At 41.1% G+C, this 144,179-nt stretch overlaps 2 protein-coding genes across 6 annotated transcripts; both read left to right on the plus strand.

The window, feature by feature from the left end:
- The first annotated feature begins 4,687 nt into the window (after positions 1-4,687).
- tsnax (translin-associated factor X) lies at positions 4,688-15,673 on the plus strand. The gene is made up of 6 exons (XM_061745540.1): positions 4,688-4,970; positions 7,136-7,225; positions 7,326-7,440; positions 7,809-7,939; positions 11,156-11,277; positions 14,025-15,673. The coding sequence occupies exons 1-6, from the start codon at positions 4,955-4,957 to the stop codon at positions 14,400-14,402; spliced, it is 852 nt and encodes a 283-aa protein (XP_061601524.1). The 5' UTR covers positions 4,688-4,954; the 3' UTR covers positions 14,403-15,673.
- A 2,250-nt stretch (positions 15,674-17,923) lies between these two features.
- Positions 17,924-85,715, plus strand: disc1 (DISC1 scaffold protein). 5 transcript variants are annotated; one of them, XR_009784406.1, is made up of 14 exons: positions 17,924-18,666; positions 26,838-27,778; positions 29,554-29,623; positions 32,460-32,616; positions 34,543-34,642; positions 36,203-36,435; positions 42,654-42,708; positions 44,240-44,342; positions 44,523-44,711; positions 63,497-63,557; positions 72,833-73,079; positions 74,127-74,162; positions 75,647-75,691; positions 80,543-80,635. XR_009784406.1 is itself a non-coding variant. In XM_061746077.1 (14 exons), the coding sequence occupies exons 1-14, from the start codon at positions 18,597-18,599 to the stop codon at positions 84,980-84,982; spliced, it is 2,616 nt and encodes an 871-aa protein (XP_061602061.1). In that variant the 5' UTR covers positions 17,926-18,596; the 3' UTR covers positions 84,983-85,715. The 5 variants fall into 5 exon arrangements, 4 of the variants coding, with proteins under 4 accessions (XP_061602061.1, XP_061602062.1, XP_061602059.1 ...); XM_061746077.1 differs by lacking the exon at positions 74,127-74,162 and adding an exon at positions 84,758-85,715 and having other exon boundaries at positions 17,926-18,666; positions 72,836-73,079; positions 80,543-80,665; XM_061746075.1 differs by lacking the exon at positions 74,127-74,162 and adding an exon at positions 84,758-85,715 and having other exon boundaries at positions 17,927-18,666; positions 80,543-80,665.
- Positions 85,716-144,179: the final 58,464 nt, after the last annotated feature.

A 144,179-nucleotide genomic window follows, 5' to 3' on the forward strand; every position in this document is an offset into this window, starting at 1 on the left:
CCTTGTACTAGTCAATATGATTTTCCTTCCATATATATTATTTAAGTACTCATTTTTCATTAATTAGTTAATTTATTTTTCCTTATTATTTATTTATTTATTTACTTTTATATTTATTTATTTATTTTCTTCCTCTCCCTTCATGCAATCTCTTAATAGGAGGTGCGATTGTTTCTCAATCTGATGTACTTATGTTTACATCTGAGTCTGTCATTGTTCTCGTTAAATAAAGGAAAAAGAAAAAATGGAAAAAAAAAAACAAATAAAAACTAGGGTATCAGATCATGTCATGGCAACGAGTAACGTGTCTTCCAATGTGTGATAAGGTCAATCAATAAAAATCATCTGTCTTGACTGAACCGTTTATGTGGTAGTGTCTTACAATAATCATACAATTACTATACATACCGGTATATATAATTACATACAGGTGCATTCAAAGTAGTGCACAACATATCCTGCTTTAAACTTTCCTGATTCATTGCTATATGTTGAAGTACTCAGCAGTATATCAAATCTGTCTTAATTACACCTTAATGTAAAAGTATAAATTCGTATCCTAAGACTAATATATGGTAGACTACCTCAAACATTTATCTCATTACTATTATTATTCAGTTTCTTTCTTTTTTGTATTTAAATACGCTGCATATGTGTGTCATACAGTATTTTCAAATGTGAAAGAACTAAACTTATAAAACTTCAGTTATTTCACCCTTAAGATGGCACGTGAAGGCCTATTCAATGTACAGGCCCTTCTTTGCTGACTCCTAAATGTTAAAAACACAACGGAAGGATAATTTGTATAATGAGGTTGCTATGAGTGACCAAAGCTCTTAAATGGCTTAACTTATATCCAAGACAAGAGCCTATAATAATAAATCATTTACAGTTATTTATATACTTGGTTTCCATGATGCATTGTGATATTTATATATTGCTGGCTTTGTAAAGCTGATAAATGGCAAGCTTTTGTGACTTTGCTCATGCTATATACAGATACATATTCATATGTATGTGTATTCATGTGTGTTTTTTTAGGTTTTTAATATATTCTAATGATTAAAGGAAATTGGAGAAAAAATATATATAGACATTGAATGAAGTGACAAAAATATGTTGGTGTTTTGTGCAGGTGCAAAGCTGGAGCTGAGGCTGGCAGCACTAGTGAAGCACATACACAGTCCACAAGACAGGTTTGGAGGCATGAAGAAAACAGTCATGGGAGTAAGGTATAATTCGTTTTATAACCCAGACTGAAAAAAAGTAATCTCATCTAAAAAAGCTTAGCACAAAGAGTAGGGAAATTTGTGTTTGGTTGATTTTTTCTTTGTTGTGATAATGCTTCTTTGCAATAAATCTTAAACCAACGGAAAACCATTTTTTCCCCTTTAAACTGAGCCACATTTGTAAGGAAAATGTATTTGTGGGTTACGCAGCAGAGCTGAGTATGTGGGTTTTGTGCCCATGGCGAACTTGCCAAGTCCTCTTTGCCACTGCCAAACAGCTTGACTCTTTCACTGAGGGCAGCGTCTCCCAAACTGGAAGAATGAAGCTTGTTGTCATTTGAAGCAATGGCCTGCCTGGATACACTTGTTGGATCGGCTTGGGTATACTGTTTGTGCCTGAGTGACCAATACAATCACATTAGCTGACTTGCAACCCATACTCAGAGCATATGTTTCTGCACACTGTACCAGCAACCTGGATGTGTCATTTCATGCGAGCATTAAGTGCAGGTCCTTTCATTCCACTACTATGTGCTGCACTGTCTCCAGGGCATCTTTGCACAGTCTGCAGCTGGAGGTCTTGTCCGGTGTGGTAGACCCCATCTTTTATCGCTCTTCGGCTTAAGAAGGCCTGTTCTTGTGTTGCCATGATTAATGCCTCCCTGCTGTCCTTTAGTCCAACCTTTTCCAACCACTGGTAAGATTTCTCGATGTCAGCCACTTCTAGGGTTGCCACCTTTCAGAAATAGAAATAAGGGACGCCCCGATTTCAGCAGCGCAGACGCCAAAAAAAGGGACATCCCCAAAACTTCTAAACTGCATAGAAATATATATATTTTATGCAAAAAAAACAAAATGCTTTGATTTCAAGTTTAAAGTGCTTTAATAGCATTGAACTTGCATGACTGTACAGACAGCCAACCATACTAGCAACTGAAATAGCCTCCTATGCTATGTTTGTGTAAAAGTATGGTGTAATATATGGTGTACATAGTGTAAAAGTTAATTTATTTCAATACAACTGAATAGGTGAAACTAATGTATTACATAGTCTCATTACATGCAAAGCAATATATGTTAAACCTTTATTTGTTATAATTTTGATGATTGAGTTTATTGATTTAATAAAATATTCTAATTTTTTGAGATTTTTTATTTGGGGTTTTCATAAAGTGTGAGCCATAATCACCAAAACTATAACAAATAAAGGCTTGAAATATCTCACTTTGAATGTAGTGGGAAATAATACATTTGTTTAAATTTAATTAATTTGTTTGAATTTACTACGAATAAAGTTTTGCAATATATTCAAATTTTCCGACCTTCACCTGTATATTATGACATGAATAAATAAGAGCATAATATGTAGGCTATATTGGTTCAATACGGAACGCAATTTTTAATTCCCAATTACGTAACAATTCCGTATTTCAAGGGACGGGTGGCAACCCTAGCCTTCAACCTGTCAATGGTACATGTCACACATTGGGTTTTCTTTCCATGAAGGGCCCTACTCCGCATCTTCCTTCTCACTGGATAGCTAAACCCTTTCATTTTGCCCCCTCTTGGATAACATTTGAGCACATTTATCCAGCCCGAATGACATTCCGATATCTCCGCTGTATATCCTAGTGAGGTCGATCAGTGAGTCGGTGTCTTGCTCACTCTTGGCATACAGCTTGATGTCATCCATGTAGAGGAGGTGGTTGATCATTGCTTCACTTTTTAACCGGTATCCATAGCCACTGTTTGTGATGATCTGGGGATCTGATGACCATCAGCGGGGACAGAGCATCTCTTTGGTATATGTCGCACTTAGGGTTGCCAACTCCCTGTAAAATAAATAAGGGATACCTCATCGGCAGGGCCGGCCAATCCGATTGCCTTCACCCTTCCTGGCGTGGTGAATTTTTTTTAGCCCCTGTTTTTGTGAGTGAAACGATTTTTTAACTATTTGACTCGAACCTGAATTGAATTAGATGCATATTTTTGAATGCCATGAACACATGGAAAACAAAATATTAACCAGCAATTCACTTACAAAATACAAAATGAACTGAATAAAATAAGTATCTTTCTTAAACATAAACCTGTCCTGCTTAACTTAAAATTGTATAAATTAATATAAAATAATAGAAAGAAAGGAGAACATCCATTCTGTAATAGTGCACATTTTTAGTGCAATAACAAAAGTGAAAAACAAAAGTAGAAAACTTGTAAACATATTTGTGCCTCAAAGGCCATGACTGTAGGCTACAGTTGTAGTAAAACAAAAAAAATAACTGAACTGAAATGAACTCAACAGCTCAATGCCATTTTCCATTGGCATTTTATGACTATTTTTTGACTCTCACAGTAATACGGGACAAAGCGCGTCCCTTTTCAGCTCAATACAGGACGCGTACTTTAGATATGGGACGATTCCGTTTTTCAAGGGACGGTTGGCAACCCTAGTTGCACTTGATGCTGACTTGTGTGAGTTTAGTCTCTAGAGAAGTCTCGTTGGAAATATGGCTTACTGAAGATTTAGATAATCAACTTATTGAATATGTCCCTTTAATTCATTGCTTTGATATATAGCTTTACAAATAATTTGTATTGTTTCATAAATTTGTGCATTATACACAGTACTCGAGTTGAGGGGGGATGAGGGGGGGTGGCATCCCCCCTGAAATAAAAACGGTCAAAATTATCCCCCCCTGTAAAACTGCCAACCCCCCTTTCCATCCCTTATGTCATTTGATCAATGAATGTGATTTTACTGCTATTTCAACATTTAGAGTCATCACCAGAAAAATAACTTATTTGACAATTTTCACCTGTTTCAAGTAAATTTTCACTTGAAATAAGTAGAAAAATCTGCCAGTGGGACAAGATCTATCTTCTTATTACAAGCAATAAAATATTGTTCCACTGGCAGATTTGTCTACCTATTTCAAGTGAAAATCTACTTGAAACAGGTGAAAATTGTTGTTTTTTCCAGTGATGAGTCTTGTTTTAAGTGTAATAAGATTTTTTTTACTAAAATGAGACATTTTAACTAGAAATAGGACAAATATTCATATTTTGAGTTTTTGCAGTGATCCATTTTACTTATCCTGTGAAGGACAGAATCATATTGATTTGTTCAGAAAACTGTTTTTTTATTGTTGTGTTTTGATATATTTGATGTAAGCCCAGTGGATATTTAAAGCTTACAGAAGGCTGCATTTAACTGCTGCTATGTCATTCCTGCAGTATTTCTGAAGGTGTTTTGGTGCTATTATTTGTAATATATTATATTTTTTGTATTCAGCACAAATTATCTGTCCCCATATGATAAAATCCACCATCCCCCCTGATTTCTTTTTACAACTCGAGTACTGATTATACAATGAAAGTTTGAACAACCAACCAAATTCTGCCCTGGTACTACACCTCCCAGAATGCACTGCGCCTCACTTCCTGCTACGTATGTAAACAGCGCGTAAGTCCCGCGATGATCGTGGTCCGCACGAGTGCCTGTTATTAAAGTCATTTTAAAGGATTCGCTTCATTTTTACATTATATTTTTGCGCGCATAGATATATTACTTTTTCGAGGGAGTGGAGCTGATGTTTCCTATAATTTTGACCATCCTAAACACGTGTAATACATTCTTCAGCACGACCGTCAGATTTTAGGGCTAAATTATCAGCCTTTCTTCACATTTTTCCTCGGGAAGTAAATACTGCAAGACTCAAGTCATGAGTAGGCAGGAAGGTGAGTCCAGCTTTCAGACGTTTTCAGAGGGGGAAAAACCAAATACCGGGTTAGCTTACTGTAGCTAGTAATTTGCATTTTAATACTATCATTTAATAAGTTTAATTGATCATGTAGGCCTACATGTTATAGATGCGTGTTGCTTCTCCAAAACAGGGTCTGATTTGAGCATCAGTTTGAATTACTTGCACACTTGGACAATCCTGAAGAAACAAGCGTGCCAAAGTTTGAACACCCCCAAAGCCACCTTTAATCTTATGTTTTTGTCAAAACATTATTTAAAATAAATAATAGTGGGTCTTAGTATTTGGCAAATACAAGCTCAGACAAACTGTCATAAATAACTTGCAGCTGGCATTTTCTGTATGGTTTTATCAGTCTCATGTTTTCATGGAGGAATTTTGGTTCATGATCTTTTGCAATATTGCTTAAGTTAATTTAGGTTTTGGGCTATTATACAGGTATCCTAAGGTCCCACCACAGCATTACAATCGGGTTGAGGTGTGGACTTTAGGCTAGTCCAAAACCTTGAATATGTTTTTGTTTTTTTCTTTTCTTTTTTAGCCAATCTAATGTAGATGTACTGGTGTGCTTTAGGTCATTGTGCTGATTCGGCACCCAGTTTTGACAAAGTTATAACTACAATTGTGCTCCCACCTTCTTTTTAGGCAAAATACGCTGTCGTCTGGCTGTTTCAACCAAGTAAAGCATATTTTTTCAGTCCTGGACTTCATCATTTAATATTCCCAGTGTGGCCTGTGTGGTCTAAATTGTGTGAAGTGTATCTCTTGCTTTATTTTATTGTTGTTATTATAATTTTGCATTCCTTGAGTATTCCATTATCACATCACAAAAATCCACTCCAGGAAGGATTATCAACTGCCTTAAATCGTTTTCATTTGTGAATAATGTTTTTCATTGCAGAAAGTTAATCTCCAAAATGTTTAAAAGCATTTTATAACCATTTTCAGATCGGTATGCGACAACATTTGCTTCTCTAACACCATTGCTTATGTCTTCCCCTCTTGACATTGTGTTAACGCACAGCTGAACCCTCCAAACCAGTAAACTACCAAAATATCTGGGTCTGTCCACCTGCTGATGATCAGGTTATCAAGGGCTGATGATTACTAGTACCTCGGTGCATTATGCCTGTTAAATCCTATAAAAGCATTAAGGGGAGACTTAGTATTGCCAACACAATTGTATTATTATTCATTATTATTTAATATGACAAGAGAAAAAAGTTAATTAATTTAACTAAATGCAAATGGACTGCATTGAACTTTGCAATTTTTTGTTTGTTTTCCACGTCAAGTGCTTTGAGATTATGTTGTTATAAACTGGCACTGAATCAAAAAACAGAGGTGAGGTGAATTTTAACAGAATTAATTTAAAGTAGAAAAGTTTTTGCACACCGGATATGCAGAAAGGTGTGTCGGAGGAGGAAAGCTGCAGCCAATCTAAAAAGAAAACTCCCGCACACCTTCTTCTCACCAGACTAGTGTTTTATTGGGCCAACGTTTCGGTCATTTACCTTTCTCGAGGCATCAAACAGATCAGAACCAAAGCTTGTCTATTATAGGCTGGTAGGCCTATGTGGTCCAATCAGGCGCCGCCACACCTACACCTGAGCCCCTTCAAACAACGTCACATACTGAAGTACAGTCAGTATGTATCACCAAAACACAGGGGAAAAAAAACAAACACCCACAATGTGCATGCATGAAATACATATACTTTTTAAACAGAATTAATTTAAACAGAAAATGTTTCAGCTATAAAAAAGACAACAAAAATGTTACATGTCTGAGGTTGTATTTGCCTAATACTAAGATATTTTACTAGTTAGTTACTAAAGTGTTCAACATGACTGTATGGATGACACAAAGTGTGTGTCACATTTTGAGTCAATGTATGTGTGAATCTGTTGGTTTAATTACGTTACTGTGCTATACAGTAAAATAATTACTTAATTATTTCAACAGGCCAATAATTCCTGTTACTGGTTTATGAGAGACAGAATGATCTTCAGCATTGTTAAAATTAATCTAAAGTTTCTTTAATTTGCTAGCCTCAGTTCATAGAAAAGGACAGCAGCCCAAGGTTTTTATTTCTGAACTTCTTATATTAATACCATCGTATTTGTTCTGTGTTTTTTTTAGGTGAAAGATGTTTTCGGAAACATACTGATGCAGCACAGGAGCGTGATTCCAGTGCCAGTCTGTCCTCACCTGTCATTGTCGCCTTCAAAGGTTACTACCCCCTCAGCATTTTCACTCCCCTTTTCACCCATGTAATTAAGTTTTGTTTTTTTTTGTGTTAAATTTTAAGCCTATCTCTCTGTCTATGAAGTTTTCCAACAGGAGCTTGACACCAAGCACGACAAATACGAGCGTCTTGTCAAGATCAGTCGAGATGTCACGATAGAGAGCAAGAGGATCATTTTTCTTTTGCACAGAGTGACCAAGTATGTTTCACGATGAGCTGCCGAAATATGAAAGATCAATGGATTTCATTTCTTAAATTTTACCTATGTTTAGTGCGGGGGTTTGCTTTTAAATTTAATATAATGACCTTGATTAAAATAATAATAGCTCCCTAGAAGCATTTTCAGCACAACAGTGTATTGTCCAGAATGCAGATGTTATTTACGATTTTATTTAGTGTGGATAGGAAGTTTAAAGTGTTTAAAGTCATCAGTTGAAGGATAAATGACAGTTTAGTGTAACTTACCCGTGAAAGAGAGCATCACGTGTAGATATAATCATCTCAGGGGTTCCTGCTGCGGTAACCAGTTAGAGTATTTCTTGATCTCCATTTCCGTTGTTTTTGAAGCGTTCCAGATGTGGAGAGCGTTCTGAACGAAGCAGACGTGAGGCTGGACGGCGTGAGGCAGAAGATCGGTCAGATTGCTGAAGAGCTGCGGGGAGACGATATTTATCAGTTTCACAGAGCTTTCACTCCAGGTGAGGTGTCATGTGCCTTGTAAAATAAATATATGGATAAATAAACAGCGCCTTATTATAATTAGAGTGACTATTTTACCATCTAGTAATGACGATCATTGCAAAGGTGTTAAAGTCTAAATTGTGTTTAGTTTAAAATGATCTGTCAACAAAACAATCCTTTGTGCATGAAAGAGGTGCAAGTGTCATAGGGAAACAAATAAAAACACTTACAAAAGCCACACATTTTTTTTGCATGGAGAGATTTGGTGTTATACGATTTATAGCTTTATAATAAACATATTTTCACTCCTAAAGCCGACCTGTGATATTTATCCTCACTGACGCTTTTGAACTGGTCAAATCGTTGTTTCAGTTCCCTCGTTTGACCAGTCAGATTTATGACGACAAGACTCCTAAGATGGCAGAGAGAAGGGAGGTTTCCAAATACTGATTCGTCCGAGCGTAAGACCGCTTTCCACTTCACCTCAGTCCATTTTAAATCCGCCTTGACTTGGCTGTGAGTGTGCGCTGACAGTGCTTTTCAGAAATGTTCCCAAACCCTTGCGCTGATTCCCACAACAGAATCGTCTCTGTTTTTAATGCAGTGAACCCCGAGGGCCTTAAATTATTAGTCTTTCAGAATTAGTTTTTAGCTTCGTCTGTCCTGCACAAAGAGTTCTCTCTGGTCACGTTTCACTCAGGTAATTTTTTATTCAACTTAATTAGCTGTGAGATTTTCTTTCACATGATTTTTTTTCTCTTATTCTTGTCTAAGCTTTTTAAGATATATATTTTTGAATGAAATGCAACCCCCCCCCCCCCTCTCCAAAAAACAAAAATCTCCATGGGGTTTGAACTGTTTTATAAAGGTTTTATGTATCGAGTATGTTTTTGACACAACACTGGAAACAAGCTGCAGACAAGAATATAAATAAAAAAGCTTAACACAGAAATCACTGCAGGGTATCTGTCATGCATTTCTGTCTTGCAGGGCTGTAGATGTATGCAAACTGGTCAGGGCATAATCAGTAATGTTAAATACTTAATTAATAACGAATCTGAGATACAAGTTATGATCTATATATATATATATATATATATATATATATATATATATATATATTGTATATTTAGTTAACGGATGAATACACTTGGGCAGTTTTCTCTCCCCTCACAGACATATTTGGAGCTGCTGATGGTGTGAGAGCATGACCTTGCTTCAGGCCTGGATATGAAGGGCACACCCTCTGATAAAGTTGTTTTGTGACTAGCACCAGTACCAGTTTTTGTTAGCGTAGCCACAATGTCTGCAGAGTTTGGAGAAAAACATCAGTGGGAATGAAAGTAAGCTGTTATCTAGCAGTTGGAGGAAGTCATTTTTAGATTGTGGTCACTCAGGAATCACCGCTGCATCCTCCACGACGTGACCAGTGGCAGTTTCCACCAATTAGTGGTTTCATTTTTTTTTTCCCCTCTTTTTTTTTTTTCAAAACTTATTAGATTGCGCCTGCACTCGCTGCATTGGTTCCCCAGATAATCTTGGCTGGAGGAGAATTCTCCAGGCATGTGTAATGGGCCTGTTTTTTTTTTTGTTGTTGTTTTTTTTATATAAGGACCATCAAAGATGTTGTGGGCTTATTTTGAGCTGCTACTGATAACAGCGCAGCGCGGTACTTTGATGAGCTCTTCAGCTGGACTGCAGCATCAGGACGTGCAAATCGGCAAGACGTGCACTTTTCCCATGAGTTACCTGCAAATCGGTGCAGCCCTCCCGAGGTCAAACATTAAGTGCAATTAGTCTTTAATCCTCAGTCGACTCAATGCATACGATCTCTTCCATATACTTTCTCAGACATCCAGTATTTATGTAGTTTTTTTTCTTTTTTCCAGAAGAAGTTTTTCCAGCTTTGATCCAGACACACTCTACACACACTCAGCCCTGAACTTTTCCATATGCAGTGCCAGTAAAATCTCCACTAGATCCAGTTGGTTTTCCCCTTAGTCATTGTTTGGACACTCACCCCACTTAGGCTTTCCCAGGCCAAAGGTAACCGCCGCTTCAGAGTGAATAAAACAACCAGCTCCTGGCAGTAAACTCAGGAAACTCAGACTCCTGCCTGCCTGCGTTGAAGCTTGCGTAACCTTTTTATATCGTATCCTGTCCACCTTAGATTGTGTTGCATTCTCCTAAAGTCGGAGGAACAGCTGTGAGTCACTCGCATCATTTACATGTGGCTCTATAAATATTAAACGGGTGAAAAAACTAAATAGCCTAATAAAAGCCGGGGGGCTGGACCTGCATTTTTATTATGGGTAATATAATAACAAGAGTATAAGGTCCTTCTAATAAGGAGTTAAATTGAAAACCATGTCAGTTAGTGTCATGTGAAGCAATGAAATTGCTCTCTGCTTGAGTGGAAACTGAGATCATGCACACGCATCGCCCAGAGTAACGTGTTACACATTATGTCTGCACGTGGTGTAAATGTCGTCAGCGGGTATATCCAAGGCTGTTAAAGACTGACCACGTATCCACAGATTTCGGCATCGCATGCACAGGCAGTCCTCTGTGTGCACGGCGTTAGACTGTAGATATTTGAACGCAGTCTCCAACCGGGGCATCTACACATCTTTGGTCACAGCTATTGAATCCATCCATTTAAAGCTGAAAGAGAAAGTATAATGCTAAGAAACGAATGAGAAAAACCACTGAAGGCAACAGAGTAGATGTTCGCAGCATCATTACACATGATCTGAGATGTTAGGTTGTATGGGGTGAGTTTGGGATGAAGCCCCTCCGTATGTGCAGCGCGTTGCCGGGACATAGGAGGCCCTTTGAAGTTCAGCCGCTGCCCCAAAAGTAAACTTCAGACACAAAGTCTTCCGTCCTGTGATTATTTGATTGTTGTCTACTCTGGAGCTGAAAACAAGTGAGGGCTCATCTCAGCCGCCACAAAAAAAGAATCACTGCTGTTTTATCAAACAACAGAGACGGGAAACGGCTTCTATTTGAATGATTATCTTCATCTGTGATCTACAAATAATGCAGTGATTACCGGTATACATGTGCTCTGCTCATCGGGTTCATGCATTACCTTATTTTTTGTAATTTGAGTGTTTTTATTTGTTTGAAATTGCAAATGAACGTGTTTAATTAAGCATGTCAACGCATCAAACATCTGCATGTACCTGCGAACGTCTTGTAACTTATTTTATCTGTGTTTTGTGCTGCAGGTATACAGGAATATGTGGAGGCCGTTTCTTTCCAGCACTACATCCGTCACCGCGGCCTCATCAGCTTGGAGGAGATCAACGCCAGGCTGGTGTTCATGAGACCAGAGAAGGCGGATCCAAAGGTACATTCCACCACGACCTTATGACCTGCCAATGTCACGCCGTCTCCTATAACATAACTGACTCTGTCAAGTTGATATCATGTTTTTGTTATTTTTATTTTTCAAAAGATTAGCGTTAGTTTTGGGAAATGCATCATCTTTTTTCATGCTGCGAGTTCGGTGGATACTTCTACTCTGATCAGGGTTCGTGATGTCACAGACACGCTGCCTGAGCTGCTGACTGACATGTTTCCAAAACCGTGTGACGCGTAACAACATGACAGAGTTTTTTGGGGTCAGTTGTCACTTCAGTCGCTATGATTCAAATTTTGAGGCACAGAAAATCATGTTATTTTTAGAAATTGAACCTGACTGATCCAGTATTGTTGTCAGGGGGCAAAGTCGTTATTGATGGGTCAGATCTATTTTGAAATCACGGCACTGAAACCTTTAAGTTCACTGTTGCAGTACCTCTGCTTGATCCATCGTGTTCGGGTGAAATGTTATTCTTTTTAACTTATATGAAGAGTTACATAATGCAAATGTTTATTCTTCTACAGATTTTGCACATTTTATTCAATTTGGAAGCAACAACAACCAGAATGGGTTATCAGGGGGGATGTTTCTGAATGTGATCAGAACTATTAAACAAATCAACCTTTAAAGGAGCATGAGGCAGGATGAGGCAGGATTTATGAAATAAATTCGTATACGTTTTAAGTTTTCTAGTAATAATGTCAGATGAAGCGTTCCAAACCAAAAAGAATGAGCCCTCTAGTGTATCTCTCCGTTGCCTTGAACAGGCTGTGTGCTGCAAAATGTGTTGCAATTCCAGGCCCGAATTTCCTGCGCTGTTTTGCGGATGTGACGTCACATGACGCTGCATGCGCGTTCTCCCCGTTGTCCCGTGCCGGTGTCGCTGTTGGCTGCAGTACCCCCGACGGCCGTCGTGGTGAAGGGTGGCGCTAGAGAGTCTCATTTCTTAAAAGGAGCCTCATGCTCCTTTTTAAGAAAACAAATTTGTATGTTAGCTTTTACATTTTTCTTTCTCCCAAAATGGTGATAACTACTTCCAAGGGTTCTCACGTTGTGTTGCTTTGCCATTCGTGAGTCATCAGGTCTTTTTTTTTCCTTCAATCCCCCTCACAAAGTCACTGACTGAAGCGACGTGACCAGTTCAACTGGAACAGCTGGCCGGCGAGCCGGCAGCCTCTGGCCCGGGGGGCTTTCCCAGCACCGAGCCAAAGCCGAGCCGGGCTCGGTGCTTTCCCGTTATCACGTCCAGTGCTTCACTGAGCCGCTCCAGGCTGCACCGGCCTCCCCATCTCTGGCCCTGTGTTTTTTGCCCCCCCCCCCCAAGCAGAGCTGAATGGTGCTGGAGCTGCTGTGTTTCATTGCTCTTCTTATTAACTATGTTCAGGACAGGCTTGATTCACTTGCAGCTGCTGTTAGCATTTGTCACAGATGCAGCATCCTCGGCCGTCTCCGAGCATTTACTTGCTTCCTTTCACTCAGTGCTTAGCGGTGACGATGCCTGCACTCAGTTTATTGAAAAGATTTGTTCATCAAATCATCCATAATTGCAGATCGTACTGAATCACGGCTGAGCAGTTTGTGTTTGTCTCATAACACAACGACCTTCACCAGTCCAGGCTCTTCAGCAAACACTTCAGATTCCTCTCAAAAGTGTTTCCTCCGTGACGCAACGCTCTGGCCGGGTCATAGAGGCCGTCCAGTGGGGCGGTCGAGGGCAGGAATTACTTTTCTGTGAGCAGGTTGAAACCAGCGGTGATTAGCATGTTTCAGCTTTGGCTTTGTAGAAAGCAGCCAAATAAACCTCAGCTGGGGTCCTGTGCCCCCCTCCTCTGCAGCTGCCCACCTCCTGCTTGTTTGATGTCCTCTTATTAGACATTAAACGGCTTGAATCTCAGTAATTAGGGCCCGAGCACTTACAGTGCGAAGGCCCCATTGTATCTGTAGGGGATGTTCTCGTTTTTTTATTTTACTCGTTTTGATTTTTCCGATGAAATGAGGGCCTTTTTGCCCCTCTAAACGTGGCCCAAAAGTCACCGAATTTTGCACGCAAGCCAGGCCTGGCGAAAAATGTGATATTTAATGGTTTGTATTAATGGGCGTGGCAAAATGGCTCAACAGCGCCCCCTAGAAAACTTTGTGCCTCAAGCCCCACAATACGGTTTGGCGTACATGCACGAAACTCGGTACACACCTGTATCATGTCGCAACTTAAAGAAAAGTCTCTTGGCGCCATGTCGAGAAACCGAACAGGAAATCGGCCATTTTGAATTAATCGTGTCATTTTGGCGCAATTTATGCCATTTCGTCGGCCGTTAATGCGTCCCGAACCGTAACGTTCACCCAGGTGTGTTATACATCAAAATGTGCGTCTCGATCCTGCCACGATGCGCATTACTTTTCTCAGTCAAATGCGTTACCGTGGCGACGATAGACACCAAAAAGCACGCCCCCCCCATCATCTGATTGGTCCATATTTGATAGTTCCTACTTTCTGCCATAACTTTTGAATGGTTTGACATAAAGAGTCGTGGGTGATGTCATCGGACTTAGTTTTGAGTCCTTGACTTTTATTGAAGAAAATTGCACGTGCGAGGGCCCGTTCATCGCTGCTTGCAGCTTCAATTGTACTTGTATTAGATAAAAATGCTCTGTGCTTTAAGAGGAATCTTGTGTAGAAGGTTTGCAGGAATATCAGTGTGATTTATGTACATTTGTTGCTGCTTTCATATCAGGACACAGGTGAAGCTCCACCTCCGGGAACTCAGGTTCTGAGCTTCCACGTGACTCCATCCGATTACCTGCTGGGCATAGCCGACCTGACGGGCGAGCTCATGCGCATGTGCATCAGCAGCGTGGGCAACGGCGACATGGACACGCCCTACCAGCTGAGCCAGTTCCTGCGCCAGATCCACGACGGGTTCTCCTACATCGGGAACACGGGCCCGTACGAGGTGTCCAAGAAGCTGCACACCCTTCGCCAGAGCCTGAGCAAAGTGGAGGACGCCTGCTACACCCTGCGAGTGCGCGGCTCTGAGATCCCCAAGCACATGCTGGCTGACGTCTTCTGCAGCAGAGCCGCCCTCCTGGACCCCGAGGAGGGAGTGGTTTAACCCCGCGCCACCGCTGCCACAGCTCTGTGTGCCGTCATTGTCTTCTCAGTGTTCCTCTAACATGATGTTTGCATTTTTATTTGATTTGAAAGATGTTGTTTTTTTTTGACATTTTCGGTAATGTAGTGTTTTTCTTATTCTCAATAATAGTGGTGTTACAATAGACAATGTTTTTGTTCTTCGATAATGATCTGATGACTTCAGTTGTTTCGCATGAATAAAGGTTCTGTGCCAAATATGCCATGCTCTCCCAGACTTTAAGCTGCTTTGATAGCGTGTGTTTATTTTATTTTCTCCCTGCCCTCCCCTCTCTATCACACACAGATAATCTAAGGTGGAACCACTGGCTGCCTGCTCCAACCACACGGTGTGTAGTAGGAACATGCAACCTTTGTACATCGGATGACACACACACAGACGCAAACAACCTTTTGCCTCCTCATTCTACGCTCTTTAAACACTCCTCTCCACACCGCAGTGACGTAAATTCAAAGTAAGGGGTCGGGGCATGCAGGGGATTATTCCTGGAAGAAAGCTGATATCCTCCTGCTTTTTCCTCCTCACCTGATGGTCTTCATTTAATGTTTGAGGAGTTGGGAAACAGCTCTCGTGTTTATGGTTCGCCTGAAGTGGGGACTGTTTAACTTAGAGCCATTATAATAGATATATATGTTTTGGGTTTAGGGTTAAACAAGTTAAATTGTTAGGTTAATTAGAAAGAGTTACCTTGAACCAACATTTTCAAAGTTCTACCTCTTTAAGTTTCCTACTTCGTACACCTTCGTGATTAAGAACAAAACAAAACAAAAAAACTTACGACAACTTTTTATTTTGTGTGTATTATGAGGTTTTCTGTGAGAAAATGATGTTTGTCACTCACCAGATTGAGAACCTTGATAGACGTTGCTGTTCATGTAATGTAAGTCCGCCACCTGCTGGCCAAGTTTGGCACTACACTTGACCTCCCACAGCAGACCATGAAAGGCTTCTCTGCATTTTCTTGTGATTTAGCAGAACAAAATTATTTTAAGGAAAGGATTGTTAAGGAAAACTGAAGCATAAAAATTACCGACTGAAAATGTTCTTTTTTTTAACGAATCGAACAAAGGTTTAGACGCCAAATGCTTTCAGGAATAATGTGGAGACTTTTCAGAGAAAACTTAAGCAAGATTTAAAAAAAATAAAAAAAACAACAACCCTTAAGTAAATTAATGTGATTACTTTTTCTTTCAGACATTTCCTGACAAAAACTGCATATACTGCAGGATGTGGGAGAGATGCATTGGGAAACAAATATTTAGGAACACATATATAGAATAGACACTTTTTCATTTGAACAAAACCATGTGCATCAAACATAAAAGTTGAGATGCTAAATGCAGGCTGGATGAATAAAAGCAATACTTTATAAAAGGTACAATCATTTCATTGTAGCCTTTGGTATTTGGAGTCTCGCTCAGTTCTGCTGTTTTATATCGTTTTAGTTGTGATTTGCTGCTGCTCTTTTTCTTTTGGATTCTTGTTTTTGAAGCAGTTTTAGCAGCTAGTCCATTTGTCAGCTTCATCTGTTGTACGAGTCTGTTAAGTTTTTCTGTTTTCCTCTTGATGGCTCTTCTCACTTTCTGCATTTTGGGTTTTGGATTATTTCTGATTTCTTGCTGTATGATTGTTTTTCTTGGTGTTTTAATAAAGTGGTGTGTTACTCCTGCCTTCAGACTCCTTAAAGCGCACCATTCCTAACAAAAATTAGTAGATGGAAAAATCTAATGAAGGGAATAGCTGAAGTTAGACAGAGGATCGATGTTGAGGAAGAAATTGAAGTTTTACTTTTGCGTTACGCCCGTAGTTCTTTGTTGTGCTTTGTTTGTTGTCATGGTTGAAGCCTCATCACCACTTTACTTGACATGTGAGGTGTGTTTTCTTCAGAAGGTTTTCCCCTGGCAGCCAAACACTGTGGTCACAAGCCTCCATCCAACTACAAGCAATTGGCTGTTTCTTTCTGCTAAAACACATAAGTACATAAAACTTTTAACAGCAGGCAGGTGATGTCAGTCTGTGCTGCCTAATACAGTCCAATTCCTTCGTCCATCATGCTCCGCTGTCCTTTGAACACATTTTTATCTTGTAGTCCTGTCTGACAGCCTGCCAGGCTGAATGAAAGGAGCCTTTGCAAGTGTGTGAACAGGATGAAAAGATCCAGCTCTATGTGGGGTCTGAGCTGCCGCTTTCCTCCTCCCATGGATCAGTGCAGAAATAACTTAACAGTTAAGTAGAGACAGCCATGTGGTGCCATCATGTAAAAAGTATAAAATATGTATGTATATATAATAAATATTTATTACGGACTCAGAAGGTCCACACACATCCAACATACACAAACACACAACCATTACATACTTTAGAAAAAAAAAAACTTTTCACCACTGTACCGAAAAAAAGGTGCAAAGCTATCATGCCGGTGCTTTCGAAGCCTGGATGTGAACCGATAGCCCATCATAGGGCTGGTTACGGCCATAATGATGCTATTTTCTGTCATATCCAGTCGACACAAAATTAAACATCTTTCGTAACAGTGCCTGACATGTTGGTACATTAGAGGACACAAATAACTGGCTGGCACTGTGCCACCTAGGAACATATATATGTATATAGTTTATAGTTTATTAAGAATCCCCATTAGCTGGTACCGTAGTAACCAACTAGTCTTCCTGGGGTCCACAAAGAACAACAACAAAAATATAAAACAGTCAATCACATCATCCACAGTATATCATACATTTACAAATACAATTATAAAATATCTGATGTAAAAACACTTAAGACAAACATTTAGTAATTTTTATGAACCTAAAATTCATTTGCACTAAACACAAAACGGAACCATTCGACATACAGCCAAGTCAACATTATAATCTAAAAAAAAATAAATATATATATATATACACAGTATACATATATATACATATACATAGAAAATCTCACATCTTCAGTTACTTTGGGGGGAAATAAAAGTACTGTTAATACTTTATTACTCAAATATATTGAGAGTTTTGAGGTATATATATATTGAAACATCAATATCAAGTCACTGAAATCTACACTATAAAAAAAGTAAACAAAAGTTCTGCAGGGCTGGATTTAGTCTCCAGGCCTCTTCTACTGCTTAACAGAAAAACATGTAAAAGCTACAGCTCATAATATATATTATTAAATATAATATATATATATATAATATTATATATTTATGTTAAAAAAACATGAGACTAACATGTAAGCTTTATCTAACCAGAAATACCTAAAGAATGACAACTATGTTTACATATGTTATATTATTTATATATATATATATATATATATATATATATATATATATATATATATATATATATATATAGCTTTAGCCTTTTATAACAAGTGTCACAAACATGATGAGCCTTTGATAATCGCCTCCTCTTGTTGATCTGAAACGGTCTTAAAGTTAATCATGCATCAACACAAGCATTTGCAGCGTTTAATCCGGTTGTGTGCCCGCTGCAGCTTCCCTAGGCTGTTTCAGAGCTGTTTCCTAGTGTTTCCTAGGCTGTTTCCTAGGCTGTTTGTGTCCTCCGCGGGTGCGAGCAGTCTGGAGGAGTCTGGAGTCAAATTCCTGACCACGTCGGAGCTCCTCACGCACGACGCATGACGCAGGGGGCGCAACTAACTAACTAACTGACTAACGGATCCCTGATCGATGTGCCAGCACCCGGGCTCGTCTCGGCTCCCAGTCCGGCGAGAACTCCCCACCATTGGCTGTTGTTTTTCCTCCTTTTTTCTTTTTCTTTCTGCTGTGGAGAATAATGACACGAGGACCATCTTTTCCTCTCCAGACCGCCTGTTGACGCGCAGCGCAGCCCACTTGTTTCGCCGCAGAGGAAGAAGAGGACAAATCTGATCTGATGAGCAACCCAAAGACTTTTGGGAGGAAATAATAGTTTTGAACAAAAGATTTGGAGCCAAAGCAGCTTTCATACATTTAGAAGTGGAGAGGAAAAAAAAATCAACAACCCCAAAAACAGCATGGGTTTACTTTCCATAACGGAAATGAGCTCAGTGAGTCTGCCTGGCTCCGGGTTTCCTTAAACATGGTCGATGAAAGTCTGTGATACCGGGATCTGATCTCTCTCTGACTACAAACTGCTGCTCTTCAATGACAAGATGTTTGCTGGACTGATGGGACTGAAATGTCCCAATAACTCACTGTTTCACCACTGCGAAGTCACTGAAGGTAAAGACGCAGCTTTGTTTTAAACTTCTCTCACACAACACTTGATCGTTTTCAGACACTTCACCAGTAACCTCACACCACTTTGTCAAATAAAATAACAATAATCCTAATGATGATGATGTTGATGGGGATGATTCTGACAGGAAAGCAAAGGGATCCTGGTGTAAAGTACATGTAAAGCAGCGAAACAGAGCACAGATATCAGCTATTATTACAGACACAATAGTGTGAGTGACTCCCAAATGAAAGCTAAGCTCAATACAAAAACAATATGTTTCTTTCAGTCATGCAATGGCTACTTCCCTTGACTGAGCTGCAGTATTTGGGGGATGTCTGAGGAGGTTCCCATGCAGACACCCAGGTCACAGAGGTCAAAGCAAGGGCGTAGGTTTGGTCTCAACATTGGTAGGGAAGATATAACAGCATAACCTGCATGTACACTATTTGCTGGGGACGGGACATTAATAAGACCAAACAGATTGGGTTAACGAGGGTCAGGACTACATTTGTCCCGAATATGAACCTAATTAATTGATAGGCTAAATGATCAATGCAAAATAAATCTGTATTGACTTATACTAACTTTCATGTGTATTGGTTCACCTGATACACTGTTCCATTCAAACCTTTGTTTTCAAAAACTACTAAAGAAACATTTTGAAAACCTGTCGAAGTTCCAGGATTTTATTAGCAATTTAAATTGCAGTATTTTAACATAACTTAAATTATATTAACAAACATACACAATAAATGTATTAATTGTACTTATTAATAATCTCTTAACTATCCAGAATGCAAAAAATAAACATTTGTCTAAGACCATCAGCCAATCAAACGTACGTTTGAGGAAAAAAAAAATGGGCCGGCAAATTCAGCAAGTGAAAAGCGGTAAATGCAAGTCTGAATATAATAAAAATAATTCACTTAATAATGTCAATTCTATCCTTACAACATTTGGGAAGACAATCTAAATTACCTATATATCTTAACTCATTATATAATGCAAATAATGTTGCTTAAAAGTTGGTGGGGACAATTTGAGCCTCCTGAAAAGTTTGTAGTGTTATGTCCCTACCATCCCTATGCAAACCTACGCCCTTGGGTCAAAGGCTCCCGACTGGACAACTTCTAGTAGTGACCTACTAAATGATAGGTTGAAATGAATAATTCATATCTCTGTGAATGTGTGGAGAAGCAGAGATGGTTTTGTGATGACATGCTCCTACCTAACTGGCTCCTTGACATCCTGCAATGTCTGTGATCTAGTTATGTCCAGATAGGGGGGTCCTACTGGGAGCCACATCTTCTGCTCTGTAGCACATGAAGGATTGAAGTTACTGCAACCAAGTCCCCCTCCAGGGGGTTCTTGTTCAGTCTTTATCTCCATAAAACCTTCCACAAGTCTAAGGAGGTACTTCAGAAACGGCCTCTGCTTTATTACCATGTAATTGCCTTAAACATGTCCCCCTCAGTAGCATGGCGGTGTGGTCGTTAGGGGCGTACGCTCACACTGAGAGGGTTCATGGTTCTAATCTCGGCTGAGGTCGGTGATTGATTTGTGCTTCTAAATTATCGGTAGGTGTAAGTGTGTGAGATGCTTTGTTTCTTTGAGGGACCCGGGATTCGTCCAGTGTGCACCCCTCTTTTGACAGCACAGAGATAGGTATAGGATAATGACCCGAGAGGATGAAGATGACAGAATCTGAGTAGATGAAGAGAAATAGTAAAAACACTGACTGCATGCAATGACAATATATTGCTCATGAATAAAAAAACATTTTTTTTATATACACTGTACGTTGTTTGTTAATACAAATTAGAAAAAGTTGGGACAATGAGCAAAGAAAAGACATTTACTTTGATTTTCATGTCTTTGCAGCCTTTACAGTTATCAGATATTTCATAATTCTCCCCATTAACCTAATTTTTGCCTCCAGTGCTTCCAACAAACTGTCTAAAGGTTTGCAACCGCAGAGTACAGGCCTGTCATTGTTTCTTTTTTCCTTTAAAATGTTCGACACAGTCTGTGATGAGGGCAGATCAGGGCTGCAGACAGGCCATTCCTCTACCTGCACCCTCTCCTTTCCCAGCCACGTCCCTGCAACGTGTAAAGAAAGCAGTTTTGTGTTATCTTGTTGAAAAAGAAAGATAAAAGAAAAGGCATCCTCTGCAAAAATGTGGTCGTGAAGGGAGGATACGCTGCAATGAAAACCTCAATGTACGTTTTTGTGTTAATGCAGCCATCACAGAAGTGTAAATGAGCTTAATTCATCCTTTCTTCTGTCTTCTATTGCCCCATCTTTGCTTCTTAAAGACTCAGCCTGTCACGGACCTTGCTATTGTACCAAATCATCATTTCTATTTCACCTCCTTCAAGCACTGAACCAACGTGATGTGGACTATGTTTCTCTTTTGTAAGCAGCATTGTCTACATGTTTCCAACGGTTTCTGGTTTGGGACGGTCCTGTGCTCGGCTCATTGATGATCCTCATGTGATCTACAGGAAGCCGAGCTGTTTGCTTGTGAAAGTCTCACAATAGCGGCGCAGAGATGCTGGAATGTCATGCAGTGTAGCTGAGCTTCCTGTCAACTATAACAGGCTATTTTTCACATTTGTACCAATGGCAGAACTTTCACTTCCCCATTTCTGCTGCTGTGGCTGCTGGTCACAAGTGCTGAGATGTTGCACATCTGCTGAGCAACGCTGCTCCTCCGGAGGTTGTTGAAATGTGGATCCGCGTATGTGGGGTTGCTGATCTTGTTCCTGAAACGTTTGTGTTTTTACGAGATCCTCTGCATTCCTCCGCTCTTTGGCTGAAGCACATTCAGCGGCCAATAGGATGCAGTGTTTAACCACAGAGCTCTGAGGAGGGCCTCTTTAATCTTCGAAGGTAAATAACCCAGCCTCTTCTGACTCTGGTGCTTAATTCTCTCAAAGTTTGCGCAAAATTATTGCAACAGATGCATCAAATTACAGTAGGAATAGTTTTTGTTTGTCTTTTGTTTTCAAATGCTTGAACTCTCCTTTTGCTAATTTGTTTTTTTTTTTCTTGAACATAATTCCTTGTAAACCATTTTTAGCTCAAGGGCTCTAAGGAAGCAGTGCATGACATAGCTCTGAGAGATGTAGATGTAGAAGCCCCTGAAAAACACACACACACAAACACACACACACACACACTGAGGCCTTCGGCATTTCCTTCCCCTTTACTGGGAAAAGCTGTTTAGCTGCAGTCTGCTGAGGATACAGCTACATCATCGGCGAGTCCTCCTCCTGCGAGCTGCCAGGCTCCTCCACTCTTGAGAGAGAGTGCTCCACGTAATGACCACGACCACACCAGATGGTGCACGGTGTGCGGTTGGATTCGGTGTCTACAGTGAGGGTTGGGTTTCTTAAATCGGTTGTGCAACAGTGGCCACGTCTGCAGAGCGACACTAATGGATGGAGCCGTGTGTAACTTGAGCTCCGGGGTGGTGGTCCCAGGGGAACGGGACGCTCTTCACGAGCAGGGTCCTCGGCCGTTTCCGATGTCCCTCCCATTGTGAGTCCTGCCCTCCTCTCAGCCTCACATTCCAGCTATCTTAAGTGGGGTATCTTTGTACTTCCTCTTCCTCTGTGGTCAACTGGGATGGTTGAGAAGTGACATCACTGGAGGTCACAGGGCGCAGAGCGGTGAACTGTGGTCAGGATGCGCTTGATGTCCTGCATTTCTGTCTATGCAGCTGCAGACAGAGACAGTAAATCTTGGCGTGCCTCGATTACAGATACAGATCAGGAGTAGCGGCGACGCAGACGGTAGTAATCCATTTGTTTTCAGTAGTGAAACTTTAGACGAGCCATTAACGTTTTTTAAAGCGCAGCACAGGGTTTCACAACGACAAAGATATGACCGATCCCACTGTTCTGAACACAAAAGTGTCAGTGTGTCTTTGTGTGTTTTTGGCGTACGAACGAGCGGGGAGAGAAAGTTGAGAGCCCGAAAGAGAAAGAGGGGAAGCACAGCTGTACACAAAGGAGCCGTTGATTCCCCAGATTTCAGTCTGCCTCCTCCTCTGAATCCTACACTTCGTATGTATTAATCATGTGACGCTGCAGCAGGTGTCGCGCTCTGGGCACAAACCGGCCTTTATCGCCCCAACACACGGTTCTCCTGCCAGGCTCTATTGCAATAGATAGCCTTGAAGCTCAGGAAGCCACTTTGTCTCCAATAAATATATTGTCCCATTTTCTAAACCACTTTATCACAACTTAAAAAAAGTTGAAGCATCTTTTACCTTCGTTCTTTGGTGACCCTCACCGCTCCGTTAGTGTTGTTTCCAGTAGTTAAGATGCTGCTGTTTTTGGTTAAAGGGGACCTATTATGGCATCTAATACCTATTTTAAACAGGCCTTGAATGTCTTAAAAACAAGCTTTTGATTTTTTTTGCTAAATAAATTAGAAGTTCAGCCTCTGATCCATGTCTTTATCTTCCAAGTCTCTAACCTCATTATCTATGTGGGATTCTGAGTGGGCGGAGCTATGATAATGAGGCTCTGTGCTGATTGGCTGCCTGAATGACGCGATACACCGCTAAGAGAAAATGGCAGAAGCTCCGGCCGGTGGAGTTAGTTGTGGGCGTGGTTTCACGCATCGGAGGCCAACCCATGTAAATCGCATTTTCCTTACGTAACGACGGGAGCAGAATCTGAATGGCTCGTAGATCCACATCACACTGGACGGATCATCCGGGCGGCTGTACAGACACTGCAGAATTTGGTTGCTTTCCTCCTTCTCTGAGTTGGCAGGCTGAGGGGAGACCACTTTATATATGTTAAAGCAAGAGAAAACGTGTTTTTCATAATAGGTCCCCTTTAAGTAATACAGGTTCACACAAACTCAACATTCATTAGTTAGTCCATCTCGGATTAGTTGGCGTCCTCAGGTGTGACGACAATCAGCAAGTCTGTCTCCGTGATGTAACACCTGATTGGTTGAAGCAAGTATGTTTTGAAAGTCCTTGTATTTTTCTAAATAAGGAAATATTCCCTGATTTTTCTGCGGATAATGAAATGACTGCCGTCCATTAGCATCTGTATCTGTTTCTGGAGTTATTTAACGATCCCTCATCAGAATAACTTGCTAACTTATTTGCATCTTCTGTTCAAAGTGGTTCGTCTTGCTAGAAGCCATTCGTTGGAAAACCAGCTCAGGATCATCCACGTTATTCCTCAAATCATAAGTACATTTTCTAAGAGTAAATCTTTGTAGCATACTCACTGATTTGTGGCCAATATTTATCCTTCTGCAACTCAGAGGGCCTTCACTTTATATTTTTCAAAATATTGGAATCACTAAACATCTGAAACTCTAAAAAACTTCATTTGAAGGCTACTAAAACCCTCATTCTTCGTAGACAAGCTGTCACTTGGTTGAAATGGTGTTTGACTAATTCGGACCATGAGTGTGGCCACTGTTTGCATTGATCATTATAAATACAATCATCAAAATGATGTGCAATTTATTTTTATGATCAGATAGAAAAATGACAGATTATGTATATACAGTACTAAATATCCCTTTTCCAGCCCGTCTTCATAGCTCCGTTCATAGCCGCTGGTTTTAATGGGCGGAGTAAGACTCAACTTCATTCCTATGTATCCATCCATCCATCCATCCATCCATCCATCCATCCATCCATCCATCCATCCATCCATCCATCCATCCATCCATCCATCCATCCATCCATCCATCCATCCATCCATCCATCAGTTTCAGTTTCAAAGTTTATTTAGACGGGACAATGCATATTAATTAACACTACATTAAGCAGTGTAAATACCATCCATCGTCTCTATCCTTTGCAGGGTCACGGGGGTCTGCTGGAATCTATCTCTATCTATAATTTCAGGCGAGAGGCAGGAGTCCACCCTGGACAGGTCGCCAGTCCATCGCAGTTCCTTTTTGAAATTGGTATTGCAGCTTAGTGCTGCTCCCCTCTGAGGTTTAGATTCAAACCTGGGTGGAGGTAAGGAAAGATATGGGCAGAAATATGTGCCATTAGAAACTGAATTTGAATAATTTATATTTGAATTTGAATTGCTCAACTTGAATAATTGCATTAAAAAACTGAGCCTAAATCACATAATTTGAATTTGTATTGTTTAATTTGAATCATTGCATTGAAAAACTGAATCTACATTCAGTTTTCACAATTCAAATTTAGTTCTTGCAATTCAATTTCAATTTTACTGTGCCAGACATCCGGGTCTTCCGGAGGAAGAGCAATCGAGTGCAGAAATCTTTCTACAAAACGGCAAGATATAAATCTACACTTTTTACTCAGAATGGAGAAAACACAATATATAATATATCTAGCTCCCATTTGTCGTTTATATCGTTGAAAGAAAATAAAGGTTATAGTAGGCTACGTGAAAAGGAGTTCTTTGTATCTGCACTCGATTGCTCTTCCTCCGGAAGACCCGGATGTCTGGCACAGTAAAATTGAAATTGAATTGCAAGAACTGAATTTGAATTGTGAGAACTGAATGTAGATTCAGTTTTTCAATGCAATGATTCAAATTAAACAATACAAATTCAAATATAAATGATTCAAATTCAGTTTCTAGTGGCACATATTTCTGCCCATAGAAAGACTGGATAATTCTGATCTGGATCCATGATGTCACAGTGCCCCGCAGCCCCAAACAGCGTGACAACGTAGTGTCATTTGAGAGTTTTGAGTTGATAGTGACTTCAGACACCCAGATAAATACTCTCAAGTGCAGTAAAAGCCATCTTTTGTTCAGAACCCTCCCTTTAACCTTACAGGTGTGTGGAAAGCCGTGTCTTGTCAGCTGTGCAGTACACAGTGATCGTCTCTGGGGATCCCAAAGTCCCGGGTTTGGCTCTCGTGATGGCTAAGTTTCAGGGTGGGGTGTGTCTTCATGTTCATGCTCAGTGAGGTGAACAGAGGCCACTAGTTTAACTGCTCCCAATCTGTTCAGTCCAGACTGTGCTGGCTGTTTCCCAACAAAGCAGCTTTAACCACTTTGAATGGATTGATAGGTTTATTTGATGCACATTTTTCTTTTCTTCCCCTTCAAACATTTGTTCCACCTGAAACAAACACGCTGTACTGCTTGTTATTTTTTGTCCTCAACATGGTTTTATCTACTGTACAGTATGTGGCTGTGTTTTCAAATATGAACAACTGCATATGTAACTTATATTGTTCATATGACGGCTTTTTTCCATGAAAAGGCGTGTCTTAACTCAAATATGACTGTGCCGGTTCGGTATTTCCAACAGCTGGAGCAGAACTGTGGGAAATGTCACACAGCTGCACAGCTTGTTTTTCATCCAGCCGGTAATGCTTGACAGAGTTAAAGTCATTCGTCCTTGATATACGTACAGTAAGACTAGTAATTTTGTTATTTTCTACACCATTAAGTAATAACCTAATTTATCTTCACACTTTATTAGTTTGGTCCACCATTGTGCCGTTAATCCTGCCATCTTGATGAGCTCACACTTTGACCCCGTCCACACGTAGCCGGATATCTGCGGATATCTGCTAAACCGGAGATATTTTCCTCCGTTTTGACCTGTCATCCACACGAAAACGCAAATAAACGAAGGTTTAAAAAAACTCCGGGCAAAGTGAAGATTTTTGAAAACTCCGTTTATGTAGATGCGTGTGGACACATATAACCGGAGATTTGCGTTTTCGAACGTCACATTATGCGCCAAAACAACAACAAATCTGCTCTGACGTGCGACTTTTGTTTACTATAGAAATACAGATGATCCAGCATCTGTTCTCCAAGCCATTTATTAAATAAATGGTCTCTGCTCTTGACCGGCCGCTTACTGCGTTACACCGACACAGAGGGCTCCGCGGAGCCGCGGAGGCTGAACCTCCGTGGAGCCCCGCCGAGCCCCCCGGAGCCCCGGAGCGGCGGAGCGGCGGAGCCCGCGGAGCTTCCCCGGGAGCCGCAGATTATCTACAGGTTAGAATGCTTATGAATGTGTTCGAAAACGCAGATCTTCGGTTACGTGTGGATGCAAATTTTTTTATAAACGGAGGGGGGAAATATTCGTTTTTAAAAATACCCGGCTACGTGTGGACGGGGTCTTTATCTTCCTCATGGCCGTGTTTTCCAGCTTAACGGTTAATCTGTGCATCAACAGGTGGCAGAGCATCAGGGACAGCTGGCAGCTCTGGCCGTAAGAGGCTCCACCGAAGGCCGGGCTACGTGAGGGGAGACCAGGCCAGGCTGCAGGGCACAGCGTGCGGTCGGGAGGAGGAAGAGGGGGAGGCGGAGGAGGCGGAAGAAGAGGAGGACGAGGAGGAGGAGGAGGAGAGCAACGCTTGCATCAGGAACGGAAAATCTGCGTGTCACGCTGACGTCATCGAGGCAAGCGGCGTTGCAAGGCGGAATCTGCCTCCTACCGCCAAAGAGCCCTCGATGAATCAGCACAGTTACGATGACCTGACATGTCGCTCCTTGAGGAGTAGGAACCGCCTCTGCTCCGGTCCCCTACCTTGTTCCCCCGTGCACAGCAGCCCCGCCTGCAGCACATCCAGCCAGAACGGACTCAGGTGGAGTTGGAGCCCGGCCCCCCGGTCCTCGCCCGAGGACTCCTTCAACTCCAGCTTCAGCTTCATCCAGCAGTCTCTCAACAACAGCCAGAGGACAGTCTCAACCACTACACCAGCACAGGAACCAGAACCACTAATCTGGTCCCAGAAAGCACCTGACTCACCACTGACAAAACCAGACACCACTTTTTCCTCCAAGCATCCGGCCCCCGTCCAGCCTCCGCCCTCCTCTGCTGCTGCGGGAAACCAGGTACAGAGGGAGGAGCTGTCGTTAGGAGGGACGTTTTGGCGAGAGCGACGGTGGGGCGGCAAGGAGGAACCGTCCTGCCTGCCCGACGCCGAGTCCCGATCGCTTGACATAGAGGTGACCTCCTCCCTGTCCGTGGACTCGGACACGGCCTCCGCCTCCTCTTTCACCTCCGGCTACGAGAGCGCCACACCGGCCCCGGAGCAGGGCTGGGACAACCCGCTCAAGAAGTACGAGGCCGTCCTGCAAGACTGCCTCCAAAACAACCGCGCTCACACCAAGGTGGGCTTGTTGACTTGTTTTTAAAGTCAGAGACTTAAGGCCAATCCCAATACACCCCCTACTTTCTACCACTAGCCCTAAAAAAGAAGCCACAGATTTGAGGGCACTGAAATCTTCCCAGGGGCCTGTCCCAATACTCCCAATACTCCTACTTTCAGCACCACCCCTAAAATCAGGAAGCTGAGAGCCAAAAGCTGTTTTAATTTCATCATAGCACTGTTAATATGCAACTTTATTAAGTTTTAATATTTTTTCAGGCGTAAAAGTAACCGTTAAGATCCCCAACCTGGGCTCAGTTTATCCAAATAACGCCTGTTAAGAGATTTGATCTGATGTTTTTGGCGACGATAAGAGCCGCCGGCTCGGAGCAGCAGCAGCAGCAGCAGCAGCAGCAGCAGCTCACGTACAGACGTGATCCCCGGGTCAACCTGCGCCGTCGTCCCGGGGAGAAACCTGCAGCTCTGTGGAGAATTACCGCTGGCTGAAATAAATCATTTAGGAAGATAAATGTTGGTTCAATAGATGAAATCTAACATTTGTAGCTACGCCTGTTAAGAAATTTGCTCCGAAAATTTCAGGATTTCTGCCTGCCTGCCGGCTCGGGAGCTGATTTATGGTTCCGCGTTAAATCGACGCAGAGCCTACGGCGTAGGGTACGGCGTACGGTGCGCGTCGCCGCGTAACCTACGCCGTAGGCTCTGCGTTGGTGTAACGCGGAACCATAAATCAGCCTTTATTCTGGCGAGGTTTGAAAAAGACTTCGCAACAACGGGCAAACGAGTGATTGACACTGAGTGAATATTATGAAAGTAAAATATATATTTCTCGCTAGAAATGTAATCAAAACGCATTTTTATGCAGAAACTAACTCAAAATATTGATTTTATTCACTAAATAATAAGAAATGTCCGCCATGTTTTTTTTTTTTGATTCAGTCCGCAAATGATGACGAAAAGCATTCTGGGAAATTTTTCTGGCCCTAGTTCAGCTAGTGTGCATCCAAAAACCCTCGATCCGTAGGGCCAGATTCATAGCCACTACACTCGTTTTCTCCACTACCCCTAGGTGAAAAGAGGAATTGGGACACCACTACCCTCACGGGAACACGCAAAATGTAGGGGTAGGGCTGAAAAGTAGGGGTAAGGAGGGGATTGGGACAGGGCCTTAAACCAGAGCACATCAAGTCGTCATCTTAAGCTGCTCTCTATTTTGAGAAATGCCTTATTTGCTTTTCTCCCACAGTAATTATAGTTGTGGGGCAAAGCTGGGCTAACGGAGACTTGGACATAGATTCATATTTAGAAATCATGAAAATGGGATATGAAACTTTTGGAGAGATAAGACAATAATATGTTTATAAGCAAACTAGAAAAGCAATGTCCAAGCTTATTTAAGGCTTCCTAATATAATTTACTGCATACTTTAACGAAGTTGGCTTCAGCGTTTACGTAATTTGAATACTGCAGGTCAAAAGACCCAAACCTGCCTGATATTTAACTTGGACGGACCAACTGGAGACATGCCAGAAAAATAAAAACCTATGGTTAAAAAACAGCAACTTTTAATCACCTTGTGACCTCTTGAGGTCCTCATCTAATCCCCAAGTTAAAACGTAGCCTTAGCACGTCTGTTTATTTCTTAATCTGTTGGTGGATATGGTTCTGAATCTACGGTCATTGCTCCCAGACTTCCTTTTCTCGGCCTGTGGGGGCCGGTTAAAGGCCGTTGCTCTGTGGCCCGACTGTTGAGTAATCTGCTCTGGCTCCTGTTCCCAGATCGAGTCCATGATGTTGAAGCTGCAGAGACTCCAGCAGAAAGCCATCCTGGATGACGACTACGATGCAGGTAAACGTTGCCATGAGCTTTTACTTGAATCAGTACGTTTTACTATCTTGGATAACGTTTGCAAAACGTTTTAAGGGGAGTTTACACAGGACAGAGTTGAATTTGCTTTTTGCAAAATGAAAACGAACCACCTGGACTTGCTGCAGCTTTACAACCCTCCTTATTTATCTTGTGATTTCACCTTCATATCAGGATTCAGATATTTATTGATTTGATGTCTGTGTTTGAGTAGAAGAAAAGATGGAAAGTCAGGCTGTCATCTTTGTTCATCTGAACAAATCCTCGCAGTTTATGCCATCGATCGAAATCTAAACTAATTTCTTGGGCCTTTGCAAAATCCTCAGTCTGTACCTCAAACATTCTGTGTGTGTGTGTGTGTGTGTGTGTGTGTGTGTGTGTGTGTGTGTGTGTGTGTGTGTGTGTGTGTGTGTGTGTGTGTGTGTGTGTTTTAAATTAATTTCTGAAGTTTGGCCCTCAGGCCAGACTTTTTATTGTTTTCATGTGTTTCTATTTCTCTCTCAGTTTCTAACTACTTTAGAATTTTGATTTAGTTTGTTTTGTTTCTACCCACTTCTATTGTAGACGGGTCAGGGTCTCAGGGTGTCAGTCGGTACATTTTCTATCTGGTACGAAAAATTATGAAATATAGCTCTTTAGGCTCAACCACTTGAACATATTAGGCTTTTCTCCCACTAAGGGAGTTTTTACCTGCCATTGTTTATGTAATAATTGCTCGGGGGTCATGTTCTGGGTCTCTGGAAAGCGTCTAGAGACAACATCTGTTGTATTAGACGCTATACAAATAAAATTGAATGAATGAATGAATTAATTAATATTAGCAATCGGTTCTATTCTATGCTGTTCCGTTTTGTTCTATTCTATCTATTCTGTTCTATTCTATTCTATTCTATTCTGTTCCGATTGGTTCTATTCTATTCTATTCTATTCTATTTTGTTCCGTCCCGTTCAGTTCTGTTTCATTCTATTCTATTCTATTCTATTCTATTCTATTTTGTTCTATTCTATTCCACTTTGTTCTATTCTATTCTATTCTATTCTATTCTATTCTATTCTATTCCGCTTCGTTCTATTCTATTCTATTCTATTCTATTTTGTTCCGTTCAGTTCTGTTTCATTCGATTCCATTCTGTTCTATTATATTAATAATAATAATAATAATGGATTTAACTTGTAACGCACTTTCCATTCAATGAATCTCAAAGTGCTACACTTAGATCATTATTCATTCATACACATCCACACTGGTGGTGGTAAGCTAGGTTTTGTAGCCACAGCTGCCCTGGGGCAGACTGACAGAAGCGTGGCTGCCATTCCGCGCCCTCCGACCACCACCGAACATTCATACACATTCATACACATTCACACGGGGCAAGCTGGGTAAGGTGTCTTGCCCAAGGACACTACGACAGCAAGTGGGATAGAGCGGGATTCGAACCGCCGACCTTCTGATCATTGGACGACCCGCTCTACCACCTGAGCTACTGCCGCCCCAAATATTCTATTCTATTCTATTTTGTTCCGTCCCGTTCAGTTCTGTTTCATTCTATTCTATTCTATTTTGTTCTATTCTATTCCACTTTGTTCTATTCTATTCTATTCTATTCTATTTTGTTCCGTTCAGTTCTGTTTCATTCGATTCCATTCTGTTCTATTCTATTCTATTCTATTCTATTCTATTCTATTCTATTCTATTCTATTCTATTCCCTGGAAAGTCCATTGCAGGCTTTGGTGAGTTGTATTAGATTTATCTCCCATTAGTCGTGAATGAAACATGATCGTGCACGTGAAGGCTGCAGAAGGCTGCACATTAACTAGAGCTGAAGACGCGTCTCTTGTTTACTGAGCAGCACAACATGAGCATGTTCACATTTTATGCACCAAGGTTACAGATGAGTTGATGGCAGATCTATATTGAAGCATGTGCAAGTCTGTCATATGCTCTTATAGCTTGTATTGGTCCAGATCTGCACTGATATCTAAGTGAAACCAATGAGGTAAAAATACCACACGAGGTAGAGGAAAAGAAAAACCTGGAAAACCCGTGTCCAGTGAGAATCCCTGTATCTAAATCCCCGTTTGACCAGAATGTTTTTGTCCTGGTTGACCCGTGGGAAGTTTATTTCCATAACAAGACGGCATTGTGGCCCATTTCTGAGCCCTTGTGACAGAAGTGATTGCATCAGATACATCTGCTGTGAGTTTTCAGTGGAGCTGTTTGAGCTCGGCGATTATTGTATTTGGGTCAGTACAACATGACTTGTCAGGCTTTGTGTTTGTCTCCTGATACCGTGTCTTGGAAACGTGAAACTTTAAACCTTGTTGATTTTATTTTTGTGTGTTGCCCGGTTCAGGAGCTTACCATTAAATGTTGTACAAGCAGAGTTTCTGGCGCAGCTGTGCCGATCTCAAGAAAAGACACCTGATCTGCATTTCTTACTGACGGGATGATTATCATTTTAATTTTGACCATGATGCTATCAGAGCAGGCCAAGTCCAATCCCCGGGGTTGATCTAGTGCAGGGTTTCAGAGCCAAGAATGCATGCTTTTCAGGATTTGACCGTTATAAACTCAATAAAACTTCAAGCCCAGTGGTCAGCAGTGACATAAATATGCCTCCTGTAATGCTACTCTCGTTAAATCATAATTGGGTAATTGAATATAGAGGAACATCCCACCTTTCAGCACAAAGACAGCACCCCTGCTGCCTGCATGGAAGCCATTAGCTGCTGCGCTGACGTTAAACTGCTGAGATGCAAACGTTTAGCAGATGTGGCTGCATGTCACCGTTTACGTGTGTGTGTGCTTGATTTCAGCTGAGCGGTTTGGGAAAAAGCTGGAGGAGCTTTGCAGAGAACGTGGAGCTCTGAAATTGGGTTTGCCCTCCAGACAGCCCAGCGTGGCTATGTTCCTGCAGAGGCTCACGCAGGTGGTGCACAGCGCCCTCCGGAGGGCAGACTGCAGCCAGTGCAGGTCAGTCACACACAAGTATGAGCAGTATGAGCAGAAGGGCAGCAGGGCGGAGGTTCCCGTGTGGGTAGGGCTGGGGATTGATTCAAATGTCAAGAATCGATTCGATTCCGATTCTTAAGATTCAGAATCGATTATCAAGATTTGATTCGATCCGATTCGATTCGATTCCGATATTGATTTGGGTTAGTGTTATTAAAACTGTTTTTTGAGCTGTTGCATGAATTATATGACTGTAGTTATGCAAAATATTACTACTAGTATTATATTGAGATTAAACAGCAAGTATTGGCAGCTAATGATGCTGTAAGGACCAATCTGCTCCCAGAATGCTGATAGAACTGCTTTCAGAAACATCGTGGGTCAGAATTATCAAACAGATCCAGGGAGGAAACAGAGACGGATGAAATCGCTTTTATTTTTTCCCACATTCCGTTTTTATTTGTTCCATTTTCGGTCTATTTTGGTTTTTAATTTTTGAGCTTTTGGTTTTTAGCATTTTTTGCAAATGTAACCCCAAGACAGTGTATAAAGTAATGAAATATAGACAATTTATGCAATTATAACACTTTAATGTTTTCATACCTTTAAACATATTTAAAGGCAAAAACATGGCACCAGTTATTCTCGTGTCCAACAAAACATTCCTTTTTTGGGGATAAACAAAAAAATAACCAAAAGTTGTAATGTAATATGTAATGATGAAAAAAAAAAAATACATAAATAAATTAAAAATAAAATTTAAAAAAATCGATCTTTAGACATATGAATCGATTTTTAGGAATTAGTATGAGAATCGATTTAGAATTGGGAAATCGATTTTTTCAACACAGGCCTACGTGTGGGTGTAATAAAGATGTCATGACACTAAAGTAATAGATCAAAATCTTATTCTCTCCCTTTTTTCTCACAGACTTTATACTATTTTAGGTTTTATTCCACTAATTTACGATTGTTATTCTCTGGCTATTGTTATGACAACGTAGCACGGAGAACTGGAGGGGAGCTCTCAAATAGCTTTTCTGGCAGGAAGGAAACCAGACGGGGCCTCCTCTATTCTATAATGTAACGTAAAGCTTATGAACAAAGACTGATCGTCTGTTTTCCACAGTGCACGTGCATTACCTGTCCATTTAAACAATGATAAAGAGACTGTGACAAATGTATTTAAAGATGTTATTGTTGGACACTTTAAATCTTACACTCAGTTATTAAAGAGTACATTACGGTGAAATCAGAAAATGTTTATGAAATATGTCAAACAGGTCTCTGCAGGAAGTAGAAACACAAAACATTTCATGTTTTTTCCCCATCAGCTTCACTTTATTTTTTTATTATACATAATTTTTTTTCCCCCTTTCAGTCCTGCAACACAATCCGACAACTCAGACTGTAAAGCTTTTACCTCTACTTTTTTTTAAGGAAGCTCATTTTGCTCTAAGATCTTTCCAGCATTATGGAGTATTGTTTTTGAACTGTTCAGTGATTCCCGAATGGATTACTTGATAAGGTGGAAATCCTCTGATCATGTTTGCCCTTTTCTTAAGCCTGTTTTTCATGTGTATTGCTTTTGTACAAAATCACCATTCACTTCCTTACGAGCACTAAATTACTCTTGATGTAATTGTTGCTGGAAAGTGATTGAGGTCAGAAATTCAAAAATGGATGTGTGTTAACGATGAAATGAAGTTGACAAGAAAAACATGAAATATGTTGGGTTCATACAGCACTGTCTGCAAATACATAAAAGTCCAAGAGAATCACTGCATTTGGGGGGGGGGGGAGGAAAACCCACATCCCGGTAGATAGCTGCCACCAAAGGGGTTGTGAGGTGCAGGAAAGGTTGTTTAAAATACAACATACCGGTAAAGGCTGTATAATCGCATGAGTTCAAACTGACCTGTCTTTGTTGTGACTGTGGTTCGATAGCAGGGCTGAAGATGAAGCTGAAACCAGGGAGGGCTCGGACTCACCGCAGGGTCCCCTGCAACGAAGAGACCGGCTGATTCAAGAGAGGCGACAGGTCGAGGTGAATTCACATCCCGTAGTCATTTCTCTGACTCTCAGGCTCATCACTTGCATCAGCACTTGAACATAATTCAATTATATTATATTTATATAGTATCTATTAGAATACAGGTTGTCTCTAGGCGCTTTCCAGAGACCCAGAACATGACCCCCGAGCAATTATTACATAAACAATGGCAGGTAGAACTAATACACAGTGAGAATTAAGACAGATTATATAGTTGAATACAACAGATTATTCTGGATACAGATGACAATTAAGGCTCGGTTATGGTTCTGCGTCACACCAACGCAGAGCACACGCCGCAGCCGTGACGCCGTGCTGAACCCTTCAGACTTCTCCGTCTCTCCATTTGGTCGCGGTGCAGTACCCCCCGCGGCCACTAGTTAGCGATCTTTTTCTGAATAGTTTATCCGACTTTTTCCGGTCACAGTAAATCAAAGAAATAAGGACAACTATTGTGCAAAAAACAAAAACAAAAAAAATCACACATAAACGAAGAAAAGAGCCCTGGAAGTTCACTACTGATTCAAACCGGAAACCGGAAATGCTTCGCTTTCAAACGAACCAATCACAGCCTTCTCGGTCTGCGTGTGGACGGCGTCTCCTCGACGCGTAGTTACAATTTTCAGGAGGTGCACGTCAGAGACGGCACAGGTGACGGCGTGTCCTCTGCGTCGATCCAAACCACACGCCGTAGGCACGGCGCCATTTTGACGCAGAAGCATAATTCAGCCTTTAGCCTCATACACAAGTATTTTTTGGATTAGTCGACTATTAAAACAATGTAGAATTAATGCTGCAAGCAGCGATGAACGGGACTTCGCGCGTGCAATTTTCACCAATTTATGGTCAAGGACTCAAAACCGAGTCCGATGATACCACCCACGAGTCTCTATGTCAAACCATTCAAAAGTTAAGGCAGAATCACATATCGGCCAGTCAGCTACTGGTATCACTTCCTGTTTGACATTGAAGTTTGACGCGGCCCCACGGCCACGCCATTTCACGAAAACTCGATCCTTTTATCGTTAACGTCTTTTGTGTCTCCTGAGCAAGTTTTATGTCGAACGGACGATCATGCTAGGAGGAGTTCGTTAAAGTACGACACGTGAAAATGGCATAAAATTGCACCAAAATGATTAATTCAAAATGGCCGACTTCCTGTTTGGTTTCGGCCATGGCGCCAAGAGACTTTTCTTTAAGTTGCGACATGATACAGGTGTGTACCGATTTTCGTGCATCCACGTCAAACCGTATTGTGGGGCTTGAGGCCCAAAGTTTTCTAGGGGGCGCTGTTGAGCCATTAGGCCACGCCCCTTTTTGGCACTATTAAAATACATAATTTTTCGCCACATGGGACGTGCGTGCCAAGTTTCACAACTTTCCGAGTTAGTTATGCGCCTCAAAAACGCAATTGTTTTCGGATAAATTATAAGAATAATAATAATCGTACTGATTTCAATAGGGCTTCGCACAAGCCTTGCTGGTGCTCGGTCCCTAATAACTGATTTAAAGTTGAACTAAGTTTAAAGATCATCCCTGACCCCCCCACCCCAGGAGGAAATGGCAGCGCTGCAGCTGAAGCTGGCGGAGCTGAGGGATCGCAGTCGATGCCTGGAGCAACAGATCCAGCAGGAGGAGCAGCAGGTGGAGGACGAGGAGATGGAGGGCTCCGCCCTGAGGAACTGCACGGTGGCCCAGCTCCGAGACATGAGCCGGACCCTGCAGGACCTCGTCACGTCCAAAAACCGCACACAGATCTCAGTCGCCCCTCCAGCCTCCATGCTCAGGTCAGAGCCGCTCAAACTCACAATGCCCCCCCCCCCTTTTCTTCTCTCTCCAGTGAGCTTGTCTGCATAAAAGTTACATCAGCGAGTAGGAGGTGGGAGATGGGTGGGTCCATCAACAAAAAACAGCTGGGCTCATAGCAACATTTTCCTTAAGGAGAGATTATGTTTCATTGCAAAGTTCCAGGTAATTAGACAATAAAACCTGCTGGTTTTAAGGGAAATTTGTAATGTCTGACCTGCGTGCTGCAGATATTTTGGCATATCACCCGCTTTTCCTGCCCAGGAAGCTTTCTCTGTTCATAAATGTGTTACTGGTCACCCATGGTAATGCTGCTCAATGATACCACATGTGTCATTTACAAGCGCTGGACTTTACTATTACAGGGGGAACTTATTTTGAACCTGAGTTAAAACAACGGTTTCAGGGTTTCAACACCTTATTGACCGCTAAACATTTTGATACACACACGCATTGATGCAATAAGAGCATATGAGAAAAAAGAAAAAAATCTGATGTGTGCTCACAATGTCAGAGATGAACAAAAACAGGCACCGACAATGTTTACTCCAGGAATGTCCCCTCTTCTGCAAACCAGAGTGCAGTATTGAAGAGCCAACTCTAAACTTGAGTATGATGCTAAACTAGGAAAATGATGGTGTTTTAAGGGAAGGACTCAGATTCAAAAGATGCGTATCAAACAAACATCTGTATTCAGACCTTTTTGGGTGAGAAGATAGAAAAATAAAATGTACATTTGCTGTAAATATCACAGTGAAATAAAAAAAAAACTGTGAATATAGTAATAATAACAATAAACAAGATTGAACGAGATTTCAGGCGTTGTTGAAGTATTCTAATCCCTTTATTTCAGATTAAACAATGGGGACAGTAGGACAGTAAATCACACATTCATATCAAGCGCTTTCCTCTGCAGAGCTCGTGCAGTTCCTTTAGTCGCCACATGGGGTCGCTAAAGAGCTGTGGATGTCACTGACCCTAAAACCACTACAATCAATGAATAAGAGGTTTTTGCTTTCACCAGCTCTGTTTTAAATTGATGCCAATTTATTTATGAGTGGATATATAAATGAGTCTTTGATCATACTGTAACTTTGCCTCCGAGCCTCTGGGTGAGTAGCATTTAAATCAATCTTTCAGCAGGATAACTGAACATAAATCACTTTACCAAAATTAACAAGTATCTAAATCAAATTAAAGCTCTCAAAACATCCAGTTAATAATATTTCAAATTAAAAAGATTCACAGTGAAAAGCTCAAATTGCTACCTGTATTAGTTATGGAGGAGGAATACACAAACATTTCTGATAACGTCATACTTCTGCTGTAGCTGTAAACAGGCTGAACACAATTATTATCTGTATAAACAAAATCCACTGAGCAGCAAATATAATTTAGTTGAATAATTTGTACTTGAGTGATTCTTTGTTTTTCTGCAAACCAGTCAAGCATCCACAAGCTCTTTATTTTTATGCCGACCATTCCCACGTGCATTCAGCTCTCTTCTCTCACACCTGCTTGAACCTGCTTTGAATTGTAATGGTTTTTTCTCAGATGCTAATGATTACTTTGCATCACATCCTCTGAAGTTAATAGCTTGCCAAGGAGCCCAGTGGAAAGCCGCTCTGCCTTGACACTCGTTAGAGAGACATGTAAATTGTACTTATCGCCTTCTTGGTGGTGTGACCCGCCATCGCTGGGATAATTTGATATATGGCATATTCTCACCCCGACTGAAACACATTTATTCTCCCTGCTGATGGATATTCGTCTGAATGGATATTTTGCATCACTTCATGATGGCTATTTTTTAAGGAGTGGCACTTCTTTTTGATGTGAACATGCTTTTTCCATTAATGTCAATGAATTTGAAATAAATCCTATTAATTCAGATTCGTTGTAGTGCAAAAAACAAACAACCAATGCAAAAGAGAACAAAAACAAGGGTACTTAAACACTGATTATCAGAGGCATCACTTGGCTCCGGCTCATCATGAACATCAGCTTCAATAAGGTGTAAAGGTCGTACTGAGTTTTTGTGAAATGAGACAAGTGGGACCGTCTCAAGGTGACTGTGTTGTGCATAATGAATTTTATGGTCCCTTTACCCATCTTCTAATTGATTTATGCCTCTGTCACCATATAATGTGACCTTAATGGTTTGTCCTGTTTGCATGTTTGTACACAAGTGCTGCAGTAACGCCGCTGATATGACTTTTAGACGACATATTTGAAGTAATCATCCAGACAGTTAAGTTAGCGTTTTAATGGCAATTCTAGGGTCTGCAGCACAATTAGCTGCATTTTCAGTTAATGACATCATGGAAGCTCCTTTACAGTTTTATATTATTTGATGGTTCATAAAAAAACGATTAGTCTGCATGGACAAATAACTGCTCGAAATGGCTGCTTATTACATAGAAGATTAGATCTTTTTCAAATGTGTTTGCCAATCAAGGAGTCTTTTATTGTTTTATAATGTTACAGTTAGCTGCAACCGCGAATGCCTTATTTATTAAATATTGACTTAATTGGATACTAAGACTCATTTGGGATGTAATTGTTAGAGAAGACAATTTTGCAGTCAAATTCACTCTCAAAGCCACTTCAATACCACCTCTGACCACATGAGGCAGCATATCACAGGAACGTTCAAGAAGAACTGCGATTTGGGCTTTTGAAGCCTCTTTTTCTTCTTACTGCAAGGTGCCATGTGGCTAATGGGTGATGGGATCTAATGGGATCAGTCCTGGAGGTCTGAGTGGACCACGCCCACTTTAGTTCAGTTGGAGCCAGTTATGTATTTAAGCTTTACTGGATTAGTCTAAACTGTTCTATGATGTTAATTAATATTACCTCATTATCTGATAAAATCTGTCCAAACATCATCATTTCAAATGTCACTACTGAAATGACATCTGTGATGACATGTGGCTGCCGGAGCTGAGAGGAAGATAGCCTAGCCTAGGCTGGTTGGAGTTGCATGTGGGACACCAGCGTAGCCTTGTGAGCTGAACGACCGCTGGTTCCAGTGGACCTCTTCTGGTTTTTATTTAAAGGGGACCTATTATGAAAAACACGTTTTCTCTTGCTTTAACATATATATAAAGGGCGTCTCCCCTCAGCCTGCCAACCCAGAGAAGGAGGAAAGCAACCAAATTCTGTCTGTACATCCCGCCCGGATGATCCATCCAGTGTGATGTGGCTTCTACGAGCTGTTCAGATTCTGCTACCGTTGTTACGTAACGACGGGAGCGATTTACATAGGTTGGCCTCCGATGCGAGTAACCACGCCCACAACTAACTCCGTCGACCGGAGATTCCGCCAAATCTTTCGTAGCGGTGTATCGCGTCATTCAGGCAGCCAATCAGCACAGTTCCTCATTATCATAGCCCCGCCCACTCAGAATCCTGCATAGATAATGAGGTTAGAAACTGGGATGCTAAAGACATGGCTCAGAGGCTGGATTTCTAATTTATTTAGCGAAAAAAATCAAAAGCTTGTTTTTAAGACATTCAAGGTGTCAGGGTTTGACATTCCCCCCAGCTTTCAGTTTCTGTTTTGCACCGCCTGTGTCCCATCTGCCCTGATTGTCTGCACCTGTGTCTCGTTATCCCCTGTGTATATCTGGTCTTGTCATTCCCTTGTTCCCTGTCGGACCGTACTGTTTTGTTCCTCATGTTTCCTGCCACGTTCTTCCTCCCCAAGTTTTTGATCCCCGTTTAGTTTGTTTTGATCCTGCTCTGCAGCGCTCTGTTTTTACCTTTGTTGGAATAAATCCTGTTTTTTGCAGACTCCTGCCTCCCGCCTCCTGCTCTCCTGCGTTTGGGTCCACACCTTACCCCCAGACGTGACAAAAGGCCTGTTTAAAATAGGAATTAGATGCCATAATATGTCCCCTTTAAGCTCTGATGGGCTAGGGGTCATTCAAGGAACTGCAATTAATCTTAATTCCATTTTGAAGTCAGGAAAACTGACTTGGTCAGCCTCTGGCTTAAAACAGAACAAGGTGCACCTCTAGTAGGACAAAGCGCTGTAACAGGATGTGCCAGACAGTCCCCTTTCATTAACATACTATTGGTTAATACTTGTTGCAGCAGAGCTGTATGCCCCCATGTGGTCAGAGTTGGTATTGCTGCATACAATGGTTTTAAAAGAACGAAATTAAAAGGGGAGCTACTTATTTATTAAACGATGATTACAATACAAAACATTTGTACAATTTTAAAAATAAGATATGATATAAAAACACATGACACCTACATGAAAAAGAACTATATAGGCTACATCTAAATTCTAATAGTTTATACTTTAATCTTTAATCAGATACTGCGTGAAAACATGGAAAACAAATTGTGAAACAATTTTGCATTTGAAGTGCAAGGAATCCACAGCTGGTTAGCTGAGTTGAAAAAAATTCAAGAAACTTGTGCTCTTAAGAAGCATTAGCACTCGGTAAAAGGTGTTGACACAACTCGACTATATACCTGTGAGCAGCAATAACTGATCCTTTTTTTGTCAGTGTTTCATTAAGTTAATCCCACAACACCTCCAGAAGCCTATGCAGTGATCTCCGGGGTCCCAGCTCTCACTGCTCCCCACCAACACAACAACCTCCATTAACTTCTTTACAAAATGGCTGCTAAAGCCATAAAGCCAAACCAGCACCGCCATCAACAGACCCTGGGGGGGGTTAAGATTCATGCAAGCTCCAGGAAGTGACAGTGCCGATGCTACCTTCTCTAACACCTAGCAGAAGCAGACAAACCAAAGATACTCTATACAGAAGATAACGCATTACCGTTTCTGCCAATGGTATGAAACGGTATACACTTCCTGTCTCCTAAGTGGGCGTGGTCGCCCCTCTCCCCACATCGTTTTGGAAGACTATTGTCCATGTCAAAACAATACAACATACAACACTAGATACAGTACAACTTTAATATTTGCGCCTTATTTTGCCGCTTGTTTTTTTTATCTGCTACCTTAATGTCTGATATCAACCCAGTACAAGATCATCGGATCAGTCTAATATTCTTTTTTTCCCTTCCAAAAAGACTTCAATAATAAAAATAACAGTATTATTAAGCAAAGAAGCAAGTTTTATTTTAGTTTTAAATTTCAGTTTATCCGATGGGAAAACAACGTTGGCAGTTCTGCAGTGAGCGACGACTCTGAATCTTTGAATCAGCACCAGAGAGGAGAGATATGTATTGCCAAATCTTGCGAGAGTGTGTTGCTCAGACAGAGACAGGTCTCAAACAAAGTTCATTTTCTCCAAATGTGTCAGTCTGAAAATTGCCATTTTGGTGTCAGAATGTTCAGAAGGTTTGTGGCTTTTGAAAAATGGATCCCATATTTACTTAGGTTACTATGGGGCGAAGGAATTGGTAATAATCTGTGCTCACGTTCACTTTTCCCATAGGACTCAATAGACTCAGGACCTGCTTTCTGTCTCCTAAAGGGGCGGGGCAGTGGGGAAACCCACGTGACACAGATACAGGAAACCGACCCGTAGTGGGGTGTCTCGTTTATAAAACGTCTCTGGACAAACTTACGAGCATTCAAATAGGCCCCTCCCCATTCCTTACAATAAACTTCCTCTTCCTAAATGTCTACCTCAGAAGTCCGATTGACCTCGTCTGACCTTTCCTTCACCCCCTTATGTTCATGGACATTTTCCTTTTTGTATTTTGGGCCCAGCTGACATTATTCCTCCTAATCCAAATCCACTGACTTCATCGAGCTGCATCATCTGGCATTTCTCTCACCGTCTTCCTCAAACCGTCCACGTACTCCCAGTCCCCCCAATAATGTGACTGCTCATCTAGCTTTGAAACCCCTACCAACTTTCCATCCTCGCTGCTCAGCTTCTGCTCCTCCTTCTGCGTACCCACGTTTTTTCCTTTCATATGAGTAAGACTTCCCAGGGAACTGTCAGCTCAACGTGAAAACCCATCTGCTGCTCAGTAAGACTACGTCAGGCTTTAAACTAAACTATTCCTGAGGAACAACCAGCGTTCCCCCCAAATCTACCTGCATTTCCAAATCATTAGCAGCTCCTCAACAACCAAACTCCCACCTACCTGACTTGTGACCTCTACCCCCCTCTATTTCTTTTTAACATCTAACTGCTTCTTTTAAAGCTCTTCAACGTGTAGTAAGTTCACATTTGTGTTTTTCTGTTTTGATTTGCAGACTTCAAGAGCAGGAACAGGCCCTGAATCTGTCCATCAAGGAAGCTACTGCCAAAGTAAGGCGCTCCTCCTCTCACCCAGTTTGTTTAATCGCTCATCCTTCATGCCAACAAAGGCTGAATTTTAAATCTAACAAGTAGTAAGTCAAACTAGACAACAAGTGTCATGTGCAAATGTTGGCGTGTTGAAAAATGCATGCCAGTGTCTGTATTCGTGTGCTCATTCCTATTCCTGCAAGGCAGCTGCTTGCAGGAATCTGAATCAAATCCTCCGTAAAAACAATACAGAGCCGTTAGAAATACACTTATTGATGTTTTTCTCCTGCTTTTTTTGTGGGAAATAAATAAATTAGTATATATAGTTGAGAAACTGGTCAGTTTGTCTGCTGCAAATTCATAGAGCAAACGTCTTTGCAGGCCACCTCTTTCTGTGCGCGCTGCATCTCAGCCGTTCCACCGTGCTCCTCGGGGGTTTACTTTGCAATTCATGCTGATCTATAACCGTAAGCCTCTGCAGCAGGAAATCTGTAACAAGTAGTGGTTTTAAGGAGCAGAAGAGGAACAGCAGGTGCCGGATTCCTCGGTAAAGACATCTTTGCTGTCACAGTGTCCTTAAGAAACCCACCATCAAAGACTGGTTGAAGCTGCAACTGTACTTCAAAGAAACCTTGTGGTTTTTGAACACTTATACCACGATTGAAAGGGTTACCATTGTCATGTTGAAAGAAGACGTTTTAAAAGAAATATCCAACATGTGAAAAATGGGGCACCTGCTGTGACAAAATGATTGTGACTCTCGCTCTGCTGATTTTATATTTATTTTTTTTAAACCAGCGCTGTCAAATTGGCTGATTTCTTGCCATTAAATCACCAGCGCACTTCCGAGTTGTTTCCGGTTCAGGTATTGCATATAATAAAAGGATTCAACCCTGTTAGCCTTTATTTCTGAGGGAGGAAAAACTCCCCAGAGATGCTCTGCCTTAGAAGTACCAATCTCTTCGGCAGCTTTGTACAAAACTGTGTCAGATTCAAGAGGAAAACGCGTCAGAAAAATCCAGCTCCTCATCCCTGTGAGCCGTGAAAACAGTTCCTCAAAAGAAGGAAGTGCATCATGGGGATTGTACGTGGCTGTAGCTCAAAGTGTATGCATTAAAGAACAGAGGTTTAAAGGAGAGCCTGGGAACAGATGGAGGCCAGACAGTCTGTATCTGAAGCCATCAACTCCTTTGTGAATCCAGGCCTGCGGTGTGCATCTCCTTCAGGGGAATGTCATTCAAGGCCTTTTCTCCCTACCTGACCTTCCAATGATATCTTTTATAGAGATTTCACATTTCCCTGTCTGTCCATATGAAAGGAGAAGCTCTTGTTGTTCTTTCTAAAGGTTAGGGACAAGGTACTACATTGGCACTGAAACAGGGCGAGCGCAGGGCACAAATGAACCCGTAAGATCTTGTAAGAATGAGCGTCAAAGAGAAAGGAAAGTAGAATAGGAAATGAGCTATGCACCCGGTGGGATCCATGTGCCTGCAAAGGTTTCGCTAGTTACCCCCCCCACTCCTCTGCATCTTCTCTTCCTTCGTATCCCCAGGTGGTCATGAGCCAGAGGCTGGGCAGCAGCCTGAGGAGGAAAGTCAGCGAGACTGAAACACAGCTTTTGGCGCTGCATGAAGCCAAACTGGCAGCAATCTCTGGTAACTCTCTCCTCAGCCCCAACCCCACGCAGCTCCTGCGACATTACCCCTACTTTATTTACATCGTTTACTTGAAACATCCGTCATTAGTCACAGTTGGTTATGCCATTAATGACGGAGCAGCTTCATTAATGGATGGTGGAAGTGTAACGTCTTCCCCCTGCCGCGCGGCTGCTGCAGGTAACGACTTCGGCAGCGCCAAGGAGCTGAAAGCCGAGATGAAGGCGGTGTACCTGGAACGGGACCGGCTGGAGGCTTTGGCCAAGAGACTGCACAACCTGAGCTCGGGGAGCAGCCAGGAGCTGGCCAGGATGAAGGAGCAGCGGCAGCAGCTCAGGCAGGAGCTGGAGCGGCGGGAGGCCCAGCACGGTGAGTCGCCTGATGTAACTCAAATCACCGTCACAACCTTCCAAGGTTAATCTAATGAGAAAATGAATCCCACCCTTGGGTTTAGCAGTTAATCAATATATGGACTTCTGGAAAGAAACAAACCTATTCATTTTCCTATAGTTCTGTTAAATGATTCAGAAATGCTGCATCTTTACGGCGGATCAAGAACTCTGATCACAATATGACAATTAATCAGAGGTGTCAAGTACCTTACTTAAAGGAGCTTGAGGCTCCTTTTAAGAAATGAGACTCTCTAGCGCCACCCTTCACCACGACGGCCGTTGGGGGTACTGCAGCCAACAGTAAAGCCGGCAAGGAGAACGGGGAGAACGCACATTGACAAGTTATTTAGTTTTTTCAGTATTCAGCTACTGCCCAAACTTGACAAAGGCCTGGTAAACCATGAAGGAAGCAACGGGACAACTCTTTCCTTCCTTTCTCCAATTTTTATTTATTTTTTCATTGGAGGAATCTCATCAGGTTTCAGGTTGAAAACCTTCGAACAGAAAACAGAAATGTATTAACATCACTTTTAAACAAAACATGTAGTATCTACTTTTTCAATATTTTCATTAACTTAATATTCAAAGTCCTTGTAACTTTAACATAAATGATTTTAAAGTGCAAACAATCATACCAGTAGCTTCTCCAAGGTTTGACCCAAGCTGAACACATGCTTCTCCTCTCTTGTCTGGAGTGATTCTGCTGGAGCACCGAAGGCAGGTGTTCTCAGTCACCTAATCAGCAAGGGATTTTCCTCTACTCAGCAGGGAGGTGAGGCATTGCCCCACTCTGCCTACCGGTGGCGCTGTTACCCAACAGGCCGTGACTTTAAACCCAACACCTCCCACTTGAGCTCCTGGTTCCTGAACCCAAGGAGGTCACAGCCATCTACTTAGTGGTGGCCTGTCCTACCTTTGGTCCATCCTCTTCATCACCTGTATCTCCTGTGTTACCCTGCTCTTCCATTGGAAGCAAGATGACTATCCGCCTGACATCTCTGTGAAGAACTGTAGCAGGGAGTTGGGTTGAATGTTCCGTCTTTGCTTTGCCAACCCCTTTGATAGGTTTCCCAGAGGAGACTGGGTAGCTTGGGAAGGTTCGAACGTACACATCCCTCACGACTCCTTTCCTGTCGGTGTTGACACCGACAACTCTGGCCATCCTATACTGGCCCCTCAAGGCGTTCTGGTCAGCTACCCAGACGATGTCTCCAATGGCAACATTGCGCTCTCTTGTATGCCATTTACTCCTGACAAACAGGTTGGGGCCAGCCAACTGACTCCACTTTTTCCAGAATTTGTTAACTTCTGCTTGGATCACTCTTAGCCTCTTGTAAGAGTAGCTTTCAAAGTCAAAGCTTCCTGGGTCCCCCTTAGGTCCAGCTCTACCTAGCAGTAGAGAGTTTGGGCTGATGTAGTCTATGCAGTCCTCTCGACTCTGAGTCCGGGCATCTATCGGCCTCTCATTAGCCAGGTTGGCTGCCATGTGAAGGAATGTCTGAAACTCCCCCCACGTAAAGATTCCATCTCTTCCCAGGTTATGCAGGGCTCTTTTCACGAGCTTAACGGCTGCTTCAGCAGCTCCATTCCTGTGAGGCGAGTCTGCTGGGTGGATCTTCCAGCTCCAGTCTGTTCCATGTTTGGAAGCCTCATTCTCTAGTTCTGCCTTTTCCAACTGCTGCAGAAAGAGGTAAAGTTCTTTCAGGGCAGGCTTGGCTCCCACAAAGTTCGTCCCAGGGTCTGACCACAGCTTTCTTGGATGCCCTCTCAATGCTGTGAATCTTAGGTAAACAAGTAAAAACCCTTCGGTTGATTGGTCACTAACGACATCTGTGTGTATAGCCCTCGACGCCATACAGCAGAAGACAACACCCCAGACCTTGAGCTTCACTCTCTTTTTCACCGCATCCTTCACTTCATACGGTCCGAATAGATCTACTGTTGTGAACTCAAATGGTCTGGCTGGCTGCGTCCGCTCCATTGGAAGGTCGCCCATGATCTGCTGGCACTTCCTTGCTCTGGCCTTTCTGCATATCACACAGCTGTCAACAACTTTCTTAGCCAATCTTCGGCCTCTTACAACCCAGGCTTTCTTCCTCATCCGTAGGAGTGTTCCTGCTACCTCCTCGTGGTTCACTTTGTGGGCTTCCTGAGCCAGAAGTGTTGATATCCAAGCCTCATATGGTAGGATTGGTACTGCGGTTTCCTCTTCATTGAAGATCTGTATTCTTCCTCCACATAGCAGCAATCCTGATTCTTTGTGTCTGTATACAGCCAGTCTGTTGAGGGTAGTGTCATGAAAGGTGACCCCATCCTGGGCCGCAAGGCAAAGGTCTCGAAATGCGTCTTCACACTCCCCAGCAGACAGTACAGCTTGTTTGGCCTTGGTCTTAGCATCCTCCTTTGGGGTTATTACCTCCCACTTTGGCTGACTGACAGCTGAGCCTTTCATCTTCCACCTTGTTGCAGCTCTCCACACCCAGGCAATGACTCTGATCAGTTTGGTTAAACTGCTGAACCTCCTTTCATCCACAAGCAGTTTGATTGCAGAGCCTGCTGGAGGTCTGCGGATTGGATCTTCTCTCCGATTATCAGGAGTCATTGGAGGAGTCACAGGTTTATTGCAGTCAGTAGTTTGTGGTGCAACATTCTGGTTTCTCCTTGCTTGAGCCCTGGTCATTACTGCTGAGAAAGCCTTCCTTTGGAGTCGGTCTATGCCCTCCTTGGCGTTTGCTGCAACTTCTCTAGCTGACTTCTTTGGCCACACCTCCACTGGCTGCCTCAGGAACCATGGTCCATTTTGCCATTCTGAATCCTCATGGAGAACCTCAGGAGTTGCTCCTCTGGTGATAATGTCAGCAATATTCACGTCTCCTGGGATCCACCACCAGTCCTCAAGCGATCCGGCTTTCTGGATTTCACCAACCCTGTTTCCAAAGAAGGTCTGGTATCCATAACTGTCTCGGTGAATGGCTCCCAGCACAGTTTGGCTGTCTAGCAGGTGGAACCATCGTTCTACTTCCATTCGGCTGTGCTTTTCAAAGTATCTTCTGAGCCGGGTTGCAAAGACTGCACCACAAATCTCTGCCTTGACTGGTTCCCCTTTTTGGTCCAGTGGTGTGAGCTTTGCTTTGGATCCAACCAATCTGACCTGGATGCCTTGCTCTGTCTCCCATCTGAGGTACACCACAGCTCCGAAGCTCTTGTCACTTCCATCCGAGAATGTTACACCCCAAGGTTTTCCAACCCAGCCAGCTGGTGTGAGACTTCTGTGGAAAGTGATCTGGCCAAGACGCACATACTCCTCAAACAGTTTGATGGCTTCTTTTCTGAGGTCTCCAGAAAGTGGCTTGTCCCAAGTGTCTCGGGTCAGACTTCCACCTCCAGCCTCTTGGAATGCTTTCCTGACAAGTATGGCTCCTTTCTGCTTGGTAGGTGAGACTAGCCCGATTGGGTCATAGAGTCCAGCTACTTGGCTCAATAGCTCTCTTCTGGTTAGTGGGTCAGGAGTCTTTACTTTCACTTCCCCTTCAAGAAGGTCTTGCCCAGTTCTTATTTTCTTTCTTCTTCTTGAGAAGTTGATTGAGGTTATGATGTAAAGCTTGTCCTCCTGGACCAGGTATCCAATCCCTAGGGCTCTGTTTTCACCTTCCCTCCTTTGATTTGGAAGTATCATGACTCCATCCTTTTCTGCTGATGTTCCCGATCCAGGTTTTCCTGCCTCCGGGTTTGTCTGCCTCCCACTTTGCCCTGACCGGACCCACGGCTTCAGGAAGAATCCACCAGCTTTCAGAATTTCCTCCACACCCTTAATGGTCTTCTCCAGCCTGTTTGAGTCACTGTGGGATGTCAGGATATCATCAACATAGCTGTCCTCCTCTAGGACTCTACGCTCCTCCTCTTGGTGAGTAAACATTGGCAGCCTTGCCGTCTCCCGCATAGCCAGCTGTGCTATGCATCCTGCTGGTCGATCACCCATGTAGACTCTGGTGATTGCATACTCTCCGATCTCCTCATCCTGAGTATCTCTCCAAAGGAACCTGTGGAGGTGCATCTCCCGGTCTTCCAGCCACACAGAGTTATACATCTTCATGATGTCCCCCAGAACTGCAAAAACTCCTCTTCTGAACCTGAGTAAGACTGCCTGGATTGGATTAAGAACGTCGGGTCCTTTTAGAAGGAGATCATTCATACTCAGCCCCTTGAATTTTTGGCTGCTGTTCCATACAATGCGTATTGGTGTCGTCAAAGAGTGGGGATTTGGTGCTGCTAAGTGGCTCACATACCACAACGGTCCCCTCCAACAGTCAATACTCTCTTTGGTGAGTTTCTTTGCTGCTCCTCTTGCCACCATTTCGTGTATTTGGGCTGTGTAGGCAGCCTGCCACTCGGGGTCCTTCCTGAGCTGTTTTTCTGTCTTCAGAAAGGTAGCCACCACTCCACTCCTGTTGTTGGGAAGAGAAGTTGGGTCTTCAGTCCAGGGATACTTTGTGTCCCAGTGTGGGGCATTACTGTGGTCATCCGCTCTTACATAGGTGAGGCCTTGTCTTATAATTTCAAGTTCCTTCTCTTCGTTCAGTGTCATCTCCTTTCCCCCTGGTTGACAGCTACCACAGCGACATCCACCACACTTCGGTTCACAGGCTGCTCCGATGCTGTCCCATTTCCACCAATCAAGGAACTCTCTGCCAGCAACCATGGTGTCAGCCTGCCTCCCTCCTGCTTCAATGAGCTCTTCATATTTCACGGCAGCTGTTCTCATTGAGCGAGCGAAGTGTGTTTCAGATTGATGTGCTGCCATGTAAACCTCCTCAAAGAGATCTGGATGAGCTCCTCCTACAGTTTTCCCGAGTGGGCCATCCCACAAGACGAGGTCCCCAACGATCCTCACTCTCTGTGGGGCAAGTCTGCCTTCGCGGTGGCTGATGAGTAATTCAATACTCTCTGGTCGCTTCAAATCCTCCAGCTCAGTCTCTGGGAAGAACTTCCTCAACTGTTCAGGTTTGATGACTCTGTGGATTTTTGCTATTTCATTTAGACCATAGCAGACGAGTTCATGAGCTCGTTCCGTCCCTCTGGGTGTCTTGACTCTCACTCGGAGTAGATATCGCCTGGTGTTTACTCTCATCGCCATTTCTCCAACTCCCTGGACAACTAAGGTAATCGCTTCACTCCTCAGCTTAAGTCTTTCAGCAGCTCTGTGAGTGATGTAGTTGGTGTCCGATGCTAAGTCGATCAAGGTTCCGATCTTCTGACCTGCATTGGCAGTGACTTCTAGCAGCATCATGATAACAGGTAGCTCTTTTAATCCATGTGCCTTCACTAGTCCCAACTGGTCCTTCTCTGCACGGTTGGTTATTGCAGTCATGTTGGTAAAAGCCCGTCTGCATTTTTCTGCCATTTCAGGGGAGAGTTCAGCCATGAATTTTTCCTGTTCCTCTGTAAGCTCAGTCTTTTTCCTGCTGCCTTTCCCACCTCTGTCTTCCTCGCCCCTCCTGGATCCTCCTCTTGGACAGAGAAAGAAATGGTGGTCTGATGAGCTCCCCTTTCTGCAGTCTTTGTTTCTGCACAGGTAGGTGCTTGTACATTCATCCTCTTCTTTATGACATTCTAAGCACCTTTTACATGCTCCCAGCTTCTTTACAGCATTCAGTTTCCCAGCCAGCTTCAATTCCTTGAACCGCTTACAGAAGAAAACTTTCTCTCCGTGCCTTACATCTCCACAGACAACACATCCTACTTCTTGTCTTGCAGAACGTGTGGAAGCAAATTTCCTTTCGAACTTCCTCTCTTGCCTCTCTGGCTTCTCAGTTACTCCGAGCTGCTCCAATTTCTCCAGAATTTCCTCTTGAGTTTTCAGGAACTTGAGGAGACTATCGAAGTGGTTGTCAGGAGTGACATTGTTTGCGGGATTCACCATGAACACGAGCCAGTCTTTCTTCACAACATCTGGTAGCTTGCTTTCGATGGACTTAATTACCAGAGGGTTCTTGATGGCACCCGTGTTTCCAAGCTCTGTAAGGTCAGCCAGGGCTTTTTCAACAGTTTGGATTAAATCAATGACCTTTCTTGGCTGATGTGCTTTTAAGGCGGGGATCTTATTGAGTTCTTCGATTATCTCCACAGTGATTGTGGACTTATTTCCAAATCGGTTCTCCAATACTCTGAACATGTCTTGAGCACTGTTATATGATGACAGACGGAGGTCTCTGGAGATTTTTTCATCCACACTGTCCAACAGTTGCATTTTCTTCACTTCCACGGAGCCGGTGGGTTCCCCCTGCTTTTGTAGGCTCTCCCAATCCTTTTTCCATCGGTGAAACTCTCTTTTGCAACCATAAAACCTGGGCAGACTAGTTGGCTTTATTCTCACAATGGGTGCGGCGTGTGCAGCTGGTGTGGTTGCTATGCTAGCTGCTGCTGACACTGGGACTGCTGCATCTTTCTCCTCCTTTGCAACGCTTTGTGCTATGGCAAAGTTTGCTCTTTTCGTTTCAAGCTTATTACTCATTAGTTTAAGGGCCTTCACTCTGCCTTCCAGATCAGCTTTTTCCTCCACTCGAATCCACATCTCCCAAGCTTCTAGGCTCTTTGTAGCTTCTTGGACCAGCTCTTTCATGAAGGTCATCTGTACTTCATAGCCATCTTGATTTACAGCACTAACTGGCATTGCAGCAGCATCCTCACAAGCTTTCTCTGCTTCCTGGATTGCAGTCTCCACTTCATCCTGTCCATAGCTTGACCATAGTCTGACTCGAACCAGCTCCCTGACTTCATCCAATTTTGACTGACAGTCATTAATTGTTTTCTCCAGGTCAGCCTCCTGCTGCTTGCTAAGATCTGCTTCTTCATCTTCAGCTTCAAGGTCTGCTAGTAAACCAGCTTTGTAGTCATCACTTGCTTCACAGAGTTTTCTTGCTTCACAGGTGAGCTTTCTAAACTCCTGTTGTAGTTCACTTTTAGCCATGTCTTGTGCTCCTCTGGTGAGGTAATTAGCTGCTCTGGTGAAAGCACTTTTAGCCAAAGTCCTTTCTTTCTTCAGTTGGCTCACTGTCTTTCCAAAAGCTTCCTCCGCCATTTTGTGAGGATTTACAGCTTATAATCAAGTCCAGTTTTCCCTTCTGCTTCGACAGCTTCCTTTTTGACTTTTATCAGGCCTTTAATCCTTCTTCGTCTTCACTGTCATGCATTGGTTTTCAACTGACAAGTTATTTAGTTTTTTCAGTATTCAGCTACTGCCCAAACTTGACAAAGGCCTGGTAAACCATGAAGGAAGCAACGGGACAACTCTTTCCTTCCTTTCTCCAATTTTTATTTATTTTTTCATTGGAGGAATCTCATCAGGTTTCAGGTTGAAAACCTTCGAACAGAAAACAGAAATGTATTAACATCACTTTTAAACAAAACATGTAGTATCTACTTTTTCAATATTTTCATTAACTTAATATTCAAAGTCCTTGTAACTTTAACATAAATGATTTTAAAGTGCAAACAATCATACCAGTAGCTTCTCCAAGGTTTGACCCAAGCTGAACACATGCTTCTCCTCTCTTGTCTGGAGTGATTCTGCTGGAGCACCGAAGGCAGGTGTTCTCAGTCACCTAATCAGCAAGGGATTTTCCTCTACTCAGCAGGGAGGTGAGGCATTGCCCCACTCTGCCTACCGGTGGCGCTGTTACCCAACAGGCCGTGACTTTAAACCCAACACACATGCAGCGTCATGTGACGTCACATCCGCAGCCCAGCGCGGGAAATTCGGGACCGAATTGCAGCATATTTTGCAGCACACAGCCTGTTCAAGGCAAAGGAGAGATACACTAGAGGGCTCATTCTTTTGGGTTTGGAACGCTTCATCTGACATTATTACTAGAAAACTAGAAATTTTGGTTATCTATACTTCACTGGAGTAATTATTTTTCAGACGACTTTTTACTTTTACTCCTTACATTTTCACGCAATTATCTGTACTTTTTACTCCTTACATTTTAAAAACAGCCTTGTTACTCTAGTTCATTTCGGCCTTTAAAAAAAAACTATCAAGTTAAATTGCTCCATCTGGATAGAGTGAATTTGGTTGTGGTTGTTTCAGATGTTCTTGTCCAGTTTTGTTCTTACATCCGTTCCCTCAGATTCCTGCAACTAAACTTGGATGTACATTCCAATAAAGGTTAGGATAAATGATAACATGCCTCTGAAGTTTGACTTTTTGCACCATTACAATACTTATAGGCAACTAGTCATCATATCTTCTGCTCTCTGAAACACATGTTAATGCTCAATAGTACACATATTCTTTAATATATTTGCATTCATTTTCAATGGCTTTTGTCCTTCATGGCTTTTTCCCCCCTTACATTACTTTTACTTTTATACTTTAAGTAGTTTTGAAACCAGTACTTTTATACTTTTACTTGAGTAAAAAACTTGAGTTGATACTTCAACTTCTACAGGAGTATTTTTAAACTCTAGTATCTATACTTCTACCTGAGTAATGAATGTGAATACTTTTGACACCTCTGTAATTAATCACATCTCACATATTCAGGCCAGCATCTCTAAAAACTTTAAGGTAAATATTGATGACCCCCCCACCCACAGTATCACTGATTGTGCTTTCTAAATATTAAAAAGCGACAGCAGTGCAAAGAAAACTTGCTACAGCCAATTCGTTCCTGAGCAAACCGTGACAATCTGCTTCGCTCTCAGCTACAGCAACACTTAGAGGAGATCTTGTCTGTTGCTGCTGACAGTTTTACACCTCCGAATAACCGATCCTCTCTAAGGCAACGACGGCTGAGACTAATCAAAATTGCTGCATTAACGTGATGCCAAAGTTTCTCAGGAAGAAATTGAAAGTAAATATAGTTGCTGACAACGTCGGGTTCCAGTTCCAGCTGTCTCCTTTCAGATAAGGGTACATTTATTCTTGGATCCAAGCGTTTCACTAAGGTTATTTAAAGTTATAATGTTTTTACGCCAATTGGCCATAGCATTAAGACCACTGACAAGTAGGGAGTGCTGATAGTTTCGTTAGCATGCCCTGTAGTTATGGGAAAGCCTGACTAATGGCATCCATATGGATGCCTGATTGAAGTGTACCACCCACCTAAACCTTGCAGACCAGGCTCAATCATCCCCATGGCAACAGCACTTCCTGAGGGCAGCGACCTCCACCTGCAGGGAAAATGTGCCCCCGCCACACGGCAATATCACGGCTCATGAATATCAGAAGAAACTGTTTTCAGTTCATTTCATTTGTTTAGCAGCAATTCACAACTAAGAGAAAGAAAACAAATCGAATGCAGTCTAGTCTAGTCTAGTCTAGTCTAGTATATTCTTGTCTAGTCTAGTCCAGTTTAGTCTAGGGGTGTGCAAAAAAGGGTACCTCACGATTCGATTCGATTTCGATTATTGGAGCTTCAATTCTTCAATTCTTCGATTATAACGATTGTCGATTCGATTCGATTATTGGTGCCACGATTCTTCAATTATTGTGATTTTTAATGCTTTTTTCCATACAAGATTGATTTTGTCTTCATCTGTGGCTACATTTGTAAATAAATAGCCAATCAATTAACTCAGTTCCTCTAACAACACTCATTAAGTAAATAACAAGGTTTTTTGAACATTTGACATGTATTTTTCAAAGACACAAAATCATTTATTTTATGACTATGTAAACATTTGCTCTTTGACTTACTTAACTTTGACCAGGGAAAGCTGCACTTGCATGAGAGCGCCCTCTATTGGCGGAAAACACTGAAAACGGTCAAGCCCTGGATTTAATGAGTTCATTAATTCAAGTAAACAAGATATGTACTTCCATCAAATTTATTTAGTGTAAACATATCTGCCATATTTCAAGTGAACAATAAGAAATGTGCATTCTTGAAAATGAAATGATTCAGCAGCTTATTCAGTCTGGAATCTGGATAGGATAACTTAAATTATTATTATTTTTTTTTTTTTTAATTAATCGATTCCAAATCGTCACGTGACGCATCGCGATGCATCGACACATCGATGAATTGCACCCACCTCTAGTCTAGTCTATTCTAGTATATTCTTGTCCAGTCTAGTCCAGTCCAGTTCAGTCCAATCCAATACATTTCTATCTGATAATAATGTATTTAAGTAGTGAGTGTGAAAGACAAGAGTCTGAGCCCTACACACATATTCAAACCCCCTCAGACCTCACCCTGATTGAGCATCAATCCACACCTTGATGGTGTTTTATATTACTTTAAGAACAATTAAAAACATAGCTTCTGCGAGTAAATCAAACTTGTGAAGTAAATGTATCTAAAATAAAACCCCTCATCTCACAGATACCTGAAATGCTCCATAAATGTATGCATAAAACCATGATCAGAAGTGGAAGACCCTTTTGTTTTACATTCAGTCATTTGTACAGTTTTGAAAATAAAACTTTGATTTTAGTTGCTGTAAATAACAATTTAAAATGATTAATTAATGCACCCCATCTAAAAGAGTCCTGCAGTCATTTTTTTTCCGCCATCAACCAAAAAATAACATTCTTGCATTTTTGAGAGGTTTCTTTCTTCTTTATTTTCTTCTTTTTAATGTAAATTCAAATGTGTTTTGTGGAAACTCTTCAAAAGAAAAGTCCCCTCTTCATGTTGCCACACACTGTGAGGACGTAATGTGCTTTCCTAAAATAAATAAAGACGAGCCAATCTTCTGTCAGCTGGAAATTGGCTTTTAAATTAAGTAACAGCAAGATTGGCAGTTGTTAAGAGGAGGCACGGGGGCGTGCATGTGAACTGACCTTTAGATTGTGTGAAGCAGCCAGTTACCTTCAAGTCACTGAGTGCACACATGATGTATCAGCGCTGGACGCCCCGCGTCCAGATGTGAGACCTTAGTGCTGCATAAAGATTCAAAAAGCGGCTGGGTTTTTTAGGATTGAGGGTATTGATTTGCCGTGCTGGCACTTGCAGGGGACTAAATAGATTTTGACGGCACCACCTGCAGTGCTACTCCGTCTCATCCATCAGTCACAGGAAGATTTGTAAAAAAGGTCACTTGGCTCTCTGAGGCGCTGAGAGAGACTCGCAGAGCAAGACGGAGAAGAGCAGGTAGTGAAGGATTGAGGACAGGACCGCCGCACCAGGCTCCCGCTGCAAGCCTGAGGCGTACAGTCGCCCATTTAAGAAGCGCTGTTATCTTATGCATTAAGGACTAGTTACAGTGACATTTATTCTGTGGTTTTGCACCGTTTCCTGTCACTAGGGGGCAGCCTTTTCTTTTTAGGTTTCATTGTTTAGGCTGAGTTGCATTCACTTTTTAATGGCATGAATGATAATGCATGGACTGTTTTTTTTCTCCCAGTCATAGCCAATAATTCTGCATTCTGTCATCTATTTTCTCTAATGTGGTCTAATTTCACCCGTTTATGATACTCAGTCACCTGCCTGGATTTTTTGTTGCTAAAATATAGCACAGGGTACCTTTGCTTGCTCAGCAGCCGAGCCCAACATTAACCCTCTGTCATGACTAACTCCAAAGACACGACTTCAGCTCCGTACCTTAAACACAGTGCATGTCAACGGGGCTCTCGGGAAAGAAAAAGAGGGGATAGAAACCGGTGACATGCTAATGCTGTGGCCTAAAACAAAGGAATGGCAGTCAGGTGGGTAAAACAGCCCAAAGAGTAGGTGGTGAAACACTACAAAGAGAACAGCCGGTTAATGATTGGTTGTGCGGTTTGATCAAATGCTCAAGTGGGTGCGAACAATATGGCAGAAGGTGCAATTTTGCAATGTGTTGCAGACACCAAGAAAGGGACTCATTAAACTGTCATCCTTTTTGGTAATGAGGGGGTTGGCGCACGCCGGCTGGTAACTGATAGCCCACAAACAGCACATTACTACGCTTTAGCTGGAGGGGATTAGAAATTACTGTCAGCGTCAAGATGGCCATGCTTTTGGTTTCTGAGGGATCTGCAGCTCCGGCTCGTGAAACTGGTGCCATCTTATGACAAGAAAACAATATGTCTCTTCTTGCAAAAGACTTCCTGTTGTGGCACGGGCGCTGCAAAAAACAGATAGTGCAGCTGAAAAGTAAATGTAACCACATACATTGGGCGAAACACTCCCCCTCCGCAGCTTGTTGAGCATCTCCGCCCAGAGTGCTGTCTGCTGTGTGAAGTGGGGGGGTTTGGGGAGGGTGGGGGTCGGCCTGGGAGCCAATATGTCCCTAATTGCTGCTGGCGTGAGCGGTGATGAATACCATACTAGAGGTTTGATTCCCCGCTGAGAGTATAATTCTTTCCCTCAGGGAGAGCTCTAGTGATGCTAAATTTACAAATAAATAATTGAAGAGCTGAATAAGATGAGTAAATGACCCTGGGAGTGAGGATATTCAAAAAGTGCGCTCCTCTTGATTTAGCCGAGGGTTCTGGTAGTGCTTATTTAATGCCACCGTTAGTATGCAGGCGGTAAATTGTGTCGCAGTCAGGTAATTTGGCTGCCTGACGAAAACAGAGGGTTTTCTTCTTCACACAGTTGTCCACACATTTAATTAATATTTGTGTGTGTGTGTGTGTGTGTGTGTGTGTGTGTGTGTGTGTGTGTGTGTGTGTGTGCTTTGCTGGATCTCCATCATCTTTGCTTGCATATGCAGATCCTACTGCTCGTGAAACCTCTCGAGGACGAACTCGACCGAGTCCAACAGCTGAAGTGCACATCAAAACACTTTCACTTCATGTTATTCAACAATTGCAGTTTTTCTCTGGCAATGGCAGCGAAGGCGAAGACATATATGATTTATTCATGGCGCTGCCTCTTTCAGGGTGCTTCTGTTGAGAACATGATGGGACATATGATAGCACCTCCAAAGAGGATCTGAATGATTGAGAGGAGCCGGGGAAGTGGACCAGGGAGATTGTGTCTGCTTGTTGCCTCAGAAGTTTGAGCAGTACTCATTTTTCCCGAGGCCCAGGAGAGGTTTCCATTTGTCAGGAGTGCTATTTGGCTGCAGATAAGAGAAAAAAAGAACAAAAAACAAAAGGCAAGTTGATTGAGATGCCAGTACAGTCGGGGATTTTCTTTCGTGCAAATCCATACTGTGCTTGTCGTAAGTTTCCATCCTCCCTCCAATATTTCATTTCATGTATCTTTCCAACTGATATTCCCATCATCATCATCATCATCAGTGGTTTTTTATGTTTACTTCTAATAAACAATTTATCTAACATACTAAACACTAAACAGCTTGATCTCATTACCAGACCGTCATTTTCTTTCAACGAAGACCAATATTAGGATATTAGGACTAGAGTCTGCTTGAATAGACTCTCGGTTTTTTATTTAGAGTGAGTTCTTTCTTGGAGGACGATGGTGCCAGACCCAGAAAAGCGTTTCCGTGGAACATGAATTAACTTGGGGCTCCCACAGGAAGCTTGTGAAATAATAAGATGTAGGATTAATGGAGCGTGATCGCGAGCAGGTTGAAGTGTTGAGAGGGTTTTTTACAGTTTTTATGACTGCACGTTTCAGGATGAAATGCTGAATTCACTTTGTTTACTGAGCTTCAAGGTTACAGCTTAGTCAGCAGCCGCGGTACGGAGGAGAGGACCCTGAAATGTTCTGCATTGTGTCAGCTCCTGCTGGAACATCGCAGGTTATTGAGTGTCTGGTATCATCCGCTCGTCTGCCCTCCATCAGCGCGCTTGTATTCACATACATTCATGCGACGTGTCTGCATACGCTGACTGTGCATTTGTGTGTCGCGCTCCGACGGCCCGGGCCTGAGCTTAGACCCATTAATCACAGTAGATGCTTTTAGCTCGGTTACAAAGACGCACCACCTCTCCCCTGCCTTATTATGCGTGGGCTCTTCTAACACACATATTGACGGTGCCGTGCTGGCGCAGAGCCACCTGTAATTTGTCAGAAAACACAAAGGCCTCGCAGACAGTGGATGCTTTGGTTGTTACGAAGCAGTGAAGGAACGATAGCGCTATTCACGTTCAATTAGGAAGCTGTTCCCATGCTCATATTTCAGAAGCGAAGCCAAACACTCTGCAGCCTTTAACTTGCACGGTCTCATTCGGGGCCTGTAGCTTCATCGCTGGGAATTAATACATCAGGCCTTTTACGGTGTGACCGGTCATCAGTCTGTCCCTCTACATGCTTATGAACTTTACACCCATTAAAAAGAAGTTTTGCTTTACCGGACTAATGAATTATTAGTGTTTTGACCCATATAGAGGGTTTCCCCTGTTGTGCTTGTATTGTGAATGAATGGCCTCTTCAGTTTTGGCCGGGGTCCTTGGCAGCAATCAGAGATGTCCAGCGCCTGCTGGGATCACTAGTGTGATGGGAGCCCGAGCTCATGAATTTCCAATGAAGCCTCTGTGAGCGCCTTTGTGAAGTTCCTTCAACACTAGCCATGCTGCTGCGTGTATCGGGGAGTAACAGAGTGCCCGCCTTTAATGGCTTTTTAGTGCTGATTTTGTTCGCATGGCCAGCCAGTGACAGCAGGCTCCCACGGACTTACAGGAAGCGGTAATATCAACCCGGCGCTCCGGCTCAACTGAGCGCAGGAGGAGGCTCGGCTGCTTTATGTTTTGTCCCATTCTGTAAAGGACAATTTCTTCAGCTGTTACGCTCAAAAACGGCTCACTAGTTCTCTGATGGTTGGCATGGCAACAGTGTGGCACAGGGTCTCTCCTCTGTGTACAATAGAGCAAACATAGCAAGAACTATTAAGGAGGACAATTGATGTGTGTGTGTGTATATATATATATATATATATATATATATATATATATATATATATATATATATATATATATATATATATATATATATATATATATATATATATATATATATATATATATATATATATATATAAAATAAAATGTATATATATATAAAATTAGAATATTGTGATTTTCTGTAATGCAATTAGAAAAACAAAAATGTCATACATTCTGGATTCATTACAAATCAACTGAAATATTGCAAGCCTTTTATTATTTTAATATTGCTGATCATGGCTTACAGCTTAAGAAAACTCAAATATCCTATCTCAAAAAATTAGAATATTCTGGGAATCTTAATCTTAAACTGTAAACCATAATCAGCAATATTGAAATAATAAAAGGCTTGCAATATTTCAGTTGATTTGTAATAAATCCAGAATGTATGGCATTTTTGTTTTTTTAATTGCATTACAGAAAATGAAGAACTTTATCACAATATTCTAATTTTCTGAGACAGTCCTGTGTATATATATATATATATATATATATATATATATATATATATATATATATATATATATATATAAATATAAATATACATATATACGTACTTGGGTATCTTAAATGACTGCCAGATCAAAGCTAGATTGAGGCCACATAAGTGTGAAAATATGTAATTCATTGAGCAGACTCAGATCAGAGTATGCAGACTTCCCATTGTTATCTCCCACCCGGTCTCACATGAAGCTGCAATTGCTGTACTTTGGAAATGGTTACCTCAAAGCTGGTATACCAATTTCAAATAAAATGAGGGTTAAGTGGAAGGAAGTGGCTCACTTCACCCCCTAAAACCAGCTGCCATCGACCGAGGGAAGAGAAAGTGCCTCTGTGTTGCATCTCTGGTATTTTGTCCCAAACTTTTTAAAATCGTTTTTAATAGTTTGATATCAGTTTCAATTTCATTTGAAGGAATATACATTTAAAAGAGGTCACATTAACTTTGGATCCCTGTGCCTGTCGTCTCTTGCAACAACTCTGCATCGCTTTAAGGCAGTGGTCCCCAACCCCCGGTACCGGGCCGTGGGTCATTTGGTACCGGGCCACACAGAAAGAAAAAATAATTTCTGTAGCATCCCCGACTGATGATGGATAACTCTCAAACTGATGGTTCACAATGTTATTATTCCTTGGATGTAAATACACTGCAAACACACCGTAAGAGCTATAAAGGAAGAAAATAAAGTAAAATATAGTTAGTCTTTCTACATTCATATAAGTTTCATTTAACTTAAATACAGACCGACACAGCTGCTCGCTTGCTCGGTAATAACAGCTACCGTTAACCACAATACATGAGTAACCATGGCAACCAAACTCAAGCTGGACATAAATACGGCATCAAATTTGCAAAGAAAACAAATCCTCATCAGCAGGTGCTTTTTGTGTCAGTTAGGCACCACTTTAGCATTTCTGACAATAGTTTAGTCTTGCAGACACACTTTCTACTGCCGTTAAACTTTTACCGTTAAAGTCCGAAGCCAGATGTTTACAACGTCTCGGCAAGACATCTTCAAAATAAAATAACTAAATATCGTTCTCCTTAATATATAACAAATAAAATAAAAGCCTGGCTTTAAATAACGTTAATGAGACATAAAATCATAAAAACACATGTATAGAAATACTCATATTAAAGGTAATTTACAATTTCCATTATTTCCTTTTATTTTTTTCGAAAATTATGTTTTATTATTATTATTCATTATTATTACTATAGAGAAAATACCACAGTTTTTAATGCCGATCTTGTAATTTTATTTAGTTTTTATCAGCTACACCTTTAGATTGGGCCGTGAAAATATTGTCAGACATTAAACCGGTCCGCGGTGCAGAAAAGGTTGGGGACCACTGCTTTAAGGCACCAAGCAGCACATCAACGACGATGCAACTACCTCCCAGAGCTCCTGCGTGCATCAACGCAGAGGTGACCAGGACCTTCAAGGAAGTAATGATGCAAGTGAAAACAAGCGGGGGTGGGCCCTGGAGGCTAAAAAAGCAGTTTTCTTTTGCGCCCCTTTAATTGGAATTTCTTCCGATTACTCACACTCTCGTCACTCTTGTCTCTTGTTGGGCCCTACTTCACGTCTATGTACTTTGTGCCAGCCAAAGTTGGACCTCATCCATTATTCAGCAGGCCTGCTTACCAGAGCCAGCATGAATGGACGTTGACAAGAGAGACCATGTCAGGTAGGACAGTCTCACACGTTGCAATTAGATGATGGGGCGTAAACGATCCGTCTGGTCCACCTGCGGCAGATGTTGCTCCACAGACGTGCGAGAGATCCTCCAGCAGCTTCCCGCTCCCCTCTGATTGACTGTTGGCTACTTCGGATGAAAACATCTTTTGGGAAAGGTCTTTTTTTTGTAGCGCACACATGGCGCCCTCATAAATAGCCGATTTCTTTTTCCATCTCTTTCCGAGCTGGAACAGTTATGTGGGTGTGTGTCAGTGTGTGTCACAGATACTTCCTCCTGCTGTGCCTGGCCCCTTGCCTGTCGGATCCTCTGGCCGACGCTGTCTAATAACCATCATAAAGACATTGATACAGTTATATTTTTAGTCAGCGGGACTCAACACATCCAGTTGGGTTAGTATATCGTTGTATGAGTTGATATGGGCAACCTTCGTGACATTACATTTGGATAGTTTCCAAACTTTCCTCTACTTGTGACATTTGAACTGGGCTCAATTAAAGCTGAACTTTGACTTTATGCAAATGATTCTTGTGGGATTTCTTATCTAGAGTCAGAAAATTGTAATCTTCAATGTTAGCAAGAGCTTGGTGTAGTATAACACGAGCCCCGACATTTCCTTAACAGGAAAGTTTATTTATTCTCAAAATAAATGTGATTGTTTTTACAGCGATGAAGGGATAAACAAATCCGCTGTTTTCCTAGAAAATACAAGTTGTCAGTAGAAAGGTCTTTCCATGACCTCCCCACTTTGTCTTGGGACCTCTTTGGGTCCTCTGACCCAGGATGGGAAACCCCCGCAAGCAGAGCGTGAGAAAGCATCGAATCTTGCTGATTGTGAACTTGAAAATGTGCAAGAGACGGCAGAATCACGGAGAGAGCTTTGTGTGTGTTTGCACTCGGTCGCCGGGGAGGGGGAGCATTGCAATTTGTGTCCACAGACAGTTAAGCTCAAACTGATAAATAACTGTGGTGCATTTTAATTCGTTTTGAAATATCACAGAGTTTCTGCAGAAAACAAACTTGGCTGTGGGCAATATTGGACCCCTCGTCATGACGATGATCCAAATCAAACACCAAGAAATGGTCATTTGGTCATTTCTCATATCAGGAAAAACCGCAAACAGAAATTCACTAATTTGACAGAGGTATGAATCATTTTTGGGCTTAATATGCGTATATGAAGTGCATTTGCTAAAAGCGCATCCTGTTGGTTTCAAGGATCTCCTGCTGTTTTGTGGTGGGGGATGGGTGTGTGTGTGTGTGTGTGTGTGTGTGTGTGTGTGTGTGTGTGTATATTCTCATCTTTCATACATGAGCTCATTAACGTTGCTGAGATTGCCCTCTTCTCCACCCTGAGTAACGCTCAGCAGCATCCGTCTGCCTCCTCCGGCACAGCTCACTGCTGGCAGAAGGGCACGGGAAGCAACATAAGCTACCCCTTCAACTTATGCCTCGTGGAAAATCTGGTAAGATATGGGGAGCTATGGCGTGATAAAAATCCCCTTTCATCCTCCGGTCGTCCGAAATCTGATCCCCTCTTCCAGCAGAGGCAACGATCTCTCCACAACCAAGTGTTTGTGTTAAGAGAGAGCCGGCGTGGCCTCTGAACTGAATTGTACTGTCGCAAGCTGTATATGAAATAGCTAATGACAAGTGAGTTTTAAGTGTGTGAGGGCTGTGATTTGTTGCTAGGATACCACATCACCAGTGATGAAAGCAGCAAATGAAGGAACAAGCAACAGTCTGATGTTCTCTCTCTTTTTTCCACACAGAGAGCCGGCTGAAAGAGAACACTAGCAAATATATGGAGCTGTTGGAGGACAGATTGCACAGGTATGGATGTTCTTGCTGTCTCTCTCCTTTTTTTTTATTTATTTTTTTTAACAAGGACATGAAGTGTGCACTGCAGCCAATAAACACACAGACAGAGCAGCAGCCTCCAAGGAATATCCTCTCACCTCAGTTGTCCTCTAACCAGATCATCGTCTCCTCAATGCATCACCTCACGCACAACATCACTCACACTTTTTTTTTTCCTTCAGCTGTTATTTCATAGACCCCCTTTCTCACATTCCTCTCTGTCTCTCACTTGCACAATTTGTCTTCCTCTTCTCGCCCTCTACTTTCCTCCCATCCTCAGTGTAAGAATTGTTTGGGGAGACTAAACCACCAGTGTTTTTGTGCTCCCCATATCCTTTTAACCACCCATTTGAAACAGCTTTATTAAAAAAAAAAAAAAAAAAAAAAAAAAGACTCTGAAGGGCCCTTTATCAATGTTTGTGTTGGGTGCATACATGTCCGGGGGCGGCCTTTTTTTTTTCTGTGTCACATCATGTGAGAACCAGGGTCATCTCGTTGGATAGCAGCCAGGAATTAGTGACACGCTGGGATGCACAGAGTGAGGGGTCCACGTGACGGGGAGCAACAAGGTCGTGATCTCACTGCCCTGCGGCGAAGGGCAAAGCTTGACATTTTCTGTCAATAGGGCAAATGGGCTGCTTTTTCGCTGTATTCCTATCGTTTTCCAGAGCATCGGTCTTGACAACACTACTGACTAACAGGAAGAGACACGGATCAGCATAAAGTAAGCACAAAGTAGCTTCAGACCACCTTTAATTGTCATAAACTGACGGCTCACACAGAGACAAAGAAGGTTTTCAGCCCCCTCAAAGATTGGATTTGTGTCAGACTGAGCTAGGTTCATTTAAATTCATTTCAGCTGACACACAGTTATTCTCAAAAACAAGGCAGAGGCATTGTTTTTTTGGATTTGTTAAAATAAATGACTGATATATCAAATTGAGTGAACAGAAGAAACTCTTTGTTAGCACATCTATTAGTGGTCCTGATGATGTTCCTGCACGTTATTTCTAGTCCACCTCCTGCACCCTTGTTAATCTGTCAGGTATAATTAAGTAAGCACACATATTGAATAATGTCTTGTTTGATGTTGCAATGCTGCAGGATCAGAAGTAGGAGAACCACACGTGCGGCGCAACATCATTGATTATTCATGGTAAAATGCCCAATCAATCAGAGGCCTTTCCAGTGTTTAACATGAATAAATAAATAAAATGACGGTTCATTGGAGGTTTTTTCAAAAGAAAATTGAACAAAACTCATACCATGAGAAGGAAAATCCACTTATCTCATGAAATATTGACCGAACTACTGTTATTTAGCCCAAATTCCCGCCAGCATATGGCAGAAACCAGACAATGAGCAGCACCTAAAGCACCAGTCCTACAGCCAGACATGGTAACAGCAGCATCATTGAGTGGGGACATAAAACAGGAGTCAGAAACGCTGCTTTTATAACCCCCACCCCCCCATCACAGGCAAGCATTATGTATTTGGCTTGATTAAATGTGCAGTTTTCTCTACATGTTAACTACTAACACACACACACACACACACACAGCGCATCCATCATCCTCTGGTAAATGTTCGATGTACATTACTGCTGATGGAGTGCCATGCTGATGGGATGTAAGAAGAGGAGCGCAGAGGCAGATTAGTGTTGCGAGATGTCTGGTCTCCGTGGTGACAGAGAAAAAAACAATTATCTTTTCATGGCTAAAGACTAAAACAGGATATAAGAGCAATACAAACGCAATAAGAGCCCAAACAAAGAAATATATAGACGGTATACTTCATTCACATCAGCGGCGCCGGAGGCTTGTTTAATACATTTTGTAGATGTTTCATTTAAAGATGCTGCTCGTGTTTGTCCTACTTTTACAGTTGTTCCTCTGTAGAGATTTGACTGTGATTTATCACGTGTGATACGTACAAACCAGTTTGTGCACGAGTTGATAACAGGCTCTCTTAGCTGAAGTAGGAAACGTGAGCTCGCGAGCAAGAACGCTGGGGTGAAAATGGGCTTCATTATCACTTCAAATGTACAAATCCTTGAATGTATATAAGAGAGATGTGTTTGAAACAGAGGGACCTCGGTTACTCTGCTTCGCTGCTGCGCTGTAAAACGCTCCCGACGTTTCAAACCCGCTTTCATCCTCCATCTATCACACCTCGTCTAGCAGCGTCCGTCATGTATTTCACCATATTATTATCACCCCTCCGCAGCTTGTGTTATTTGAAAGTTGAGGTGAAAGATTACCATATTCTTTTTTCTCCTTTCCAATGTGTGAATTCTCATTTTTCAAAAGGTTTCTGATTATGCTCAACATGGGGTGAAAATATATGCATATATATATATTTTTGTGGTTAATTCTTGGGGGATGCAGCTCCTATTTTACACTGATATTTATGTAGCCACAAGCCTAAGATGGGCTGAACAAATGAGCTGTTTTCTCTGAGCCCGGAGGGACGGCTGACCTTATGACGCTGAGTTAAGTTCAGATCATTGCTCAGACACCAGACCAACTTGTGCAGCACCTTCCTTTAATCTGCAGTAGGAATGGGCGATATTTTACCATTCACCATATACCGTCAAAAAAATTCCTCACGATAAGAATTTGTCATCTCGCGGTAAAAACGATAAATTCCCGTTGATGACGTTTTTGTGTAAAGCTGATTTATGGTTCTGCGTTAAATCCACGCAGGAAGGAAGGAAGGAAGGAGGGAGGGAAGGAAGGAAGGAAGGAAGGAAGGAAGGAAGGAAGGAAGGAAGGAAGGAAGGAAGGAAGGAAGGAAGGAAGGAAGGAAGGAAGGAAGGAAGGAAGGAAGGAAGGAAGGAAGGAAGGAAGGAAGGAAGGAAGGAAGGAAGGAAGGAAGGAAGGAAGGAAGGAAGGAAGGAAGGAAGGAAGGAAGGAAGGAAGGAAGGAAGGAAGGAAGGAAGGAAGGAAGGAAGGAAGGAAGGAAGGAAGGAAGGAAGGAAGGAAGGAAGGAAGGAAGGAAGGAAGGAAGGAAGGAAGGAAGGAAGGAAGGAAGGAAGGAAGGAAGGAAGGAAGGAAGGAAGGAAGGAAGGAAGGAAGGAAGGAAGGAAGGAAGGAAGGAAGGAAGGAAGGAAGGAAGGAAGGAAGGAAGGAAGGAAGGAAGGAAGGAAGGAAGGAAGGAAGGAAGGAAGGAAGGAAGGAAGGAAGGAAGGAAGGAAGGAAGGAAGGAAGGAAGGAAGGAAGGAAGGAAGGAAGGAAGGAAGGAAGGAAGGAAGGAAGGAAGGAAGGAAGGAAGGAAGGAAGGAAGGAAGGAAGGAAGGAAGGAAGGAAGGAAGGAAGGAAGGAAGGAAGGAAGGAAGGAAGGAAGGAAGGAAGGAAGGAAGGAAGGAAGGAAGGAAGGAAGGAAGGAAGGAAGGAAGGAAGGAAGGAAGGAAGGAAGGAAGGAAGGAAGGAAGGAAGGAAGGAAGGAAGGAAGGAAGGAAGGAAGGAAGGAAGGAAGGAAGGAAGGAAGGAAGGAAGGAAGGAAGGAAGGAAGGAAGGAAGGAAGGAAGGAAGGAAGGAAGGAAGGAAGGAAGGAAGGAAGGAAGGAAGGAAGGAAGGAAGGAAGGAAGGAAGGAAGGAAGGAAGGAAGGAAGGAAGGAAGGAAGGAAGGAAGGAAGGAAGGAAGGAAGGAAGGAAGGAAGGAAGGAAGGAAGGAAGGAAGGAAGGAAGGAAGGAAGGAAGGAAGGAAGGAAGGAAGGAAGGAAGGAAGGAAGGAAGGAAGGAAGGAAGGAAGGAAGGAAGGAAGGAAGGAAGGAAGGAAGGAAGGAAGGAAGGAAGGAAGGAAGGAAGGAAGGAAGGAAGGAAGGAAGGAAGGAAGGAAGGAAGGAAGGAAGGAAGGAAGGAAGGAAGGAAGGAAGGAAGGAAGGAAGGAAGGAAGGAAGGAAGGAAGGAAGGAAGGAAGGAAGGAAGTTAGTTCAAACTTGCCCATTCACTCTGACCGGACATCACGCACTACTTCCCACCAGTTCATTTGTTTACTGTTGTGTTATTTGTATTGCTGCTTTTACGGATGTTTTATTGTATTTTTAATTGTATTTCTTGTTTTTATCCTGTAAGGTGACCTTGGGTGACGTGAAAGGCGCCTCGAAATAAAATGAATTATTATTATATTATTATTATATAAGAAAGAAAGAAAGAAAGAAAGAAAGAAAGAAAGAAAGAAAGAAAGAAAGAAATGAGCCTGAAAGAAAGAAAGAAAGAAAGAAAGAAAGAAATGAGCCAGAAAGAAAAAAAGTAAGAAATGAGCCAGAAAGAAAGAAAGAAAGAAAGAAAGAAAGGAGCCTGAAAGAAAGAAAGTAAGAAATGAGCCAGAAAGAAAGAAAGAAAGAAAGAAAGGAGCCTGAAAGAAAGAAAGAAAGAAAGAAAGAAAGAAAGAAAGAAAGAAAGAAAGAAAGAAAGAAAGAAAGAAAGAAAGATAGAAAGATAGAAAGAAAGATAGAAAGAAAGATAAATTCCCGTTGATACATGTTTGTGTAACAAACATGGCGGATCTGAGTCATTCCAGTTTTGCAGTACAGGTGTAACTCATTTAATTGTTTTTTATCAATTCAATTTCATTGGTGTAGTTTAGTAGCATTTACTATTCTTTTAGAGCAGTGATTTGGGGGCTCCAAAGACTGAATGTGGTGATAGATTTATAGTTACAAAGGTGGAGTTGAATTGGTATTTTTTTTTTTATCGTCATTTTTATCGTTATCGGGATAAATGCCAGAAATTATCGTGATACATTTTTTAGTCCATACCGCCCATCCCTAATCTGCAGTGGTCTAACCGAGCGTGCCGGACCGGCACCACTGAGTCGTTGCACCCTGGCTCAGCAGTTGCACTTTGCACTTTCATTTTTATATATTTTTTCTACTCCTTGCTTGGCAGATCTTTTTGAACATGCGTAATGCCCGAAGGAGAAAGAGCAGTCCTGTCACTCAGCAGTCACACAGGAGGGCTGCAGGACTGCAGAGGGAGCATGCCTGCCTGCTTCTTCTCTTTATTACCGGGCCAGCAGTGGCGCCGCGCGCCCACGCCCTGCCTTTGTCAAATTGGCGGGAAGAGCGGCTGCCACCAATTAACCCAGAGGCGAGGAGTTCATGCGAACAGTCACCAGGAACGCCACCATCACTGGGATGCTTAGGCGCTGACATGTGGTGCAAGTTTTCAGCACACAGAGGCGTGATGCCCCCGCCAGTAATCTGTGCTGAGTTGTGCCTGTCACCGCTGAGCAGCTCATGTGACGGACAACGGCAGCTTTGACAGTTTCAGAAGGATCTTTGATCGTAAACTCTGAGCGCGTATGACCGCACGTGTCTGTGTTGGTGTGTCTTTCTCCTCTTCAAAACAGAGGAACAACAATGGCGTGGCTCGTTGGGGGCGCACCCCCCCTCCACCACGGGAGAATTCAGAAGCCGTGGTTGAGCGGTGAATTGGCGGGGGCAGAGAGGTGGGGCCGAGCTATTTTCCTATTGTCTCTCCGCCAAACGAAGGTTAATAAATGGCTGAGAGGCGCGCGTTGGCAAGGTTGCAGAGGTTGGCAGCCTTTTCAAAAGGGAGATGGACTGAAAAACAAGTGGCATTCAATTTTTTGGGGGGCGAGGCTCTCATCGCTGAGAGAGAGAGATTAAACAATAAAGTCTGAGTGCATTTTGCTTTTGAGTCTGTTTATGCATATTGGAGACTGAGTACTTTCTCAAATGTGGCTGCACAGCAGGGGGTCGCAGAGGAGGTGAAATGCCGAGTTTGTTTCAGAGGCTCAAGTGAGAGTATTAGGGCTGGGCGATATGGACCAAAAGTCATATCTCGATATTTTCTAGCTGAATGGCGATACTCGATATATATCGATATTTTTTCTGTGCCATAATTGGGGTGTCCCCCAAAGCATTATAGCATAGCATCTCTGTTAGCTTCATTTTTTTCTGAGGCAAACCCTTAAAAAAACAGTCAGTTTTAATACAAAGCCTCGTGCCAAATGTCACACAGGTACATTTATTAACAGAGGTCTGCACAATATCAAAATGTATAAAACAAATGAAATAAAAATAAACTGCCTGCATATATAGAATAAAAATGCTTCTTGAATAAAATAAAACAAATATCCCTTTCCTGCATAACAATTCAATTAAAATACACTGTGCAATTAATACAATGTAGACAGTAACAGGCAGACTTTTCCACTGAGGTTGACAGTTGTGCAAATAACAAAACATTTGTGCAAATCTCAAATAAAACATTCAAGTCAATTTGTCACAAAATAAGCTATATAAAAAAAAAAAAAAAAATTTAAATCGATATAAATGATATTGCCTCGTACCATATCGCGTTTGAAAATATATCGAGATATATTAAAATCTCGATATATCGCCCAGCCCTAGAGAGTATCTGTATGCTTAGGGGACGACGTATGATTTATGATATCTATATGAATCTCGTCTTCGGTTGGAAACTAGTGGAGACAGAAGTATAGAGGACTTCTCTTTCTTTATGTTGTTTGACACATCTCATACAGATAAAACCCACATTTTTCTTTGCGTCCTGTCAGTTTAAGTTCATTGGCTATGTGGGACGAATTCCTGAGAGTGAGAATATTATTACACTTGATATTATGTGACTTGATGGTTTTTTCTGTGTGTGAGAAATAAATTAAAAGGTAGAATATATTTCTGTCAAGATCAATGAATGTGGGACCTGAAATGTCACCAGGGACCACAGTCAATTGGGAACTATTTATCTAAAGGTCACTGAGAGAGGAGAGTGGATTAATAAAAAAATGATTGCAAAGGTCACAAGGTCTCACATCTGAGTCGGCGGGGGAGTATTTGATTTAAAAGAAGTTGAAAATCTTTTTGGAAAAAGATGGACAAGCTTATTACATCAGGGTTGTAATAACTGTGTCGAGTTCTTAAATGCCAAGAACAGTGTGTGCTGTGGTTTTATCTATAAAGTGAAACAGTTGGAGTTTTTCTTGGGATATTTCTGATCTTGTCTGATTCCAGTTTTCTCTCAAGAATTGTACTCGTCCACATTCGTAACGAAATAAACCAGCCAAAGACAACAGAGGCTGCAGGCTGTCTTCACTTTGAGCCTCTCAGGGCTTCAGACATGGGTGATTCTCAACTGGAAAATGCTCTTTTCGTTTGAAATTAAATTTACTACGCCAAATATTTTGGTTGTTATTAGTCGTTCATCAAGGGGAAAAGGCTCAAATTAAAGTCATATTTTCAGGTACTTAAAAAATCACAAGAAATCTGATTGATCAGACCTGACATTATCATAGTTAGTCAAAACTGATCATCTTCCCCACAAAACTACTACAGCATCAACAATGGACAAATGTGTGTCCGTTGTTGCTGCTGTACTTTTTTTTTTTTGCATTTTTGGATCAACATCCCACAAGAGCCATGGCGAGGGGTCAAAACGAGGAGCGATGACTGTTACGAATCGTAACTCTCTTAGTACATGATGACAAATCTTCTTGCTTTCCTCCTGAATCCTGCTAAGCGAGCAGGGCAGACACGAATCCATCCTGGCTGGCTTTTTCCCTCTCTGCTGTTGTTCTTTCAAGGAAAGGGCAGCCTGCCAGGTCGACATCCACTCTCATTATGTTTTGTCAGTGGAATTACAACCTCTGAAGTATTCCTTCCTCCCCTGTTTCTCCTCTGTCAGTGATTTGTTGCGGAGGTGCTAATAAAGACGTGCTTTGCTGCTGCCGTGTTGCTGCCTCGCCGTCATGACCGTAGCTCAGCGGTATATGACGCTCTCTTCACGCCGTGTCCCGTTGTGTTGACTTTAGTGTTGTGAGGTTCGTTGTTCTTGTCAACATACCCACACAGAATACCAGCATCGTATTTAATTCATCTCATTTCTATTCATTTACTGCCAATTTACGAAAAAAGGCCATCTCAAGGCACCGTCCAAAGTGAGGGAAACAAGCTACATTTCCTTCCAGTTATATCCAATCCTCCGCCTCACGAATCAGTAATATCACTTCAGTTCAGTCCACTTTAGTATGAATGCATTCATGTAAGTCTAATTTGTAAAAAGCAGCTTATGTATTTCATTGAATCTTGGGTTTGATTTGAACCCCCCCCCGCCCCCATCCTGAGCAGGCACGGGGGAGCGGGCGATAATGGAAAAGAAGCAGCCCGATGGAGGCTGGCACTCTGCTTCGACCTGTTGTGAGAGGACGGAGGAGAGGACAGGGACAGGAAACACAAACACACGAGGGTCGGGGTGCCTGCTGCAGCACGCACAGATGAACGACTGCAATAATGACTTGTGAATACATCATAAATTAGGAGAACAGAGTCTGAACAGGTTCTCAATGCATCATGGGATGAAGACAGGCACCGCCCTGGAGATAATGTGAACTAATGAAATAATACGGCCATTTAAAAACATGCAGAGGAACTCAGCAGAGGTGGGTAGAGGAGCCAAAAACTGTACTCAAGTAAAAGTACTGTTACTTCAGAATAAAGTGACTCAAGTAGAAGTAAAAAGTAGTCATCCAAATAATTACTTGAGTAAAAGTAAAAAAGTACTTGGTGAAAAAACTACTCAAGTACTGAGTAACTGTTGAGTAACGTCTGATTTATTTTTGAACACAACCATTCAAACAGACAAAAGTACAAAATAATCATCTTCGGGCAAATTAAATCAATAAAATACATTTTAATAAAAAATAGCTTAAATTAAAATAATCTTAAAGTAAATTCAAGTACTTCGATAAATAATAAAATAATAACAGAATAAAAAAATAAATTAAGCACAAAATTTCCAGCCTTTGTACTTTTCTTTTTTAACCAGGCAGAACTAGAACAAACATAGAACTCATAGAAACTCTGTGTGTGTTTGGGTCTGTGTAAATGTGACAAAACATGCAAAAACAAACATTTTTCCCAAAGAATCACTCAGTGATGTCATGAGATTGACGCATACTCGGATAAAAGGGATAAAAGAAAAGTAACAGCTCAACGTAGCCTAATGTAGCGGAGTAAGAGGAACAGTTTCTTCTTCACAAATCTACCTCAAGTAAATTTATCTCAAGTAAAAGTAAAAAGTATAGAGATTCAAAACTACTCCTAAAAGTACAACATTTCCCAAAACTTACTCAAGTAAATGTAACGGAGTAAATGTAACTCGTTACTACCCGACTCTGGAACTCAGGCTGTGAAAATGAATGAATGTTGGATAACAGCATCCTTGAATCATTGGGTAAACCCGTCCCCCTTGTCTCTCCAGTAGCGGCTGTCCAGGCTTGGAGCGGATCTGGGAGGCCGACCTGGAAGCGTGTCACCTGTTCTTGCGAGGTCTCCAGTTGCGGACTCCCAGCTGCAGCGGCGCCGACATCGACATCGACCTTCCCGCAGCAACATCCTTTCCTCCCACCCCACCGTGCACTAAAGAGGAGGAAGACTGCGCCATGCTGACTGCTTTAGGAGGGCGCTGGTGTCCCGAGGCCAACTTGCAGAACTCAGAGTTCACTAAGGTATCAGTAAATGTCTCGTTAAGCTCTCACAATTAATAATTAAGATGAATTCTTGTGTGTTCACGCCGGAGAGCATGAGAGAAGCTGTGATATTGATTGTCTTGAATATAAAAAAATTTTGCTTCTGGCACTTTTAACACTATTTTCCACACATAACCATGTTTGCCTCAATCGCATGAGCACATGTTTTCAGATGCAGTTGAATTTTCTCCCTTTTATTCTGAGATGTGATGTGAAGCATGACGTCATATTCAGTGTGCATGCTCTGTCAGCTTTGCCCCTTGACATATTGGGACAGTTTCAGTTCAGGCTGCTGTGAAAGTCCACTATTCTGTCGACTACAGTGAGTTGAGCAGCAGTCTAACACGGCCTTTTTTAAACAAGCAAAATGTGGGTGTAAGTAGGGCGACCGCTCAAAAACACTCTGACTTCCTGGAAAGGCTTTAACCTGCAGACTGCAGGACTTCGGCATGTTTTTTGCACGATTACAAGGAGATGTAGCGAATGTGAGTGTGTGAATTCTCTGCTGGTCTGTCCCGGTGTGCGTTGAGGTCCAGCGCCTCAGGGCCCAGCCCAACTCCTCTCTCCTCCTCTCATACTTTCCTCCACCCACACAGTCTGATTGACTCGTCTGAGATGGGAACAAAGCCAACAGAGCCAGCAGTGGAAAAATAGCTCACTCCACAGATGTGTTTTTGGAAGGCTGCAACTTTGCAATTTTGCAATTTTGGCTCATTATGACTGCGATTTATGAAAATGTTTGCAGTAAATCTTTAATTCACACATTGCAGTATGGATTGACTGATCCGTGGCCAGAAGCAAATGTTTGTCAATGATCTTAACTGCTGCTGTTGGCAGAGTATCCGCGTGAATCCATTAAACGAGAACTTGTTTCACCCTCCTTCTCAAACCTGTTTAACTTCCACCCTGCACTGAAGCCTTCTGTCCCTGCCTGCCCCAGACGGCATTTTACAAACTGCATGCAACCATTTTCTTCTCTTCTTTTGTTTCTCTCTGCTTTTCTTTTTCTTTTTTCTCCTCCTAAAGCCCGGCCCCTCCTAACATGTCTCCAAGAACCAAAAGGTGAGACTATTTCTCTCTTGTATCCATCCTGTACGCTCGGTTCTCCGTGACCTTAAAAACAAAAACTAAAAAACCCACAGCAGATCAGAGTAGAAGAACATCAACTTTACGGTTTCACTACAGGCTGCAGTTTTACATTTTCATGTAAGCCCTTGAATATTTCAGAGGATCTGCTCAAAACTTGCTCGAGTTTGGAAATTTCTCCCAAAATGGGTCATGAATTATTTGCAAAAGAGGAAAAAAAAAATCACATCTGCAGAGTAAATGCAACATTCAACCCAAATGAAGACACATCCACATCTCAGTCGTTATGCTTTTCATAAGTAGCCCCTTCATTATCTCCTGTGAAAAAGTAGCTGCACGTTCAGCTTTCGTCTTGCTGCTTTATCTTTTATTCTTGGACATCTCAAATACTTTCATACTGATATTACCAGGTTTCAACTTTACTTTTATGTATAAAAATGTCCTTTAATGCGGATGGAAGTTGCATAAGTCCGACTATATTTAGCTCACATAGATGTAGTTATCCTTACCTTTTTTATACCATTCTGTCTCAGCAATGTTGCTGAATGTTGTGACATGTAAAAGACTTTTGTCTGTCTATATTTTTAAGAAGGAAGCATTCAACAAATTGCTGAGAGTACGCTCGTTTCCTCAGACTTTTCAAGCTTGCTCCCAAACTCTCCATCTTTTTCTGTTTTTCTAACCAGCTGTCATTCTTCCCAAACACACATCACAGCCTCATATTGTTTATAGTGTGTATTTACTGCCAGAGGCCCATGCAAACAAGATCACTTCCACTCAACATATCCTGAAATGGGAGTAAAATATTTTTGATACAAGACACAAACATATTTTTCCAACTATATCTTTGGCTTGCAAGAGGTTCTGACTGGACTATTATTGGATTTGTTTTTACGTTCTAGTTTTCGAGCTCTGGCTCCAAAATTTAAATTGTTTTGCAGAACAACAGCATCGTTGGCCTTGCGTGTTTGCTGTGAGATAGCAGCCAGTGTTTGGAAATTGCAGGATTTGAAGCGATCAGTTCGGATGCATGAACTGTTCTTGATGGTCAGCTGCGTTTACCTGAGAGCAAAGCCATTACCGCCACCAAAGGTGCCACCGTTTTTAATTAAAAATAGCAATTAAAACGGCTGATTACTGTTTGTTTCTCCTCTGCCGTCTTATGAACTTGCCCTAAAGCCACAAACAATATGTCAGCCCACGAGAGGAGCAGTAATTACCTCCCAACTTAGTGAGGAATGTACAATTACATACCTCGAATGCTAACAAAGGAAAGCTGCGGCACAGATGAGCCAGGTACTCCGTTTTCTCTGCATCCGTGTTGGAGATGAATAATTACGACCTCTCCGCAATACGATGATGCTGCATGCATCCAGTGTACAGCCGTGTTTCTGTTTGAATAATTCACGAGTAGGTTTATGACCGAGTGACCTCAACAAATGTTCCCTTTTTTGTTGCAGAAGCTGGAAGAGTTTTTGTTCTGCATGGAGGAAAATCATCCAGAGGTTCGTAATGCTAACACTCTCGCCCTGCGATGCCAGTGAATTATTTAAAGAGAGCTGATCCAGGGATGCAGAAGGATCTGGCTCTAACTCAAACATGACCCCTGTCAGCTCTTTCGCCGTCAGATCAATACCGATCTACATGACAAGCCCCAGCTGCTTTCCCATACTCTCCTCGGTTTGCAGCTTGCCTTTTTTGGCCTTTCTTTATCCACGGGGGGAAGGGAGGGAATGTGTTCTGAGCATGGCTTTCCCAGAACCACTTTATAGCCATACATTTAATCCTACCATTCCCACTCATCATGTATGACTTTCATTTGACTCTGATGACAGTTCATGCACGTATAAGTCCGTTTTAACTCTCCACATCCTCTTTTCTGCCATACAAGGTACCGTAATTTATGAGATCCATGTTTTTAACAAGTTACGGGTAAGAACATAATTTGAGCCCAAAGGTGAAACAAAAGTTTCAACCAGGAAACTCTGAGATCCAAGACCTCTTTACTCCAAGAATAAGTGGATTAATAGGACAGTAGTTTGTCTGTGGAGATATTTAAACCACACTGGGTAATACAAGAAGTGACAACAAACTATGACATATCACAGCGTTAAATGACATGTGGCTGGTTATTGCCCCGGGCATCTTTTCTCATGATGCCGTTGTGATAACTTTGAGGAGGAGCTGCATCCTCGGCGCAGCTTCTGACCTCTTTCTCCTTTCCATAATGGCTCTAAGTAAATGATCTCCACTTAGCTGCTGCCAAGCGGCTGCCCTTCCGCCACAATGAAGATTGATTGGTGTGTGTGTGTCTGTGTGTGTATGTGTGTTAACGCTCATTTTTTTTTTTTTTAAATCTCTGTTAATTGTTATTTTACCTTCTCAAGGTCCTTACAGGACCCTTCACCCACTGCGTCGCAGTATTAGATGAGAAAAGAGGGATAGTTTCACTGAAATGTCGAAGGCGTGTCGTGATCTCATCTAAGACGTCACCAGCATTATCTTTCGAAACTCCGTCCCTCTGTGCACGCCGTCTTCGTACTGTACACATGTTTTTAGTAAGTAGCTGTGAAATCAGTTTCTCCTTTCTGATGTAAACCATGTGAGGCTGGATGTGAGTCGACCTGCTGCTGCGTCTGCGTCGGTCAGAGGAAGCCGTTGTTTCCCTAGACCCCCCCGCCCCCCAGCAGTTGTCAGGATGATTTGTGATAGATGACTACTTGAAACTAAAAGCTACATCTGTATTCCTTTTCTCACTTAAATTGAGACTAAACAGAGAGTGCTCCAAACTGCTGAACTATAAAAAGGCTGATTTTTGTGTGTTTCTCCATAAAATCCAAAACGGTGAACAGCGGTGAGAGATGGCTTGAAAAAGGAAAAGAAAGAAAAAGTAGAGTTTACTTTGTTTTTCTGAAGTTTAATTGTCCTATTTTCCGAAGTTGCATTCATATAAAAAGGCCTTTGTATTGTATAACTTCCTGTGAGCACAAATCTGTAAAACATGCTTGAGTATAGATTATTAACTACGAAAATTGAGTTGTAGAAAGCTTAAGCTGTGCAGCCATGGGCAACTCGTTTGTAATTATTAGAACTGTTATTGTGGAAAAAAAGTAAAAAAAAACAAACTTTCAAAGTACCTATTCTACCTGTTCACATATGTTGATCTTGGAAACGGCTCGTAAATCGTTGAAAGGATAAACTCCCTAACTGGGCGACAGTAAAAAAAATAAAAAGACACTAGTTAATCATAAGCTAGTTAATTTCTCATTTAACATGAATGCAACAGCTTTATTGTTTGTAAAAGCAATTGCAACGTTGTATGTAATACCGGTGAAATATAATTGCTTTGTATTGGACGCCTGGTGCAAAGTAGCTGGCAGAACAGCACCCATGGGAGCCGGCAAAATTACCTGCTGCCTCCCACTCATTATTGCTTAAATGTTCATACTGGTGCAAACAGAGCTTAAATATTGAATTCCTAAATGATTTGCTCAACTTCATGCTCCTGCAGTCTGCTTTGTTTACTCTTGGACTAATACCATTAGCATTAATGTGCAACGGGAGTCAATAGATGTAATTGTATGCCTGTGATTTTAATATGCAAATTGATGTATCACTGAAATCTCATTTCTTAAGTCATCTTCATCATCTTCTTTGTCACAGGCAGATATAACATAGCCTTTAATTGTTTTGAATAACCACCAGGAAGAACATAAAAGTCTTAAATGGTTTGCATGCAAAGATGCAAACAAACAGGCATGTGTTCACTTGTGTTACTGTTGCAAGTGAGCTTTTGTTTTCTGTCCTGTGGTTGTATTGACTCAACAGAAGCCGTCTGGAGGCTGCAGAGAAAGGAATCAATCACTTACTCAAACAGAGGGCCTTTACCCGCTAAAGATGCCCCTAACCTTGACAAACAAAAGCTCAGTGAATCTATAAGTTGACTGCCTTTTCCTTCATGGAACAGGAGCATAACATGAACTGAAGCCTGGAGTTAAACTTGTGCAGTGACTGATTATTTTAAGTTCCTCCTACAAAAATGATATTCTTTACCGTGAGCTTATGCATTCAGGTCTTACTTAATTTGTTGATTGCGTCAGGAAAGATTTAATGTTTCACATTTATTTTGGGACATTGCGTCATGCAGGCAGGGAGCTATTCCGGGCCGAGACCAGAGACACGACTTTGCAGTGGTTGTTCTGACACCTCCGAGCTGCAGGGAGTTGATATTTTCCACCTGCAGCTATGAGTCGAATCAGACTTTTTAGAAGCTATTTGAGGAGAAAGTTGGGTCTGCGTGCAAGTCTGCATCAGTGTCTACTTGGTTAAAGTCGTCTTGTGTACCTTTGGCATGTGTGTTTGTGTTTCTCTTCTGCCTCCCGAGTGTGGCGAAACTAGGACATGATGTCTGCAAAGGGGCCTGTCCTAATTATGGCCAGCCTTGCTCTCTGAATCCTCTGCCCTGCTGCACTCTGCACCTTTATCAACCTGACATCCTTCAAAAGACACTCAGCCCCTCTGCTTCCTTCTGTTGTGGTCTGCAAATATGCCACTGAGTGGCGTACACCCCTTCACTGTTATGCATAGCCTTCGCAGTACCACACGTACATTTGATATGAGGTTGGAAAACAATTTGCACAACTTAAAAGGGGACTCATATATCTCTGTTGTTCAGTAGCTTCGATAAAAAAGAAGTAGCTTTGATGAAGAGCTGGTTAGACCTGAAGGAAACAGGACACGACTCATGAATAGCTCAGATACATGCAGGAGCGTGCAAACAGTCCATCAGATCCCGATAAATACAAATATAACACATCTCAGAGCCATTCCCCACCCATAGACCCTCCTATGTCTCCAAACTGGTACAATAATTGTATATCTATAGCTAGTTTCTTTTTTTATGTCAATGATATGACAGGGGAGTATTAAAGCCTTAAGTTATAAATCATTAAGGGGAAGACTCATCAGTCAGTGTGTTATCTGCAGAGGTGGGTAGAGGAGCCAAAAACTGAACTCAAGTAAAAGTACTGTTACTTCAGAATAATGTGACTCAAGTAGAAGTAAAAAGTAGTCATCCAAATAATTACTTGAGTAAAAGTAAAAAAGTACTTGGTGAAAAAACTACTCAAGTACTGAGTAACTGTTGAGTAACGTCTAATTTTTTTTTTAACACAACCATTGAACAGACAAAAGTACAAAATAATCATCTTCAGGCAAATTAAATCAATAAAATAATAAAATAAATTAAAATTAATAAAAAATAAAATAGCTTAAATCAAAATAATCTTAAAGTAAATTCAAGTACTTTAATAAATAATAAAATAAATAAAATAACAGAATAAATAAATAAATTAAGCACAAGTAGCACAAAATTTCAAGCCTTTGTACTTTTCTTTTTTAACCAGGCAGAACTAGAACAAGCTCATGAACTCATAGAAACTCTGTGTGTGTTTGAGTCTGTGTAAATGTGACAAAACATGCAAATAAAAACATTTTTCCCAAAGAATCACCCACTGATGTCATGAGATTGACGGTACGCAGATAAAAGGGATAAAAGAAAAAGTAACAGCTCAATGTAGCCTAATGTAGCGGAGTAAGAGTAACAGTTTCTCCTTCACAAATCTACTCAAGTAAAAGTAAAAAGTATAGTGATTCAATTACTCCTAAAAGTACAAAATTTCCCAAAACTTACCCAAGTAAATGTAACGGAGTAAATGTAACTCGTTACTACCCACCTCTGGTTATCTGTCATTATGAAGTCACACATTTGGGAGTCACATGTGGAGAGGGTGGAGCTGGAGGGTAATTTTAAACCTGACGGGACAAAAAATAACGAATAGTATCAAGTAAACTTTAGAATTCTTTACAAATCGATCAACGGTGGAGTGATCGGGAGTAAATTTAGCAACAGACTCATTCCTCAATACCACGTACTCCAGGTTTAAACTTACGTACTTGGTAGTTCTTACTTGCTGAGTTCAACTCTGGGATAATACTTCAAACGATGGGAGGATGCGGCTCGTCCTCTTTCTGCTGGTGTAGCGGCGCCCTGCTTGATCTTGTCACGGCTCAGCTAACCGGCCCATGTATCTCCTTTAGCTTTGTGGGAAATTTCCAAATAAGGTTTCAATCTTTTGTTTATAGTCTGTGGTGTAAGTTTCCTGCATCACAAGATAACATTTGAGCTCTAAATTACCGACAGTCTTACACCTAGAGCAAATATGTTTGCTGTAACCGTAGGAGCTGGACAAGTGTGCCTGCAGAAGCCATTTCAGTGTTTATTCATTTCAGTATCAGGCCATATATTGAAGCAGGTGCATCTTTATTTGCTGATCCTCCTTTTCTTTTCTCGCCAGGATGCGTGCAGTGAGGCGGAGGCTGCAGACCTGACGGAGCGCTGTGAGCTGATCAGCGACAGACTAATGGCCTTAGAAGACGAACTGCAGACAGCTATACTAAACCGGGATCAGTCCCTTGCCCATATCCTTTTAATTCAATGTGAATGTACAGAAATCATGCTTTGTATTTTCTTTATATGCATGTGAGTCTCTCTCCTCTCCTCCAGGCCTCTGAGCTCTCAAATGTAAACATCCAAATTTACAATGACTGATGGCAGCTGTCTGTGACTGCCTTTCTAGGGAAAATCTGTCTTATCTGAGGTTACACAGGTCCATTTTAGGCAGGGAATGGAAGATAAACTAGGATCAGAGGATTTTTCTTGACAGTTTGGATGTGTCAACCGGAAAATGAAATGGTAAAAGTCCATGTGAGGCTATAGACGAATCCGGCGACCGGTTTGTGTGCGCCGCCATCTTGCGGCGGCGCCATTGCTGCGGTGGCAGGTGTCAATCTGCCACCGCAGCGCTGTTATTGTAACCTGACGCTCTACAGCATCATTATAGCTGGATTGATGATGTTAGACAGTGGCCTTCCATAAATAATGAAGGTATCTTAAATTAATGCTGATGTTAATTTATAAATAATGATTTGTTTGAGCGATAAGCAGGAAAGAATAGAGGAATAGGGAGATAAGGGAGTGTATGATTAAACACTGTAATATAGCTCTCTCCACCTCCTCTCCTTACGAGGCACGTCTGCACAATTAAATATTACCTGTGTATGTTTTGTTTAATTTTAGGTATCCAATAATATTTTATTGATCGCCTGGCGTCCGATGACGAAAAAAAACGCAATTACAGGTCTCTAATTGAAGGGCAGAACTATCTCAGCTCCGGATGATACAGAATACATACATACATAACCCCAATCTGCAGATAAAACTAGTTTGTTGAGGAAAAAATATTAACTCTATTTGTAGCTGCAGAAGAAAAAAATAATCTCACGAGGAAAACAAAAATATTGCTCATGTCTCGGAGCCTCTTCAGCATAAAAAAAAAGAAAAGAGAAGTAAGAGTAATAAAAAAGATGTACTGTATGTTGTACTATTATACTAATTTATTGAAACACATGGCGAGTCAAACATCTACCAAAGCAGCTGTCAAACACTAAACAAGGTAGTAAGACGTGGGTTGTGCAGAACTGCGGCAGTAAATCCTCATCGGAGCTCCACTAGTAGTGATTTCATATGGATCAAACCGTTAATAATCATTATTTTCTCCATATACCGCTCCCTGGCTTCCTTGTTTAAGGTATCCAGGTAAATTCCAGTTCCTTTCCAGCAGTTTAACATCTTTTTTTTGCGTTCCGTCTGTTCACTTGGTGAAACAGAAAAGTGGTTTTGACAGTCCGTCCCGTCTTCATTCACTATCAAAACAAATGCACGTGACGGGACAGGAGTTTTCCGATGATACAAATACATTAAGAGAGCCTGGCAGGGAGCGGAGTAATAGATCCATACGTATATATGTCTATGGGCTGGAGCGGAGGAGCGGAGCCGCCACCGCAGTAATGGCGGCCCGCTCGACTTCCGGGTTTCGCCGGATTCGTCTATTAGAGGCTGATGTGCGCTGCCAGTCACCACGGGCTGAGATTAAAGTCGGCCGACAGGGGCAGTGCTGGAGCAGATAGAGGAATGTCACTGTAATGACTGCGCTCCTGTCATATCTTAATGTCCATCCTCCGGCTGACCCTCTGCTCCTCGTCTTGCCGTTCCTCCCCTCCCTCTCTCCACCTGCCCACTTCCACTTGCTGGTTCTGCTGCAAAGGAAATTATGATATCCATGATAATGACTCAAATCAACCTGTTGAAGCTGATTACAGGTCACAATGCATCATTCTGCGTCCTAATTAGAAAGCTGATTGGAAACAGATTAGTGTGTTTTGCTCGCTATGCTTTTCCCCTCCTGCATGGTGGGCTTATTAGGAGAGATTGAAAAAGGTGATATTTCGACACTGGGATGATGAACCTTTGCTTCTTAACCTGACATTTTTCTTATTCAAAATTTCATTTCCCGTCTTTGAAGACACAGCGTGACAAAAATACCTTCTCAAAATGATAGGAAAGGTTCACAGGCTAAAAATACACAATAATGTGTCTCAAAACAAATGACCAAATAACCTTCCTGTAAGTTAACCGCAAAATGCAGCAGTCACCTGTATGTCAGAATAAAATACTGTATTTTTATCATTCAGAAATACTTAAAATACCTTCCAGAGGGAGTTCCTATGATAAGTTGATCAAACAGAAGTTCAAGAGGATCAGTTATATTCACTATTAATGCCAACTATGAAAAGGCTAATGTTATGTGATGCAAGTACAGACATACGTCGGCTCGACAGCTTCAGCTTCTCTCTTGACTGCTCGCTTTTCTCTTACACGTCTCATGCTGTGACTGACAAAATAAGAGCAGCGACCATGAGACAGTCATTTCAAAATATTGTTTCCTTCTACAGGACTGTCTCAGAAAATTTGAATATTGTGATCAAGTTCTTTATTTTCTGTAATGCAATTAAAAAAATAAAAATGTCATACATTCTGGATTCATTACAAATCAACTGAAATATTGCAAGCCTTTTATTATTTTAATATTGCTGATTACGGTTTGAGATAGGATATTTGAGTTTTTTTAAACTGTAAGCCATTATCAGCAATATTAAAATAATAAAAGGCTTGCAATATTTCAGTTGATTTGTAATGAATCCAGAATGTATGACATTTTTGTTTTTGTAATTGCATTACAGAAAATCACAATATTCTAATTTTCTGAGACAGTCCTGTACAATTCTGATGTCATTTGCCAACATAACACAAAATTGCAGCTTGAATTACATCGTTTTGATCTTAAATTGCAACAAGTTGTGAGTGAGCATACATCCGAACTGGGTGGCATTCATAATTAATAGTAGCTGCATGGATCTTTTTTTTTTCCTGTAATGTCATCTTATAGATGACTCAAAGTATATTGTTTTTATAGTCTTTTTAAATAGCTAAATACAATGCACTTTTAATCTTTTATTCAAAATAATGAGCATTTTTAATTATTCCCCTCAAATATGAATTACAAATTACTATTTTGTGTTTGTAACACATGTTTTGATGCCCTTATCATAAATACTGCCCATTCCTGAAAGCTTTGGTGAGCTTTAAAAGAAATCTTTAGTACAGTACCCTCCCTCTCTTTACCACAAGGTCATTTTTGCATTTTTCAAGGATTCATGTTGCCCGCCCTGCTCTCGGGGGTCAGTGCTGGCTCCTTTGAGCATATCAATGCAGGCTGGCACTTGGCAACAGACGGACTGACCCGCTTCTTGTACCGCTCTGTTTTCATGTCCTCGTGCGCACTCAAGTCCCTGCACTCGTGCCACAGAGATGCGGACTCTTTAGGCGACTGAAGATACAGAATAACGTTGTTGTTCTGCACAAATTGAACAGAAGCTGCACTAGAGATGCCACTACTGTTGCCGTGGTGACGGTAGGATCAAACTAGCAATCCCTAAAGGTCCTGAGTCCCTGCTCTCAGTATCAACAGGTGCATGGACAAGTGCAAAGACATATTTAAAAAAAAAAACCTTGATGGGTTTTCAACATAGATTGGAACCTCTTCAATACATTCGGACCATGTTGGTGTTGAAGTTTTGTTGAACATTTTGCAGTATTCATGAAAATCTGTAACGATGGCTGGTGAATTATGAATAAGGACAATCTGTGACCATTCAGATAGCAAAACGAGCCCTCAGGCCCCATCTGCCATCAAAGCCATTCTTTTGATTTGCCTCTTAAGCTGGACACTCACTTGATTAATTAGTTTCTAAGGAGGTTAAACAACCCCCCCCCCCCACCAACAACAGGCTCTGTCCTGCTTCGTCGATGGTTTATGAATAATTTAGCTGGGCAGTCTGCTTGCGTGGATTCACAGTTGAAGCGAGCTCATGAATAGGGAATTAGATGGGGTTAAATTGAGTATGACTTGATGATCTGGCTAAGTAATCTATTTGGTGGCCAAATTGAAGATTGATGACTCCATCAGGTTATGGCTGTCCTGTGCTATTACCATTAACCATCAGGGGCCACAAGTGTCGCATTTCCTTTTATATTTGTCTGCTGGAATGCTCCTTTTTCTTCATGTTAACGCACATCTGTAACGCCGCATTCTTCCTTAACTCACTCTGCACAGTGTTTAGAAAATGAAGTACAGACAGTGAAGGCCGCTTTACAAGCCATGCTCACACAGCTGGAGGTGGAAGAAGAGGAAGAAGAGGAAACAGAGGAAGTGAATGAGTTCGATGACCTGTTGAAAAATGGGACTGAAGAGGAAGATGAAGAGGAAGAAGAAGAAGGACAAGAAGAAGAGGAAGAGGAAGAGGATCAGTACTTCAGTGACAGCTGGGACATTTGAGATGAATGGTTGTGATGTTTTATTTAGTGCACACACGGCTGTCTGGGCGCGTGACCTCAAAGTTGCAGCCGAAGTGACCTCATATCCATTTACTGTGTAGCCTCACTCAAAGCGTTTCACAACCAGCCTCTGTGGCGTTAAACTCTGAAATCGTTCCACCGCAGTGTCTTAGAAAATGCTCTGTATGTGACGTTTCATTCATCTACAAATGGAAAAATATGAAGGGGTTTTATATGGATGCAATATTTGGGGCACTTTCTTGAAAACTTTTAAATCTCACTATTTGGTGTGGGCATAGCTGTTAATGTCAAAACATTCTGATCAACTTGGGCTTTTATTTTCTAAGATTTTACTGTATAAGTTTGTTGCTGTTTGCAAAACAGCTTATTTGCAGAAACTTTCAGATTTAAAGCAAGATTGAAACTTCTGCTCCACCGCAGGAGCCATCATGTCATCATCATGTGGACAATCTGAACATTTTTTTAATGTATTCATAACAGTTTTGCACATGAACTAATATGTATACTTAATTTTATAGGTCAAGGAGACACTTTTGCATGCTTTTTGTACGACTGGACTTTATTCACATGGAATTTTGTCCAAGGAATAACTCATGTGTGGGGGGGGGGATACAAAATGTGACCTAACTTGAACACTTTTTTTTTTAATTGTGTGGAAAATGCAATATTTAGATACTGTGTCTGTTTTTTAAAAATCAGTATGTACTAATAGACATACTTTGAATTTCTAAAATTAATTTGTCACATAAATTCAGTTGGACATAAGGAAGGATAAAATATCAGTTGGCACATTACGTTTTTCTGACTGCTTTTTTTTTTATTTTGGTGGTTTGTGCACTGTTTTGCACTGAGTTTTAAAGGGGTACACCAACACTGTAGAAACTGGTTTGAAAATAGGTCGAAACCATTATTTTCTCTGTGCATCAAGTAACCCAGTCTGACCAACCCCTGCTAGCCTAGTTCAGCATAGTCGCAAGCCTAACTGGTTAAAAAAAACCCTAAATAACTCCAAAATGTTCTTTACATGCTGTGATTTGTACTTTGTGTGGAAATAACGATTAAAAATTTGATGCAACAAACGGTACATATATGGCTAAGCACCTCTAGCATGGTGCAGTTATTGGCTGTAGCAGCACTGTTGCCAGGTAACAATCAGAGACTTTGTGAAGTCAATCAGCCAGCCAGGACATAGTTTACACGTAACTCTTGTAAACTTGCAGTCCTTCCTCAGTATATTCTGCCCTGAAAAGATAGGGCTCTGTTTTTACACAATTATTTCTGCATAAAATAAATGCACAGATAATTTGTTTTGAAGTTTATTTGCTCTCTCAGTCTCGGCGTAGCAGTCCATCTCCTGCAACTATGCTGAGCTAGCCTAGTGTCTTATCAAACTAACCCCCAGAATGTTGGCATATGCCTTCAAGTGTTATTTTATTACAGAACATAATTTTACTGAGTGTTGCTTGACGTTTTGGCAGAGACATATTTGTACTTCTCACCCCTATTTTTTTTTTTTTTTTACATTTTGCTTACAAGCTTGAACGTGATATACCAGGATTCATATTTATTCCCAACGACGTTTCACTAATTGCAGCATGTAGCGTTCAGCCTAATGTTGTGTCCTGCTGTTTTCCTCTTGTGTTGAGTTACAGCCCCTCTGGTGATTTTCCCTGCAGAAAATGTGCCGGCATGCTGCCAGGCAAGTTAGGGCAATGGTGACATGTAGGAGATATCAATACCCTAATAAAGGTCCTCCGCTGAGGCCTTCAGGGGATACATGGGCTCCCATTGTTATCTCACCTCGGCAGCAGCAGTGTGGCTAATTGATAGGCGGTTTTGTAGAAGACACGAGGAAAATGGAATGCTGTTGTTTTGTCTCTGATTCGAGGCTGACGGATCTGCCAGCCTGTGCTCTAGGCTGTAAACACAGCTGAGTGTTTGGGGTTTTTCCGCACCAGCACAATGGGCCTTTTTCTCACATTACTGCCAGGTTGCAAAGCACTTGCTTGGCCTGAAGTCTCCACATCCATCAGCTTCAGGCAGTGTGTATGCAGAGCCTTGCACACACATGCCTTCCTGCCAACCCCCCCCACTTCATAATTGAATCTGTACTGGCACCGTACTGTGCTCTGTGTGGCAGCTCTTCTCATAAAATGACCACAAAGAAAAAGCCAGATGGTTTTCAGCAGGCAGATAGAGCAGGGGGAGATGTGTCTTAATGTAAAATGAAGCACCATGCAGCGTGCACTCCTTTATATCTGCAGTTCGGTTGCTAAGATATTGCACAATGGCTTTATTTAATATATTATTCAAATCTTTCCATAATTTGGCCGACTTCACTAGTCAGATTTGACCCTTTCTTTTTGCAGATCCTGCCAGAGTTGATATTCTTGCATGGCACAAATGTATCGATGGCATGAAATAAGCTGGCTTTTGTTTAGTCATTTTCAGAATTGAAAAATATGTCTGCCGTCACATGAACCAAGAAAATTAACAACAAAAGAAAGATAGCTGTAAAAGGAAAAACCATCAAATCTATGAGGAAAATGTAATTACCGAATATGAACGACTGTCTACGTGAACTGGTCTGTGCACTGGCATGTTGGTTTCTGGGATTTTTTTTTTTTTTTTGTGTTTCTTTGTGAATTGTCGCGTTATCTGACAGGTATGCGTACAAACTTTCTGGACCTTGACTGTGTTGGAGATGTATCCCTGGAGCTGCATCAACCAGTGACATAGACACTTCAAATGAATGCAAATTGAGTTTTTTTTTTTTTTTTTTTTTTTGGTGCTTTCACGCTTTTCAAATCTTCAGAGATTTCTGCTTGTTCCTATGAGACGTAACAGACACCTTTCCTACATGCGAGTGGCTGCATGTCAGTTCTGGTCACTGAGTCAGTGATGTCTCCTGAGAAATCATTTGGAAACAAATAAAAGTGGACACAAAACTCACCACACTCTCAGGATGCTTCAAAGACAACATTTAGATTAATTCTCCCATCGTGCTCAACTGAATACAGTTAAGTGATCGCTTAAACGGGGGAGACCTTTTCTTAAATCCTTTAATTGTCTTTCTAATTCCACATCTTCCTCTATTAAATCAGTTCGGTGAAGTGAGGCATTAGTAAAAAACTGTCAACAGGAAATAGCCCGCCTCATTTTTTTTCGTGTGATTTGATGCTGATGTTGAAAATCAAACTTAATTACAAACACTGAGCCAGAGGGAGCTACAGTTATTACAAAGAAACTTATTTCCATAATTTGTGCCTCTTTAAGAAATCACAGAACTGTATGAAATGAACCTAGAGATAAACATATGTATGAAGTATTTAACTCTTGATTTAGCGGGTGAATTTATAGCATTAACCTTTGATTAATTACACATGAAGAAACGTGTCGATTTGAGAGAGTAAAAGTGGGTGTACCACACTGATTTCCATATCTAAGCATTTCCAATTAAAACTAAGATAATTTACCTGTGTGCAATTTTTTTGCGCAGGAAAAAAAAACACGTAAGCATCATTGCCTATTGTAAAGTGATTAAAATCTTTTTGAGGGATTTGATACCGTGGTATCATGAAACAATACAGGGAAGGCTTAGACTACTGAAGCTCAGTGGGACTTCTGGCGGTTGCATAACAGTAATATTAAAGGGAAAAATCGCACGCAACCATGAAAAGACATATGCTGTGGGATGCTTTCACAATGTTTGGCTTCAACGGTTAAGGATTCACATCAAAATAACATCATAAAGATGAAACAGATGAGAACACTGAAGGAGTATCGCAGGTGCTCAAATTCGCAGGGTTCTGCAGTCTATAGAGGGTTTTGTACAAATGTAGTGAGATGCAAGAGTCCCATCCATGGCAGATTTAAAGATTTAAAACTATTCGCTGGGCCTGACCATTAAGCATTCCACCAGCTGCCACTGGATGAGAGGCGGAGTACGCCGACAGGTCAGTAGTCCATACTGGGGCTGGCGCAGAGAAACAGGCAGCCATGCATGCTCGCATTTGTACCTATAAGCAATTTAAAATCATTTGCATGACTTTGGTCTGCAGGAGGAAACCAAAGTACACTTAGAAAACCCACACATGCATGTGCATTTCATGCAGAAAGACCACAATTAAAATTCCAACAAGGAATCTCCAACTGCGAGGGAACACACTAATCACTGTGCAGTTAACTTACCGGTATATATATTTTTGTGTTGCAAATGTTTATCTTTCTTAAATTGTATTTTTTTCTTTTAGGTTTTTGACACATGCATAACTTGCACAACTGTCCGCTTGGACCCACAACAAGCTAGCTAGCACTGCTTAGGTTGAAGTGTGGAGTGGTGCCTGGATCAAAAAAGCCTCAGAAACCCAACCGCATGATGCAACGGATCTCCTTTTATTTCACTTCAATATCAAAGTTCTCTCGCTGGTGTTTTATCACTCCTTTATTTTTAATATTTTAACTTTTGTGCAGCTGCATCACAAAGCAAAGCCACTCGGTGTTCAGGGTTAGAGGGAATGAAATGCATAATTTGATGTTAAATATAGCACTCGCTTCACAAACCACCTCTAGAAAGAAACTAGGCTCCTTTTGCTTAGACTTTCACACATGACGTTCAACCTTTGGGCAGGAGTCTGATTTGCTCTGTGTCACCCCTGCAGCAAGTTACTTTGACCAAACCAAAGTTCCCTTGGATTTAAACTGTAAACGTTGTGCAATATCTTCTCTTGTGTATTTATTCTCAGACCAAAAAGATTCGCTTTACAAATTATGAAAAATATATGCCAACCTTGTCAAAGTTTCATAATTTACTGTGTGTGATCACAAGGATAATGACAATTTTGAATGAATTTGGAGAGGATACAAACACTTGTACATGATGTCATATACTGGGAGTTGAATCCCAGCTAGAGATCTAACATGGTCATGTCAGACCACTTTAAAAGGGTTTTCTCAGAGGCAATCGCTTTAAGAGCTTAAGCTTGCTTCTCTGCTCAAAAAAAAAAAAGAAGAATGAGAAATGAGATCAAAGTAAAAGGAAACTCTGTGTGACACACCATTGAATATCTCCAAACAGATTTATAGTCCCCATGCACTGTTGGGTTAGATCTCTGTTAAACCTCATATGACAGTGTTTTCCAAAGAAAAGGGAAAATATTGAGAAAAAGTTATACTCCTGCTGCTATGTCACTGGTGGTATCAGGAGGATTGGATACTGCCTTTTTTAGAAAGCTGTCAGAAAAGCTGAGGAAGCAACAGATGGATTATGACTTCATCGTTCAAGGTGGAAAAAACATATTGTTAGTAATTCCTCCAGGGATAGTTCCTTCATTTAGATCCGTGGAGGAAGGCTTCCTCCAGGAAGACCAGCCTCCAGTTCACCTTGTTCCTCCCAAGAGGGACAGAGCTGTCACTGGAATGCTGAAATATCGCACCAGCTCTACCATCCTTCCCACTTAGTCTCAAAAGCAGACAGGTACCACACCAGGGGGAGACAGGATCAATACAAGTGATGGATGGAGCTGGCTGCCTTTAGCAGAGAGGCCTAAGGGGGTGGGGTGTGTGGGGGGTAATGAGAGCTCCTGTGAGTGAGGGGAAGGTTTGTGCCATGGGAGGCTGGATAGACGGCCTTCATTCCTTCCAAATTCACCCACCGGTTTGGCCTAATGAGACTTACAGAAGCTTGACTACTCAGGAAGGAGCTACTTACGAGAGATGCCACCTTTCAGCAGCTGTGTGCCTATCTTTCTGTCTGTTCATCCTCAGATAATGAAGAACAGGAGATACAGCGATGAAAATTAGGGAAATTAACTCTCCTGAATACTTCGCAGTCCTCCACTGTTGGTGGTCCATCCATCTTAATTCTTGAGCGCTATCTAAAGCTGCACTAATCAGCATTTCCTAAGGCGTTATATATGGCTTGCTAGTCTCATCCGTTCCTGGAAGGAGTTTTGGTCTCCAAAACTAGATTTCACACCGACAACAACTGTACATGGAGTGCATTTTTATGCACCTCAACAGGTACGATTATATAAAGCCACAACTTTACGCATTAATTAGAGAGTATGCTTTTTTTAAGTTAACAACTTCATTGGTAATGGCTAGCCGTCACCACTTCCTCATGCGTCATTAGGGTTGCCACCCGTCCCGTAAAATACGGAATTGTCCTTTATTTGAGAAAAAAATGTTGCGTCCCGTATTGAACTAATACGGGACACGATTTGTACCGTATTTTCATTAACTTTTACACCATATTCTAGTTGAATTATTGAAATAAATTAACTTTTACACCATATTCTAGTTGAATTATTGAAATAAGTTAACTTTTACACCATATTCTAGTTGAATTATTGAAATAAATTAACTTTTACACCATATTCTAGTTGAATTATTGAAATAAATTAACTTTTACACCATATTCTTCACCTGTAGGCTATGTTACATCTGGGCTGATGTGGACATACAGAGCATAGGAGGCTATTTCAGTTGCTAGTATGGTTGTCTGTCTGTACAGTCATGCTAGTTCAATGCTATTAAAGCACTTTAAACTTTAAATCAAAGCATTTAGTTTTTTCATATAAAATAAACACATTTTTATTCAGTTTACAAGTTTTGGGGCTTTTTTTTTGGCTCCTGCGCTGCTGAAATCAGGGCGTCCCTTATTTCTATTTCTGAAAGGTGGCGACCCTATGCGTCATCACCTTTGCTAAATGATGCTTAGCTAAGCAGTCGGCTGCTTGTACTAAGCATCCGCTCAACTCATTTCTGATTTCACCACTGAAATGACATTTGAAACGGGATGTTCTGCTGCAAACTCTAACAGCTTCCCCGGCTTGGATCGGCTAAACAAACTAACTTTGACTGACATAAGGCTGGTCTGTGCCAGCTGGCTTCCAGGCCATCTTTGATAGTTTGTGGTGACTGAGGCCCAAGTGGACCGGTTCCAGGCAGTTTGTCATCCGTTTTATTCATTTTTGGATTATCTAAGTAAACCGATTGAAGGGGTTTGGACCAAGTCATCTACTGCAAATATGGTGTTTTCCAAGGACCTGAAAAATAAAAGGCTTCAAACTGACTCCTCAGACTCCTCGGCTGACATCGCAGGGGGGTTTAATCATTCTTTTTATATTTCCTCATCAATTATGCCTCAACTGAAGTGTAATGTGTCAGTGACAAACCTAGAGAATTGTGAACTAATGCTGCTTCTATCATCAGCTTATTTTTTCCATGTGCTCTTTGTTAATTTATTTGAATTTTAGACCATAATTTGTAAACTCATCATCATGTTGAATTGAAGACGACTTGTAAATCGTGATAAATTCATCAGTTAGAATAGAAGTTTAAGTAATTTTATACTGGCTCCACTTTTATATAATATTTATGGCCTGTACACTATCTCGAATCCTTTAAATCTCACCTGCGATGTCTGACTGTAGTTGTGGTGAATACATTAAAATGTATGTAAAGAATAAAGTCACTTACAAAATACAAGCATCAACTGCTAAAATAATTTTAAAATGTTCTTTTTTTTCTATTTGTTGAGAAATTACAATCTTCATCCTCCAGGAAGTGAATTATCTGCTCCTGTAACAAACAAAGTCTCAGCTGTAAAGGAATTTTTACTTACCCTTAAAAACCTTTACATAATGTCAGTGTTCTTCTGAAACACTCAAATATATCTCTCTCTGGGCTTTGTGAATCTATACTACTGGAATTAAAGATAAAAGCAATCCTGTTTTGACATCTGACTCAGCTTATGCTTCCCATATTCAATCCATTAAAGGGGTCATGTTGAGTTTAATGCTGACAGGTCCCTGAGTAACATGACTTGATACTAACAGTGTCCACATTGTGATTAAAAGTCTTTCTTTAATCCAACCGTTGATGTAATCCGATGGGAAGCTAAGCTAACTAAACTTAGCACAAAAAGTAAGGACATCTGTGTTTGGTAGATTATTTCTTTGTTGTCACAATACTTGTTGGCAGAAAATCTTATACTGTTGGAAAGCCAGTTTATTTCGCTTTTAAATGGCAACACTTTTGTAAGGAACATGCATTTGTGGAGTTGTATTTGGGTGGTGCCCATGAAAAAATTGCCAAATCTTCTCTGCCAATGCCAAAAAGCTTATTTTGCTGTTGCTATTGACTCTTGTTTTCAGCTTCTGGTACCTCCAGTTGCTGCCAATCAGCCACTTAGGTACCGTTGGCTGTCATCTACAGATTTGCAGGTTTGCAGGACGATATGGCCGACGGCTCTCTGCCCAGACAATCTGGACCAGACTGCATGCCGCCAATCTGGGGTCTCATAGGGCTGCCAGGAGCCTGCCATGACTGGCCTTCACCGTCAGGCCCGTTTGCTTTGGTGTTGGCAACACGTGCACTGGAACCTGAAGACTTGGAGGAACGTTATGTTCAACGATGTGTCCATATTCTGCGTACGGCAGTTGGATCATTGGTTCAAAGCGTGGAGGGGAAGTGGAAAACACTGCCCTGTTTGCTGAGTAACATCTTTTGGTGGCGGCACTATGATGGTGCTGAGCGGCATCTCCCTCCCTGGAAAAACAAGACTCGTCATCATTGGAGGCAATTTCAATGCAGATAGATATTGAGATGAGATTCTGCAACCAGTGACAATCCCACATCTCCACAGTCTGGGACCATAGGCGGCAGGTGACTGAAGTATTTGGTGAAGCTATATATAGGGAGGAATTTTGAGGTTTTTTTTCACCCAAAACAGGTGCGTAACAATGATTTGAGCATAATTTGGCCAATATCTGCAGTACAGCGACACTGCGCCAGTCACCAGGATGAATTGAATCGACTCATCATGACATAAAATAAGTAGGCCTACCTATACTGCGCGCTGACGCGGTGGCTGCAGGCAGTGCAGCGGTGCAGTCGCTCTCCTCCGACTCGATGTCACTGGTAGCACAGCTGTTGGCAGCAGCTTCGGCAATGTTTTGTGTCTGTTTCTCTTTTGGTTTAAAAAATGAACGTATATCCATCGTGGTCTTGACTTGGAGCTTTGTGTTGTGTTTTGAAAGGAGCGCTGCGGGCTGTGCATTTGTAATTGGCGGGCAAAAATGCGGATGTTTACAACAACATAATGCATTGCGGTTCTATTATTGCGGTTCTATTATTGCAGCTTTTTATTAATTTTGGGCACATATTATATCATTTTTGCAAAATACCTGGCATTGTATTTGGGGAGGCATAGCCTTCCCTAGCCTTCATTACCCGCCGCCAGTACTCGAGTTGAAGGGGGATGAGGGGGGATGGCATCCCCCCTGAAATAAAAACAGTCGAAATCATCCCCCCTGTAAAACTGCCATCCCTCCTTTCCATCCCTTATGTCATTTCATCAATGAATGTGGTTTTACTGCTATTTCAACATTTAGAGTCATTACCAGAAATTTTTGACAAACACATGATTTGACAATTTTCACCTGTTTCAAGTAAATTTTCACTTGAAATAAGTAGGAAAATCTGCCAGTGGGACAAGATTTATCTTCTCATTACAAGCAAAAAAATCTTGTTCCCCTGGAAGATTTTTCTACTTATTTCAAGTGAAAATCTACTTGAAACAGGTGAAAATTGTTGTTTTTTTCCAGTGATGAGTCTTGTTTTAAGTGTAATAAGACTTTTTTACTAAAATGAGACATTTTAACTAGAAATAGGACAAATATTCTTATTTTGAGTTTTTGCAGTGAACCATTTTACTGTGAAGGACAGAGTCATATTGATAAGTTCAGAAAACTGTTTTTTATTGTTGTGTTTTGATGTATTTGATGTAAGCCCAGTGGATATTTAAAGCTTACAGAAGGCTGCATTTAACTGCTGCTATGTCATTCCTGCAGTATTTCTGCAGGTGTTTTGGTCAGTGCTATTATTTGTAATATATTATATTATTTGTAATCAGCACAAATTATCTGTCCCCATATGATAAAATCCACCATCCCCCCTGATTGTTTTTTACAACTCGAGTACTGCCCGCCGCCCCTGTCTGGGACCAAACTCTCTCCTCCAAGATGACAACACTCGCCCCCACAGATGCGGTTTATCAGAGACCACCTCCAGAATTTGGGAGTGGAGGGGCGTGCTGTTGGTGCCAGAGTGACCAGCACACCCACATTGGCTGACTGGGAGAATGAGATGCCATCCCACAGCAGTGTAACCAGGCTGGTGACCAGCATGAGGACGAGGTGCCAGGCTGTTGTGGCTGTCTATGGTTCTTTCACACACCACTGAGGCTCCTGTTTGTTAAATGGATAAACTGTTAAATGGTCAATATGTGTTGTTTCTTCAAACTCCAATCATCCAATCCACCAAACAGGAGTCAATCGAAAAATAAGTTATTTGACATTGGCAGAGAAGACTTGGCAAATTTTTCATGTGCACAGCCCAAGTATTCAGCCCTGCTGCTCATCCCACAAATCCATGTCCCTCACAACCGTTTGAGAGGGAAATAAACTGGCTTTCCAAAGATATAAAATGTATTGCCAAGAAGCATTTTTTACAACAAAGACATAATCTACCAAACACAAATTTACTTATTTTGTGTGATAAGTTTCGAATGATGGGTATATAAGATATATATGTCATTAATATCGTGATAGTTTGGCTGAACAATTGATTACATATTCTTTTGCTGCATCATTTTTGCACTTAACAATTCTGTCTGTGTTGCTCTGCATCGCTGTGGCTAACCAGGATTGCTTGCTGGTGATCAGATTCAATTAACTAAACTGCTGGTCTGATCCCAAACCAACAACTATGTGGTCCCTGGAGTTTCTACAAGTAGAGTGGGAGGTAGAACCTCCAGTTACCAGGTTCCTCCCCTCTGGAACCAACTGTCCGTCTGTTTTCAGGAAGCAGACACCCTCTCTACATTTAAGATTAAGTTTAAAACCTTTCTTCTTGATAGCTAGGGATGGCTCAGATTCCCTGAAACATAAAGGTTATGTTGCTATAGACCTAGACTGCTGGGGTACCTCCCGTGGTACACCTCTCCTCACTCTGTTTTCCTTTACTCCAACTCAATAACATTATTGTTGTTATTAACCTGTGTTCCTTCTTCCCAGCAGGTGTTCCTGATCTGTTGTTACTGTTCTCTCCTCTTTCCTGTCCTCTCAACGCCCCAACTAGTTGAGGCAGATGGCCCCCTTTCTTGATTATTGTTTAACCAGAGGTTTCTTCCTGTTAAAGGGGAGTTTTTCCTTCCTACAGTTGCCTGGTACTTGGTCAAGACGGGACTTATATTGAAGCAAAGTTTTGTCTGTGGAGATTCATTTATCCAGGTAGAAAGTTCTTCTAAAAAGGATTTTATTTTAAAAACACTGGACTTAAAACATACTTAAAAAACACAAGATGTTTCGGTGTTCATCCAAACACCTTCATCAGTTGTTTGGTCCACAGGAAGTAGCTCTTGTTGTAATTGCAGTTATAGACACAAAGGAGTCACATGACTAAGGTCACATGACTGCCCAATGAGTGAGCCAGAGAAGATGGTGTCCCAGGAGCGAAACAAAACGTCTTGTGTTTTTTAAGTATGTTTTAAGTCCAGTGTTTTTAAAATAAAATCCTTTTTAGAAGCAAAGTTTTGATACAATCTGTTAGATTCCCTAGCAAAGCAATAATTATTATTTTATTGGATTTGTATTAATTTGACTAATTTGGAACAAGTTGAACTGTATTGTGCTTTGAGAGGATATTTTTCATGATTTGGCACCATGTGAATAAGAATCAGAATCAGAATCAGGTTTATTGGCCAAGTCAGGTCAAACAAGACAAGGAATTTGATTCCGGTTATTTCGCTCACTGTACAGTAAACAGACAAATGACAGCTCTTATTAACATATATACAAATTTAAAAACAGTGAAACGTGGAGCAGTATGAGGTAGACATGGTTATTTTTTGGGCTCTAGTGGCCCTTTATTCAAGTTGCAGACAGGAAGGGGGTAGAGAGAGAATGGGGATGACATGCAGCAAAGGTACGCAGGCCAGGATTCAAACCTGCGACCATTGCAGGAGGACTGTAGCCTCATTATATGAGCCTGTTGCTTAACCCACTGTGCCACCGAGTGGCTCATAGACATGGTTATTGAAAGGTGCATTCTTACAGCATGTGATTGTATTTATTATTATTATTGCACAGTGACTGATAACCGTATGAGTGGTGAGAGTTCATCAGAGCAACAGCTTGGGGGAAGAAACTGTCTCTGTGTCTGGAGGTTTTGGCATACAGAACTCTGTAGCACCGTCGAGAGGGGAGGAGTTCAGACAGACTGTGTCCTGGGTGGGAGGGGTCTGCAAAGATGTTAGTAATGTAAGTATGTAAGTAACACAACGCTGATATAAAACATTTCCTTACCATTCATTTTACAAATGGATTTTGCCAATTTCCATTAATAACCCAGCCCTAAAACTCATTACCAGGACTTAAAAACACACATTTCAGTACATTTGGCATGACGCCAACATACTATTTATAGTAATTTAGTATTGCACTTGCAGCATTTTAATAAATGTGTCAAAAGGAGCTACATGGGTCCTCTTAAACTAGACCATTCTTTACAGAACTAACACATCAAGACGACGAGAAGCAGCCCAGGGTTGCCAGTGTCACTTTTAGTTTAGATTGGAATCAGGGTGAAAAAGAGAAAACGAAATGGAGAATGACAGAGAAAATAGATAGCAGCGAGCATATTCCTGTTAGGGAGGATGTAACTCATAGTGATAAAAGATGCAGGCTGTGCCGTACATCTGAGAAGAGATGCCTTTACGAATATGCAATCCTCCTTCGATAACAACATGGAGTAATACTGAAATGATTTGCTTTTTCACAGCAACTCCTGCGCCTACATTTCTTATCAGTCACAGCGAACAGTTTTATATTTTTAATCACAGCTACCTGCATCTCTGTGACAATCTTTTGGCCTTGTGATCTGATAAGATTCTCAGAAGTGGAAGTGGGGGAGGTTTGTATGGGTGATTAGGGCTTAAACTTGAACCAGGGGGACCCTGATTGTCCACATGTCCAAAACATAGTCACGTCATAGTAAATGTGCAGAAAGTGTGACATGGAAATATTTTACATTGCTTGATGTTTTGCTGAGTGTTCACGTGAGGCCAAGCTGTAACCATGTAATTATGAATATTTAAGCTAAACATTTATTATCAACAACCCTTAACCATGTATTTATCAAATAGCTTCCCGCTTCAGGCATATTTATGTGCCATCCTGCAGTGGTACAAACAGTGCAAAGAAATGGCCCAGAAAACAGGAAGGGACACCGAACATCCAACGTGACTATGCCTACCGTAATATAAAGATGCCATTACATGAGAGCAGACCCAACCACTATTTTTTCTATTACAATCTTTCATCTTCTACAGTCAAACCGTTGCTTTATGAGCTGTGTACTGGGCTGCGTCAAGCAGGTTTATGTTTTTGAATGAAATACCTGCAAATTTATTTATTATTTATTTAAAGGTTTAGATGACAGGGACAATGCACATTAATAACACATTTAAACAAATGTAAAATGTGCCGGAATTAGCCAAAAAGGCTATTTTGCATCTGCTGTCCCTGGACTGGTGTAAAAATAGTCAACCTAAAAGAAAAATTATTAAGATACAATCAATAAAACATTTCCGAATAAAAAGGCTATATCAGAATAAAGATTAAAAGGTAAGAAACTAAGCTAAAATACATACACACACAGGTTAACATAAGCTCAACAACAGACAATTGCTACGTACGAAAACAGAAACAACATGAAGCAGCAACAGTAACATCAGCATTAATAACACAAGACACAGTAACACACTAACAGGCCAAAAACAAACAAGACAAAAGCACTAAACACAGAATAAAAAGCCATGCACAAAAAGCAACATTATAACTAGACAAACTAATAGGCAACATGACAGGTGGATCAGACAAACACCGACAGGCAGGGCAGCAAGCCAGGAAAATGACGCACTAATATTCAATGTTGACAGCCTTGACGACTAATTAACCACTTTTTTAAATAAAATTTAAAAGAAGAATAATTTGATTGGTTTCTAATCTCAGTTGGTAGGAAGTTCCACTCACGAGCAGCCCTGATAGAAAATGCAGACTGGCTAAAAGCACTTTTCCTAAACTGGACCACACAATCTCCTCTAGCTGCTCCTTTATAAACTGGTTCAGTACAGGAGGAGAAAGTCCATGAATGATTTTATACAATAGACAGAAGTGTGAGTATTTGATGAGATTTTCCAGATGTAACAACTTATATTTCAATAAAATATGGCAGTGATGATAGTCATTGGATTTCTTGTCCAGTACCTTAATGGTTTTTTTATATAAAGAAAGTAGTGGTTTAAGTGCAGTGTTACTAGCTTGAGACCAGGTTGTCAAGCAGTACGTTATATGGGAGAAGATCATTCTCCTGATCTCATCAAGATCAAATCTAGTCACATCCCCACATTATAAGCATGATCATCATGTTTGCTTATCAACATTATCATTAAGCCCAAAGCAGTGCAGTGAGCCTCATATTTCCACTAACATTTCTGCCCAGTGGTCCAAGAAAAAGTCAAGATTTTAATTAACTGGGTTTCACAGGTCACGTCACTGCAGTCGGTACATGCTGGAAGGTGAGCTGAAAGTCAGAGATGGACTTTCTTTTTCAGAGTTCTGCAAAAGAAACTTCACCGACTAGTCAGTGAATGTATTACTTTCCTTCCTTATTAGTAGGATATGCTCATCATATTATCCCAATCTGAGCTTCCTTCCAACGACTTCCTGTCAAATCCAGGATAGAATATAAGATTATTCTCCTCCTGGTCAAATCTGGGTTTCAGAGTAACCGTATGAATTGAGGCAACCGTGTTTAAATGGCAAAACAAAAGAACAACATCGCCTTAATGGAGCTAGGAGCAGGGATCCATATGGTTTATTGATGTACAGCTGTCAGGTTAATAACATACAGCAGCCAGTGAGACAGTGGAGGGGACGACCAGTTCTTGCACAGCAACTGATCCGCTGCAGAGCCATGAGGTCACTTTGTGGCTTCTCCCCGGGAGGTTTCAAAATGCTGCCATCCCTCCAGAGTGCAGGAAATGAACTTGGAGAGCCCTTTGAAAAGTCCCAGAGGAATCTGTCTGTGTCTCCCACAGTGAGACTACAAGGACCCTACCTGTGTCTGAAATATGGCTGTGCCATTAACTCTTCTTTTCTGCTCTCATTGATGCTTTTACACACACACACACACACACACTCACACACAGATAAAATTTGATACAAACATAATTTTTTTGAGATGCATGAATAGTGTAAGATAATGTACAAATCAACGGAAGCAATCACAACTAATGAGCTGTCAGCCCAAGCGAACATCTTGCTACTGGTGATAAGGGAAATCCAGGAAAAGAGCATGAGCAGTCGCCTCGGGAGTCTGAGCTACACTGCCCTCCCTTTGTTTTCGTTGCCATGGCACTGGTTTCTCCATTCCCTACATTTCTCCCAGGCATTTCTCCGTCTGGATAGTGTTACTGTTACCCAAGACCTCCTCTCTCCTCTGCTCATCCCTGTGCAGCCTCCCTCAACCCACGCTGCCCCATCAGCTCAAGACTTGGAGTAAACCCGCCGGCTCTATCCATCACTGGAATCCATCACTGGCTGCAGGACGGGTGAGGTGGTGTGGTTAACAATGACATTCAAGCCGGTGGCTCAGAGGAGCCAGAAAAAAGGGATTCCCTTTGTTAAAGGAAATAAAATGAAAAATAAAGGCGCATTATTCCTTCTGATGTCTGCCTTCCTTTCAGCAGTCATGCTGCTGGCATTTGGAAAGTTTCTGACAAAACAATTAGGGAAACCATAATAGATCATTGTGTGACATGTGTGACAGGGTCACCATCAATTAGGCTGTGATCTATGACACTGAACATACTGAGGAAATGGTACAATTAGCACATGTTTAGGCATTACTCCCATCTTTTGTTTCACGCTGTGATGAGAACATAAGATTTCAGGTTTGGCAGCACCTGTAAGGTAAGATTTAATGAGAAAAAGGTTTGCTTCTGAAAGGTTTCCTTCTACTGCTTTGTCTTTTCAAAACTTGTCTTTTCGTCTCCTTCCATTCATCAGCGACATGCTTGACTGCCCTGGTATGAGCTATTACCATGCCAATTGGGCTTAATGACATTGAAAGGGGGGCAGACTTGCAGCTCAGGGAGCTGCTATGTGCTATTTATAACCCTTTTGAACAGGCACCTGACGGTGCTCCATCAAAGATGTAGGGCTCCAGTGACAGCGCCTCCATCCCGTCTGCCAGCCAGTGATTGGCTCAGGTGTTTCACCGCAATGCCATGACCTACTTCTGTAGCTGGTGGACCTGGATGTGCACGAAAGCAGCAAATTTGAGGATATTGCTACCATTTTTATCTGTAGCATCCACTTCAGAACCGTCCTGCAACATAATCCAGTTAAAAACGCCTCACAGAAGGACCTTTGCTTGACATTTGCATTGTGCTAATTATTTTCCTGTTAAGGAAATTCCCTGCATCAGGATGAGTCATCCATCTATGCTTGTCACAGCTCCCTCAGGCATGTTGGCATATGACATTTTCAGTATGAGTATCTACATACTGATTGATATCTCCATTGGCAATCGCACTCACGGACAATGAAAATGAATGACAGCACACAGAGCAGCTCTCAGATTCTTTATGCTACATTAACTGCTGCCTGAAGACTTTTTTTTTTAATGCCAGAAGCACAAACCCACTTCCCCTCCGAAGAGCTGTTCCTCTGGATGCATTTTGGCAGCTACAATTCCTTTAACATGACCACACGCGACATGACCATCAAAATACGACAGCGCCAGCACTTAGTGGAGTAAGTTGCAATGACTCAGCCGGCCGAGGTGTAAACAGAGCTGTGTCATCCAACTCTCCTCCGTCTTTCATGGGACCGCATCGTTTTCTGTAATGTTTTTTTGTAATGTATATAGGGCTGCGAGCGTTGGGCCGGATGCAACATTAAAGACTTGTGTCACCAGTTGGGTTTCTTTTGTGGTAAACTCTTTACGACTGTTTTTATACTGAGAGAGAATTAAATTCCTTTGCATGTGTCAATGACGGCTTTCATATGCTATTTTGGAAGTCCCTTTAAAAACACATGAAAGGTGACATTTCCGCAAGTTTGTTGATTACAGTGTGTGGTAAAAAAAAACAAAATAAGCTTAATGGCTACTTAATGATTTATTTGTTATGTAGCTGTTCATTCTGTTATTACCCCAACTAATTATGTCTATGTTCCTTTTTATTAGATGTTTAGCATGTCCAGATTTGATCTAAATGGATACTTTGACAGTTTGAGATTTTTTTTAAATCTGATTCAAATGTGATTCAATTGCATTGATGCATCCCAAGTTAAACAATCTAGTTACTCAAATACTGCGATGGACTGGTGACCTGTCCAGGGTGTAACCCCTGCCTCTTGCCTGAAATTAGCTGGGATAGGCTCCAGCAGACCCCCGTGACCCTGCAAAGAATAAAGCGTGTATAGAAGATGGCCTTTCTGTGTCATTTGCAGACGTACGATGATACGTCCAGCAGAGTGATGAAGCCACATGCATGGACCATGCACCTTGTTGGACTGACAAACCAGTGGAAACTGCTTTCTGAAGCCTCCGCTGTCCGCAGCTTTTTCTTGTTACAGAAAATGTGCACTGCAGCTCTATTTAGCTATTAGCAACAGTAGCATCTATCTTTCTTTTTTCACATCACTTCTCTGCATGTAGATAACTGCAAAAAAGTGGATAAGTTAACGTCAGCAAGGATACACTTGCAGTACTATATAATGTAAATGGTCAGTACGGAAGATCAGTTCTGATTGGATATGCAAAAAATTGGATTTGCCTTACCATACTTTCTTCACTCCGCTCCTCATGAGGACTCATGAGGACAATATTTTACACCTTGAGTCTTGCGACAAAAACATCTCACAGGTTGTGGAAGTACAACTGAATGGTCCAACAACAACTTTAAAGTCTCGTATTCCCTGCTGGATGAGATGTGAAACGTCTTCAAGAACCCAAAAAAAGCCCAGTTACTGTCTATATAAACTCCCCGAGTTAAGGCAACTCTAATTGCGAAAGGTACATCCAGCCCATGTGAACGAGGTGGAACTGATGAAATGGCCGGTAGTGGATTAAATATAGCAGTGAGAATTAATTGCGTATATAAAAAAAGTTTAATTTCCATCCATTTCCCAGAGGCCTGGAGTCATTTACCTCTCTCCTATGCTGTCACAAGTGAATCCTCTGTGTTTGTAATTAGCTTGTGAAGACACTGAAGAATAACTATTAAAAATGGTTTCATCATTATTGTGCGGCAATGAAAATAGCAAGACCTTTACAGAAACAGTCACCGTGAATACAATGAGACGGGTGGCAAACTAAATAAATCCCAGACAGCATATCAAACAAACGAATCATAACTGAGATTTTTGGCATGACCACAAAGACCCTAACAGATTGAAGACTGCTGATTTTCCAGTATGCTCAGAGAGCATTTACTTTACATTTACACCTCCAATTCACACATTCCTGTTTTTCATGCCAATTACACATTACATTTCACCCGCCCACTTTAGTTGGAATCAAATCCCAGCCTGTCACACTCCTCTGTTATTATTAGACCCGTGCTTTCCATATAACTCCAGTCACATTCGGTACAGCGGGACGAGACACGCGATTTGGAGGGGGAGCTGCTCTGTGAAATACCAGAGCGCTGACACAGAGGCATCCAGCCGGAAAGCTGAGCGCAGCTCCAGGATGCTTCCTACAACAGGTCTGGCTGGATGCTGCGGTGGTCCTGGAGACGCTGCATTGAAGGAAAAGGAGGGAAAATGAAGCAAAGTGACTGTTTACAAATGTCATGCTGGTCCTGCCACACTTGTGAGAGATAATATTACAGAGCTCCAAGAACACCCGACTCTCACAAGTGGAAGATAATGGAAGGTGACTTTTACAAATGTGAAGAGGTGGCCTTTTCCGAATGCATTTCATCAAGTGGGGCCAGGGCTCTCTGATTGCCCAGGCTACTAGTGAATACAAAAATGTAATTCATTTTTCTGTCTGGAGGCTAAATGGCTGTGGCAGTAATGAATCTAGGTATTTATGATATATATGATAAATCTTTCATGCCCAAATTTCCCCTCTGAAATAAATCAAGCTGTTAAATGTCTTAATATGTTCATAAGGGAAACGATGAAGGCGTACACACTACCGGTCAAAAGCATGGACACACTTTCCTGTTCCTTTAAATGGGAGAGTGTGTCCACATGTGTGACTGGTAGTGCACATGGGTGTCCACCTGAATCACCGCGCTGCACTTCATCAGAAAGGCTCCAGCAGACTCCATTTAAGTTTTTCGTGAGTGAGGAGCTGGATTCAGGAAGGAGGTGGAGGCATCACCCATCTTCTGTTTAGTTCTGTGCTGGAGCAGCTACATAACGACGGCCAGGAGGGCGGCTTTGGTCAGGGATCCCCTATTGACTCTTTGGAGGTGACAGGACGCAGAACATGTCTCACACCATACACAGTACGATAGCAAGAAAAGAAGTTAGCTCGTTCAGGTTGTTTCTCTCATGTCGGTATTCTCATCTTTCATCCATACAAAATACCTATAATATCTATATCTATAGCTATATCTATATCTATATCTATATATATATATATATATATATATATATATATATATATATATATATATATATATATATATATATATCTACAGTACTGTCTCAGAAAATTTGAATATTGTGATAAAGTTCTTTATTTTTTCTGTAATGCAATTAAAAAAATAAAAATGTCATACATTCTGGATTCATTACAAATCAACTGAAATATTGCAAGCCTTTTATTATTTTAATATTGCTGATTATGGTTTACAGCTTAAGATTAAGATTCCCAGAATATTCTAATTTTTTGAGATAGGATATTTGAGTTTTCTTAAGCTGTAAGCCATGATCAGCAATATTAAAATAATAAAAGGCGTCCAATGTTTCAGTTGATTTGTAATGAATCCAGAATGTATGACATTTTTGTTTTTGTAATTGCATTACAGAAAATCACAATATTCTAATTTTCTGAGACAGTCCTGTATATCTATATCTATATCTATATCTATATCTATATCTATATCTATATCTATATCTATATCTATATAGGTCAAATATTATAGGATATAACATTTGACCTATAATATTATATATATTATATATATATATTATTATTATTATTATATATGTTCTTCAACTCTGGAATAGATGAGTCGGATGTGTTTGGAAGGGTCTCAATGTATGTAATTGAATATAAAGGATTTGGTTCTCTCAAGATTGGAATGGATTGGATGGATTAAACAAAAAAGGTAAAACAAATAAAGATTAAAAGAAACCCTCTGAATTCTGTTTCAGAAAAAGTCTTAGACTGAATAACTCAAACAATGGAAAAAATTGCATTATACAAGTCATGACTGCTCCTTCTTCAAGCTTCTCGATCCTTTTGTGTTGCACGCAGGCAACAACCTCCACCAGTGTTACAACCTCTTAACCTGTGTTGGGGGAGCTACATTGTTTCTGACTCCTCTGGGAGTTGATCATTGTGGCGAGTCAGCAGTCTGGAGCGGACTACGTCAACGTTAATGAAGAGTCAGTGCAGTATCAGACACATCCAAACATGGTGAAGAAACACTTTCATTTGATTGACATGAATACATGGGGTGGTTGTTTCTATCACCTCCCTTTTTTAAGGCTGTTAAGCTTTGGTAGATTAGTCTGGAGTTGGGATCTCGGCACTGTGTGACCTGTAACGCTGCTGAAGGTCAGTGTACCACTAGTGGCAACTGCATTCGTTACAGCGCTCTCGCCCTGGGGCCGATATGATGTATAGGTGATCCTGCCTCCACTGACAGCTCATCCTGTACAGTATGAGTCTTTGCCCAGTAGAGTTGTTTGTATATTTCTTTGCAGTATTGATGTACATTGTGTTGATTTAAAGCTCACACTGACAAATATGTGCCAGGTCTTCTTAGTCCTCTTATAAATCTATAGAAAATTACATGTATGGCCCACTTATAAGCAACTAAAGTGCATTATAATCTGTTTAATCCACAGTCACAACAGTAACTATCAGACATGTGGATGTTAAAAGGCAAATTAAAGTGACTGACAGCTTAAATGAACCAGCAAATGTCATGTCTTTTTCAGACAGGCAGAAAATTTCAGCAGATGGTCTCTTTATGTTCAGTTTTCACACACCAACCATGTCTTCTTTTCCTGCCCTGTGGTATCCATCCAGACCGAGATTAGTCTCTGACTTGAACACTGAGAGGCAATCAGTGGCAGCAAAAGTCTCCGGGCCAGTTCGCACAATTTCACCCCGTGCAGAGGCTGATTTCCCCCATTATTAAAAAGCTAGAGTTTTTCTACTTTCAAAGAATTCAAGGATTCTTTCTCGTAGCTAATAGCGCCAACTTTGTGTTTCTTTTTAGGAGATGGAGGAACAAACATCTCAAATGATCTCCTTTGGGTAAAATAAGCTCATGAACAGTTGCGGATTGTAACAAAGCACGATTATTTGTGTAACAAAACTGTGCTGAAGGGCAACTTTGAGAAGCATGTGGGGTGCTTTATATTCACCAAGAGGGAAACTGTTGGAATACTTCCAGTTTTTAATTAGAGCTCATAAATAAAACAAATAAACAAATAATTTAAAACATTAATCAACGTGTTATTTAGTTAGTTGCAGACTAAAAAAAAGGAAAGAAAAGCTGGTTTTGTATCGAAGCTTCATATTGACCTCCGATGAATTGTTGATTATCCATAAACCCTTTCAAAGACATCATGTTTGTGTTTGCACAGGCTTGATAATTGATTATTCTTTGCTGTCAGGACATTTTCTATGAAAGGATCTTATTTAAGACAGAAAACACATGTGGTATTACTTTCATACTAAAGCAGGATGTGGAATGTTTTGCATCATAAATCATACAGATTGGAGAATTTTTATTAGTCATGAGGCACCAGCTGCTTGTTAAGCACTGATTTACCGTAAATTTGATAAAACGGTTAACGATGAGTTAACTGTGAAACAACAGTTGATCAAACCACCTGATGACTGTTGCATTAATACTAAATACTTCTTTATAGGAGACAGCATGACTTTTTTTTGTTTTTTTTCAAAAGTTGACATCATTTGCCGACATTTTAATGCAATTTCTGTGACACGGCTTCCCGAAGGGCTTGTTTTGTCGTAAAATGGGTGTGCAAAAATGGAAACATGCAACTAATGGTGGATTTGGTTGAGCTTTCCCAGAGAGAGGGGGAAAAAAGGTGGTTTGAAACACATTTGCAGCCTCTTTTTTGGCCGACATGATCTCTTGGGTGGGACATGAAACCACCACCTGCTGCAGATGAGTTACATTACAAGGATGATGAAATCCAATGATGTGTCATAAACAACAAATAATTACATGAGTAGAGCTGGTGATGCATTTCTTATTTGAAACAACATTACTAAAAATGATTGCATGTCCCACATCCCATAAATAACTAAAACATTATTACTATATTCCAGTCCGTGTATTTATCACTCATACAAGCTCCACTAAGAGCTAGCAGTAATGGTAGTAGTTATCATAACTTGAAGGACTGGTGGCTTTTTAGACCTTATTTTAAATCTAAATCTACGTTGCTACACAACTCAGAAGTAGGAGTTTTCAGTGTGACACACACACGTCCTGAAAGCTGTGACCATTAAAGCAGAGATGCTGCCGTTTTTCTCTTTGTGAGGTTGTCATGAATTTCTTACTATGAATTTTGTTTTTCACTGCTTGGGGGGAAATAAATAAAAAAATAAAAAAATGAAAGGGTGGCATATGACCATGTGAAAAGGGTCAATTATGTGAGTGTCAGGGTCAATACAAGTCAGCTGGCAGCCCTGTCAGTAACCACATTACACTTAACAGAGCTGTCTGATCCAGTTCTCTCACCAACATACCACCTACACAGCTAAACGCTTTGGCCAGGCTCCTAAAATTAACTCACGCAACTCAGCAACCGTACAATTACTCTTCTGGCTGCACCTCCAGGCCTGGGCAGGCTGTACGAGTACATGTGTTTTTCTTCAGTTAGTGACTGCACCAAAGCTAAAAGGTATACAAGTTGAATAATGGATTATTTTATAATTTAATCAGATTCTTGATCAGGTCTTGTAGGTATTGTATAATGTTGTACACATACATTTTTGATTGCTGTGGCTTTTTAAAACATCTTTTTATTGCACCTGAGAGCAGAGGTGTCATGTAATGAAGTACAAGTACTTTGTTACCTTACTTAAGTAGAAATTTTGGTTATCTATACTTCACTGGAGTAATTATTTTTCAAACGACTTTTTACTTTTACTCCTTACATTTTCACGCAATTATCTGTACTTTTTACTCCTTACATTTTAAAAACAGCCTCGTTACTCTATTTCATTTCGGCCTTTAAAAAAAAACTATCCAGTTAAATTGCTCCATCCGGATAGAGTGAATTTGGTTGTGGTTGTTTCAGATGTTCTTGTCCAGTTTTGTTCTTACATCCGTTCCCTCAGATTCCTGCAACTAAACTTGGATGTACATTCCAATAAAGGTTAGGATAAATGATAACATGCCTCTGAAGTTTGACTTTTTGCACCATTACAATACTTATAGGCAACTAGTCATCATATCTTCTGCTCTCTGAAACACATGTTAATGCTCAATAGTACACATATATGGTTCTTTAATATATTTGCATTATACTAAGATGCATTCATTTTCAATGGCTTTTGTCCTTAATGGTTTTCCCCCCCCTTACATTACTTTTACTTTTATACTTTAAGTAGTTTTGAAACCAGTACTTTTATACTTTTACTTGAGTAAAAATCTTGAGTTGATACTTCAACTTCTACAGGAGTATTTTTAAACTCTAGTATCTATACTTCTACCTGAGTAATGAATGTGAATACTTTTGACACCTCTGCCTGAGAGACAAAGTCTGCTGAATCAAATTCCTCATTTCTTTGCACATACCTGGTGAATAAAGTTGATTTTGATTAATGGGAGATTAAGGCAAAATGCTTACCTTTATTATTTTGTAAGATAAATGTATCTTAAATTGTTGTTCTTGAAAGTTAACAAGCTGTGTCAGAAGCAGACACCGTGTGACAACCGCACAAGCTCTTCGTCTGAAGCGTCCCGATGCTTCCAGACTGCTGTCAGGAGGAGCTGGGAGGCTTTGGAGCGCCATAAAAGGATAGACTCGCCTCTCCTGCCTAGACCCATCTGTGAGTTTCTGCTCTGTTAGCCATGAGACAACAGATTACAGCTGCTTCGGCCATATAACTTAATGTCTTCCTGCCGCAGATCTGATGGAAGCGAACGGCATCAAGACTACTGAAGAAATGAGCTGGAAAGATATAATATGAGCAATATGTGTGCACATTAGGCGTAAAAGACTCCCGTTTCTCGGTTCCACCTGAAAGTGCGGATTGGAAAAAGGTAGAGAGACAGTTTCGAGGCCCCTGAGAGGAAGCAGGTGCAGGGGAAAAAACAGAATGGAAAATGGCTGAGAGCAGTGAAAAGTGAAAATGGCTGACAGACTTTGGTTTCATTGTGCCCTGTCAGGGTTTTTCCTCGCAACTGTAGGTACCCTGTCTTAATGGCTCGAGAGCAGGCTTGCTTCTGGCTGATGAGACGATGGCTAAAGAAAAGCAGATGGAGGATTAAAACTGGCCTAATTGTCTCTACCCGGCAAACACACCCCCATCTGCTGAAAGGAGATCCTTGGGGCTCTCTATTGCCACAAGCCAGCTCTCTGCAGTGCTACTATTGTCTAGAAATGACTGATGTGGCTATCTCTGACCTTTACATCTTTGAGATGCAGCCAGTGTCTGTTGGGTTTAATCTCTACGACAGACTTCCACTGTAGCACTGGTGAGACCGAATAATAAAAATGCGCCCGTTGTTATATCACAAGGGAGCACAAGGCAAACTTCAATATGAATCCTTTTACATTTGATATTATTTTGCTGTTCTGCAATAAGGTTTTTTATTTCTTTTATTTAGGTGCAGGGTTCTTGGGTGTACTTTTTTTCATAAGGAGCCATCTTCTTTTGCCCACTTGGGTTTATTGGCCGTCTGAAAAGCTGCTGGCTGAGACATTCGGAGTGACAGCAGGTCCCCGCTGACACAACTGCCAGACCACATCAGCATATCAACTCACTCTTGCTTTCGCTGCCCTGAGCTCTTCTTGACACTGCTGCCTGCTAAACCTGTGCCTTTTTAATTGTTGTTTTCCTGAGAGTTGGGTGAGAATATCAATTTAATTTCTATAAGGCAGGCTGACAGAGCCATGTGCAGAATTCAGTACCCCCTTTTTTAACCATAGGATTCTTGTGAAGGGAAAAAAGTGTTATAAATTGTAAAAAATAACCTGAATGCAATAATAACGTATATATATATATATATATATATATATATATATATATATATATATATATATATATATATATATATATATATATATATATATATACAGTGCCTTGCGAAAGTATTTGCCCCCCTTAAACTTTGTGACCTTTTGCTACATTTCAGGCTTCAAACATAAAGATATAAAACTGTAATTTTTTGTGAAGAATCAACAACAAGTGGGACACAATCATGAAGTGGAACGAAATGTATTGTATACTTTTTTAACAAATAAAAAACTGAAAAATTGGGTTTGCAAAATTATTCACCCCCCTTAAGTTAATAATTTGTAGTGCCACCTTTTGCTGGGATTACAGCTGTAAGTCGCTTGGGGTTTGTCTCTATCAGTTTTGCACATTGAGAGACTGAAACTTTTGCCCATACCTCCTTGCAAAACAGCTCAAACTCAGTGAGGTTGGATGGAGACAGGATGTCGATTCTTCACAACAAATTGCAGTTTTATATCTTTATGTTTGAAGCCTAAAATGTGGCAAAAGGTCACAAAGTTCAAGGGGGCCAAAGACTTTCGCAAGGCACTGTATATATAAGTCAGGAGCTTTCAGGTGTGTGTTAACAAAATGCAAAAAAGGAAAGACATAGGCAATCTCTTAGAGGAGCAAATGCTTCTGTACATCAATCTGGAAAATTGTTTCCAAACAGCACACAGTCCAACCCTTCAGATAAAGATTATCCACATATAAAAAAAACATTTAAAAACAGTCATCAATGTTCCCAGGATTGGATGTCCCAAAGTCACAAAGCAAAGTTAACTTGAGGTCAAACTGTTCAATAATTAAAAAATACAAAACCCTAGAGTTACCTCTCAGACCCCACACACTCACTGAGCATGTAAAATGTCAAAGTCCATTACAACACAATTAAAAGAAGACGGTTTGTTAAAAGGATTGATATCAAAAAGCCTCTTCTGTCCGAAAAGCACGGCTGACGTTTGAAAAACTGCACCAGCAGAAACCACAACACCTCCAGAACAATGGCCGCTGGACAGATTAGACCAAAGTGGAGTTGTTTGGCCTTAATGCCCTGTGCCACATTTGGAAAAAACAATTTTACGGAGGACATACTTCTACCCTCTGTCAAGCACTGTTGTTTTTATGTTAGCCGCACGACCTAAGTCGTTGAGTGGACCATGAACTCTTCCATTTGGAAGAAATTTCTAGAGGCGAATGTAAGACCGTCTATCTGACAGCTAGAGCTTATTTTAAATTGGGTCATGCAACAGCACCATGAAGGGAAGCACAGCAGCAAATCTACATCACAATAGCTTAAAAAAAAAAAGAATCAACGTTTTGGAAAGTCCAGACCTTGACCGACTGTTGTGATGAACTCTGAAGTGAGGTGTGTATAAGCAAACGCCCTAAAGCCTCGATGAACAGAAACAACAGTGTAAAGAGCGGTGAGGGATGGATAAAGTCACACAGATGTTATTTCTACTAGAGGTAGATCTACAATCGACTCACGGGGGTGTGAGTATCGCCCACATGATTTTTTCTTTTTTGGCTTCATTTTTGTTAAATATGTTTTTGAATCACACACACACACACGCACGCACACACACATACATTCACACTTTCTCCCCCTTTTCCTGTGTGATCTCTGAAAACCATTATCAATAAATAAATGAATAGATAAAACAATGAAAGTGTTTGAGGACCATATGGTTCTCCGTTCCTGCTAAAGACCCCTCATGCTCTTATTTCCTTCATGCTGATTTGCCTCCGGGTTAAAAAGTCGCCCTGTGAAATTGCTGAAGGCTTCTGATTTAGATGTGTTTGGCAGTGCTGCAGAAAAGTGGGGGTTTCACCTTGTGGACATCCAAGTGTTATAGGGACAATAGCCCTGAGGGAGGATCTGGAGACATTTTTCATTTAGTCTTAGATAAAAGCAACCGTGGCGAGACAGACAATTTCTTGGTCTTAAAACATAAAGGTGGGTTTGAAAGTTTCAATTTTCTGCTGGTGAACGCACTGTTGCACTGGTTGTGCACAAGACAGGGGGGAAACTTGGGGTTGGTGAGCTCATTGGCTGATGCACAATGCAGCATTTCACTAAAGGCTGGTCCATAAAAAAAGCACTCGGGTGTGAATGATGACGGACAAGGAGAAGAGAGCAGAGGAAGGGAGAGAAGAGGAGGAGTGAGTGAGCTGAAAGCATCCCTCTGCGACCCACTTGTAACCCTGAAGTCCTCTTTTTGCAATGAGACAGCACTTTGACAAGACTGAAAAAATAAAAAAGGCTTCACACTGACCTACATATGAAAACCATTATAAAGGCAGTAAACACGCTATTCTCTGTGACGATGGATTTAATTAAATTTTTACAAAGCTAATGAAATCTGGTCCCTGATACACAGATTGTATTAAAGTGCTGTGAGTGACAGAAATGAAAAAGTGTGTGAAACCGATGGGCTGACTGAGAGCTCTGGGGCCCTTCAAAATGTGTCTATTAGGTCCATGTTGCAGATAACTAATGGGGCCACTCTGTGCTACAGTACAAGACAAGTGGGCCACCGGTGATGCATAAATCTATTCTAAAGTTTGTATTTTTTAGGCTACTAGGAGGACTAGGAGAGATTTACCAGCACATGAATGAAAATCATAAACAGAGCAGAAAGGAGGGTCCAGCTTTGCAGGTGACGCCCTGAAACTGTGCTGATCCACAGAAAAATATCTGCGCAACAAGGTCTTGAGGAGAAGAACTGCAACTAGAGGACCTACTGGTCAGTGTCTGACCATCTTTACTTCTTGTTATGACACAAGATAAGACACAGTATGAGATACCATTGATATTTTTTGCATTCATTTGTCATAAACTGTGATTTGATCATGATTTACTGTATGAATGAATGAATGAATGAATGAATGAATGAATGAATTAATTAATTAATTAATTAATTAATTAATTAATTAATTAATTTTATTTTTGTGTCATGTCCGAAGACCCATCCCTTACAGGATTATAAGACACCAGAAACAGAAAATCATCAATGTACAATATCACACGCACTTAATTGGGAGCTGCACAATGTACACCGGAAAAACAAAATAAATAAATCAAAAACCAGAATGGATATTTTTACATATATGTTACTTTTCTTCACCTATCCCACACTTTCTCCAAATAGTCAGCAAGTGAAAATACTTTATAATCAAAAATCCATTTGAGTCTCTCAGCATCGCTTACCCACATCAAATCCAAGTTCTTACACCTATCAAATAATTTCTGACGCAGCTCATGATACAGAGGACAATAAAATTGAAATAGGAACTCATTTTCAGTGTCATTAATGTCACAGTAAGGACAAATCCGCTCTTCTTCCTGGACCCCTCGATAACGTCCTGTCTCAAGGTGTAGAGGCAAGATTCCACAACGGATTTGGGCACATAATGATCGTTGTCTTTTAGATTACGAGGCACAAACATACTTTTCACAGCTATAACAACTTTTTATCATACTGTAAGTCACAAAAACAGACAAACTGGCCATGAAACATCCATAGTGGACCTTTGGAGTTGACAACTGGTCAACTATACTATGCTATACAACTATACTTTTCAATAGTGTTGGATCAAACTTGTGCAACGTTCAGACAGATGTTTTGACCTTTCCTCTTTACAGAACTGCTTCAGCTCAAACATGTTTGTAGGATTTCTGGTGTGAGCTGATTCTACAACATTTCTTCAGGGTAAAGGGACGCCCACTGACCGGGACTCCCAAAGACAGATGTTCCCTTCCTGAAGCCAGTCTCTGGTCGTGGTCCTGTTACATCATTTAACCTCCAGGGTTACGTCCAGGCCCTGAGGCAGCGACGCAAGCCCTCATCATGCTGCTTCCTCCATAAGATTTCACTGCATAGATCATGTTTTCATGCTGGTAATGTGGCATTTTATTGCCTCACATACAGCTGAGTATTGTTCTCAAACAATTCAACTTTTGTTGTATCAGTACTCAGAACATTTTCCCTTTAGCTTTGTGGCTCACAAAGGAGCTCTTTGACAAACTTCATCAGACTTCAGTGGGAGCAGCGGTCTCCTCTGGTATTGACTCTCTGCCCACTCCATGACCTTTGTGGTCGACTCATGAAGAGTCTTTAGCGGTTTCTTTTTAATCTCACAAAAGGATTCGGCCCTGTGTGTTTGGAGTCTAGTAAGAGCAGCCACAATACCAAACTGTCTAACGAGCCCTTTGTCTAACTGTGGACTGATGGACGCCTGAAGACTTCAAGATTGCTTTGTATCCGACCCCAGAGCATTGCGTTTGTCTGTTATTGTGACTTAGATGAGGATCAAATCACATTTTATGGTTAATTTAAACTGTTTCACTGCAAAAACGCATTTCTAAGGGAAAAAAAGGGGGAAAAAACTTGTTCCAAGAACATTTAAGGACTATTTTACACTATTTTGATAGTTTTTTCAAGAAAACTTTCCTTACCCCACATACAAAGATGATTTAGCCAAAAAAACAAACAAAACTTTTTTGATTAGATTTATGGTATACTGTGCTAAAGGGGCTATTTTTGCAGTGTTCATTCCAATTCACTTACATTTTTCTCCCCTTACCTTTAAAATGAATGAAGAGTGCATCACAAAAACCTGGCTTCACATTATTCTCATGATAATAATAAATTTAATCTATTAGCCACTTTTCAAGATACTCAACGTTGCTGAACAAGCAGTATAAAAAAATGGCACGACAAAAGAAATACTGTTAACAGTATCAGATGGAGCCATGAAGCATAAGGTATTGACTGGCAAGAATATTATTAATTTTCCCAAATTTAACTCTGTAGCTTGGGGAGAAAGGGGAAAAATTAGGAAAAAGAAGGGGAAGAAAGAGAGGATAGTATTAATTTCTGTAGCTTGAGGAGTAAAAACCAAAAGGTAACACAAAGCTGTTAATGGACCGGATCAACAGGGAGCATCACATTTCACAAACGTATAATCCGGTATTTAAAACATGCTGCCTCTCAGGTTTGCCTCCGTGTAGACATTTAGAAATGAAACAAAGCACCGTCTTAAATGACAAAACATTACGTTTGAATGGAGAAGTGAAGACTGAAGTCAGTAAAGAAACTGAAAATAATTTCAGTTGTGCTTTCAAGTTCAGATGATTAAAGAAATGCGGATCTAAGTTTTGGTATGTATTTTAGAAAACTTCCTTGACACAAACTTACATGCTAAACTTGAACTGCCACAAGCTAGAAAGTCGTTTTCCCTTAAAGCCAACCTCATGACATTTGGTCAACAAATTAGGCCAAATTGCCTGAAGCTGCTGTTTGTCCACCGTCAGCACATCATTTACCCGCAAGCCACATGTAGACCTATTAGCTGTGGCAATAATGCTCACATCACAGTGCTGTTATTACTGCTACAAGCCCATTTTAACCTTCCGCTCATATATTCTATTCTTAGCAGCTCAGTCGATAGCCTGTACATTTAATTCATTATAGCTCTGAAAGCTGTGGTTCATGCGCTGCCGGCGTGACCAGAGATAAAACGCTGGACTTAGATCAGCTCTGACAACCTGACAATCGCCTCCTAACGTCTACGTGTTGGCAGCTTGAAAGAATTGTTTCCGATGTTCTCACAGATTCGTGGTTAATGTGGGCTAAAGCCTGTGCTTTATCTGAGGTGCTCTGCATGATGACACGCAGCGCAAGGAAAGGGAGATGAAATGGATTTGTCAATCACAAGTGTCCCCTGGGGATTAATGCCTCACAGTTAACAAAACAAAATAAATCCCACTCATCGCAGACGCAGAGAAAAAGATGTCTGATGTAGACGGCAGCACAGCCCCTGTTAATGAAACGAAGACGATCAAACTGTCGACATGTATAATATCACATAACAGAATGATCAATACGGCTCTGTCCAGGAAAATTGTTTCTTTTCTGCTGTGGAACTGTGATCATCAACAAGAGAGACAAAAGAGTTTGATCAATACAGATGAATTTCAAGGGAATCGCTTCAGGAATATTGATACTCCCAGTGGAGAGATTCAAGCTTCAGGTATCAGATTAACTGATGCTGATCAATTAGAGATAATTGACTACAGATATAGATTAGCCCTACAAAATCAAAAAGCAGCTTACTTACATGAACACATGTTTGACATTTTGGAAAGAATTTACACTGAAGTGTATCTAAATAAAGACAACATCTAAACACTTCTCCTTTAAAAACGTATTCTCTTTATAGGCTTCACACACACACACACACACATATATATGGGTCAATGACGTGACGCCTATATTTTCTGAAAAACAGATTTTTTTTCAATTCAAAAAAGGTTTAAATGGATAAAAAAATACCAGATATATGAACTACCTGTCCCACATATGGACTCACTTGAATTTTACAAAAAATACTAGTTATTTGGGATTTTGTTGTTGTTTTAAGCGTCAAAATGTCATGTGGTGCGACAGTCCAACCATGATTTCTGAAATGTCTTGTAGTGTGTAAGATTGCAACACATTTGTATTTATATTTCCATCATAATATACGAACAAAGTTTGACTGATGACGTCCATTTTATGAAATATCATGTGACGCGACCATAAAAAAACAACCCTTTTTGTATAATACTGAAAACTTGATGTGAAAAAGATGTCAAGATGTTAATGAAATTAATTTATTTTAATATGAATCATGGTTGCACCACATGACCTTTTTTTAAGGCTAGTGCCAATTCATCTTGACAAAAAACTCTGAAATCACGTAATTTAAAATTTTTATATGAATTTATGTGTACACAACATTCTTAATGTTTGAACTACTGCAATAGATATTCTTTTTTTATTATTTTAAAATTGACCTGTTGAAAATCCTTTTTCGTCATGTAGCCATATATATATATATATATATATATATATATATATATATATATATATATATATATATATATATATATATATGTATGTTAGAGCATAAAGTACCACTGACCGGGTGCACGGCTGCAACTACGGCAGACTGTGCTGGGCATCAGACCAGAAGGGGTCACTCTGTCACCATTGCTGTTTTGTTGTTGCTGCCCTCTTTGTGTCGCCTGAAATAACAACCGGCAGACAAACAGTGAGTAAGCTAGAATTCATACAGATGATTCACACAAGAACAAATTGGATTTGGCGTGAGCATTGTTCGTGTTTTACAGTACATGCAGTTTCTCTTGTTTTTTGGCCGCCGTCTGGTTAACTGTGTTCCCATCAGTTTGTTGAAAGTATGCCGTTTAATTTGGATTAAAATGACAGCTAAACATTTGAATATTCAAACACTCGGCCAGCTGTTCAGCTGACGCTGTGCAGTGCGGTTAGATGTTAACACGGGTGTCAAAGGTGGAAATTGTGTTTCCAGTATTTCCTATTTTTCCCTGATCTATCTCTCTCTCTCTCTCTCTCACATCCACAAAAACACACATACATGTGCACACACACGCACATTGTCTCTCAAGCACAAAAGCACTCACTCACTGATATTCCAATCATTTCTCTTCCGATTGCTTTGCACTTGGCTGCACCTGCTCCAGCGTCCTTTATCCTACCTGGGGGGAAGGTGAGTGACGAGGCTCGGCCATAGAGGAGGGCTCTGATTTGTATTAATTTGTGGCCAATCTCTGGGGGAAGAGCAGGCGGGAGGGAGGGAGAGAGAAAGAGAGACCTACATCCTCCCCCATTCCTCCATCACTACTGCTGCAGCAGAAACAGGAACCATCCAATCAATCCAACTCTCCCCAAAGGCTTGTCCAATCAGCCCGAGAACTAACACAGAAATTAATCACTTCACTATTTCCAACAATTGATGGCACCAAGCTGTGCAAGAGACGTTCAATGGAAATGCATGTTGAGGTCTCAAGCAGGTTCTCCTCCCACCTCAGTCTCACCCACATACTTCCTGATTTAAATCGGGCATATTATGAATTATTTCAATTTGGGAGAAAACACGATCCAGCTTATTAAAACATAAGTGATATTCTGAGAGCTACCATGCATTCAGTTGTCTGGTGGTAAAGATGAAAAATCTTAAGAAATATTGGTGTTAGTAATCAGTAAGTGGTCATTCTGAGCAGAAATGTGGACGGTAAGACCGAACGACAGCTGAAAATGTCCTGAACCTTTTCCAAGACAATGCCGTAGCCAGTATCGTGTCAAAATCATGTCAAAGTTAGAGAGCACGTGCTAATGTCAATAGTGTAACAATATCACTTTGGATGCTTCTGTAGGGGTCCCTCAGGGCCAGGGGTCACAACTTTTGGCCCAACAATTAGTTTAACAGGTCAGACAACGAGTTAAATGAAAATCAGGGTTTAAAAGTTCCTGAAGCTCATCAACTTATTTGTTTTTCTTTCTTTTTTTGCCTGCAACTCATTTTGAAGAACACTACAGCAACAGGTCGGGTGTACTGGTCACAGCGGCTTATATGGGGATGCTAAGGAGCTCCGTATCGGGGCAGATAATAATGAATGACAGATCTATGGTGTGGTGATTCTGCGTATGAGATGCTGCAGCAATTGGAGAATGGATCATAAAATAATTATCAGTTCAATTTGCTCGCTCTCATCACCGCGTCCCCAGTTTTGCTGCAAATGCTCTCTCACCGCACGACCAAAATAGCTCCTCGGCGAAACTGTCACAAGTCATTCATCCTTCTATCACTGTTGTGTTAGAGTGAGAAAGAGAAAAACAGCAACAGCAAACAATCAGCCCCTTCAGTCTCCCTGAAGCCTAACCAGAAAACAGACTTTACCTCACCTTACCTTCAGCCTGCAAATTGCCTGCTATAAAGCAGTACATGTGGTTGTCGTTAAGGGCGATACTCCACGACAAGCTGCCCAGCATTTAAAATGCGAGGAGCTTTTTGGCTCCGAGCGACATGTCCCGGGCTCCAAGCATGCCCTGGCTTGCAGCGAGCTCCGTCTCACACTGATCCAGCAGTGTAACTGTAGCTGCTCGTCTGAGGAAGTCAGAATTTTCATTTGACAGGCTTGACATGCCATTTGAAGTACACATATTTTATGAATGTTCTACAAGTTGCTTGTATGTATTCATTATTTCAGTATAATTGAGGCGTGAACGTATTTGTACAAGTACAAGTACAAGTACAAGTCAAAGCTAGAGAGAACATACGTACTGGCTAGAAGGGAAACCACTGCTTAGCTTCCTATTGGCTCTCAGAGGTGTCAAGTAACGAAGTACAAATACTTCGTTACCTTACTTAAGTAGAAATTTTGGTTATCTATACTTCACTGTAGTAATTATTTTTCAGACGACTTTTTACTTTTACTCCTTACATTTTCAAACAATTATCTGTACTTTTTACTCCTTACATTTTAAAAACAGCCTCGTTACTCTATTTCATTTCGGCCTTTAAAAAAAAAACCATCCAGTTAAATTGCTCCATCCGGATAGAGTGAATTTGGTTGTGGTTGTTTCAGATGTTCTTGTCCAGTTTTGTTCTTACATCCGTTCCCTCAGATTCCTGCAACTAAACTTGGATGTACATTCCAATAAAGGTTAGGATAAATGATAACATGCGTCTGAAGTTTGACTTTTTGCACCATTACAATACTTATAGGCAACTAGTCATATCTCCTGCTCTCTGAAACACATGTTAATGCTCAATAGTACACATATATGGTTCTTTAATATATTTGCATTCATTTTCAATGGCTTTTGTCCTTAATGGCTTTTTTCCCCCTTACATTACTTTTACTTTTATACTTTAAGTAGTTCTGAAACCAGTACTTTTATACTTTTACTTGAGTAAAAAACTTGAGTAGATACTTCAACTTCTACAGGAGTATTTTTAAACTCTAGTATCTATACTTCTACCTGAGTAATGAATGTGAATACTTTTGACATCTCTGTTGGCTCTGCAGAGTGAGATGGTTCTCCGCTGTCACCTTAATGTGGCCGGCGTGATTGTGTCCATAAAAAAGCGAAATGCACAAATGCCAGTTTATATAAACATCTATACAAACTGAAAGCACAAAAGTCCTGATTACTAGTTATGTCTGGTCTTTTGAGCAGCGTGGCGATGGTCAACTTCTAGCGCAGGCAGCAGTTCATGAAGTCGGCCGACTGTGTGATCTCAGGATTCAGTTCCAAACACCAGGCCTGCACACGATCCAGAGTCAGCGCATGGCATCTGCGGTTGCACTGCCAAACCCAACCAATGTGGGAAGGCGACAGTAATGACCTGGAAGAGTTCAGGATCAGCCAGTGTGCATGTTGAAACATTGGCTGCTCTGTGAATATTGCTGCAGATTCCAACATAACTAACTGATTAGCCAGAATCCATCATTTCTCCCTGCACATCAGTCCTGACCTCCTCACCTGCGGCCTGATAATCTGCTGATTGTTGAGTCCTCCAGGATGGTTAGATTTTTATTTATTTATTTATTTTCTGTCTTTCCTTCTCTCTCTGATATTTGTGTATTTGCTTTTTTGCATCAATAGCTGGACGTCTTCATAATTTGTAAATAAGATGCCTTTGATCAGTAAAGAAGACAACATTTTCCTTGTACTTGCGTGAGTGAAATAAATACAAACATTGATTAACAAATAATAAAATGTTTACATTTTAATCAATGTATTTATCTATGTATATTTTTATTCCATTGTTGCATGTAGGTTTATAAGGCTTCCCAGCCTTCCTGTCAACGGGGTTTATATTAGCTAAACCACACTTCCTACACGGACCGGGCGGTTGATCCATGTGGGTCCCAGATACGATCCCCATTTTACACCCACGTTCATTTCCCATGTCTGAAGGCACGACCAAACTCTGGACTAATATGGACCATCCTGAATTGGGAATTTTTCATCCATTTGCATTTGCAGCATAGGGCTCACAAATCCACGGTGCTGACCTTAAGCTTTGTACTGAGTAACCATGAAAATCTCTCCTTTTTTATGTCATTTTATAATTCGCATACTGGGTTCGCTGTTGAGCCTTTAAAAGATCTTCAAAGAGACTTTGATCACAGCCATGTCATCCAGCTGGGACACATGTATGGGATAGTGTTGCTAAATCAACACCTCTTCCCACTAAACAGACACGCAGAAGTCATCAGTGACCATTCCACACATTTTTGTAATGCCGTGTGGAGCTCTGCAGTGGAGGGAACATTATTGCATTTAGCTGCAGCTTAAAGGGTAATTGCAGATGGAGTGCGGTGCGTCCGCAGACGTACCGACTGGCACGAGAGGGGGTCAAAGAGGTATGTGCAGGGGTCGACTGATGAGACCTTTGAGGGTTCTTCTGAAGTTATCTTCATCCTCAGCCCCCGTACTGGCATTTGACGGTCAGGATATCAGGATATGGAGCTAGTCCGAATCTTTCTGATGTTTATCGGTGCACGGCAGGAAAGGAACTCCTGTGATGTTTCCTGTAATAATCGATCAGTCGTCTTGCTTTTGTAACAGCGGCTGCAGCTGATGCAGAGCGGGGCTGACGCTTTCCGCTCGCAGCATAACTGTTGTAGTGAGGGCAGCGTGCTCTATGACGTCAGCGCTGGACTCAGATGAAAGCTTGATGGGCTGCAGCAGCTAAATCTGTCCTTGTGAGGAATTAGCCCTCCGACAGGAGGACTCGGTTACACTTTCTCAGCATCAACAGAGATGGATTTGCATGGAGGTGCCCGTATCTATGCTCCAACGCTCCATTGGCTCAAGTTCATCTGACCTACATACATACAGTCATGCTTTATATATCTACTGTATATATATATGTATTACATAGCTATAAAAAGATGCAGGAGTGTGTGAAAAATAAGATATGCCTCGTGGTACAGTATTTAGTTTGTAGAGCCACCTTTTGCAGGAATAATAACTTGAGGGAATTGTTGTAACTATGACGTTATCAATCTGTCACATTATTGTGGATGAACTTCATTTCAACTATGCGTTTCTTAATGCGTAGTATTTCATATTAGGTCACGGTCTGCTCTTGGACTGAGCCATTGCAACACTTCTTTTCTCTGTTTTAGATTTATTAGCATGCTTGGGATCATTTTCCTGTTTAATGGCCCAGTTCTGGTCAAGGTTAGCAAGGCTGGACAGACGGCCTCAAGTTTGACTCTAGGTTGCGTTTTATGCAGAGGACTTTGTAGTTGATTAAGTGACTAGAAGTTGCCACGGTCCTGTTACTGCAAAACAAACCCGACTCCTATCGCCTCTACCACCATGCTGTGCAGTTGATGTGGGTATTTACATGCTGTGTTTGAGTTTCCCCAGAGGAACATTGCGTTTCCTTGTCAAACTCTCCACATTGGTCTTTTCTGTCCAAAGGACATCGCTCCAGAAGACTTGTGGTTTAGTCAGATTCGCACACCTTGACCGTTCTGCTTGGATCTCAAAGAGAAAAGCGACTAAACCTGGCAAACCTTTTCAAAAAAAGTCTTATTGGTGCAGAAACGAAGTCTATGAAGTCTAAGCACCTGAGGTCTGCAGGATCTGAGCACGAGTGTTTCTTAATTTTTTTTTTTTTTGTTTTGGCAATTTTTCTGATCATTACGCAGCCAGACCTTGGGGTGAACTCAAGGAGACATCCATTACTGGGAAGATTGAAACTGTCTTCAATGTTTTGTGAATAATCTTTCTCACTGTAGAATGATAGACCCCAAATTGTTTGAAAATGGCTTTATAACCTTTCCCAGGCTGATGGACGGCACCAATTGCTTCTAGTTTTCACCGAAACATAACCAACCTGGCCAAGGTGTAGTCTCCCAACACCACGGTGTAATGTGGGATGTGTTGCTGTTCATCTGAACTTGTATTTAACCACTTTTAAGACATGATGAGAAGAGATTGATTTATTTTTTGTAGTTTTTTTTGTCATGACATGTAAAATCTGAGCAGTGAGAAAGGGTGTGCTTTTTCCCCAAGTGTACATGGGTCTACAGCCAGCATTCATTTTATTCTGACTGAGAAGAAGCACTTTCTCTCTCGCTGGTGAAAAACAGTCTTATTATCCCCGTCACTTTGTGTGAGAGAACAAATGTCATTTTGATGTGAGTGTAGGAGAAATTACAACCTTTATCTCTGCCTCCTACCATCTTCCTAAAATTGGATTTAGGAGAAGTGAATTTCAGAATCCCAAAGTGAAATCCAAATGGACCTGTCCAGGATGTACCCTGCCTCCTGCCCGGTTACAGCTGTTAAATATAAATGTAACATAAAAGTAAAAGATGTATAAATAAAACAAGAAAAGGTCAGCAAATGCCACCTCCATCACTGAAATGATAATTGCTGACCTACTTGAACGAATTGCCTCTACTGGCAAACAGTAATATTCAAATTAATTCAATCCAACCAATGTAAGTTAGGAGGATTTACTTCTTATCTTGTTTTACATTTAACTAAATTAATTGGCCTGTTACAAATTAAAACAATTCATTGAATCCTTGTTTGCACAGGACGATGCTGCGTGTTGACTGCACTCAGAAGCGGGAACTCGGGACTATCCATTAGAAACTACTATGTTATTACTATTACCGGAGGACCCGAGGCAAATTCAAAAAAACGACACCCAAACATCTGAGTATTATACGTTTGTGCACAGGATCAACAAAGATTATGTTTAAGTCAAATGTTTTAACATGAATTCCTCAATATGTAATGATATTGTATTGAAAGCGTCTAATCACACATTGTAGAGTTGGACTTCAGTGAAAACAACTTACATTTTAGCAGCTTAAACCTAATAATGATAAGATAAGGTGATCATGTGTGTATTTGGGATGTAATGACAACAGCAGAACAGTAATGCTAGCTTGCACCTTAATTGAAGTAAAGGTTAGGGGCCGTCGAGAGTTTGTTTTAGCCAGATTGAAAACTAGAAAATATTTTTCTTCACAGCATGCTGCTGTTGAGTGCATCCTTCTCTTTCTTTCTTTTCATTTCTCCATACACGGTTAAATGTTCATGAACCCTGAAATTTCTTGAATTTTCCTCCCAAAAAATAATGGATCATTACGTTTATCGCAGCCATAATAATTCCAAAGGAAATAAGAAACAGGACTGACGTCATTATCACGGGATTAAGATCCTCCTGTATACCTCTACGTTTGTTGAAATATACATCCATCCATCCATTTTTTCCTGCTCATCTGTTACCAGGTCGCGGGGGAAATATACATTTTCCAAGGAAATCTTAACTTTAACTCAAGTTAAAGGCACGGTGCAACACAGACATCCTCTACAGTTATTACAAACTACCACAGGTCCACAGATGAAACCAGTTACGCTCGAGCAGGACATAAATATGTTAACAAATTCTTCAGTGTGTATCCATGCATCTACAACAACATTTTTTAAAAGCTTCCCATAGTAGTATCACACAGGAGTTTAGATAGTATAAAATATTTGTAGCTTGCTGGTGGGAACTTGCGATCAACAGAGGTAACAGATCCAAACAACCGGTCCATCTGACAAGGATCATTGGTTCATAGAAGTTCAAATATGACAGATTTTAATGCACCTAAACACATTAAATTACTTTTATTTAGAGGAGCAAACATGTGCTCCTCATGCTGACCACACCAGCGGGACTCCTCTCATTAAAGTCTGAACACAATTACGTGGAAGTCTGATTTGATTGTTGACCAAAGTGTCAGCGTGACGGGTGCTGACACTGAGCGCTGCCACTGTGCTCCTGTTTAACCAGGAATACCGCCACGGATCTTACATTACTTATTGAGGTTCGGCTGTTTTTTTTAAAGACTATATCAATTTAGTTGCCATAAGGAGCTCCATCCTTGAGCTTGCTGCTTTAGCAAACATTTTTTTTTAATGAAAATATGATGAGACATTGATTTTTGTGTGCCAAAAAAACAGACGCCGGGCCCCGGGCCAATTACATAACTATTGACCCACAGATCACTCCAAAGAAAAGCCTGAGGTTAAATGTGCTTTTTGGTGTCATTGCCCCACCACAAATGTCCACACACTGTCAATGAGCATCTCACTCTCCTTGTGGCAAAAACAGAACTGTTTTAAAAAAAAAGAGAGAAGAAAAATGTGTTGATGGAGTGCGTCAGTCTCTAGAGACCTCTTCCACAAGAGTGATGTAATGCAGCCTTTAGCTTTGAAGCAGATGTCACAGCTGGGTAACCGCACTGACGCATACCTGCTCCATACATTATGCTGTTGCAACCGTCTCAGAGATACCATTATTAGACATTATAAGACTTTAAGTAATCAAAGTCAAAACTCAGAGTCAAGGAAAACAATTAGCAATTTAGTTATCACAAAATAATGGATTCTATGTGGGAAAAGCTACTTTCTGCAGAGTGAGTTTGGGGCTCGTGAGTGAAAAGAACAGTGAAAAGAACCCTCTAATTCGTTTAAATGGAGCATTTGTGTCTGTACAATGGGAGCACTAATTACAGGGCTTCAGCAGAAATGTTGAGCCACACCTCTGTTCCCCTCTCTGACAGTGCAGACTCACAGTTGTCAGCAGACTCATGGATGTGCACCTACCCTCACAGAGATGAATCAGGAGGTTTATTCATGGCTAGTGACCTGTTATGTTGATACGTTCCAAGCCCCCTGACATAAATAAGAAGTGACATAAAGGTGAGCGCACCATCCGGGGATGCAGCATCAAAGACGGAGCGTGCTACTTGGAGTGCTTTGTACAATTCTCCAACAATGCGGACTGTTTCCACTTTCCATTATTCCTTCTTTGTTGTCTTTCTTTGCCTTTGAAATTAGAGATGGCATAAAGGTGAATGCACCGTACCTGTGGGCCTCTTCTGCCATTTGTGTTTTCATGACTGACAAGTAAGGAAAAGGAAAAGCAACAGATAAAATGTACTCAAGAGTACAACATTTTGGTTTAAACATTGAAATGACTGCGACAGATTTGGGCTTCACCAGCGCCGACGTCGTGGTTGGTTTTGTTACTCACTATTTTAACCTCAAGACTCTTGTGTGTGAGTAAATTCATCACAGAATATTGTCCTTGTCACATCCACTGCGGTGGGAACTGAGACAGATGGCTGCAAAGCACCGGGTCAGGGACTTTTTTGTTTGTTGAGGGCATTTCATCCGTGCAAGACTTTACAGGTGCATAGTTGAGCAGGTGGACTTTAAGTGAAGTAAAAACACGCTAAAAACATCAGAACTCCAGGGTTAATGCCTCCTTCAGACTTCACATCTCAGCCACAAACTCTGCTTTTTTTCCTTTGTTTTTTTTTTGTAAGCAGGAAGTTTCCATCCATCCATCATCTATACCTGCTTCATCCTGTTCAGGGTCACTGGATCTTAATCCAGCTGCTTTCAGGTGAATGTCGGGGTACACAACATTCTTGTATTTTGTACTCATCTTATTCTATTTATTTTATCTTTGTAATATATGCCTTTTATTCAGCTGTTTTTAACTATACAGCACTTTGTTCAACCTCGATTGTTTGAAACTGTGCTATATAAATAAAGACTGAGTTGAGTTGAGTTGGACATGTTGCCAGTCTATTGCAGACCAGGAAGTTATATTAAGATTAAAATACTATTATCAATATGTATATATTCTGCATCCTTATCTTTTTTTGGTATATTGTACAGTTTTGTATATAGTATTCATTCCTTGCACTTTTTTCTATTGTGAGGTGCTATAGCCAGGGAATTTGATCTAATCTAAACTTTTTCTAAAAGTCACTAACAGTTTACAAAAACATACAAATTGGAACAAAAAAAAAAAAAACCCAAACAAACAAATCCCTAGGACAAATGGTTACTGGTTCTTCTCTTAGGCACAATCTCATCTCAAGTCGTGCATTCAGCTGCATTCAACTTCAAAATTCAGATGTTTTTTTTAACCATTTCTGCAAAATTACCCCCAAAACAAAATCTATCCACTGGCCTTTTATACCCTCGAAGGTAAGATAGGTGCAGAAATGCACAAATTAAATATTTTTACACTTGCTTCCTCCTTTTGGAAAAAAAAAAATGAGGATGGACCTGAAAGGGCAGAGGTGAAGTATAGTGGGTGGAGATAAAAAGCCGAGCGGCTCTGCCTCTGGATTCTGAGCTGGGAGCGTGACAGGATTATTGGCTCAAAAATAAAATGAGATGGTTTCAAAATCCGGCAGGCCCAGACAAAACTACGGGGTTATGTGATATAATGCATAAAAACATTGCTCAGTCTAAAATATGTTAGCTTTATGGCATCTTATATTCTTGTTGACTGATATCAAAAGGTTCAGAAATACTATCTTGCTCAATATCAAAAACGTAGATCCACTGTAACAGGTAACAGATGCCGTTTGAACTGGTGTCCCCGTCTGAATCACACATAATTGATTTTCATACCATAACATCATTTGGTCCAACACTCCTGCACTGATCAGTCTTCTCTTCAGTATTACAGGAGGATCTGACGCTTCAAATCCTTTGTGAAGCAATCAGTTTTTGATGTATGAGGTGTCCACATGTAGCGTAGAAACCTGCAGCTTTTTAATGACAATTTGGAGAGGTCTGATTGATGGGATGAGTACTTGGGCAAGTGTTTGATATTTTTAATATGTATATATTATGCAGTATATTTATTCATTGCAGATCAGTTTGTGCTGCAAAAAAGCTGAAATAGGCTGAACAAAAAACAAAAAACTACGAGAAACTGGATAACATCACTGTGGCCACACCCATCTGTTATACTTTTACCCATGAAGGTGCAATAAAACATTTGACCATTTCTAATTAAATGATTGTGAATACAAAGAGGAATGTTTTCCCAAAACAAAACAATTCCAACTTTATGGTTAAGAGCGTATATTTTAATGATCTGCAGTGTTTCACTGCTCAGTATCTGCCATCGAGGAACCTAAGCTAAAAGACAGACCATATTACACGAGTGCTTTTTATAACTCTCCAAACACCTCTCCCTCCCTACACCCTCTCCATTATTTGTTCTCTGCTGTTTGGTCTTCCTGCGCTGGTTCAAGAACACACGAGACCTGAGGTCATTGTGTTTGTGCAGACATCAGCTGATTTTGTGCTTTGCTTGGCAGAGGGAAGAGTCAGAGATGGAAAGATGCAGAGACAAAAGAAACAGCCAGTGGAGGGAGGGAGAAAGAGGGACCAAACTCATCCACCTAAAACTAGAAACTGGCTCCGAACACAAACGCTTCCTTCGATCTGCCATCTTTAAGTGGATGTCCGCTCCCTCCCCCGCCTGTCCTCTTCGCCGTGTCTGTCAGGATCTCTGTGGGATTTGACTGGGAGGAAGTGTGTTTGATGCCGGATCACAACAGAACATCAAGCCCTCTCCAACTGTCCTCATGAGTTACGCTCGCTCTCTCTTGGCCTCATTCAGAGCTGAGTCTGCAGACGTAACAATCGTTCTGCAAGAGTTATAGATGGGTCAGCTCTAATTGGACTCCTGCCTACTCTTTCTTACCTCATTATATCAAGTTACTGTAACTATGGGATTATGTCAACTCACTGTATCTTTATAGACATGTGTGTGAAAAGAGTTAGATGAGAAGATCAAGCCGCTCTCATTTTCAGGGATGCAGCTTCCACCCAGGACTGTGTATCCTATCAAAAGGGGCTGGACGAACCCTCTTTGACGTCACCCGGGTTGTGATGGGGTTGAGAGTCAGTTTGAAGTAAAATGTTCTGGGCTGTGGACAACTCTATATTACGCAGATCGTGAACAGCTCATCTGTGACGTCATCCACAAAGTTTCTGAAGAGAGGTTTTGAAGTCTCTTTATCCTCGCACAGCATGGCGCCACGTTACCTGGGAGGCCAATGGGAACATGTCCATCGTATGGTCTGAGGGGTCTGTATCGCCTTCACTGGCACTATGTAACTTTGAGGTGCATGGTAGGAACCCTTCCACACTAAAAAACTACACATTTTTACGGCTTTGACTGCTTTACGGCATACGTCACTTCCCCCTCCTTCCCGATTCGTAGTCGAGACGAAAGCTGGGCGGGGCGTGGAGCGCAGAGCTCAGCAGAAGCTGGTATCATGGCCAGGCAGCGAAAAAACCCAAGAAAATAAAAGTTTTAACTGATTTTGTCACTAAGTATGTTGGACTACTAATTTATGATGAAGTCCCTCTAAAAAACGTGACAGGAAAAAAGGTGCAGTAGAACAAAACCACAGCCTATTTGTAATTTGGGGCACATTATCTGGCTGAAACAGGACAGGGGGGCGGGGGTGACTGACTTCACTAATAAAACCAAGTTGAACTTAGTGATTTCTGATTTTCAACATCGTCATATTATATTGTTTAGCCAAAAATAGATACATTACCTCTTCGCTATCCATCCTGCAAACGACCGCTGAAAACAGAAAAGTAGTTTTGAAAGTCCGTCTTGTCTTCTCTCATTCATTATCAAAACAAATGCACGCGACGGGGACAGGAGTTTTCCGGCAGTACGCGCTGGTGCTCATGGGAAATGTAGTGTTCTTTCTGGTAAAGCACTACCGCTTTTGTCCAAAGGAGCCGCCAAACTCAACAAAAGCTGAAAGGTACATTGTGCTGCTTTAACGTCCGCGTTTTTCTGTTCTCAACCCATCCTCCATCCTGCAGCGGCTCCTTGGCCTTGAGATTCACAGAACAGAACAAACGTGTTTTACCGGAGATTGTAACAAAAACAACATTTAGTAATTACAGTTTTTATCCTTTTCATTTGCACCACTCCCAGGTTCCTAGATGTGCCTTGACTTGGGCGGTCTGACGGGGGAAACAGATCCAAATCAGCTCAGTTACGTCGTCATGCGGCAGGTTAATTCTCCCACCTTCATCGTTCCTTAAATACAACAAAGCCCCCACGAGAAACCTCCTGCAAACAGATACAAAATATAGCCCAAATTAAACCCGGATTATCCAAAGCTGTACAGCTCACACGGTGATATTTTACCAAAGTATTTGGAGAAATGCCAAAATATAAGGAATCACGGGTACACCCAGTGCTCAGAAGTGACGTTAAGCCCGCAGAAGAATTTACTAATAGGTCTGTGTGGAAGGGCTCAGACTCGGTAAAAAAAAAAAAAAAGGAGCTGGCAAGGGCTGAGAAGTCAAGACGACTCACGTAACCATGACCACGTCTAATCAGCAGCAGGCTCTTACACAGAGACAATAAGCAGTTCATTAGAGTCACCGCGGAGCCGGTGGTTTGAGAAGGAAAACAGTCACGGAGCCAAGCGGTGGAAACAGAGCAGGAAGAGACTTCTGTTTGTTTTTACAACAAGGAGGTTTCACAGTTTGTTTCAGAGAACATCTTAATTATTAGCCCTGAAGGAAATATAGAACATTTCCCAAAATATTGACTGATGAGTGCATTGTAAAACTTCACATAGTAGAATAGCCCACGTTTGGTTCAGTTGTCAAATAAAGACTTAGTGAAAACTGAGATGCCCCAGTTGCTACCTCAAACCACACCTTACTGATACGACCAGAGGTGTCAAAAGTATTCACATTCATTACTCAGGTAGAAGTATAGATACTAGAGTTTAAAAATACTCCTGTAGAAGTTGAAGTATCAACTCAAGTTTTTTACTCAAGTAAAAGTATAAAAGCACTGGTTTCAAAACTACTTAAAGTATAAAAGTAAAAGTAATGTAAGGGGGAAAAAGCCATTAAGGACAAAAGCCATTGAAAATGAATGCATCTTAGTATAATGTAAATATATTAAAGAACCATATATGTGTACTATTGAGCATTAACATGTGTTTCAGAGAGCAGGAGATATGATGACTAGTTGCCTATAAGTATTGTAATGGTGCAAAAAGTCAAACTTCAGAGACATGTTATCATTTATCCTAACCTTTATTGGAATGTACATCCAAGTTTAGTTGCAGGAATCTGAGGGAACGGATGTAAGAACAAAACTGGACGAGAACATCTGAAACAACCACAACCAAATTCACTCTATCCGGATGGAGCAATTTAACTGGATTTTTTAAAGGCCGAAATGAAATAAGAGTAATGAGGCTGTTTTTAAAATGTAAGGAGTAAAAAGTACAGATAATTGCGTGAAAATGTAAGGAGTAAAAGTAAAAAGTCGTCTGAAAAATAATTACTCCAGTGAAGTATAGATAACCAAAATTTCTACTTAAGTAAGGTAACGAAGTATTTGTACTTCGTTACTTGACACCTCTGGATACGACGCCATCATCACAGCTAACTGTCACTTCATCCGTGACTGAGAAAGACTATTCTTAAAATTCCTATTAAGACATTATACGTCAAAAAGTACATCCATCAGTCTCCACGCAGACGATGGTGGATGCTCATCTGAAAGTGGAGAGCTATGCTGCCATTTCCAAACATTTTACTGTCTACAACAGATGCATGTTGACAAGCTGCAAGGAGAAAAACAAACCTGAATGGGGCCAAAAGTTGCAGAATTTATGAAACTTTGCAAAAGAAAATAATCGTCATTTAGAATCCCTCAATGCCTGTAAAGACAAATGTTGCTGAATTGGCTTTGTGGTCATGGTCCAGGAAGAAGTCTATTGCTCTCACAGCGACACTTTAAACCAGATTGAAGTTTGCCTTTGAACATCTGAAACAGCAGAAAGAGCTGTGGACGCCTCTCTTTTGGTCTGATGAGAACAGTCTTGAGCTGTTTGGGTGCATGGATGCTGCTTCTCTTCTTTGCTGAAGGAACGGAGAGGCCTTCAGCCCCCAAACCACGGTACAAAAATGCTGGTGGTGGGAGTGCAACGCGCTGGAGGGTTTTACTGCTTCAGGCACAGGAAACCTTGCTGGGATGCATGGGCTCAAGAAAAAAGAGGATGCTGATTATGTTGATAATATGAGGAATATCATGAAGAAATCTGCTGCCAACCAGATTTCGGTCACCACTGAGTCACTGACCCAGAAACTGCATCTAAATTCATCCAAAACTTTATCCAAAAGCACAGCAAACCCAAGCTGCTGGAGTGACTCATCAGATCCCAGATTTCATTGTGAATCAGCGGAGGGAGCTGAAGGTTAATCCATGCCCGGAAACCATGAAACGGATGAGCTGGAACTATTTCTTATTTTGACCTTTTGCCACATGTCTGTCTCATAATTCTGGTTTCTGCTTATTTCCATGTTAAAGTTTAGTTTTTTTTAAACTATTTTATTATCAATTAAATTCAAAATACTTTATTACAGTTTTTCTCAGTCGCTTTGGTACATTTCTCAGATCATCCTCGACATTTGCAAAACAGTAAGTGCATTTCTCAAAACAGTTCGTACAAATAGCAAAACACCATGGATTACCTGCAAAAAAGAGTCTCTTGCTCAAAATCCTTAGTTCATCTCTCAAAATTAAATATCTGTGTCAATGAACGTGTGCATCAGAATCACAAGTGCGTGTGTCATTGTGTACGGATAAGACAGTCAAATTGCTTAGTCATGTTTGCAAAGATGTTCATGTTTTACCTGTACATACTGGTAGTGCAGCTCCTTCACTCTTTCACCATTTCTTTCAAAAGGAACAGTGTACGGCTGCTTCATATTCATTTGATGTCTTTTCAGCACCCTGTCAATAGTTGAGATGCTGACTGTTTGGATGTTTGCAAAGATGTTGTTGTCCTCTATAATGGCACTCTTTATCTCCCTACTGTATATTGTAAAATGAAAGTAGAATACTGTCATATTGTATGAAGCATTACAGAAAGTATACAGTATTACAGTACAGTGCCTATTGTTAGATTACATACCTGTTCTGTCGACGAAAAGTCTGAACAATTGAGGACACAGTTGTTCTCCCAACATTTGGCTGCACCCTTTGACCAGCCTGGGCCATTGTAAACCCATGATTGAGAACATGGTCTACAAGTGTAGCTCTTATCTCATCAGGAACGCGCATATGTCCTCGGCCTCTTCTGCCTCTTCCTCTGTTTTGCCTCCCAACTCCTCCGCCACGCAGCCTCACTCCTCTTCCTCTTCCTCTTCTCTCTGGGTGTTGACCCCGTCCAATTCCTTGTCCTTCCATTGTCAGACATTGTAACATTGTGTTGTGCTCCGGCTATATGTATATTTGCCAGCTGATAGTTCATGAGATGCACCTTTGAGCTATTTCAGAAAACTGGTTGATCATTGGTTGATCTAATGCTTGACATATTTCCCTTCATTACAGAAAGTCAAGATTCACCTGGGATCAATTTACCAATTCAGGCCAGATTTAGAGTCTAATGTAAATGTATAGAAATATGCTGACATATTATGACAACTTGTTCAACCATTTTGCATGTAAAGACTTATGCGATGAACTAATGCCTAAATGTTGTGGGGGGTGAGACTATTCAACAGAGAACCATTATAATACATTTTGATCAACATGACATAAACAACTGATAATGTAGGAAACAGCAGAAAATTGTACATTATCATTTGCATGGATGACAAATGCATTTGCAACTTGTTCAAAGAAATGAGAAACTGCTTTTCTGATGTGCATAAGTGACACAATGATGTGAAGATTGAACAAGTAGTTTTGAGAATTTCAATTCTGATCTGAGAAATGTACCAAAGCGACTGAGAAAAACTGTAATCCCTGAAGGGAAATTGATTACATTTATTGATTTTGTAAAAGGGTCTAATAATCTTTACCTTAATTAGATAGATCAGGGGTCGGCAACCCGCGGCTCTAGAGCCGCATGCGGCTCTTTAGCGCCGCCCTAGTGGCTCCTGGACCTTTTTTTTCCTTCTTTTTCCTCTTTTTTTTCTTTTTTTCTTTTTTCTTCTTTTTTTTCTTTTCCTTCTTTTTTTCCTCTTTTTTTGACTTTTTTCTCAACATTTCAACTTTTTTTTCGAGATTGTACTTCAACATTACAGTAATCTTGACATTTTGACTTTTTGCTCGACATTTTTACTTTTTTCTCGAAATTTCCACTTTTTTCTCGAAATTTTGACTTTTTGCTCGCCATTTTTACTTTTTTCTCGAAATTTCCACTTTTTTCTCGAAATTTTGACTATTTCCTCAACATTTTGACTTTTTTCTCGAAATTTCTACTTTTTTCTTGACATTTCTACTTTTTTCTCGACATTCCGCCTTTCGCCATTTGTCTTCATTCTAAGGCTTGTACAAGACTTTTCATTTTTTGCGGCTCCAGACATATTTGTTTTTTGTGTTTTTGGTCCAATATGGCTCTTTCAACATTTTGGGTTGCCGGCCCCTGAGATAGATAGATTATATAGATAAATAGAATAGAATAGAATAGAATAGATAGATAGATAGATAGATAGATAGATAGATAGATAGATAGATAGATAGATAGATAGATAGATAGATAGATAGATAGATAGATAGATAGATAGATAGATAGATAGATAGATAGATAGATAGATAGATAGATAGATAGATAGATAGATAGATAGATAGATAGATAGATAGATAGATAGATAGATAGATAGATAGATAGATAGATAGATAGATAGATAGATAGATAGATAGATAGATAGATAGATAGATAGATAGATGTGCCAGGCTGTATTTAGTTGGACAGTGCTGCCATCCAGACATGCCTCTCTGAATGAACGGCAGACAAAGGAGTCAGACAGAATGCCAACTCACACTGCACAGACCGTCTACCGGGCACATTTCACGCCTCCGTCGCCGTGGAAACCCAGCATCAGTTGAGCTTAGGAGGTGACAACAGACCCCACTTTGGATGACAGAGTACATTTGCACCCTGGAAGTAGTGTTGGAGGGGGGGGACACTTCTCCCTGTTGGCTGTGATTATAAAAAAAAATGAAAAACCAAATTCTGCAGCTGACAACTGTGTCTGACATGGGAGCAGTGTGGTATCCAACTAAAACAAGCACGAATAGTCTGGATCTGAAGAGTATTTGCCTCTCAGCGTGTTAGCTCTTAATGAGAGACGCCATTCACACCTTTCAATTGCTATTCATTTCTGCTATCACTCACATCTCCTCTACACAATGTGCTGCCTTTGTGAGCTGAATTAGACCTATTGTACGTGCAAACTTTCAGTTGCCCATATCGTGATCTCTCATCACTCCGCCTTTGTGCCCACCGAGAAATTCATTTCAGCTTTTTTATTAGAGCACAAGCATACATTGCCATTACCTACCTTTTTTAATTTAAAAGAATGGTATAAATGAGTTTTTAGAAGCACCTTGAATATGCACATTGAAAAACACAATGCTGACACCTGTATAAGTGTGATGTCTTGATTAGAAACAGACAAACATGGATGTTTCCGTTCCTGGACTTATGTTATGACAATTTTGAACGAATATCTGTCTGGATGCCAAACCCACACTGCCAGTGTGAATTTGTATTTTGATGGTGAAGACACTTGGGAACTTGTTTTAGTGAGATGCTCGTGCAGGGTGGGCTCCCAGATCTGCTGAGGCACCAGATGGCGGTTCATTAGATCCTATGTGTTGTGCGTTTGGTGCGAAGCGTAGGAGGAGCGGGGCGGATGTTTGTTCTCTGCAACAGCCAGACTTTAAGTCTGGTTTCATCTCTATATAATGCTGCCTTCCCGTCAACGTGCCAGAGCAGTTTGGCAAGCGAAGTGATGCTAGACTGAAGCGTGATGGTGGGAGGCGACGCCTTTTGTTTAGAGCCTTCTTTAACTCATGCTTTTTCTCACTTAACGAGGATTTGGAGTGCTAGTTTTAGTTCTTTGCGTGCTCAAATCCTTACACGCAAGGAGTGCAGAATAAGTAAATAAATAAATAAATAAATAATGCAACCACCACAATCTGTAGCTTTACGAGTAATTTAACATGGAGGGCTCAGATTTAAACAGTTAAACCTAACCACTGCACAATCTGCATGTAGCTCTGTTATATGTCGTGTTCACAGCATAAGCCACTTGTGCTTGTCTTGATTAACACATCTGACTTGGACAAATCCTCCAGTTTTTTTCCAGGGCTTCAACGGCCGCAAAGCTGCACAGTCATTCTTGAGTTGATTGTGAGATGAAGGCCTGTGTTTGTGTGTTAATAGCAGCGGCAGAGCAGCTTTCAGATTGAGAAACAGTGAGTCATGATTTTAATGGAAAGCTCCAAATGTTACTGCAACATTTCATTGTGGTCTTTTGAGGCTGCAGTTCATATTTTTAGATTGCTGGTAAAGCTAACTATTTACGACCATGTCCGTGGTCTCGAAGATAGAAAAAACAATGATCTGCGGCTTCTCAAGAACAATATTTTTTACAGTAACAAAACTACATACCCAGGCATGATTGACCCTCCCTACGGATTCGCCTTTGTGCTGCTACGAGCACCTGTTGATTCCTCTAGGTCAGTAGTCCTCAACCTTTTTTCAGTGATCTACCCCCTTGTGAAATATTTTTTCAACCAAGTACCCCCTAACCAGCTCAAAGCACTTTTGGTTGTAAAAAAAAGACCTAAAACAGAGCACTGTGCCATCAGTAACTGATTTATTAAACATACAAATATTGCTGCTACGCTTCAACCACGACTCCATCGTTGGTCCAAGTGATTGACAGGTGAAGCCAGGTGGCATTTGACAGGTTAGGTGGAACCATCCTGATGTGGGGGATACTCTGCGGTTTTAGGATAATAAGTTGAATAGCCTACTCCTGAAGATAAAATTCATTTTATGAATTTAGACTTATATTTTCCTCAATTATTTATGAAATATTTATTTTTAAAGGATTTTTGCATGGATGCTACTTTTTAAATATATGTATATTTTAAAATCTCACATACCCCCTGTAGTGCCTTCACGTACCCCCAGGGGTACGCGTACCCCCATTTGAGAACCACTGGTCTAGGTGTCGCCTCACAGATGGCTGACTTTCACATACTTCTGGTCAGATACAGCCCTCTCTTGAAATTCCTGGATTATGCCATTATATTGTTGAGTGACCGGTACAAGGAACAGTTATATCTACGCATCATTTCCAATCGTGTCCACGTAACAGTGCAACCGTGCCAGAGATCAGGAATGATGCTGTGCCTTAGATAAGCTAGTGCAGGGGTCGGCAACCCAAAATGTTGAAAGAGCCATATTGGACCAAAAACACCAAAATCAAATATGTCTGGAGCTGCAAAAAATGAAAAGTCTTGTATAAGCCTTAGAATTAAGGCAAATGGCGAAAGGCGAAATGTTGAGAAAAAAGTGGAAATGTTGAGGAAATAGTCAAAATTTCGAAAAAAAAGTCGAAATGTCGAGATTAATGTTGAAGTACAATCTTGAGAAAAAAGTCGAAATGTCGAGGAAAAAGTCGAAATGTCGAGATTAAAAAAGGAAAAAGGAAGAAAAAAAGAAGAAAAAAAAAGAAAGAAAGCAAAAAGAGAAGAAAAAAGAGAAAAAAAGAGAAAAAAAAGAAGAAAAAAAAGGTCAAACATTTTTTTAAAAGCTCCAGGAGCCACTAGGGCGGCGCTAAAGAGCCGCATGCGGCTCCGGAGCCGCGGGTTGCCGACCCCTGAGCTAGTGGGAGTTGCAACCAAAACATCTGAGCCCTTAAAAGTTGTTTTCAAATGTCAAAAGGGGATCTAGAAACAAATTTTACACTCTGAACATACACAGCTAAACAATTAGATGTTATAACCTGAACTTTACCTTCTCTGAATGAGTGCATTAATGCATTGCTTTCTGCGAATCATCTTCATCATCAGCAACAGTGTAACAACTTTGCATGAAATGTGCAAACTCCACCAGAGTATACTGCAGATCAGTGTAGATGAGGATGACCACGGGCTACGTCCCAGCCTTTGTCCCTCTCTGGCCCTAACAACTCCTCATTGCGTGTGGTGTGACACTGGCCGCACCCCTTGCAGATGTTGCTGAGGTTTGAGCTGCTGCAGCTGTTTGCAGACACAAGCTGTCACGCGGCTCGCGCCTGTACTGTCAGTCTTTCCTCTTTCCCTCGCCACGGACTTTGTCAGATGGCTTGCTGATGGTGTTTGATGATTAGAGAGACTGAATGAGAAAGGGCACAATTATAATAACTGAAAGCTGGAGAAAAGCAGGTGCAACCAGGAGACAAAAAGAAAAGCAATGTTTTTTTTTTTTCTTGAGATAATATTTAGCTGCAGAATGTTCCAGCTTGGTGCCTTCTCTCAGAGGTGCAGTGGATGGGACGCAGACTGATACCTGGCTTCGCTGATAAACTGAGCATTAGTATAGATTGAGAAAGGAACACAAAAAAAACTCTGTCCTGTTATCCTCTGATCTTTGCATCATCCATCCTTTCCATTTCATTCTGTTGTAGCAAGTGTGTTTGACTAACAGTCCCATAGCATAAGCTCTGCTTTTGTGTTTTTGTTTCTATACCAACAAAAGAAAAAACTAATGCATACAATTTATCAAGTAATGTTTTTATATCTTTATTTACTTTTTTACTTACTTTTACTTACGTTACGTTTGTGACAAATGTACTGCATGATAATGCAGCATCTTATAATGGCATATGGACTAAATAAAAAAATTCTGCTAAAACGAAAAAAAACAACATTTTATAAAAATGCTTGAAATGTGACTGGATGAGTCATCTGTCAACAGCTAAAACTATTGTGTTACAGACCTATAAGCACATACACTCACATAAACGTCACATTTAAAAGCCCCTTGAACCTGCCAGTGTGCCACCCACTGATTGGTCCAACAATACTGGCCGAAGCTCCAAACACTGACCACCTGAAACTGCCCTGAGACTGTCCTACAACTGTCCTACAACTGTCCTACAACTGCCCTAAAACTGCCCTACCCTGCTGGTTACACAACTAGAGAAATCAGAAAATCACAAAAGACATCTGGAATTACAGAAAGTCTGTACTGGCTGTGCCTCCTCATAATCCGGTAGTTTTAAATTGTTTTCTTCTTCTGTCTTTAAGCACAGACTGAAGAAGCCAAAAAGGATATTTGAGTATTGCTCAGAGCAGACATTCAGGAAATCAAAGTGATCTCCATTAAGGAAGAAAAGTGAGTTCCTAAAGCTGTGTTTCATTCTGTATAAGGGTACATTAATCCGTGCGTCTCAGTGGGTGCAGAGACGCTGTGGTCCAGCTGGTCCGTGCCAGCTGTTGGGAATCACTTCCCTCTTGTTTGTAATACCTCTGCTCCCTTTTCAGGTAAAGGTGTATAAAAGGAACTTACCTAAACAAAATTCCTTTATTCAAAACACCCTGCAACGTTGAAATATCTCTCATATTCACAATGCACTTCTTCTTTCTTTGGTTTTTCTCTTTAGAGGTTGTCCCAGTGTCTTCTGCATCCTCCTCTGTCATATCAACCACCTGCATATCCTCTTTCATCACAGCCAGAAATCATCCCTTTGGTCTCCAACATCCTTCGAAGAGTGTATTCACTATCCCTCCTCTTCATGTATCAAAACCATCTCAAGTTAGACCTCCTACCTTATATTAAAGCTCTCTAACCCCTGCTGTAGAGAAGATGACTATCTTGACGGACTCTAAAATGCAGGAAGGTGTTTGCGGCTGTTACGATCCTGAAGTTTCAGCCAGAACACTACTTTAAGGCCAGGAGGACATTCGATTAGTATATGACTCAGTACAAGCTAATCCCACAGTGGAGACATCATCTGCTGATGAACACGGTCATCAGACGTCCAGCTTGAGCAGGAGAGCTAGACATGAGTATTAGCACATGTGGATGAGTGTGGTCCTTTAGTTGTGAACATAGCAACAGTCTCTCAGGAGGCTGGAGTTACCGGGAATAATCTGCTGCATCTCACCATGTGTCTCTACAGCCTCTGTGTCTGAGCACCAAGAAAGCTACATCTGGTGTGTACTTCACTGACCAACAAGAGTGTAGGAGTTTTGAGAGCTAACCGATCTGCTAGCTTAATGCTTAAAGGGCATTACAAACGTGACTGGGCCTTCTGTATGTCAATGACTGTTACTCTGATGTGACAAATTTATCACTTACTTTAGAAGGAGTTTTAATTGATAGAGTATCACAATTTAGGTTTTTAGGTGTTACTATAGATGAGAAATTGTCTTGACATGGAAAGCTCATATAGCTCATGTAAAATCAAAAGTGTGCAAAAATATTTTTGTTTTGAATAAGGCTAAATTTGTGTTAAATCATACAGTAATGAGAATTTTATATTGTTCATTAATTTTGCCTTATTTAACTTATTGTGTTGCAATCTGGGGCAACACATATCCAACAAATATGAATACGTTTTTATTACAGAAAAGAGCACTTCAAGTTATTTACAATACGCATTACAGAGAACACACCAACAGATAATTTTTTTAATCAAGATTACTGAAACTTGATGATTTGGTTAAGTTACAGACACTCAAAATCATGTACACAGCTAAATGTAAAGCATTACCAGAAAACTTACAATACATGTTTACTTTCAGTTCAAATAAAGAAGATAGTCGTAGGAAATTTAATTTTAAACATTTATTTGCCCGAACAACTTTAAAGCAGATGAGAGTTTGTGTTGTTGGAATTAAGTTATGGAATTCATTACATTATGATTTAAAGGGCTGTATAAACATATTTCAGTTTAAAAAGAAATTTAAAGAGAAAAAAATAGCAATGTACGGATGAAATAGTCAAAATGTATAATATATGCGTATGGAGACAGACAATCTATCTTTGATTTTTTTGTTTTTCTTTCCTTGTGATATTAACTAAGTAATTGTGCAGACCATCTGTTATTATTGTTCAATTTAGTTTTGAGGGAGGGGCAGGTATAATAAGATTTTCTTCTTCCTGCTCCTTTCTGGTTATGGAATATGCTTTTGATTGTGTTGTCATTTTACTTGTTTGTTTCTTTTGTTTGCATATTTCCATGATCGGAATAAATAAAAATGAAATGAAATGAAATGAAATTCTTCTTAATCTCATCCATCTTTATCACTCCCAAAGAAAATCTTAACATCTTCACCTCCATCCCAGCGTCCCGTCTCTTGGTCAGTGCTGCCAACTTTAAACCAAGAGCCCAGTTGGTCTAATCGCCTTCTTATAAAACGTTTCTACTCTCATACTCAGATCACTCCAGACACCTCCTCCCCCCCCCCAACTGCTTTGCACAAGTTATGCTCCTGTAATTTATTTGCCTCTACTCATTGCATCCTCACCATTCCCCCTGCTTCCCTTTCGTTTCACCGCCTCTCCTTGTTTACTGCCATTAAAAAAAAGCATTTACTCAATCAATACAAATTAATAAATGAGGTCAAAGAACCAGCTTCACATTGTCCACTGATGTGTGTGTGGGCTGAATGTCAGAGATCTTCAAACGCACTTTATCACGCAGCTTTGGACCTTTAATATTCCAGTCTTTCGTCATCATTTAATATTCCAGGAATTGTGTACTTGCATTGAGATAAACTACTTACCACGATAGTTATGAGCTCAGTATTAAAGATCTTTTGATTGCTCTGCATCTTAATCTGAAGACTTTATTGCTGTCTATCAAATTTCAGCTGAGTAATCCATGTCACAATGATCTCTCATTACAATTCGGTGTGCTATTGGAGCTTTGTTGTTTAATCATAAACCTGGCTGTCACTGGCAGTGGAAGAAGTGAACATTAATTTGGACTTATTGAACCGCTTAATGAACTATTCTGGAGAATACCAACATGCAGTGTTTGCTTCATCGCTCCCGGTGATCATAAAGTCCTGCTATTAAGGAAAGTAATTAAAATCACAAATCAAGATCTTCCAGCTTGTATATCTCGTTAGCGTTCGTAGATGGAAGTTTATTGAGAGGACCTTTGCCTCATGGTGGACTGGAGTGGAAGTTTTTTATGTAACATGGCGGATATTATTGGGTTTTTCAAAAATGTTTTGGAGAAGAAATATGGTCTTGCAGTAATGCAGGGAATGTCCTCCTGTTTTGGCATTTATTCAGCTTTTCTTGTTTGCAGTTTAGAGTATGAAACTGCTGTTCAGCCAGAGTCACACAGACCGAATGCAGGCATGAGAGGGGGTGCTGGTGGTAAACGGCGCCGGCTTTGGCTCAAACACTGAGCTTTCACCTCCGTTACAACCTCTGGAGGTGGAACAGAGGAGCAACAAAAGACACTTTCACACGCAGCATGTTTACAGGGACAGTCTCGTCGAGCTACAGCTCGTGCACCATTTAACCAGAATGTACCGTACATGCACGTGAAGGGAATTGATTTACTCAGAAAAGTATTTCACCCCGCCCCCCCCATGACAGGGAGTGATAGGGTTCGCTGTCAGCTTGTTGGCATTGGGCTTTTCTGCTTGACCGATTACACCACAGTGGTTTAACTGGTGACAGCAAATTAGAAAAATGACAAACAGGGATTTGGACAGACTTACACCTCTGTGGATTGCATAAGTCCTGCATATATGAGTTATTTTCTTCTTTGTATCCTGTTTGTATCCAGAACTTCCAGGTCAAAGCCCAGGGTGGGAACTGTTGGGCACGTGCTGTGTGCCACTTCCAGTCCTGATGAATGCTCCCACACTGGGACTATCTCTACTTCAGCTAGAGGTGTCAAAAGTATTCACATTCATTACTCAGGTAGAAGTATAGATACTAGAGTTTAAAAATACTCCTGTAGAAGTTGAAGTATCAACTCAAGTTTTTTACTCAAGTAAAAGTATAAAAGTACTGGTTTCAAAACTACTTAAAGTATAAAAGTAAAAGTAACGTAAGGGGGGAAAAAGCCATTAAGGACAAAAGCCATTGAAAATGAATGCAAATATATTAAAGAAGCATATATGTGTACTATTGAGCATTAACATGTGTTTCAGAGAGCAGGTGATATGATGACTAGTTGCCTATAAGTATTGTAATGATGCAAAAAGTCAAACTTCAGAGGCATGTTATCATTTATCCTAACCTTTATTGGAATGTACATCCAAGTTTAGTTGCAGGAATCTGAGGGAACGGATGTAAGAACAAAACTGGACAAGAACATCTGTGCCACAACCAAACTCACTATCCGGATGGAGCAATTTAACTGGATAGTTTTTTTTTAAAGTCGAAATGAAATAGAGCAACGAGGCTGTTTTTAAAATTTAAGGAGTAAAAAGTACAGATAATTGCGTGAAAATGTAAGGAGTAAAAGTAAAAAGTCGTCTGAAAAATAATGACTCCAGTGAAGTATAGATAACCAAAATTTCTACTTAAGTAAGGTAACGAAGTATTTGTACTTCGTTACTTGACACCTCTGACTTCAGCTGCATCATCTTGGTGTGTTTGATTTCATAACATGTGAATGATTGCACGAGATGCCACACTGGTTGCTGGCGCCCCATGTTGCCCTTCGGACGCAGGTTTGAGTCCTGGCCTGTGGCTCTTTGCTGCGTGTCCGCCTCCATTCCCCTCTGGAATCACTGCCAATAAAAACTAGAGCCAGTATGACGGCCGAGGAGATTAAAATGTAAGGACTCAACGTTTTCTCTGGGCAGGTTTCTGTGGCTGTTATGTGCAGTACATTGCTTTAAATGAGCTCAAATCAAGTGCAAATGACTTCAATTAATGATTTGAAATGTTCAACAGGTGCGGCCTGATTTTTATCACCCCTGCCTGCAGTTAATGACAGGTTGTGCTTATTAGCTGCACTTGGACCCAGCGTGCGTCTTTATTTTCCAGTGTACCATGTGTCTGCCAGACTTAACTTAAAAGCACTCTGCCATCACGCAGCCTTGAGCTCGCTGCGCTAACGAGGAAGTCTCAAATACATTTTGCATTTGACCTC

The sequence above is a fragment of the Cololabis saira genome, chromosome 17 (assembly GCF_033807715.1).
Source record: "Cololabis saira isolate AMF1-May2022 chromosome 17, fColSai1.1, whole genome shotgun sequence".
NCBI lineage: Eukaryota > Metazoa > Chordata > Actinopteri > Beloniformes > Belonidae > Cololabis > Cololabis saira.

What these genes read in the sequence shown, in the direction of transcription:
- tsnax (XM_061745540.1), top strand. An exon ending in CTTTTGCACAGAGTGACCAA is followed by an intron (nt 7,441 to 7,808) that starts GTATGTTTCACG and finishes TTGTTTTTGAAG; the next exon opens with CGTTCCAGATGTGGAGAGCG. An exon ending in TCACAGAGCTTTCACTCCAG is followed by an intron (nt 7,940 to 11,155) that starts GTGAGGTGTCAT and finishes TTTGTGCTGCAG; the next exon opens with GTATACAGGAATATGTGGAG.
- disc1 (XM_061746075.1), top strand. Translation starts at nt 18,597, where the DNA reads ATGTTTGCTGGACTGATGGGACTGAAATGTCCCAATAACTCACTGTTT. An exon ending in GGATGACGACTACGATGCAG is followed by an intron (nt 29,624 to 32,459) that starts GTAAACGTTGCC and finishes GCTTGATTTCAG; the next exon opens with CTGAGCGGTTTGGGAAAAAG. An exon ending in TGGAGGAAAATCATCCAGAG is followed by an intron (nt 75,692 to 80,542) that starts GTTCGTAATGCT and finishes TTTTCTCGCCAG; the next exon opens with GATGCGTGCAGTGAGGCGGA.